Source organism: Trachinotus anak, unplaced genomic scaffold (assembly GCF_046630095.1).
Source record: "Trachinotus anak isolate AG129_WGS33_773 ecotype Australia unplaced genomic scaffold, CSIRO_AGI_Tana_v1 ptg000004l, whole genome shotgun sequence".
Taxonomy (NCBI): Eukaryota; Metazoa; Chordata; class Actinopteri; order Carangiformes; family Carangidae; genus Trachinotus; species Trachinotus anak.
Window position 1 is genome coordinate 12,997,436 of NW_027273855.1, and position 130,065 is coordinate 13,127,500.

The window sequence follows — 130,065 nt, forward strand, 5'->3', positions numbered from 1 at the left end:
CTTCAGTTTTTGTAGGGTAAAAACAAACATGATATAATGTGTTAATCAGTGAGCTTTATACATGCTTTATAGATATAGGTGGATTTTGTTACCTTTGGACAGAGCCCAGTTGTTTCCCCTTCTGCTGAGCTAAACTTTTTTTATAGGTTGTACAGATATGAGGGTGGTATCAATCTTCTCATCGAACTCTTGGCAGGAAAGGTAATAAGTATGTTTCCCAAAATGTTGAACTAGTCCTTTAAATGTCTTAAAGTGAACAGACTATACTGAGAGTGGTTTTTCAATATCTTTTTTGGCTCATAAAATGTTGCCTGCCAGAACTCCAGAGTAATTGGTGCAATTCGCTCCGAGCAGCACTCTTGTGAATGATTTTTGCATATTATACATGTGAAATGTTATATATAAGTAGGGTATAATTCTATGTCATTAGCTGTTGATTTTCTTCCTGGCTGCCAGTCGGAGGTTATTGTTCAGGCAGTAAGTGGGTGGGCAAGGGAGGTGTTGGCTCTGTCTTAGACTGGTAATTTATGGCTCCAGCTGCTGCTCCTCTTCCAAGGTGCATGGACAGCTTGATTCATCAGCAGTGAATCTTATTAGGGGGAGAAAAACAGATTTCTGAGGGGAACACATTCTGTGAGAGGACAGCGCTCATTGTTGATTGGACATCGGTCTCCCTGGGGGAGAGATGTGTAGATGTAAATCAACCATCCTGTTAAAAAAAAGCCTGCAATAAAAATCTCATGACAGCAGCTTTTCTAATGTATGATAGAATAAGATAAAGAAGAGAAAAAAAAAGAGGAAATGCAGTTAAGACAGCTGGGCTTAAAGGGGATCTCCAGTGATTTTACACATCAAAGTCTGTTTACATGTCTTGGGTAACACAGTTGTATATATGGGGAAAGAAGCTGTATTAAGCCTTTAATGGCTCCAGAGGGAGCTGTTTGAGGTCTGCTGAGCGGTTTGGGCTGAAAACCACTAGTTTTAAAATAAAAAATGTCAGGTAGTGTGGTAGTGCCTGCCACTTAGCTCTGCTTGAGGCAAAATCAGCATGCTACTGGCATAACACACCAAAATCTCTAAAAAACCTGCTCAGCTGTCAGGTTGCATTATGGGTAATGTAGCCCTCATTTATTTTTTAACAAGCAGGAAGAATGAAAGGAATTAAAAAACCAAAAAACAAAAAATGTCTGCTTTGGATGCAAATTACTACTATAATTTGAATTATAGTAGCAAATGAATACCAGTCTTATATTTAATCATTACTGAATACTCAGTGTTGAAATGTAAATACCATTGAATTTATTGCACTGAGAAAACTTTGAAAAGCATCTGTCTGAATTCACGTGGTCAGGGGTTCACTTTCCAAAATTCTCAATAGTCGATTTCAAGTTGTGCAATTTCAAAAACTTTGTTTCCAGTACATATTTATTTTAGGGCTTGCAATCAAGACAAATTCATGTGTCAGATATTGCAAAGCTATATTGAAGTTGCTCCATTTCAATAAAAATGAATTCACCATTTTGTGCAGTGCAATAAATTCAGTGGAATTTCAATTCAACAAAGTATTCATTAGTGACTAGATTGTAGTGATGAACCTACAAATAGGAAATATCAGTTCAATCTGCTGCTCCTCATGGCTTTACAGGGCTTTACAACAAGCTTCAGTTCATTGTTAAGCTGCCCAGTCCAAAGCTTTACTGATAGTGTTGCTTTAGGCTGCAGCACCAAGCAGCAGACAGACACAGTTGGCTACTTTTTTACTTCCAGATATTTCCCTCAGGAGTTGCTGGAGGCCAAAAACAGTGCTAAGGAAAGTAAACATTGGACTCATATTCATCAGGTGGCCAGAAACACAACTTTAGGTTGACCAGATATCCACGTTTTTAGGGACAGTCCCTGTTTTTGGTGCCCTGTCTTTGGCTGGAGCTATCCCCGGAAATAACCTTGTTTTTAACTGTTGATTAAAAACAGGCCTGTAATATTTATCTCCCTTACATTTGTACTGAATTGAGACTCAAAAATACAGGACAAATATCATTTCACTACAAAACACATCTTTTCGTTTCCAATTATGAGATGATTCCGTATTTTGGCAGCCCTACCAATTTTATCAATCGGCCTTCATCATAGTTTGTTACAGTACAACAGTTACCATGGTCAAAATACATGAAACTGGGACTTTCCCCCTTTTTTATGTCATAGAAAAATATGTTGACCGAACTGGAAATGTCCCTGGTTTTCATCTCAGAAATCTGGTCACCTTATAAAATTTAAGTAAATAATATGCTGCTCTGTAACTGCTGGGTGTTTGCTAACATGTTCACCATTTGGCCTTAGATTTCAAGTGTCGGGAGTAGATTCTGGGGGAAATTATGCATGCCTCCACTAACGCTGATCTGAACATAACCATACTCCTAACCCTAACCAGTTAACTCTGCCTACTCCTGAGCGTTGGAATAAAATGGTTTTACTGGATTTAAATGGAAATTATTCTTCCATCTTACTTGCTTTGTCTCACTGTGATCAAACAAATAAACCATCTTGCATTTTGCTAAAGTTGTCAGTATTTTATTAATCTTCAGTTAAGGCAATCCATTACAAAGCATTTCACAAACCACAGTATAACGACAATATCATGTCCAACACCTGGTTTGGAAATTATTCAGCATGCAAGTCAGAGACCAAGAGAGGTATGTAAACAACCTGGGATAAAACAGGAGTAGTGGCAACAAGAACCCATACAGTATGTGTCTCATAGGAACAGACTGGAAAGAACCCAGAGATACAACATGCTAGAAGTGGCTGTTATTTCTAAATAACATCTGAAGTAACAAATGAAGCACATGGCAGATGCACTAATCAGGTGAAATGGATGCAGACTACCAAAACTTCCTGCCATTTTGGCACAAACATGCACATTGTCTAGAGGCCAAGTTCATCTGAACACATTTTGGCACTGAATAGTCTTCATACGGGGCTTATGTACATAATTAGAGTTCAGCCTCAAAGAAAATTCAAAATGAAGGGACAATCAAAGCCATTTCCACCAGGATAAAATAAATAATTGTATTGTTGGAAAGACATCTTTTAGACTGAAAAATATATTTCGTAATAATTAATAATGTTTCACAATTGCATAAGTGTCATAACTGTGCTCATTTCATATTTATTGATTATTTGTTTACTACTAAGGGTAGCAGTTCTCTGAAGGTAATTTTTTTTTTTTTTTTTTTTTTTTTTTTGGAACAGGCCTCAGGGGCAACAAAAATGAGTGCAGCTTGCTGTAATCTTAGAACAGCCAAAAAGCCATTTAATTGTACCTTAACTGATGTATGATTACCATTAATTACATAAAATATGTTTGAAATGTGCACACAACATACACCCCCACCCCCACTTCACATTTTCATTTCCTCTTTTCTCACAGACAGTTGCAGTCACACTCAGTATATGAGCTGCATGGTGACTCGCTGACAGATACCGTACCTGCCAAAAGACAAACATTCCCAGGTTCATTTTCTGAGAAATGAGTACTTTGTAATTGTGTTGAAATGAAACTTGTTAAAAAATACAAATCAATTCAGATTTTTTTTTTTTTTTTTTAATTTAAAGAGATTACTTGCAAAATAAATATAGTGTATATTTATAATTGAATGATATTTAAGTTAGTAATTCATAATACTTATTTAAACATATTTAATAACAAATGTATTCAGTGTTTATTTCTTTTTGGCTTGAATGGCTTTCTGTAGAGGTATACTGGTATTTATGAGTGTTATGTCACTAAAAACTTTGTGGCCTCATTTCACTTCTGAAGAACAAGAGAATTTGACAGCAGATTGAACACTGCTTTGTCTTCTGAGGGAGAAATGTCATCACTGATGAAAAATTAAAACAGAAAGAAAAAAAAAGAAACATGGAGCTGGGCCTGTGACAGAAGGAGTTCACTGCCTCTGGACTGAGTGTTTGCTACATCATTAAACTATCTTCTCTCTGAGAGCACTAAAGCAGTGGGAGTCAAAGAACACTGAACGGCATACAAAGATCATGAAGCAACATGAACCATGTAAACACAATAGAAAGTATAACAACAGTGAGTAATAAGAGCTTCACATTCTCAAAGAACACAACAAATTTTTGTAAACGTTAGTTCTCCAGCGTCATTCAAGGAAACTCTGTTTCAGTACAAAGTAAGACTGAATAACACAGCAGATCAAAAATAAACTCACTTCCTAATGAAACCCATGAATGTTTACTGTTTCCTTGAGGCAATGTAAATAGCCACAGTTGAATTGTAAACAAGTCTTGACTTTGAATATTGTACAAGGCTCAGCAACACTGTTAACGTTCATTACCTCAAAGATCATTAGTGAAGAGCTGTAAGTATAAAAAGTACACAACACTGGTAGAGAGAGTGTGTATCAGTCACTGAGGCTGTGATAGTCCTAATCTTTCAACAGTTTTATTATCACCATCAACGTTTTCTGTGTGTACATCTTAAACATGAGACCTGCTGCTGCGGGCAGAATAACACCTGGGTAACTGAATTTGGATATGTTTCCATATAATAGGCACATTTGGATCGAGATATTGAGTGACTGAGAGATACTAATGAAAATAATGGCCATTATACAGTAAATAGATAACAAGGAGGCTCATAACTGGGCCACGATGGCTGTAACTGTCTTGAAAAACCATATATACAGTCACTAAAAAGAAATGCAGTGAACAAATGTGATTAAATAGACTTCAATTCATTTCTAAAATAAAATTGTGAAATTGTGTCTTAGGTATTCAAATGGTATTCCAATGTTTTGTTATAGAATGGGCTGATGTGCATTAGTGTTAAACAATGTTATCTGGAAACACTCAACGTCAAAATTAAAAGTAAAACACAGTAGACAAAATGCACCCGTAACACACTGACTAAATCAGAAAAGATGGACTCGTAACTGTTCTTGTTTGTATAGTAACTTGTCTTGAGATCACCCTAAAAATATTCACATATCTTGTGATTGTTCAGTTTTCATACTGGAAAAACAAATAAATTTAAAGAGAAAAAAAAAGTGGGTAATAGTTGACATCAGTCTTTCAAAAGTTTATTTGTAGGGTCCTTTAAAAGTACTGAGCAAAATCCCAGACAATAAACTGTAACCACAACAAATATAATGGAAAGAAACACAAACAGAAAGATAAGAGTTTAGATTTGGCAGCAGTATAAGCAGTGTAATTTACCTGTCTGTGTACTAACAGGGAACGCAAGTATGTGCTTTAAATAATTATAATCTACTTTCCTGTGAACATATTGTTTTTTCATTATACATTTTCATTTTATTACATCAGTATAATAGTTTTCTTATAAACATACTTCTTATTGTCATCCTGTTCATAATGATGGTGGAAGACAATGCAAAAACCATGTTGAAAACATAATGTGGGGTCCTTTCCATTATTTTCATTGTGGTGCCTGTTGGTTCTTTCAAAATAGTGGTTTTTCAGCTTATTAACATTATAATCTTTGTGCTTTTTATTTGGACAGCAATTAGTGCATTCTGTTACTATAAATATTAGAAATACGTATAAGACATGGTGCTGGAAAATTAGTATGGCAGCAGCTCACAGCAGGTCCTCTACATTACAGCTTGCAATCAAAAATTATCCATCAGTGAAAATGATTCTGAATAGGTTTTATCACATGCTTTTATATTACAGTCCTTATCAAAGTAGAAATGGGGACTTTTTTATTACACTGGTCACAAAATATAAGATGGAAAACTACTGGGGAAATATGACTTTAATCCCCAACCTTTAAAACCCCCTCAAAGTTATTTCTGCAATAAATAAATAAATAAATTAGTATACACATAATCTCCTAGTTTAACACACATTAACTCCAAAAGGTATCACAAACATGATACACACTGGCACATTCTAATATATTTACGCCTTCAAACAGGCCCTCTCTACGGGGTTTACTTGCTATCCATTACATCACCACTTTGACAGGTTTGACAGCGAACAACTAAAACCTCCTTCTAACAGCAGGCTCCTCTCTGCACTCTCATCCTCAAGTGCTCATGACAAAAAAACTCCCTGATCATCAGCAGGTTTCCCCCAAACAGTCTTAATGCTCCAAACCACAATGGAGTCTCATCATCTTTTTGTTTAGTCGGATTAATATTTATGAAGGAGCCTCGAATGCGTTTCCTCTCTCCCCTCAAAGAACGGTTGGTGGAGGTGGGTTCCAATCAATCCTGCCCCTGCCCCACCCCAAGGCAGAGCTGTGTGGTGGGACAGTTCAGACGGGGTTGGTCTGGGGGTGGTCGCCGGGCGAGTAAGCTGGTGGGACAGGGTTGGGTTTAATGCCTCTGCTCTTCATATAGGAGATCAACTGGTCAGGGATCTCAGCCAGTACATCTTTAGCCAGCCTCGCCATGCTCAGCACATGGTTACCTGTGCGGTCCATGTAGTCTCTGAACGGGACAAACTGGTGTGACATGGGAAAGAAAGGTACGACTTTACGAAGGGAATGTATCATGTATGCAATCATGTATTGGGATTATTTCTTCTAGTTCTTCTAGTATGTTCTAGTATTGCACCCAAAACGTTTACAGATAATTTGACATTTGAGACGTCAGTTTTTACCCCCTGATGGCACACCTGTTATGCTAGATGTGGGCACAGTATCATACATAAGAACTTCCATGTGATCTTTTCTCATTACTCAATAGGAGGCAACTACTGTGCAGTTACCCTGTGTATGTTCTTTCTTTCGCTGTGATGGAGAGCAGGGATTGCAGTGAATACAGTGTTTGCAGTATACATGGCTTAGCCAGATTTGTGTGATTTTGTCATCCCCACTCTCATCCAAAACTCAGAGGAGGAAATACAAGCAGCCCAAGGTGACAAATCAGAAGTTGGTCTGTAGCTGCCAACATGTAGTTACATTTTCATCTTTCATTAATGCTTTGTAGTTTCGCCACAACCCCATAACACACAACTGTAAATCAAGCTTGAGATTTTTACCATTAGTGGGACTACAGATGTAAATAAATGTGAACTTATTTTTTCTTTACACTGGCAGCAGAGGAGAGGTGAGGAAGAGTTTACCCTCTTTTGAGCATTGAGAAGATTTTGCTTGCATTTGCTGGTTTGATGTTAGAAAGGGTTTTAACTTCAGTGAGAGAAAGGGAAGAGAAAAAAGCAATAGCAAAAGTACAAAGGGAGAGGGGGTGTTTACCCAGTTTCTGATATCTTGTGTACAAAGTTGACATTGTGGGCCCAGTGTGGGCTGTGGAGAAGAAAACTCGTAGAGTTTCCAATATAGAGAGTTAATTCTCCTGGGAGAATGAATATGGTTTTCTCACATCCTTGATTTTCCGTGTCATATTTCAGGATAATATATATCGCTGTGGAATAACAAATAACATGAGCATCTACGGACATGTCCACTAATGAAGCAAAAATGATACTTTTCTATCACTGTGCCTTTGGGAAATGAGCTGTTTCCTTCCTATGATGAGCAGAGAGTCTGACCAAACATTAGAAACCTCTCACCTGTACAATGTCTCTCTCCGCCAGCTTCCCCCGTGAAGAGATCCTGATGTCATCACCGTCCAACTCAACCATAGCTACAAAGAAAAGATGTGTTATCAAAAATTATCTGTAGTATGCCTTTGTATCCAAATGGCACACATGTTCATTTCTAGTTGCTCAAGAAACTTGTCAGGGCAAAAAAATATTTTCATCCTGTGAATTGAATAGCTGTTACACCTGTGTGGCAAGGCCAAGGTTGTTTGAATAAAACAAACCTCCACTGATGCAAAAACACAACAAACTGGTTTCCATTGTCTTGTTTTTTTTTTTGCATATTTTTCCCCAAAGAACTTTAGTTACTGTTCTCACCATCAAACTCAGCTTGACCAACTCCAACAATGATGATAGACATGGGGAGTTTAGCTGCCTGTCATGAACAAGAAAAGCAAACAGTCAGTTGTCATTCAGATACCTGGAAGAGCAAAAACTCTATTTGCTGAAACTGAGGGGTTACATTTCCAATATTCTTGTTTGCTCCCAATTCTATCAGTATTAATCTGAAAGCACGGTTCCCCAGAGACAGAAACAATAATGAACAAGATCAAATAAGATAAACATAAACGATACATAGCATCATAACAGTTTTCTTGACTGTGTTTCACATCACATTATCCTGCATAGCTTGGGTTTCCTAGGGACTGAGAGAAAATACAAAATATATTATTCAACCCAGGGGCCCTAAGGTTGTTACAACAGCAAGCATATAACAGAATATTTTAGCTAACTACTATATACTGCACGCAATTTAAAGGCTGCTTTTGGTGGAATACAAAATGAGTTAAAGTACATAAGGTTACACAATGTTCTTGTGCTTTATCCTATAAATAAAAGCAGTGGAAGAAGAACAGTTAAGAAACATGTGCAAACATGAATACTTCATCCTACACACTAGCATTGCAGAGCCTAACATTATTTATTCATCATGTTTGTATATAGAAATGTTTCAAATTCAGTCACAACAGGAAAGCCGCATGTCTAATCTTTTTATTTCCAATTTAAACAAAACCCAAACCTACATAATAAAGGTTTAATAAAGGTTCATCCTCCACACAGCTTGTGGTGAGGAGGTTACTCTACTGCATGAATTTAAACCACAGTCCTGATGTGGAGAATGTGAAAGCTCTGGCATGAATGAATGATACATGCTTGTGGTAGAAATGCATTTGCAGGGGTAAAAAGTAGGTCAGCTTTCCTGGAAAAACCTCCCAAGGGGAGAAGCCTGTCATAGATAGGACTAACCAGACTGAGGAGGACCATCCTCTCCATGTTCTTTATCATTATTCTCCCTCCACCAGACTCATTCCTCATGACCTCCTGCTCTCTACACAAAAATACATACATTCTGTTTGCCCCTTTCAAGCAGCAGAGGACCCCAAAGGCAGATACTTATAAATGCCAGATCAGATTCTGTATCCAGAGCTGAATTATTCAGTCTACACCATTTGTTACTTTGGCTGTACTGTAAAGTCACTCAAGGGATCTCACTCCATCAATCAGTTTGAACTCATCCTGACAGAACCACAATAAACATATAGAGGCTGAAAGCAGATTGCTGTTCTCATAATAAGATTTTGTTGAACATTTAAGGACTATACCAACTTTTTTAGGGGAAGGATTAGCACTAAAATGACATGCTAACACACGTCTGCATCCAGATGTTCAGTACATGTATTAAATCTTTTCAAATCCTGTTATCAAATATCAAAGGATAGAGTTGGCGTTGGTATTTACCCCACAGGCTGGACATATTAGTCAGTGAAGGTTTGGGGAACAAGGAATTCAGAATAAACATTACGGTGCAGTTTGGCCAGCAGCAGTACTTCTAACATTACTGCTGCTATGTGCAACGTGCTACCTGCAATCTTTAAAAACACCTCTAAAAATACATCACAGCATCAGAGAGCACAAACAAGAAAGCAACAGTGCAGAGATGAGCGTCACATGTAATTCTTTCGTGATGATTCATCTCTGCAGGGCAAAGGCTAAATGCCAAGTGAAGCAGGTCATTTGGTCCTTTGCTCTGTGAAAAGAGTAGCCAGGTCCAAACTGAGAGGTGAGAGGTGGCAGCAGGACACAGCAGGTTCGGCCCAAGCAGCGCAGAGCAGCAGACAAGATCTTAAAAGGAAGGTGTGGCTGTTCGAATGGTTTGATTAACAGTCGCAAATTCCCTTTAAACCCAGTCTGCTGGGGGTCAGAGCACCGTGTACCTGGTTGACGATGACTCACAGAATGCCAGCCTTACCACCGTAGACTACAAATCTTTTCATAAGACACAAAAAATAGGCAGAATGCAACACAAGCAAGACAAACAATTCTTAAACATTTTACCAAACAGGTGCCTCACATAGTGCACAGGACAAAGCCCCTGCTTTTGATAAAGTGAACCTGTTGACCTAAAACTGAATTTCAGCTGAGACCCTCAACCCCCTGAGGGTCTTAATAAGAAGAAAAAATATTAGACAGAGCGCCCAAGCACAGGGGGTGAGGCCAGTGTAGCAGAAAACATCCCATAAATCCTCAAATCTAGTGCTACTGGCTTATAAAGCCCTCAAAGTAACAGAAAGCCTGAGAGCAGTGCCACAGTGAGCTAAAAGCACCTGTGATGCCAATGCCCTTGCAGAGGCGAAGGAGAAGAGAACGAGAGAGAGGTGAACATCCACCGGCTAGAGTTAGAGATGCACTTACATTCACTATGGCCTCCTTGGTCTGAGCCATGTCTGATATGACGCCATCAGTGATGATGAGCAGGACAAAGTACTGAGATCCATCCTGAACCGCTGCTGCATACCTGAAACAGAGGAATCATCAGCACACAGTGGTTTAAGACAGAACCACACTGACAATGTTAAAGCAAAGCAAAGTTGAAAACAGATGCACACTACATGTTCATGGATTTACATGCAACTCTGAGATTGGTTTGAACATTTGTCTAAACGCAGCAACCACTGTGTCAGAGATTTAGGAGAAAAAAAAACAAAAAACATAAAAAAAAACATGTTCTTCAGAAACAAACTCCCCCCTCCACCCAGCGTGTGACACAAAAGCTTAATATAGACATGTAAAGAAGTAAAATATGTTGTACAGCTCTTCGCGTCTCAGAGGTCTATCCAGACACTATTACGAAACCCATCAGAGACACCACAGTGAGTGTGGCCTAGTTCTATCTCCCATCGCTGGCTGCTCTATGAATAATTTATTAAACTGTTTATGCAAAGTGCTGCAGTCTTATTCTTTAAGAACATTATTGATTCCCCAGCACTCAATTGACCAGACTTGATGAGCTAGAAGGGGAAAAACATGTCAGATCATCGTGAGAGCCAAGGACAGGTCGGAGGTGAGCCCTTACTCTTGCTTTGAGATTGGTAAATTTGACTGTGAAGCACTGACATTTTAATCAAAGAGCATGCCCAGTCAGTGACAACGGCAAGAGTGATGACTAGTGATTAGGAGATTAAAGAGACGTTTGTCTTCCTCATCTGCCGTACAACAATGTGGGCCACACTCTCAAGACTGGAGACATTTGACCACGTTACCAGAGTACAAATTGCAGCACAAGACACATTACTGCATTGCAGATAAGCTACATTACTGGCTGGACAGCAACAGTGGGACCAGCCCTATTATCGCAAATGCCCATGACTGACTGACTGACTGACTGATCATAATTGAATGATAATATTTCCACCATTGGTCAGCCGAATGCCATGTGACTGAGTTGGAGTTTCCCCATTTGCCATTGTTCTTTATGGGTACCAAATGGTGGCAAATGGCGCCAACCATGGGTTGAGGGCGACACCTCCTGTTACGTCCCATAAACTATTTTCATTACATGTATCAACATTACTCAGGGTGGCAGAGGAATATAAGACATACTGAGCATGATAGAGCAGGAGAGAGGGAAGGAGAACGAGAAACCATTGGTAAGTGCTAAGCTTAAGAAACTAGCAGATCTGAACAACATGTAAACAACAGAAACACCAGTAACTGGAAATGAGAAACTTACTGTAGCATGTCAGCACAGCAATGAAAGGCCTGTTAAAGGTTCCTGTCCACTGAAACGCTAGCGGACTTTTAATTTGAAACGGTTGCAAGAAATGTTGTTTGTATTAAGTCACGATGCAGTAACTTTTACACGGCAAATAAGAGCAAATACAACTACTAAAATATGAGCAATACATATCAAACAGAGGGAGAGGGAGTTAAAAATAAAGACCTGCCTACCTTTAGATTTGCATTGATAAAACCTATTTCATTAGCATTAGAATTGCATTAGAAGTGTTAGCGCATGTGGTAATTGTTAACAAACCAGAAATGAAAGTAGTTTATTTGCTGCTTAAAACCTAAACTAAATTTCAAGTTCAGGTCCACAGTGCACAAACCTGTGACCAAGTGTGAGACATAAATAACCAAGTCCAAGCAAAGTCATAAGTAAATTAATTTGATCACTGAGACTTCAATCCTAGCTTGAGTCTGGGAGTCCAGTATCAACACACAAGTTTGAGGGTAAAAAATTGTACACTTGTGCCTTTTTGTTATCATTTCACTACTGCTTCAACCTTGAGGAAACAATTTTAAACCACTCACATTTGCTGTGTTTTTAATGCGGTACAGCCCCATTTGGAACAAATCCTATGAATTCAGTTTATTCCATTTACAATGACAGGATGTTTCAATTAAAGCATATGATTCTCCATTCACAGTAATGCTTATTTATTGAATAAAGTGACTCATCAACACATCTGAAAGGCTACATGACATGAAGCCGTTTACAAGTCCCGTGCCCTCTCCTGCCTCCTACTATCTTACCTTACCACTTTTGCTAGACGTCTAAAAAGCAAGGTAGCACCTGCACTTTACAATGGCTGGTGCAACATATGCCTTATTACCATTTCTATTCATCTCAGCCTGACAGATGATTGTTTATTTTCCCTTCATTAGTTCCGTCCAATTCAATGAGGAACCATCGCTCAGCGTCTTATTATCTCTGATGGCTTGTCTGCCTGCTGAAGATTATTTACAGACTGACTTTGAAAGAAAAGACAACTGTGGTCTGATACGTTCATTGGGACAAATATTTGTGTTTGTACCTTGCCACATGATTAACAACAGGGGCGAAGTTGGTGGGTCCATACAGCTGAACCGTCTTAAGGCTTTGATGGTAAGCTTCGAGAATCCCCTCCATGCCGTTACAGTACGGGTTTTCAGTGTTGCCGTTCTGAGAAAAACAAAACATGAATGGTACAAAAACTACAAAAAGGGCAGTCAGAGCTTATTACAATGGGGGTACACAAAACAATTGATATGAACAGCATTTCAGTTGTGCCACACAGTGTTTAGGACTTTAACCTGTGATAATCCTGAGAGTGGAAACAAGTAGTGAACACAACATTGACATATCATCATCTTTTAAGTTGATATGGTGAACTTGTTTGCACACAAACAGCAGTTATTGAGCAGCACTGACAATGTTAAGTCCAATATTTACTCTCTTTTAGCTCTGCTTTAGGTCTCCACCAACTCCTTAGGAAAATATTTTTTAGTTGAAATATGCTGCAAAACACATCTTAATGTGGAGAGCTGCTACCAGATGCTTGTTACCCAGACTCACGGAACAGTCTGAGAGCTGTGCAGAGATATTCCCTTCTAAAGATTTTGAGAAAGTCTGCACCTTCTAACCAATCAAAGGCCAAAATTATGGTGTCAATCAATAAGTGAATGTGCCTCTGGTCTACCACTCCTCTCATGATGTTGTTATGGCCAATTCACAGGCTAGCAAGTTCCCAATTTCTGCATTAGCTAAGACAGTGTTATACTGCAAGGATATAGGTGAGGGGCTGGGTGGAGATGAGTGGGAGGAATGGAGTGGTTGGCTGAAGTGCAGTGTTTCACTGCCCTCTCTGGTTGACAGTGTCAAGTCTGTTGCATCTCCAAACACAGTGGTGATGGGTTTGTTTATGCATGGCTGTGTTACTGTATATTTCCTAGTGTGTAGTGAATGAGTGAAAATAACAGCCAAGAAACCATCACCTACGTTGTATTTACACAAGTAACTTTTGTCCTAGTAGGTCAAATATTTGTCAGCTCAGTTTTGTTAAGTTACAGAGGTGTGCCAAGCTACTTCATGCTGAGGGCAGGACTTTTGCCAACATTAATAGCACCAAGCTGATCACCTAGTTATTAAAAAAAAACATACAGTAGAAAGCTAACACAATGTCTCTTTTTTGTAATTGTATACAATTATATAATTACATATTATGTATTATAATTATATAATTCTATATACAAATGTATAGTATAAAGCACAAAATATGTAAATAAAAGTTAGTTTCATTGTTGGCTTTTAACAAAATGTAGCTTTCAATCAAAGCTAAGCTAATCTGAACATACTGCTGGTGACTAGATACTCTTCCCACACTCAGTGCAGCAGTGATGTCACAGTTGGACGAGCCCTCAAGTACCACAGACACTTCTCCACCAAAAAAACAAATCTAGTATGAACTTATCTTTAGGGGCAGAATGACATTTCTGAAAATATTCTTTTCTCCCAGAAATGTGTTTGTCAAACTTTGCTTCAAAGGTTAACTTCCTTAGCTACAAGGAAAATTTCTAACCAAACACATATATAACAAATATTTCACCCAGGACTGTAACTTTTCTTTTAAACCCACTTACAAGACTAGAGCATGAAAGAATGAGGCTTCAATTATATGGTGAGATGAATCTTAATTTGCAAATTCTAATGGAAATATGGAGTGATGCAGACGTTACCCTGTAGACAGACTCCTCATTAGGCTGTACTATGCAGCAGCCAAAGCACATTAGCTGGCTGAGAGAAGCCAAATTGATTTAAGAATTCTTCAGCCTTACAGAACCTAATTTGCACTATAAAAGGTAAATGGAATTCACTCTGAATTATGCATGTAAGAGGTGTAGCAGCATTTTATCTCAAAATGCACACATCCATATTGCACATGAAAACATGCTTACCCATATATGCTGGAGAGAGCATGTGCTCACACTCAAAGGCTCCACTGGGAGGGCCAAAATCATTTTCACATAGAGTCAGATCAAAAATTCTGATGCTGAATTACTACCAGAGTATCTTAAAGAACCTCATAATTTACTCACCAGAGGGAACTCATGAGAGACCCTCCCATCAGGGGGCAGTTTAGCACCGAATCCCAGGGCAGGGAACATCTTATCACTGTCATAGTCCTGGATGATCTCTCCCACAGCCTTCAGGGCCATGGCATAGGCATTCATCTGGTATGGGTTCATGTAGTGCAGTGAAGTGGACTGGGACGGATTTCCTTTCAAGACAAGAGCAGTCAGAGTCAGTGATGCAAACCAGCAGAGTGAGGCCGAACTGACGGCTGCAGTGAGAGAAACATGAGTGAACCAAGACTAAGTTGGATGTTCTGAATCAGCGGTGGGGCTCAATGTGACTGTGGCTCATTAGCGATACTGGAATTGAGCAATGTCATGATGGTCACTGAATGTTAAAAAAAAAAACATTATATTTTCCTGTATACGATTTTGAAGTTTCAGTGAGATTTTGAACTCTCAAATTTGATGTGTATGTCTCATGGATATTGATTTCCATCATTCCCCTTTACACAAAGACAATTCAGTAAAGTCCATATATTATATTCAACAAATATGTTGAATTCAGTGGAAGCACAGAGTAAGATACCTTCAGACTTATCAGACTGAAATGTTTAAATGGATGCAGCAGCCACTGACTGACTATTTAGATAATTGCCATGTGAGAGTGTATTACAGTGTTCATTGACGATATATGATTATATCCACAAAATTTTGTTTGAATTAGACTGAACGTGGCACTTTAGCTGACATGAGGTGTCTCCATGTTTATTTGGTTTTCTGACATGTCCGTACTATGAAGCACCAAGATGGATATGTCTGAGCTGTCAGACTTTCCCAGTTGTGTTGATATAAACAGTCTCTACAAATCAGAAACTCATAACTACAATAAGTCTGACATCACATGAATGTAGCATTAGGGATGGATGTTCCCTGTTTAGGTTTAGAGTTAGGGCAAGTCCTTAAGTGGCGTATTAGAGAGGACTTTCTTCCCATTTATTTTGTGCATTCCTACATTCGTACATCTGTGTGTTGATATACCACACCCTCTTATTTAACTATGAATGATTGGTGGCGTGCCTTAAAGTACACATCTTATTTTTGCTTGGTGTTTTTCAGCAGATACAGCATTGTGTTTACCTTTTCTAAATTCTGTTTATAATCACTTTTGATATGTCCCCTCTCGCTATTGTCCCATCTTGACATTGTTTACTGTTTGAAAACTTCAATAAAAATAGTTTTAGAAGAAAAATGATCAAATATTACAAGCAAGGAGAAAAATCCAGCCCCCTCTTTAATACATTGACAATGCCATAGTCATACAAAAGATGACAGATGGAAGCAGAGCAGGGTGGTGGTAGTCACATCAAACACTCACCGTTTGATGCAGTGAAATCAATGGCCACTGTGAAGTGAATCTGAGTCCTGCAACAAATAAATAGTGGAAAGGAAGCTGTTAAACAAAAAAAGAGGCAGGAAAACTCATGGCTGCAGTTTAATGAGCCCTGGGCTCTCCCTTGTTTCACTGTGTCCTCTGCTCCACCTCCCAATCTACCTGAGATGAGGTGTAACAATACAAAATCGAAAATAGCGTCAATAATAGACCTACTGTCCATCTTTATAATGGTGTTTTTGCTGCATCTAATCAGATTTTTATTATTCAATTCACAAGAAAGAGAGAGCATAAATTTACTTATGGTCAAACAGCACCTGAACCAGTATTTTGATCTTTAAATAACACATTGTTTTAAAGATTTAACAGCTCAGTGGCTCAAGTTAAAACCACAGACACATCCCAAAAACCTACTGTCACTGATAAAGGCAGAGTTGTTTCCCAAATGCTTTCCACAAACACATAATGAGTTGCTGCAGCTGGCATCAGAGCTGCAAAATAAAGATAATCCCGATTCCTCACTAGTTATCCAATACATCTACCATCATAATCTTCATCATCATTGTAATCAACATTATTGTCTTTGTTGCACTTTGTTGCTATAGTACAATCAGTGGGAAATTTCAGGTATTGAATTCAATTGTGACTGGATATTTTTTATTCATGAGCTCATAATGATAGCCAAAACCCTGAAAAGAGACTAAACATGGCCTAACAAGTCTCCGCTGCATTTGCCAGTTTCCCTGGAGAGACAAAGGCAGAGCGAAGGGAAGGTGGGCTTAGATCAAAGTGTGTGCTCTTTCATCGGGATTAACACTGATTGCCTTTTCTGACTTCACCTCCATTATGATATACCCACAAGCACAGTATCCGAGATAATGGCGGCCTCCTCCAGGGGAGAGACTGACCCCAGCTCATTAATCAGCATTGAGCTGGACTGCTCACCTGACAAAGGGGAACTGTAACAATGGCGTGCTGTCTCAGCTTGAAAGACTCTGGTGATTTCTGTGGTTAGTTTTGAATGTTTGGCCAGAAAAGCACCGTGGTGAGTTAGAGTTAAGGTCCAGTGCAGGACAGTAGAAATGGCAACACAGGAACTGTCAGTCAAACTGCCAATTAGGTCATCAGAGCATTACCTCGAGGTTCATCCTTAGACAGTAGCTGCTAAACTGCAGTCAGCTGAGCTACGCACGATATGATGCATTACTTTTTTTATCAGACTTTGTATAGTGCACAGCATCGACCAGTTTTATATTTTTACCATTAATAGCATAATGCTGTGTACAAGTCTCAATCCTTTAATAGAGATAAAAACATTGTAACAAGAAAATACATACACAACTAGACAGAACAAACAATAATATTACAATGTACATAATATAAGTACCTAAAAATAGTAACAATGGAATGATCAGTCAGTTAATCAATATCATAATCAATTAATCACCTAAGACATTTATCAAGCAAAACTGCTGCAGCTTTTCAAAAGTAATGATTTGATTTAACATTATTCTAAGTTTAATATTTGTTTTAGACTTTAAAAACAGAAACCCTGACAGGTTTCACCAGGTCACTGAGCACTTTAGGTGCCCTGTAGACATTTCTAATATTTTTATATTTGACGTTATGGCAACTGATTTTCTGGTGACATTATTGAATTTATGTCATTTTCAGCCCTGAATTCTAGGAATTATGTTTGTGCTGGATTACACACCTCATGTTTAACACCCAATGGTTCAAGTTCAAAAGTGGGGGTGTGGAAGTCATGGTGGGGGGCAGCATGTCTGACATGAATGTAGTAATTAAACAAAATTGAGATTTTGTAGAATCATCTAATAGCAATATACTTCTCTGGTGACAGGTTTGTTAATGTGTCAGTGGTGAGGTCTCTATTAGAAATTGTGTATTTTCTGATTATATACGATTATCTGACCAGTGTTTTCTAGTAAAAAATACCAAACCACACAGCTGCACTGTACCCAAGGTGGATATGCCTTGTTTCTCCGGGGACTAATGCTTGGGTTGTGGTTATAATTAGGGTTGTTTTCTTCACATTGCCATCCCTTTGTTCCACTCTGTGCAGTAGTTTTCCACGAGGACTCACTGGGTGAAAAGGCTCAGAATTCAGGGCTTTCTCAGTGATGCCACTATCTATTAGAGAAAAGTACTGTGAAACAAACAGGCCAACAGAGCCTGGACACATTCGGTCCTTCGGGGATCAGTGTTTGCTGCTGTCTGACTGAGGCTTGCAGGAAGAATTACATCTCTCAGCTAACATACACTATGTCTGTGTTCAGTTGTCTTTTTTTTTTTTTTTTTTTTTACTTGTGAAGCGCAGTGGGGATTTGTCTAAGAGCTGAGCAAACAAATTATTTTGCGACTAAGAAATCAATATGGATTGATGTCAACTGATGCCGCTGTTTTGTAGGTATTCTTACAAGGACCCAACAGCTGATGGCTGGTCTGGAGATACTATTTTATCCTTGCCATCCTCCAATCTATAGTCCTTGAAAGCAGGTAATTTTTCAGTCATCTTTCATTTCTTAGACTCTTCCTTGAGCAATATATTGTTTCTTTGGACAAATTAATGCAACATCATCATTTCCTACATTTGATCAGGACTTCATAAATCTGAAACCAGCTTTCAAATGGCCTCTTACACCCTATTTCAGTACAAATCCTTCAGAACAGGCAGTCCAGTAATTCCCTGTGGGCTTCAGCTTTCCCCTTCATATCACCACTAACTTGCTCAGTGTCTCATCTTCTCTCAGTTTTGGTCCCAGATAAAATGACAGCTCTTCACCCAGTCAGTGTGTCACCTTGAATCACTGCAATAGTTTAAAATAGGTACAAATGTATCCGTATCATTTCAACTTTCCCCTTCCAGTTAGACAAACACCATATGGCAGGAGTCTTTGTAATGTGAAATCCCTGCAGTCTTGGCAATCTGGGTTGGGTGGGATATTGTATGTAATGTAAAACGTGACAAAGTATGCAGCTACAGTAAACACCTACAATTGTATCAAATGTGCTGGAAACCAGCCAACACAGACTACAGCAATGTGCAGATTGGCGAAGTGTTTTTCTTGTTTAATGAGATTCAGGCAGATATACGCAGGAGTGTATGTTTGGTTTCAGGGGTGGGAAGGGCTGGTGGTGGGGCATACATACCATATGTGTACTGTGATTTTCTTTATTCTATAGTTATATGAAAGAATATTTTTATTCAAGGGTCATACAGGTCCCCAGCCCACATGGACTTACAAGACACTTACACTACCTTTAGAAGCAAGAAAAAAACAAAAAAAGAGGAAGCCAATACTTGCTGCAGCAAACATACACATACACATCAGATATAAACTGAATCTAAACTTCTCTCATACCTGGCCTTAAACAAAAACTGGGCAATGTCAGGTGTCTTATATGTAAACATGTGATTAACAATTACTTGGCAGTTTTATGAGGGACACCGAGCTAAAACTAATACAGTCTCATACAACAGTGCTGCAATAAACAGGTGTTTCTAATATTTTGTCCACTCCATTAATATCAACGACAATAAAACAGAAAGAGAAACACCTTTTTGTATAATGCAATACAGTTCAACAACACTACAGTCTCCAAAATAATCATACAGTTGAATCAAAAACCTCTCTGGACTTGTTTCAGTAAAACTGAACATTAAAATCTTTATGAAGGAGGATTTATTGCAGGACCGTTGCATTAGACTGCATTAGTTTCAGCTGGGTGTATCTGCCAACTGAGTGTATGGAAACGGGTAATGTGCACAGTCATCTGTCATATCAAGCAGCCTGTGTGATGCATTTCATTCTCACCTTCATCCAACTCACAAAGGAGACACTTTCTGTCCTCCTCCGGGACTGAATGGAAGTGTCCAGTTTCCACAACAGCAGGCAGGATGTCAGATCTTAACTGAGCACAGACAGACTTCAAAGCTCTGCTCACGTTATGGGTGAGTTGTTGCTCGGGATGGTAACTGTGCTTAATAACGCAGTATGTTCTCAGTTTTGGTCTGCTTAATATTTCTTATGTCCATTTTCTTGATCATTTTTAAGTAAAGACTTAAAGTAACTAACGCTACAAGGTGACTTATTTCTAAATATATACTGTAAACCAAACTAAGAGAATAATATGGATGACTATTTAAGCATTTCCAATAAAAAAAATAAAATAAAATAAAAAGGTTAATACATCTATTGCACTGATTAACCTAATCCACAATTACATCATGTGACCCTTTAGCCTAACTTCACCTGGCTCCCATCCCATATCACAATATCATACTGACAGTTTTGGGGCCATTTTAAGCACATCCAAGAAGCAACACAAAGCACTGTTTTGCACTTTATGACTTTTTGTTTGTTTACAAAAACCGCCGATCCCTGCAGCACAATCCAAAACTGACACAGCCACAAAACTGACACAGTTGTTTGTATGTATTGTAACCAAGATCTTTATAAAACCTAACCTTTTTAGAACAGCCCCCAGAGCTGCATCGGAGTCTGACAGGATACTTATTCCTATTTCAAAAGTAAAATGATCATCTAAGGTAAAACCCAAATGTTTATAACTCTACAAATATGACGAAAGAACTGAACCAATATAAAACACAAACTTACTTTTGTGTATCCCCTTTTTTCTAAAATGCATAATCTGGGTTTTATCTTTAATTCCCATTTACTCAACCATGTACAATATCTTTTAACATAAGATCCTGTTCAGTGTCTGCCAGACCTCCATCATCTGCATGAATAAAGGTACCAGGTGTTAAGATCACAAAGCTTGACCCCTATTGCTGCTTGCTTGACTTCAACTATTAAATCATTCAAATAGAGTGCGAACCATGTAGGAGAGAGCACATCCTCTTGTTTCACTCCAAAAGCAGTTGGAAACTAACTGGGCTTGATAAAGAGCTTTCACAGCTTTGTTAAATTTCCCATCACTACTGAATTTAAAAAATTTAAGGCTAATAAGGTTGCGATTTATGCTATCAAAAGTCTTCTGGAAATCTATAAAGCAACAAACAGTCCACCACCCCTCTCGCATTCTCACACAGATGATGCCAGACAGGAGAATATATATAGAGTGTGTGTGATCAATACAAGCTCTAATCCCATCGAACCCATTTTGTTTGTCTGCCAGTGGCCCAATGACTCTAAATAATGTTTGAGTCTTTCATTAAGAAAAAACTAACTACAGAAATCTTTCATTAAAGTGTCTAAACACAACTAACACTTCTCCCTCTATAATTCATGGGAACTCTTGGATCATTATAATTAATTTAAATCAAACTGTGGGAATCCATCTTTTTTACATGACAAACTGGTCCTTTCTCTATCTAACAAAAACAAAGGGGATGATACAGAACAGAAAACAGACACGGCAACTTCAGAAATTCATTAGATAGGTTAGCAATATCTTTTTTTTGCCACCAATTGCATTCTTCTACGTCTGTGTTAAATACTTATTACAAATATACATATGCCTCCTGTTGCATATTATCCTGCATGGTGTTGTTAATATTGACTATCCTAGCAAGAAAAACATAATCACAATCACATGTGCACTTATTTGCAGACAATCAAGAAGCAAAATCAGCTTTTCATTTTTTCACAACACAATTAATAAAAAATTCCGAGGATTCATTTTCCAGTAACAGTTTCATGGGAAATGGCTTAACTATTTTCAGGCCTAATCTATTTATCATTCTCTGGAATAACTGATTTTGTTTGCGACTCACTATTCCTTCTTTTCTCAGCCTTCCTCATCTCCACCTACATTGCTTTTATGGCCCAATGTCAAAATGAGACAATGAAGCAGCACAAAAACCTGCAGTCCAGCACACAATATCTGATCAATCATTTAATATCAATACCATCTTGATGTATTTTTGCAAAGGTGAAACACATGTAGAAAAATCTAACATTTTAGAAGAATGACTGTCACATCAGAGAAATGTCTGCTATTTTCAAGAAGCAGTGAACATTGAAAAAGAAAGAAAAGAAAATGGTATACTCCTATAAAAACATCATTCTTCTGTCTGACCAGAAAACCTATATGGGGAAAAAAAATAAAATCACTTTCTCCCATTTCAGGACGACACAACATTTTGGGATGAAACTATTAAACCTTAATAAGATCTCCACACAATAGAGGATCCATATAAGCCATCACACGGCCAATCTCACTGCAGATTTAAATTAAAAAGAAACATTTCAATATGTGATCAAAGGAATATAAATATTTCATCAGCCTCTCAGAGTCAGAGCAGTATATGGCGTTTGGACTTTAATTACCTCTATTTGATTATATCTCTGCCCCAATTGAACGTTAATGAAAATTAATGAAAAATCAATTCACTGTGAAACCAGTCAGGATGTGACAGTGTATCTGGAAAAGAAATTGCTCTTTTTACCCTCTGCTTCAGAAATAGTCTAAAATGCATCTAGTCATCACCTTTTAGAAGGGGAACCATAAAGCAAACACACCTGAAAGGAGAGGAATCATTAGCAGAAATCTAAAATACCAAATTTGGGTCACAGATCAGATTTATACAGTTTGCTGTTCAGGCTCTTGCTCATATTTCTCATCATCTCTCTGAATGGCAGTGTTGGCAGGCATTCAGGCTCAGCTTCTTCTTTTTTTCCAGTTGGGTTTTATTCATTTGCATGAGTTGAAGAAAAGTCAACTCCTTCACTCAGCTTGTACAGATGCCAAATCAAAACTATGTGACCCATGGGATTGACTGTGACTCTGCGCCAGAACCCATAAATTGCCAAGTGTGGATGTGAATGCATAAAATTTAAATAGAAGTAGAATTCAGTCTTGATCTGATTCAAACATATTTTACAACTTTCATCGCAATTTCTGATTTCTAACCTTTTTCATAGATATCATTATAAAATTAAGACATAGCAAATAAAGGATTTATTATAATAGAATAAAAAAAATTAAAAACTGTTGCATTTGCAATGTTTGTGAATGTTTGCTCAGATAGCTAATGTCTTATTTTCCTATCTTGGCAATAATATCAGCTACTTGTTAAAACAGCATGCATCTTATAATTAGAGGACACATACATTTAATCTTTCCTGGCTCACTCTCAGCACCCACTGCATGTTTGACCGTCCCAATGGGGCAAATCTCTTTATTTCTAATTAGGTTTTGTGAGTTTTTCTCATCCTTTGTTTCAGGGTTACGGATGTAGGGCTGTGGTTTATTTTCAAAATGTGGGCGATGTGAAGTCCTTTGAGACAATAACAGTTATTAAAGGTTATACAAGTAACCCTGATCTAACTGGGTGAATGTTCAGTGGAGAATAGGTTCCATCTATACAGACTGATAAGACTTTAAAGTTGCCTAAAGGTTTTCCAGTTTAATTGACAAAACTTCTCCTGGGCTCTCTACACTCACTGAGTCTGGTCTTTCATTTTCCATGGATACAGTTAATCTTTCCCATTGCAGACCGGCAGTGCGCTCATTGTTTCATCCCTCCACTGTAATCTTGTTTATTTTTCTCATCAGTCTGTCATGCAATCTGCTCCAAGCTGAGATTCTGTTAAAAGCAATATCTTTTATTTTCCTTCTCTTACTTGATAAATTAAGTTATATATGATTGGGGATCTCACAAAGTGAAATTATATCTTTGCAGCAGTGCCACAAATCACTTAGCTACCACAGCTTGCGCCGACATTGAGATCTGTTGGATAACAGCAGTGCATAAATAATATGAAATTAAATTCTAGGCTTGTATATCTAAAATATGCAGATAATGGTCCCAAGTCCTACAAGGAACTGAAGGAAAATGAAAATCTATTCTAGTGATGTTGAGACAGGTAGAGATCACAGAGGAAGAGGAAGCCAGACACCAGCCTAAACCTGATTAAATATTTACATTTTTAATTATATGAATCAACAATTCAGCTCATATAGGTTGTCTTTAGGAAAAAAGCTTGAACTCATCTTAATGAAATATCTATGCATAGTTTTTAGTGCACAGGACAACCAACAACCAACTTAACTCAGACGTGTGCATACTTTCGTGGGCTCATTGTAAATATGAGCATCCATGTGTTTTTCTGCTTTGTAATTTTTATTTTTTTTATTTTTTATTTATTTATTTATTTTTTTTATTTTTTTGAATTTGTGAACATTACAATATTAAACAGTTCCCTGTGGAGTTTTTAACCTTTAGTAGCACTAAAGACCATTTTAATGTGTTTTGTTTGTCTCATGCTCGCACTTGTGGATGTACATTCACGTGGGCAACACGATACACAGCCCTGCCAGTGGTTTCACACTAATCCGCTGATGTGCAGGTGACGGTAACACACCAGGATAAGCAGCAATGCAGAAGAGGACTGCTAGCGACTAAAGAGGAATGTAAACAATGCAGGATGTAAAATACTTTTTTTTTTTTTTTTTTTTTTAAATCACTTTTGCAAATGTTTTTAAGGAACATATTTCCTAGAGATCAAGGACACACACCATTTGCTTGAGTAACACTGAATATACATTTTTTTGTTTTTTTGCAAGAAAACTCACTCTTAATCTTTTAGGTATTCCCTAGCTATGGACTTCATTTCTATGAAAAGGTCAACTGATATAACTAAAACTAGGACACACAGTATGATAGAAACAAAGGACACTGCACACTTGTGAAGTAATGCAGAGTGCAAACGTTTTAGTATGCCGTCAGTCACAACATAGTGGATCAGGCTGTCTGTGAGAAAGTGAATGAAAGTAAAAATCAGTGCATGAAAAATAAATTAATGCCTCACTGAAATTATTAATTAATCATAATAAAGTTTATTTCCAGATCCATGAGGACCTTCACATTTAAGAAGCAGGAGTGCTGCGGTTGTTGGTCGATTCATTAACATAATGAGTAAAATGTTGCTTTAACTTTTCTACATGTAGAATATTTACATCAGTGTATCATTCTCTGATTAATTTTGACAGCACTAATGGCTGCATGAATGCATGTAAGTTGGTTTATGTTCAGCTCTTTGCCTCCAGAGACATAAAAACCACAGTGACAACCTGAAGAAAAAGATGGAGCCTCAATCAAAAGAGAAAGAGAAAGGTAGAGCTAGAGATAGCCTTGACTTACAGTACATAGAGATAGGACCACTTTGTCATGTTTTTGATGGTATCTTCCAGACTTTTCTTATCTCTGTGGCTGCTTATATGGATTTTAATACAAAAACACTTCCATTAGTGACAGCATTTTCTCATGGAAAACATCAGGGAGACAGTGACAACAGGAGGCACAGATGCTACAGCAAGTCTTTCATGATGATTTAAAAGATCTCAAGAGAAAATGCCACAACTTCTGATGCTGGAGCGATTTTCTTTCAGAGATTTCACGTTTCCAAAAAAACTGCCCTGATCCCAGAGTGTTTTTTTAAAGTAATAGTCTTTGTCATCATCCCCTCTCCCGGGCACGGCACCGACAGAAGTGATGAGCTTTTAACATCTCTAAATGTCTGTAACAAAAATATGAATTACCATTCTACATAATGCTTCACTCCCCATGCCGCGTCACAATAATTAATGGGGTAATCTCTCTCTCATTTCAGTCCGAAACAGTTTCATGTGAAGATTTCCACTTCTCATTTAACACAATGGATAAAAAGCAGTGTCAACCTTCAAACTGATTCATTAAGAGTTCAATTCCAATCTGAGGTGAAATAACAAAGGATTGTTCTTTAACAACAGATTTAGGTGTGTGCGGCCTTTGACAGTAGCTGCATTTAACTTTATTCCAACAATAATCGCAATTTAAGGACAATCAGATTAATGTTAATGCCTCGATCAGAATAAAGTCTCTCTTTCAGAAAGACATTTAATATGTTCATGTACAGTACTTGTCCTGCACATGTTCACCCACTTGGGTTAAGTCCAAGATGTCCTCTGGGAAAAGTCTTTCTCAGGGGACCCACCTATGAATAAAATTTACTAGTTTACGACCAAACACACACATACACACATACCAAAACCACAAAAAAGACTAAATAAATAGAGTAATTAAAGTGTGTTCTGTTGGATTTGCCGTATCATTGCACGTATTATAGTAAAGCTATTTTTTCCTCACCATTTTGTCAGCAATGTGTAAAATCTTCTGCCAGAAAATTGCGCAGGAGTTTTGACAGTGACATAATTGATCAACAAGTTAGTGATGGTATCCTTCACCTCAGAATTAAGCCTTTTTATCACCATTTGTTTTTATCTCGTGGTAGTTGCACTCGTCTTTATGTTGTAGTATTTCTACATGAAATCAAAGCAAAATATCTCACAAACAATAAAATGGGATGATTTAGTGTTGTAGTCTTGAAACTTTTGCAGGGCTGTTTTATCTAATTTTAAGGTCTGCTTTGACACAGACATATTCAAGATGTTTAATATTCCACACAACTGTGGGTATGTTATCTCTAACTTCTGGCTGTAAGTTACTTTTCCTTCTACACATCATGCAGAAATTTAAAGTAAGAACAGTAGTGAGGATGCTATCAGCACATGCCCCAGTATCAGCAAATCACAGTGCTCAGAACTTTTTTTTTTTGGTTTGCTTATCGTTTTTGTGAATATGACACGATAAAAACAAAACTATAATTACCAACTTGTGCTCCTTTCTAATCAGTTTATGTTTGACTCTAAGTGAACATTTCTGCCAAAATTAAAGCCATTGCATAAAGGTATTCTTGAGATATTGCATTCAAAATATTGGAGAGGATGGACGTTAGATAGATGGACAACCCAAAAAATAAAGCCTTCAGCCACAGCTGTCAACAGCACGAAGGTATAAAAACCCAATATCTGAAATATGTTTGCAATGCTGTACATTTTGATTTGAACCTACAGTGTATTTACTACTTACTGTTTACCAATTTTCCTTCTTCCTCCATTTTCCTTTAGTGTTAAATTAGATCTGAAGTGAACAAGTAGTAACATAAGGATAAAAACACTGTTACTTTGAGTGTGTTTGTGTATGTGCGGTTACAGTATGTGTGTCCAACTGTGTGAGCTGGGGAGAGACCAGCGGGACAGATCTGGGACACTCAGCCATCAGTAGCAAAGCAGCAGGAAACTAAAACCAGGGCACTGATCCACTAAGAAACAGGTTGTCCGGCTTTAATTAAGCTCTCAGATCTTCTCCATATTTCATCATAGTCATCCATATTCATTCACACTATAGTTGTGGCTGTGGACAAGATCGTCTCCTTTGAGACCATACTCAAAACACACGTGGAAAATTCCAGGCCACTCAGTAACTGTTGTCAATAACACTGAGGAAAATGGGACAGGTGCTTGCACTGCAATGTGCAGCAGGAGAGATGGGAAAGAGGATGAGTCACAGGAGCTGAAGTAATGCATTTAAATCTACTATATTAAATCTCACATCAGTGATTTCCTACCTTATTTCCGTGTATTAGTCACAGCAGCGTCATGTCTACAGTGTCTACAGGGCTCACTAATGTTCTCTGTGCTGCTGCGGCAAGTTTCAGAAAAATGGTTAACTCCCACTATCGATTGATATTCTAATACTACATCTGTGAACAGGGAGACTACAGACAGAGGTCAGTAGTGTGACCCCAAGATATGCAAATAATTTGCTGCTAGAAAAAAACTTTAGGTCAACCAAACAAAAAAATAAAAAAATAAATATAACTTTGTTCTCTTTGTTTTTCCTTTATTTTATAGTAAACAGTTGAGAGATATACTGTGGATGACAAAGGTCTTCAGCCAGATTTCATTGCAAAATTAGACAACCAGGCCACTGTGATGCCCAACATGCCATCATGAACCAAAAACACAGCCACACTGTCTTTGACAATAAGCACTAGCAGTGAGGAACTATATTATATGTGGCTATAATTAATTTTACAGGACTGTTTTTGTTGAATTCTGTTGCAGATGTGTGAGAAAACACGGGGCTTGAAACCTCATTCAACATCAATGGCCACAGCCAACAGGAACAAGAGGGCTGCTGGTTACTATAGATGCTAACAGGTGGCAAACAGAATTCACATGCTAAATTTTTTATCTGCCCCTCGTCAACAAAAGTGGCCATGTTTCTTTGTTGTAACGGTATATGCCAGTCACTGCTGTGTTTATCAGACAAGCAGAAATGTTACTTTAGCTTTTAGGAGGCAGTTGCTATGGATGGGTTTATTTCTAACAGTGAGATAAAAACACCCGTTTTCATTTATAATATTGTGAAACTAATGTAAACAACATAGACGACAAGAGAGACATAAAACAAGCAACTAAACAACACAGCAACTAAATTTACCCCTTACAGTAAGACAGAGATAGTGCAGGAATTCCTGTTCTCTAATGTGACTGTCACAGTGTTTCTGCCAGACTGTCTTTTTTATGGAAAATTGGCTTTCACACAATTCACACAGAATAGCATAGGTTTGTGTTTATACAGGGACACATTTAAGCTAAATAAGACAAAATTGATAAACGGCCCTGTCCATGTTTTAGGTGATAAGATCTGTTTGATAAGTCTGTTTGGAATAAACATTTATGTCCAATATGTTTCCTAAAAACAGTAAATAATCAAGTGGAAAATTCTTAATATTAAATCTATTCAAATCATGTTCATTTCAAAAGTTTTTGCAACGTCACAAAATCAGCTCTTCCATACTCTTCCGTGATCAACGCAGATTTAAGGTGAGCACAGAGAAAGCTTCCCCCTACAATAGTTGAAAATGAAAACAGCTCTTCTGATGTCAACCTCTGCTCAGTGGAGTTCAAACATTAAAGTTAAGTGGCAATAAGTAAAACAAATTTTTGAATGGAGGAGGACTTTAAGAAAACAACGTAACTGCTGTAAGACCTCCTGAGTTATTGCTGTAAGGAACCTGCCACAAAGGTAGTACATTAATATACCATGTGCTCATTTAAACAGTGACAATATAACCCGGGACTCACCCTCCTTTGATGTAATCCAGGAAGGTGTGCTCTGACTCCACAGTGAATGACAACAGGGACACCTGAGACAAAAAGGTCCAAATTGATTATGTCATGCTTGGTAAAAAGGAAAGCAGAATCTGCACATTAACACTGACCGCTGAGCTAACAGCCCACAAAATGACTTATCCACACAGAATGATTTTGACATCTGGGCAGCATATTAGTATAACAATTTGCTCAGAACATTAATGTGGCTGACAAGAGCCCCTTTATTCATTCCTATGGACTTTCACCCCATTTCAGGTCAAGAGAATGTTTGCACATCTACTTAAAATTCACTGTCTGGATCAAATGCCCTGAGACCAGGAACGGAACAAAAACATTTAACAGAGCTGAACTGCCTCATGCAATCCACTTAGAGGAAACTTCCTGATGAATACAAAAGAAAAGGAGGGCAGGGGGTGTGAGTGCACCAGGAGGTTTCCTCTTATCTTAGAAGTGAGTCTCACCGTCCCAGAGTTGATGTATCTCTTCTTCTTTATTTTCTTCTTGGCATTCACCACCTGGTATGAGGGCAGCATAAAAAAAAGAAGGATAATGATCATGTAAACTTACAGCACAATTCTTTTTATCCCCCCTCGGGCAAGTAATAAAAACATCTTTGTCCTCCTACTCCATGTCTGTAAGGCTAATGGAGCATAGGGACTGAATCCAATAACTGCAGTGGGTGAGAATGAGATAGCATTGATCATGCCTTGCAGCACAGATTATTCAGGGGGATTTTTATAAGCACCTATAGTGTGCTGTACATTTTATACGCATATTACCAAGCTTGGGCATGTGGAACACATGTCCTATATCTCTCCACAGACCATTTATTTGTATAAACAAAATGGTAACTATATACAACTGAATCACATGCTGTGCAATTTCACAGGTGAGCAGGTACATACACAAAAATACACAAGCATAGTGGTGATAAGGAGAGCTGATTAGGAGCGATTATAGCACTTGCTGCTTTAACTTAATTTTACATTTAGAGATTGCAGCCAAAAACATGTATGTGACAGCAAGCTATCAAGGTCAAACATATCTACTGTTCATCCTAGGGGTCTAAAAACAAACATGAAACACACGCCTGGAGGAAAGTAAGCTTTATAATAAAGGAAAAGGTATCCCACGCTCCTCTACTCCTCCGCTCTGCCTCTGTCGTTACTCTTGTCGTCAACTCCTCCAACACAGATGATGCCTCACAGCGCCGCGGCCATCACTCAGTCACAACCAGGTTTGCATTACGTCACACAGACATCACCTTCAATTATACCAGCCTCCGTTAGCATTATCCTGCTGTCATCTCAGCTCACGGAGCTAATGTTTGCAGGCCCCATGCATGTCAGGCTGAGTACACAGGAATCTGCACAGAGTCAAACTCTGCCATCTGTGACCTATTCAAATTCTTTATTTGTCAGCTGTGAAAAGGTGGCTTTGTGTAGTTTTTGGCCACATCCTGAACCCGTTTCAAGGCTACTGACCTGGCAAAGAGGGCATGAAGAAACTGCTGTGTTTCATTTTCTAATTGAAATACAGAAAGGTTTGGTGAAGGGTAATGGATGCACCTTCTTCTGCCGTGTCAGCAGGGCAGCTTTTCATGCCACTCACTCGAGCTGTCTTCCTGTCTTTCGCTCTCTCTGTCCTTACCTATCCCCCTGTACCCACCATCTTTTCCACTTCTCACTCTCTTCATTGGCCCTGTTCTTTCCTTAATCCACCACCATGACTAATTCAGAGGCTAATGTAACATGGCAAGTGTTTTAATGAGCAGGGACTGATAGGAGCCTCACAGCACCTAACAGTAATACCCCATCTGACCCTCAAAGGACCATAAAAAAAAGTCCAATCAGCAGTTCACAGTTCTGTTGCATTCCCATTTGTATTCTCAACACAGAAGCACCTTTCTCATCTGGTCTGCTGCACCACTTAACCTTACTGATGCTTAATGCCGAGTAGGGCGAGGAGAGGCAGAGGAGGTTTGCTGTTAATCTCAAATAGCCACAACGCGGCTCAAACAACGAGGGCATGGAGAGCTTCCTGTCATTAAACTTTGGACAACAAGACCTTGCAAAGACAAAGGGCACACTGATTGCTCTTAAATCGAAATTGTTTTCTCACACTAGCACCCAGAAATTGAGCATAGGTTTGTTTTTGTGCCCTTGCAGGATAACTTTTGTTCCAAAGGTGCATCCACAGTTCATTCATTAATAGTTTGCGCACAGACCTGTCTGGGTACAGTGTGGTTGGTGTGCTTCACTTCACTTGAAACACATTAAATGATAAGTCTGGGCGCACAAACTTATATTGAACAAATAGATGTATCACACCTTCAGAGTTGGATATAAAGGAGGTCAAGTTTTGCATTGTGATCTGAATTAAAGAGATCTAAGAGGAACAGCAGGAAAAAATAAAATACAAGCATCAAAATGGAATGTGAAACCCCAGCCGCTGTTTTACATGAGGATCCTCGGCTCTGAGGGAACACTGAGAGGGTGATAACAGTATCAGCTATCTTTATCTCCACTCACCTCATAGACGTTTAACTGGCTCTGACCCCGACACAGCTCTTTATAGCTGGTTGTGAATTCGCCGATGAAGTCATGGCTGGAAGAAAAAGAGAAAAACCGCATCACACACTGTTTAGAAGGTACAACACTGAGAGACGAAAGATAAAAGTAGCTGGAGGAATTAAACCCCATCCACTGATGCACATGTGTATGTACTATAATAATCAATTTTTAATGCAAGATTAATAGCAGTTAAGTGAGAAAGATTGTAAATGTGCTAGCAGGGTTTCTGTTGAGTGTTTCTGGAGAAAGACAATGTAATCCACAGAGGACCTTAGGGTGAAACTCCGACATGAAAAAAATTAATAAATGACATAAATTAGGCCTACTTTTTTAATCAATTCATGATTATGAATATCCCGTGTGTGTGTGTGTGTGTGTGTGTGTGTGTGTGTGTGTGTGTGTTCACTACCTCCCGTCTCTGTCCCAGTCATATACTTCAACTTTGATCGTCCTGTGAGACACATCGAAAGAGAGAGAAAAAGTTTAAGTAATTCATGCGCCACTACCTAAATGTCCTTGAGGGAAATTTCACAGAGAACATTTCTGATATGACGCAGCACAAAACAAGCTATTAAAGCTCGTTAATTGTTAGTGAAGGTTGAATTAATCAATCCAAGAGAGCCTGCTGTGCTTTGCATGCAAAAGATGCAAACATCTTTCTGGAGATCTCGTAAGGGTGAGAGTTTGTCACATCTTTGAAGCTAGACTGTGTTGCACACTGAGAATGGTCAGTTTTGAAAATATATGCGCTAATGACAAATCTTTAAAGAACCATTTAACTGAGCCTGAGACCGACGCAAATTTATGAAGCCTATCTGGTTTCTATCAGTCTTGCATCCAAAAAAGCAAGGGGAGTGTAACTTTTCAGAGTGGATTGGTAAACTGGCATTAAGGATTTTAATGACTTGTTAACCAGTGAGATTATGTCTCTCACAGTGGGGAGAGCAGGTTGATAGAGTTGCCAAAAGTCTGGGGAAAGCATTTTCTGTGCACATGCCAAAGATAGAAAACTAACCTCTCGGGAGGGAGCATATTTTTGCAAGTTCCTGAAATATGCTGGAAGGCAAGAAAGCAAATAAGTAAGCCTGAGAGAATTCACTGAGAATGAGGAAAGTGCTTCCCCTCATCTACACGATGTGATGGAAAGATCAGTGGCTTGCCTCCCCCACCCCCTCCCTTCCCCCAACATCAGCTGCTGTCAATCCAGGAGGATGCGGGGCGATGGAGGGCCGCTCTGTTATCCTGACCTGAACTCATTCTGTCTGCACTTAACGTATTTCCCCACCTAACAAACATGTGCGATCCATGTAGAGCAGAGAGAGAGATGTGATAAGAATTATAGTGTGCTAAAAGCAGCTGGTTTTTTTCCCCTCTAAATACTGAGACAACATATAAACCAGCCAGAGATTCAGGTTTCAGAGTCAGAGTGAGTAAACGATCAAATCCTCCTTCTTCTCTTGACTGTCAGACAAAAAATAACTGATGTGTTTTGACACTTTGGGCCAGCATGGCAGATGATTCCCAAGTGATGTGTCAGTCACCATCAATTCTCTCCAATGTCATTTTCTTCCAACTAATGATCAGGGTCATACACAGGAGCACGACAGAGAATTAATCCCTGGATCAATTTCATGTCTGTTCATGCACAGTGGGTGCATGTTTGAGTGGAAATTGCAGAGATTTTGCTCTCTGAAGATGATTACAAGTTACAAGAGATTTGACTGATTCACACGAGGTCGAGAGATGTGACTGAGGAGAGGGGGGGTGAACACGAGTATCAGTGCCTTAGGTTTTACGCATGAAGTTAATGTAAAGAGTAAAAACCATGAGGCTTCTATGTACTGGAACAATGGCGGTCGCCGGACCTCTGCTCTTCTTTGTTTATTCAGCTCCTGTCAGACGTCGCAGATCTGGGTCTTCATCCCCAAGGAGATTCAGCCTCACCTCTTTTCTCTTCTGTCTCCGTGTGAATGATGTCCTTGACGTCTTTGCATATTCTTCATATTTGTTAGCACAAAAAATTTTTGTCAGCACAAAATTGTAATCCAAATCGAGGGGCTGAGAATAGAGGGCCATTGTATGGTGTACAGACTGTATAGCTCTTTGAGGCTTTTTTTTGATTTTGACTTCATTTGAAAACGTTTGAAAGAGCAGAAGTAAAATGCACGGGAGCTCAATCAGAGACATCTGCATTGTCTGTAAAGTAGAAAGGGCTCTACCTTTGACCAAATGACTGAATCAAAAACCCTTCAAAGTGTCACTGTATTTGGAAAACAATTTTTGATTTTGTGGTGCACTTAAACTTGATTCACTGAATAGCGAATCAAAAGAATCCAAACTGCAGCGACTCTGCTCGGTAGATCTTGGAAATAAAGCATGTCAAAGAACGGCAATCAGCAAACTGTAGAAATTTTATATGAAAAGTCTCAGTGGCCCTAAATAGCTGTAGATTTCTCTTGCCATCAAAATCCTCAAAGGGGATCAAATGTCTTTTATGCTCTGGCTCCATCTGTCTGACCCAATTAGCTTTCTGGGCAGGTGAGCAGAGTCAGGATCGAAGTGAAGAACCTCCGTTGACACCCAGCGTGGTGAAGAGGGCAAGGTTTGACATGTTCTTTGATGACTTCTACAGACTCTTATAGCTGTCTGCATCAACACACTTTTATGCTTAAATACACACAAACCACACACACACACACACACACACACACACACACAGAGTATGTTGTTCCAGCCACCTGTCAACATCTACTGAACGACAGCTACAGCCACTCTTCCTCTGCTTCTCATTTTTCTTTCTCTTGACTGTGATTTTTTATTTTCCAGCCAAAACTCTTCCTCTTCCTCTTCCTCGGGGGTCCCACGAGGCCCTCTGAGATTCAGATAAGATCAGAAATGTCACTGGTGCAGCCAATCAGAAATTTGAAATTCTCTGAAAGCCTCTCACCAGTTGTGGGTAAAGCACTGAAGTGAAGGCAAGGCAGCATGTAGTCAGAGACAGACCCCTAATAATTCTTTATTTCAGCAGCAGATAAAATGACGGCAGAAAATCAATGGCATCTAAATTTGACGCATCCAGCCCATTTTGAAATATGTATGCTGCATACTGAAACTCTGCCTGGTTTTGATTTCCACTGGAAAATCACACTCCATCTGAGTGTGTGTGCAATGAGTGTGTATGTGTGTGTGTGTGTGTGTGTGTGTGTGTGTGTGTGTGTGTGTGTGTGTGTGTGTGTGTGTGTGTGTAGAAGACTTTATTGCACATCATCACTCATCCTACCTGTCATAGTCTCCATTGCAGAGCGCTCTGACGGGGATGGAGAAAGGCTGCCACACTGGGTTTAGTGTGTTCTTCACCACCTCTGTCTTATGGCAAATGGTGAACCTGGAGATGCAGGTCATCAGGGTTTAATAATCCAAAAACACACTTCTCTAAAAAACAACGGAGTGATAAAATCTTCCCATTATAGTTTGCTTTGGGACCACGTCTGCATAAAGGTATCTGTATGCAGCTGAGTTCAAAGGATCTCAATCTAATTCTCTCGACCTTGGTTCCCATCTTCTTTCATCTCCACGCCCTCCTACCTGACTTTGATAAGCCAAAATCAAAAACCCCCTGGGAAGCCGAAGCAAGAGGGAAACTCACGTGCCGTCCTCGTTGCTTCTGTAGAAGACCATGAAGGGGTCTGATTTTCCAAAGAAGTCCTTTTTATCCAGTTTGTTGGCACAGAATTGCATGGTGGCGTAATCCTACGGACAGAGGGGGATAAAAGAAAGTCACAGAAATAAAAAGACAAAAAAGCAAATGACATTGTAAATCTGTGCTCCTGCCTCTGTTTGTCTCCTGATGTTTGTTTATACATTCTGTGTGCCAAGATATAAAATCACTGAAGCACCAAATAAAAGCAAAGTGCTGATTGAATCCTAATAAGAGCACAGCGAAACCAACCAGTGGCCTCTAGTTTCCAAAACCTGCAAATGCATTCATTACCATTTCTTTATTATGCAACTCCTGTATAACAACAGTGGATGGGATAAGGGATATCAAATAGAAAATACCTTGTTGTGATGAATATAATCATAGTAATAGTATGAGAGACCATGCAGAGGCATAGAAATGGGTTCTAAAACCATGCACATGGATGAGGGGGGCTGTGTACAAAAAGGATGTAGAGGGTGTGAGTGCAGCTAATGCTACATTAGAAAGCCTGGTATTACCATAATTACACTCATTTAGGCAGCATTTCAGTGTGTGCTGCCATTACAAGGACAATGAACATGCCCCGTAATGCCCTTGGTTCCAGATAGTCTCCCTGTGGTCAAGGTATTAGTCTGCGTTGTATATAATAATGATGTTGTATACTGAGCGCAGACTCAACAGGTAAGCAACCACATCAGAAGAATCACTGCAAAGTGTTCTCCATCACGGACAGCCTTTACCTCAATGTCTTTTTAAAAACTCTTCAGCCCTGAAACACACTGCATAAGCAAGTGTCTAATCATCTTATCTGAAAGTGTGAGATCAGAAGACAATCAGAGCCTTGAACTAGCAAAACGAAGAGCTGTATTTACCCAGCTGGTCTCTCAAGCTTTTAGGTTTTCAAGTGCAGCTATTAAATCTGAATCAGCGTGCTGCTGGGCACTGCCTTTATCGATTGTTTTGACCCACATCAGTGTGGTTCGCTCTGCCTCTGACCTGCCTCTCACTAACCCCCATCACTTCACTTTGTGCCTTGGACACAGACACAACACAGACCAACCTCTTTTTCTGAAGCAACTGCTGAGAGAAAGATGAATGCCACTAAAACAATACATCGTAAAATAATTCATATTCTCCTGAAAATTGAGCTAATTTGAGCTAATTTCACTATCGCTGTTGTTTCCAACTGTGGTTTACATTCTGGAAATGTTGAAACAGAAGCAAAGGGCTGATTAAAACAGTCAGTGGGTTCTAAATGGGTTGTTGCATATTGTGTTTCATTTCCTTCTGTCACTCTTTTGTCATTTTTTTACTGTCATTATTATCTATGTTTCTGCATAATATGGGTAGACAGCATGTTAATGGATGATCATCTTTTTCCAATTAGTGTAGATTGATATGGATCAGCCAGGTTATAGAGCAATCCACTGTGCAGTTTGTACATGAAATGTGTTGAGCTCTCTCTCGATGGCTTTTCACAAGAACATTTAATTTGCTAACTTCCCACTGTGGCTCATTTTGTGGATTTAGAAACAAGACTGAGTCAAAACCAAGTAAATGGCTGGACCAGGTGTGGTCAATATGAGAAATTCAGGTTGTTGGTGAAACAGCTGGAAAGTAGCTAAAGCCTGCTGGAAAATTTACTAAATGTCACTAGATTACGTAATGTGCTAATTAGACACCATCACTTTATGTTTGCAGTCCACCAAGTGACAGCCAGTTTCTCTGTGCTCACATATACAGTAGTTTTATACAGCCAAAATCCCAATAAAACTGTTTTCATTTACATGTTTTTCTGTTTCTGTTGTCAGACAACAGAACAAGTATGAAATAGTGACTGAAAGGAGTTAAGACTACATGTTAACCAGCAGTTACTTCCAAGCCATTTCCAAATGGCTGCTCTGCACTGCTAAAATCCTGATTTTATAACCACAACGTCGTCTGACAAAATCACCCAACACATAAGTTAAAGACAACGACTGTGCTGTGATTTCATCTATATGTACTTATAAAATGATCACTCAAAGAGAAAGTTAGAAGTGACAAAATATCTTTCTCATGTTGTCTCTCACACAGCACACAGCCTCCGTCTGGGTAAACAAACTGCTGCTCCGCCTCTCTGCCACTCACTGAACAGAGCAGATGCAGAGAGAGAGAGGTGTGCCTCTCACTCGCAAGGCAGTGCTGGTGTCTCTCCTTTATGGAAAGTAGATAAGAGTTGTCCAAAACATTGCTAGATTTGTAACAAGGTGCTTTTTTGAAAAAAAATCACCTTAGGGATCTGCCAGTGAAAACTGTTGTGAATATGCTCTAAACGCCTGATGACTTAACAGAAAATGTTTGCATCACATCATTTTGAAAGCACAACTAGGAGAAGTGGGAGAAGTCCAACTAACTCACTCACTCACTCACCGTGGCCAAAAAAAAAACACACCATTTAAGAGGAGTTTGCTTAGGTCAGTTATTAAAGCCCTTAAAAATGGAACCATCTTATAACCATCCCGCCACAGTGCCTTAAGCCTTCATTAGGCACAGATAACACATACCCACTTTGGTGCCTAGCAGTGTTCTCTCATTAAGTGGGGAAAAAAGGCAGAACATTCATTTCAGCCACTGAGGTTTAGGAGCAGCAGGGGAATACTGAGCACAGTCTGCATCCTTCTTCCCATTTCTCTGCTCCACCAAGATATCGCTGCATGGGGTGAGTGGCAGAGCAATGCACACTGTCACTTTCACAAAGTGGGCCTGGTCTTTCAAAGGAATAGGAGGCAATGCAGACAATAGTTGTATTCACGTTAAAGAAGCTTTTGGCTTCCTCAGGATCGCATACTGTAGTGAATCACCAACTGAATCATGAGCCAAAGGATTAAACGAATCAGAAATTAACACAATTGACTTGTATGCTTCAGGCATCACTCCATTCTTTCGATTGTCTATTATGACTGTAAGCCTCAGGTGAAGGATTTTTGTGAATGAGAGGAACAGTTTTATAGACGCAAAAAAGAAAATGGAATGAAAAGAAAGAAAAACGGTAACATTAAGAGTGAGAGTAAGAGGCTCAATTCCATTTTACAACCACACTGATAAAGCGAAGAATACTTGTTTGAGGGAAATACATCATACAATCCAAAACGTCAATGGTAACTGGGCTTAGTGTAGTAAGATGGCGTGTGTATGCTGTACACACACTCTAGAGGCACCTAACCAAGGGTTTAAGGACAGAGGGTGTCAAACTGATGGATTTTAAAGCCCAGTTAGAAGCAAATCTGTGATTTGTGATTTTATAAAAATAACACGGACTTGACTTGAGCATATATATGTTCATATTCACTGAACCACACATATGCTCTGCCTAACACATGTACAGGAAAAGACCATCCTGCAATGGGATCACACCAGCCGCAACGCCCATCAACATGTTGACGTTCTGACCCACGATTACTGACTAGTTATTACTACATTGTCACCTGAGTACTCAGGACTGGGTCAAACCACACCTATCCTCAAACACAGCCTACATTTTGATCTCAACTACACACCTGAAAAGTTTTGTAACTGTAACTTGCACAGCTGTGATGCTATCAAAAATCTGCCCACAGACAGACAGAAAGACAGACAGACATAAACACCTGTCATTGTACTTGTTCCCGAAACATTAGGTCTCTCCAGGACCACATTTTGCTGGTACATACACACACATACACACACAGTCTCACAAGGTGAAAACAATCCCAGCCTCACTGTCGCAGCTGGTAATAAACCTCAGTGTGGTTTGCTGCTGTCATATGTAAAGTGTTGTGTAGTTTCCTTAGATTTAAATCAGCCAGAGCTGCTGCTGGACTGTGAGGAGGATCTGGAATGGACCCAGCCGCTGCTCAGCATGTCTTATGTGCCAGAGATAATGACAGCCAAGAGGAAGCCTTTGATCCATGCAGAGGCTGCTGCTCTGTGTAATGACACCTGGCTTGCCTCTCGGTTAACAGTCCGTGCAGAACTTCCCCAGTCGATTCCCATTCTGCTGGTTTCAGTTTCCCACAACGAGTTGCAGTGTTTACCTCTGGTGAAGCAGCAACTCTGCTGCCTCCATTTATTGGTCACAGGTGGATTATAGAATAAACACCATCCAGATGGATGGCACCATTTCCAAACTGGTATAATTCACAGGTGTGGGAATTGTACTGACAGCGGCATTTTAAACTAAACTCTGCCATTTCTCTCACTTCATCGTTCTGTTCTTTACTGAAACCAGAGGCATTTCCATTCAGGGTTAAATTCTGTGTAAACAGGGCAGGTGTGGAGTGACATGTCAAGTCTGGGTCTCTCTAATTGAGTCTGGGAGAAAGGAAATGGTCATTTGTACCGGTAATGATCATTTGCATTTATATTACAATGTCGCTTCTTGAAGTGGTGCTTTGCAGTGATGATGCTAACTCCTATCATCACAGATCCAGTGTACCTGATGACTCACAGCAGCCCCTCAATGACCGTGAGCACTGACACTTCAATCCAGCAGGAATCAGTGATGGTTATCGTGGCAGTTATACCATCAGCATACTGCATATCTGTCTAAGTGTAACGGGAGAGTGTTTTTTTGTCAGGAAACAGATGATACTGTTGGCAAAATCCTCAAAGTCAGGTACAACTACTGTTTAACTAGGCGTTCCACTCAACATGTATGGCAGGAAGTTGCAAAGCTTTAGGACATTAGATGCTTCTATGTATTAGGACATCATAAAACATTTATACAGCAGTTGCAGCTCAATGGCTTTATAGCCTCTGAGGGAGGCCAGTTGTTCTGGCCAATAAGTCTTGCTACTCTCTCATGCTCCACTGGCAGCAGTATAATGTGATTATTTACTATCTTCATTTAGCAGTGTAGAGAGAAAGCCAATGGGCATTAGTGGACACAGGTTATTAGAGCAGACTCTTGGATTAACACACAACACATAGCAGGAGATGCCTGTTCTAGTGATTGGAATGAATGCAGGCTCATTAAATAGCCATTCGAAAGTCATATCATATTCACTATGTACACAAATTCCAAATGACAAACACAACTGCACAGAGACAAGGCATATCCTGCTGGTTTAATGGGGACAGTTATGAGACAACAGACCTTACTGAAGTCAAGGCTATTAAATAATCCACTTCACTTCAGCAGGCTTGCGAACATTGCTAAGCGTGCACTGTGCACCTCACACAACATGCGCCGTTCCCTTAGAGTGTCACACACAATTTCACAGTGACACGCCATAATCAGCTGCTATAAATCTGTTCAATTAAACTGTAATGTACCATTGTTAAAGGGTCCATTTCAAATTAGATCAGTGAACATTGCAAAACATTTATTATGAAGTCATCATAGTAAGATGATTAAAATTATACTGGTCAACACTTTTTGGACTCACTCTGCAGTTTCCCAGCTCCTCGGCAGACAGGATAATGGTTCCACATTTCTTCCCAGGTATGCCACTGTGAAAACAGAACAGATATAATTCACACGTTCAACAAATAAAATGTTCACTGCACAAGCTTGAAGATCCACATGATAATTTTGAAAGTGTGTGGCCTAAAGGGCAATGAGAGGCACTGTGCTGCATTTTGCAATGCTGCTGGCCGCTTCAGGTGAGTTATTTTAGCAGCTTTGGTTGGTGTGTTCAGTTATCTTTTGAGGGCTAAAGCACAGCTGAGGAGCAGGCTTTCACTTTTACACCACAGTTTTGACTCGTCACGTCCTGTATGCCAACCCAGAGAGCAAACCAGACATACAAATAGTAATAATTAGAAAGATTGACAGTCTGACTTTTTCTGCAGCCAGGCTTTTCATTTCTGACCAATCCAATGATGCAATACAAAATGTAAAGGTGACAGTGATAGGTCTAATGAGCACATTATTTTGTAATTGTTATAAATATTGGCTCGAGTGTTTTAGTACAATGTGGAATGAAACTGCTGAGACACACAACTCCTTTGATCCCTGTTTGCCACCACCACCATGAGACTTTAAAGCTCCGCAGGTCTGCTGTTGTTTACCACTGATTCCTGCTCTAGCAGAAGATCAAGGCATATTGCATCACAGGAGAGCTTCGCTGCATCTCTGTGTTTCTGTACATCACCTCCTCAGTAGTTTGCCAATCCAATGGCACTGACAAAAATAGAGACAACGGTTCTCCAGAGTTTGTCCTAAATGTTGTTTTGCTGTATTTTTTGAAGAGAATCTTTTTGATATTCAATCTCGCCAACTTTCTGCATCCACTGAAGCTGTGAGAGGCCCATTCCTCCCAGTACAGAGACAACATATCTCCTTTTCAATCATACAGTCACCCTCCAGCTGCTCACACTCCTGTCATCTTTCTGGATCAAGACAGAAATTACACGGGAGTCATGCTGTGGTCTTAGCTGGAGACTATTCATTAGAAGGTCAGGCTTGCTGTTGATCCTCATCAAGTTGATTTGACTCGCAGCAATACTGGATTTGATGCTGCTAAATGGGAGGCAGTCTTTTGTTACAACCGGCAGAAGCTTGCATTATTTACAAAGATCATTTAAAGTATAACCCTGTAGTGGCTGAAGATACAGCACTGGATATGCCAGGGGACCTATTAAGAGATAGAGTGTGGTTTCTTTTTTCTTATCAGCTTGTGCAGGAAGTGTTGGGGGTGGGGTGTTTCCATTAACCTTTACCGACCTCTCTTAGGTTTTCCAGGCCCTAAACACATACAGTGTAATGCTCCATAAAAGCAACTGCAGCCCCTGATCAATCAACTTTGATCAATACCTTAATAAAAATCCCCCAACCAAACCATCCAAGCTCAGCTGATGCATACCCACCAGTATGTTCAAGAGAACTATCACAGCCTCAGACTTCAATGAACCAAAAAGTAAAACAAGGCCATCACACACAGCATCAGGCTCTATCTTCAAGCTCCAGGGAGACCAATCTCAAGATGAATTAACTGTCCTTGAATTATTGATGTTTCACTCAGAGTCACCACCATGCGGTTTGATGACACCTCAAAAAGCCAGTAAACCCAGACCAATGAGGCCAGTAAACTCTGCACAGTACACAGGCAAAGTTATCTCACCCAGGTGATGATAATGGCCAATACGCCTTTCAAACTGGGGAATGAGATCCAGTGATTGGTAAATCATCAACTCCAGATGCATTAAGATGCACCACCCTGCTCTGATCTGCTGCTGAGATGACAGCAGGTTCCAAAAGGGCAATGGTCTTTTAAATTAAGCATGCATTACTGAGTGCGGCATTTTCTCTGACAGTGACTAGTTAACTTGAAGAGCAAGCAAACACTGAATGGATAAACACAGTTCCCATCATTTATCTGTGGCAAACGAGTTCCTTTTTATTGCCCAGACTGAGCATTTCTCTGCTGGCTCTAACAGCTTCTGCACTGACACGTGACTGCTGGGGATATGAAGTGTCCTGCATCAAGAGGCCTCATTCGCTCAGCTCTCATTCATTGATGCTTCCTCAGTGGGACAACACTTTGATGATGAAATTATGTGAAATGTGCTGCTGTGGTCCTCCTTCCTGTACTATCTGCAATGAACACGGCCTACAGTCTGACTGCCGCAAGAAACTGGCAGGCTTTAATCAGTCGGTCATGTAAATGTGTGTCATACTGTCTCCACTGATTCTTCTGCAGTTCAAATATTTGAATATTCAAATTACCACAGTCAAACAACATCAGGGTATTTTGTGAAGTTTACCAGTCAGGCAATCCCCAGCTAAGCAACTCATGTCAACACAAAGATGAGTACAGCTTCAGTGTTTCAGGTTGCATATACATATCTTTTCATTTTTTATTTCTTTGTCATGTAGGGATGTGTGTCATGGTGTCTTCTATAATGGAGGTGCTCAATTGTATCATTAGGAGTTTTCATGTATTAACATAAATTGATTATTAAATGCATTATAAATTAGTTAACATTAGGTTCATATTAACAGATGTTTGCTTTTACATAGTTGCTGCAGTTGCTGCATTTAAAAAAAAAACCTAATGAGAATCGGTTAAGATTTATTCTCGAGGGCAACCTCTCTGATGGCATTTTTATGAAATTTTCTGAGGATATTTATATTCAAACGGTGCATCCTCAGGTGCATTTTGATAATGGTTTTCCATGCCCTCCTTCACTTCCCCTCTGCACCATTTAATGAGTAAGGGGGCGAGGTCAGAAGGGAGCAGGTTATTTAAAATGTAGCGCACTCATCTGTAGACTCAACAAATATTGTTCAGTGATGAATTAGCCGTTTGTCTAAGTGTGCATTGCAGTTACTTCATCTTACAAACCAATTAATGTCAATGAGGAGACTGTGTTTACAGCTAATCATTGCCATATTTCAGCATAATTTGAGTTAATTACTGTCGTCAATAATGATAAAAAGAAAAAGTCAGAGTGGTTTAACAAATCAAAAACAATGTGAAATATAGTTCTAGCTGCTTGAATCTTCCATCAATGGTCACTCACTCTCTCGGCTCTCAGAGGGTTGATCTTTTTCACAGTACTGGTTGGAAGTGACCAAGAGCTTGTTAAACCACTACTGAAATGCACTGCTCATGTTTTCAGTGACCTACTGATCTCTTCTCTACTCCTCTACTCTCACTATCAGGCAAAAATGTCCACTTGAACACAAGAAATATATAAAGGCTGTGAGATTTACTCAGCAAATAAATGAGTTCCCACAGAAGCAGACCCTTTTCATTTTAAAAACAATTTGAACCGTCATTATTTGGGTAATAATATCACCATGTAAAATGCAAAAAAAAAGTATTTCATAATCTTATTGGGTAATTTCCACACTTGGCCAAATCACCACAAGCAACAAAGGACTGATAATTGCGTTTTTAAATCAAACATTAGTTTCCTCTGTCCAGCCAATCAATAAAATAACCTAAAATTTCAATTTCAATTTTAAAACATGAACTAAATGTTTGGTTAAAAAGTTCGCAATTCAATATTTTGTAACTTTGTAACAAGCCTGAGTGAAGTAGTTCAGGCTACATGACTGCGTGCAGTCACAACCTTGTATCTGAAGAACAGTCATTTTAGCTTTATGCAATTCAATTACTTTCTATTAGATTAAACCTCTATAGTTGAGAGGAACAATGGTTAAGAGCAGATGATTTTGTAGGAGCAGTAATGACATCTAAATGCACAGTTAAGCTTAGACATTGAATAGAGTTTTGATGAGGTGGTCTTGTTCAGAAAAGACTGATGACTACCTGTTATCGTCCATGGCTTCTGTGCTTGTAGTGAAAAATTAATGTGACATAATAAAGGCATTAAAGTTTCCACCATCTCAGCACTGCAAATGAGTAGTGACTGCACTAACCACTTGCTGAGTAGCTATGATACTTAATATCATTCACAATAAATTCATACAGTCACTTACAGGTTTCCCTCGGCACTCAACAGACCCCGTGCCATATGGTCCTGACCTATCCGATGCCACTCTGTGATGTGTACTAATGTTGCCTGTGAAAACCTCAGCGGGCCTGATATTAACAGTCAGATTATCATCATGTTTGCGTGGAAACCCAGAGGATCACAAACCCAGTGGATCAAACAAAACTTCAGAACAAAAATAAACAAGTACAGACAGGACTGAAACAGCGCCTTGTAGCACTGTGGCTCCCTTTCCGCAGTGGAAGGAGGAAGTGCTGTCATGCTCTTCGCTCACACTGAAACAGAGAGTTAACCACAGCTGTCTTGACGGATCTGCTGTTTGATCAGCTGAATGGAGAGAGATCAAGCAGCATATTTCAGCATCACTACAATTACTTGGCCAAGGTTTCTGATATTCCTGTTCTGCAGAATACCAATGAGAACACTGGGAGAGGGGAGAGCACATTCCAGTCGCTTATTCCTGCACAAAATAAGCATCAAAGATCATTGTGCATGACATATTATATACTGGATATTCAGGCTCAATGTATGGTCTCTATAATTTCTCATCTAGAGACAGTTGCGGTCGTGAAATGGTGATTCACAAGGGCCTGCATTCTCTATTACCTATCAGCGCAGCGGTGGATGGAGGTTGGTGAGAATAACGTCCGAAGAAGGAGAAGGAAGCAATTGTTGATGCCGTTCACATTAGGTCATTAGAATGAGGAATGGTCTTGATATTTAACAACCCTGCATCGTGTCATGCATATGAGAGTGGGGGAGGGTTATCTGCTCGACAATATGAATGAGAGCCCAAGAAGAAGAAAATGATTTTTTCCACACTGCAGCTGTTGCAGGGTGGGTCTACACCCTTCCCTATCAGGCAAAACGACTGCAGTGTTATCAAGAAAACGGTTGTTTTGCAGTTTGTCACCTAAGTGGGAATAAGAAAATTAAAAGGGATTACTTGGGAAGATGGAGCGCAGCACGACATAAGATGTGAAATAGGAACATTTTTACTGCACAAAAAGAATTACTTCTCTGGGATTGTTCAGTTCGGTGAATCCAGTGAATCTTTCCGGTTGACAATATGATGGGCGTAAATGAACAAATCTGACTGGTTTGAGTTGAATCAAAAACCATCAGAGAGAGAGGGTGGAGAGATAATCTGGTTTTGTGCCACAGTAAACATATGGGGCAGTAGGCAGATCATAGTTGACAGAATTGGACAAGGCTGCCAAAACTCTTATGTGGGTTCAAATGGGATTATACCCTTAATCCCCTTGATCTTCATACACCGATAAGCGCCCATAATCCCTCACCTCACTAGGATTAAAAAAGAGCATGAAAAGTGTACCACCTAATTCAAAAGGACACCAGAATACCTCCTGTAGTTCTCAGACAGGAAAAGAGAGCTGCTTCCTACTGGTGCTGCAAGAGCTGGTATCTGTGTTTAAAACCGGTAGCTACAGGCAACCTGTAGTTCTTTGAAGCTTTGTTCACATCAGCACAATGCAAGTAAATAGGTCAAAAAAAAAAGTGGTGCAGAAAAAAGTCAGATGGATAAACAAAACAACCAAATGAAAAGAACGTGTTTGTTTTTCTACCGGTATAAACAAGGTGCAAGTTATGAGACCACATTGTCACCAACATTGTCAGGCTGTTTTTTTCTTTTGTTTGCAGTCATGCTGTGCAACCTACAGTATTGAGTGTTACTCACGAGATACCTCAAGTCTCCCACTAATGCATGACAGCCATTATCACAACCTCAGTGAGTAGAACTACTCCTGTTGTTTATGTGAATTCTGTTTTGCTCTTATGTGCTTCCTAATTATGAACAATAAATATAAAATACAATTAAATTATGAATGTATTCCATTTTACGTGTGTGTAGTGGTGTAATGAGATCTCTGTTGACATGTTGATTACATAAATTATGGCACAGGCTTTAATCACTATAACAGTGTTTGATTTGTTGGAATTCCAAATAAATGAGACATTCATCAACCACCTGCAAGCTCAAACTCGCTTGTTTTGACAGGGAGAGAGACGAGAGGATTAGAAGAACTTGTCATTCAAAAAGAAACTTTCTCTCTCTGTCTAAACACAAAAAATATTCAAAGTCATGACAGTGAGATCCCTTCCTTCCTTGTTTTCTCTCCCGCCAAGAAGAAGAAACCTTTCAATTTCCCCCCTGGCAAGAACAGAACATCCTTCTCTATCCAAGGCTAAAAGAAATGGACAGTTCTCTTTGTTATTACACATATGACATAAGTCGCATTTTATCCCGCCTTCCCACTGGAGGCGCATGACATCAAATCACAGCCAATTCTCCTCTCCTTAAACCTGTTGTGTCAATAGGCCATGGCACCATTATCTCCTCCTGCCGTTGGGGGGAGAATAATGGAGTTCATATCATGTTACAGTGAGTGACCCTGACCTCCTCTGTGGTGGTTACAGCTGACTATAGATTGTAATCTGCGTGCCGACAGATCATTTTCAGCTGGTGAATAGATTAACAACATGGGAGTGTTGCACTGGGGCAGCAGAGCGCTCATTCAGACGCTTTAAGGATGCTTTCACACCTTTCCAGCAGATGACAGCCTGTGGCCATGACAGGAATGAACGCTTTCTGCTCTGAGTGCAAAACAAATCAGCTAAGCTTATCTGCTGTGTAAAAACCTCGCCTGCCCTTGCCTGCTCTTGCACCTGAGGCCTCCATTATTACTGTGAAGACAAAAATCTATTACCTTATCATCTACAGACCTATATCTGTATTAAATGAACTGCTTCTTTTCATTGCAGACAAAAAGGGGAGATTTTTAGATTTTGTGTATCATGAAAGTCCTTGAAGAGTCACAGACAGAAGAGTTAAGATGTGGGAAGTCCAGGTGAAAAACAGCTTGCTACAAGGGTTTTGCTGCCGAAAGGGGAGGCGTTTTGCCTCTTATGCAACCATAATGGTCCCTTATAAAGCCCTGTTTCATTGGACAAAAGGGGATTTTGTGCTATCAGCACTGTTGGGATTTTCCACACCTAAACAGGAATACATATTATTAGAGAGGGACCCTTGTTAGTGCTCAGCCTTGGAGCCCAGATTGGCATTTAGCAAGGCAGCAGAATGCTCTAATTGCGTGTGATGTCCCAAGGCAGAGAATGTTGATTGCTGTACTATACTTCATCTCCCAGTAGTCTCCAAGTAATACAGGCAAACACTGGGCTAAACGGGCAAAGAAACACAGTACATGTACTGTACCAACAAAAAACATGAACTTCTCTCACTCCCACTCATTATTTAAATAAGTGTTTTAACCAACAACCTTAAAAGTACTGACTCTCTGAAGAAGAGATGACACAACCAGTTTTTTCTGAGTAAACTTCTAGTGAGTCACAGCTCTGCTACTTGACACAGCGACTAAAAATATTGTGAGCATTACATTGTAAAGATCTAATTCAGCTTTCTGTTTTGATTGTTGATTTTGATTATTGTGGTGAGGCGGTTTTAAATTAGGTTCATCTTCAGTCTATACATTATCTCATTACTATAAGGCCCTGACTATAAACAGGTGACAAATTAAAGGAAAAAACTGAAAAAAAATGTCAGCCGAGAAACATAACAAACACAGATGCATCCACACGTGCACGACATGGTACAATTCAGCAACTAACATCCAAGCTAGGCAGCTAGCTTATTCCCAATAGTAGTATCTGGGCATTATTTCCAAGGAAACCAGCTATATAGTACAGTACTGTATGTAATACAGTAGTAAGCTGTATTGTAAGCAAGTGCAACCTAAACTTTTAAAATGCAATCTACCCCAACACTAGAAACCGCAGCTCAGATAACCACAGTATTGAATCAGCGCCTCTCATTCTTAACAAATATCAAACATTTAACACAGTTTTTACTGCACTGCTGTTGTTACAGACTGTATTACTTTGTATGGGTGTTGCTGTATTTAATACCTAATCTCAAACTCGATTAGGGAGTAAAAATGATCCGTAGAGAAAAATGAGCACAGATACAATGTTGAAAGGATGTGTATTCCTCAGTGGGATGAGAGCTTGAGGAGTTATAATAAAATCTATACTATAATAACAAAATTGATTTAATTTGATGCAATCTTGTGTTTCAGAGCTGGAAACTGTTGACTTGTTTTGGTAGAGAGTTGAATTAAAGTAAGCTTGATTTGATGAAAGCAGAACCAGACCTCAGTGTAAAAAAAAAAACAACAAAAAAACAGTGTCATTCATCACTCTGTCCGCTGCTTTATCCTTCAACATCGGCACTGATGTGAGTGGTCATCATTTAACGTGTGCACCAGCCAATGTGCCAATCAAAGCATAATGTTAAAAATTCACTCTTCATTGCTCTGACTTTATGTTCCCTGAGGCCCCGTCACACAGCTGAATGTGACAGACCCACTTTGGAGCCATTTGGAGCTCCGGTCCGCATCAACAGTGTGAGGTGGACATTTAGTTTACTTTTTCTCAAGACTTTCTGCTGCTTTATTGATGTTGACCATTTTAACATGAGTCAAGCAGCAGAACAAAAAGAGGTGGGCCCAGCAAATGCATATTCAAGGAAATATAATTATTCAAAGCAGGTGTAATTATTGTCATCATAGAGCTGGTTGGACATGGCCTGTGACACTGATGATGTGATGTGAATGATTTACAGCAAGGCTCTAATTTTAGTTTTAATCAAATCATGCCTTTATCAAAACAAGTGAGAATTCAAGAGTAAATTTATCAGTTTAACTATACTTTTATCTTCTCTGTTTTCATCATTTCATTTTTTAACTCCACCCGTGGGCTCACTTAAATCAAATTTCTGCTTGGCCTTTGACTTTGAAGTTTTGCATTTAAAGTACCACTGTGGTGAAGCCTCTGTAGAGCTGTAAAGACATATTTCAGCAGTTTGTGGTGAAGGCTAAAAGCAAATACAGGAACGTACGCTGCCACACTGATAACAGAACCAAAGACATAAAATCAATATTACATTAAACTGCCATGGCATCTCAATGTCCAAGGTATATTCTAGCAGTGCCTGGATTTAACTTTAACTTCATCTTCATATAAATGGAGAATTGTAGAGGTTTAATGTATAAGACCACAAAAATTACATTTTTGGGCACAGAGACAAGCTGATCTCTCATGTGAGCTAAAAAGTGAATGACACGCGGAGCACACTTGAAGTCGCTCACTGTACTTTGCTATTATATAAACATTTTTATAAACATCCTACTCAGTTACAACTCTTTATGCAGAGTTGCAGACACAAATGAAATACAAGATTTTTCCTTTTGATGATGGTTTGTTTGCCACAGGTGGGACACAAGTTCAGGTGAGCCTTTGATGTGAGCTACGGCTTCAAATTTATTCAGTTGAGTATGAACGTTTTTTATATATTATTTTCTACATTTCTATGAATCTGCTTCCTCCCTTGGCTCCCATGGGTGCAGCCAGCACAATCACAACAGTCATTGTGGTTTTGCTTACAGTTCATTTCCTGCTTCGATCATACAGCGCGAGGGCACAGTCACAGTAGGCTAATGGGTTTAACATGCTAATGTTGTGCTGCATTCATATGCTCTAGTGTGTGGTATAATTCACCATAAAAACAGAAAAGGTTACTGCTATTTTGTATAATGAACTCTATTATCATGTCACCTATAGAGCCATATCATGATTCATTCCCACAGGCTATAAACATAATCACAGCCATGAGAGCTGCATGACAGCGAACATGTTTTTCAGTAAAAGATGATATTCACCCACATCACTCAATCATTTAGCTTTGCATTTCCTCAGCTACCAATTACTTTGATACATGCCTCTCATTAAACCATATTATAAACAGGAAAGGTTTGTGCCGCTGTGTCAGTTCAGTGTTTCATAGCTTATATGCCTTCCACTGGCGTACGTTTCCATCTTAATAAAGTCACATGAGAAAAGCCATACATTTTATCTGACCTGTTATTTTCCCCCAGGAAAATAAGTCTGTGGAAATCTGCTCAGAAGTGATTACAGAAGATTACGTTTGTCCCCATGTGCTCAGTGTATACAAATTCAGAAATGATTGAGGTAAGATGTTGTGCCAAGTATAAGCCACAGGTTATGTTTATGCTTATATGAAAGGAAAAGCTGTGTGTATGGGTAATGTATTCACCACAATGTGTATTCAAGGAATCCCACAGTATGAGGAATATTTGGTGCACATATACAACCTAGTTTCCTGAATCTTCAATTCATATACAGCTAGTTTGCAATTGCGATGGCGTAGTGCAATACTGCTCGGAGTTCATGTTTATTTTATACATTTTTTTATTTTATGATATTTTTTTGATAGGACAATAGAGAGTGATAGAAAAGGGGCAGAGAGAAGGGGGATGGCATGCAGGAAAGACTCAGGCCGGTCAGGAGTCAAATGCTTAGAGTGTTTGCGCTCATGTGGTACACATGCTAAGCACTCAGCTATCGGGTCGCCCAGAGTACATGTTTATTGATCGACAAAAAACTTCCCAATGCAAAAATAACATGATTTCTTTGTTTTCCTGCAATATCAACTCCTGGCATCTACAGCATGATTTATGTGTTAATGGTTATGTTTAGGCAACACAAGCACTTGAATTAGGGTGAGGGAAAGATTGAACTAGAAACAGCACTGGAACATGGTGACTGGTTCATTATCTAAACACGACATGAACTTTCCCCAACCTGAACCAAGTCTCATGGACGACATGAACCTTGGTCTCCAGCGTCTCCCACTGTTCTGAGCAAGTCCAAACTTCTCCCTATGATTTCAGCGCAGTATGAGGACGTCACACTTTACGTAAAACGTCATCTAAATGATGCACACAGCATTACATTCCGTCCAAAATATATTAGGAAAAGCAAATTAGTAGTATCCTGTATGAATGTATTTCATAGGAGATATGTTTACTCTGAGGTGGGAAATTTGTGTTCAAAGTCTGACATGTGGGGATTCATCACCAATATGGGAACAAAAGTTCTCACAAGTATAGTAATAAACATTTGTGTGCGTGTGCTTGATGGGAAAGGGAGCGGAAGGCAGAAGGAGAGCGAGGGAGAGGTTCGGGGAAAACAAAAAGCAAAAGGGGGTCAAGCTAGAAAAAAAAGAGTCTGGTGGTTGGAAGGAGAGATGAAGTGTGAAAAATAGGAAAAGGGGTGCTGATGTGCTTCTTAAGCAGGTCATTGGATGCAGTGTGCCTTGGGAGGGCTTGTTTAAGCATGGCTAACAGATTTCCTCAGTCCCTGTGGAAGCCATTCCTCAAAGCTGCAGTCCAGAGAGGCTCTGTCACATCAGGATGCATGAGAAGGAAATGGAGCACATAGCCATTAAACAACTTCTGAGCTGTCGACTATAGCAGGTGGGGAGGAAAACTCCATGGATACTGTTTAGCTATTCAACTAGAATCACAACCTTGTATGCCTCCACCCAAGGTGCAGTTTACACCCATGTCTGTCCACACTCATATGATATAGGTAGTGAAGACTTATGGTGTTGAATAATGGTCAGAACAGACATTATGCTGTCAGTGAAGCGACAGTGAGGTTGAGCTTTGACCTTTTGGATATAAAATGTCTTCACTTCATAATTTTATCCTATTAGACATTTATGCAGAGTTTTGACATAATTATTAATTCTTGAGTTATGGCCAAAACGTGCCCTTTGACCTTTAACCATCAATTTCTAATCAGTTCATCCCTGAGTCTAAGGGAAAGTCTGAAATTCCCTCGGGCGGCCCGGTAGTCGAGTGGTTAGGGTGCATACCATTTGGGCACAAAGACGCTCTTAGCAGGCGGGCACCGGTTCGACTCCCGATCGGTCCGACTCTTTCCTGCATGTCATTCCCCTCTCTACCCCCTTTCCTGTCAGTCTCCACTGAACTATAATAAAGGCATAAAAGCCCAAAAAATAATAACTTTAAGAAATTCCCTCAAGGCATTCCTGATTTATTGTGTTCACGAGAATGGGATGGACAACCTGAAAACATCATGCTTCTGGCCACAGCTGGTGCCGGCACGGATGCCTAAGAAGGACAGGGCTGAATAAAAGTGTAGCCTCAGGATCAGAAAATCTGAAGCAACCTATATTTTTCCTGTGTTTCTGAATTGCTACTCCCTGACATGAATACTGTTTGCACAGTTAATAGCTGCACAAGTGAGTGTTTCTCATTTCTTCAGTTTGTAAACCGTGGTCCACACCGACAACCATATCATCATCATCATCACCCTCTGTTGCAGCTAAATTTGGTGTTGCATCAGTGCAGAGTTTCAGCAGTGATCAAGGTGCCCTAGTGAAGCTGCAGAATCAATACTTTTGTCCATCATGTCTGTCTAGGGCTCCTCAATCCAGCCTCCGTACTAAATCGCCTCCCTAATGACAGTAATTGCAATGAGGAAGCCCCCGGTCGTGTTCAATAACCCATCACCTTTCCAAGCACACAAGTCCAAATTTGCAGCGTATTGTATGAAACCAATGGCTTTAGAAGGCAGATATATTCATCGTTGCTGCGTCTTTGTTGCAGTGCGTGAAATCCTGCAGGAGAGCCACATCACATTGAATGGGTTGCACATTTGAGAGGTGGCACTGAGTTTTCATTATCTGATAATATCTGAAAAGTCGTGTTTGCAAAGTTGAAAATGTTCTGTCTCATTGAGAAAATAAGTAAAATAAAACCCTCTTTCTAGCTCTGAGTGGCTCTTATTCTTGACATGATTGTGCAAAATCAGAGTGTGATTTACAGAAAAATGAGCTCTTACCCCAAAGGTTTCTCCAGGCGACTGGCAGGTGAGCCCACAATCTCTCCCAGTGTACAGTGGACCTGTCCCAGGAAGTCCTGCCATGTGGGGGAGAATAAAGTGGGATGGAGAGAGAGAGAGAGGCATGTTGGGGCAAAGGATGGGGGCGTTCAGATGGGTCACGGGGGTAAGAAGGAGAGTTGGTGAGGAGTTAAGCATCGTTATAAGTATTGTACGGTTATGAATAAGGACATCTGAGGCAGACACGTACGTTAAAGTCGGTTGGCTTCCGAGGTGGAGAAGGAGGAGGAAAAGAGAGAGACCAGGCAGCCGCAGTGACACAACAGAGCATATCATGGAACAGAAAGCACACGACTCAAATACCAGACTGTCATCAACCAAGTGCAAGAAGGAAGAGCAAAAGTGGATATGTGAAAGTGCAGATAGACAGAAGAGTCACAGCGTCACAGAGTCACAGAGAAAAGGAAAGTGAAGGAACGTGAGAGAAGAAAAAGCAATGAAGGCAGAAAGTTTCACACAAAGGACAGTTTGTGTCCACAGTAAAAGCATCGCAGTGACAGACACATGGTTAATGATGAAAATTTTGGTAGTATGCAAACCAAGTGCTGCAAATATATTCTTTATGTGTCTCTATAGTATGAGGAGTATATTCATCAAAGCTTTTAGCATAAATGGTGACACCAACATACATTCAGCTGTTTAACTGAATATATGTTGTACAATACAGTACTGTCCCTTCCAGACAAAGCTTCCATTTTTAAATAAACGCACATTGTTTTGAATACCTAGCTGCTGCCTTGGAAATGAAAATCTAAATTGCAAACAACACTAAAGAGCACACATGGAAATGTGTTGAAAAGCTTTGATTGCTTCATTTCTCATTTAAAACAAAAATGTAATGAGGATATGCCAGATGCCAATGAAATTTTAATTATTATAGCTCTGGAGGAATGAAGTACTTCATTTTCCAAACTGAAGCAGATGGTCGAAGGTAAAGAAAAATAAACTATTTTTTGGCAGATGAAGCATAATTCACTCATTATTCCAAAATATATTTGAGCGTTTTGAAGCCACAAACTTTGGTTTGCACAGAACCTCAATATTAGAGACATGCACTGATAACAAGTCAAACAAATTTAAGGGCAGTGTATAAAGTTGAGGTCCTGATCCACAGATAAAGAAAAGTTCTTCACTTACATGCTTTGCCAGATCTGGACTTTTTGAGTCAATATCATACCTGAAATCACAGAGACCACACATCACAGAGGCAAAGATGTGGGCAAGACAACAGAAGACCATACACATTACCACTGACTGTAATAAAAAGATACTGGCTGCAGTGCGGACATTTTCTGCCTGTCAATCACACACCTGGGTCATTGGGGAAGCAAAAGGGAGCGGCCGAGGGGGGGGGGAAATGTATGCAATAAATGTGACAGTTAATTTAGGAAGTCATTCCATAGTTTATGAATGTAATTTTGGTTCTACACCTGTGGGATCATATTGAAACAATCTAACGATGCCTAGAAAGTTTTGAGCATCTGCCAGTCAAACTTAATGTAAAAGTAATTAAACCTCAGTATACCCTGGCTCCCACCTCTGCGATAAAAGAGAGATGTAAATGAGTAACACTAATTGTGAGGGGATGCACTCCCTCCTTTCCTGTTCCAGAGTCATATCATGATAGCATGCCTAATGAATTCATTAAGTGACTAAAAATCCTCAGAGATTTGCAGTGCAGTCCTGGATACATCCTGGAAGTCCACCAGGGACTTCATGCTCAAAGAGAGGGGGAAAAAAAAGTACAGATTCTTTGGAGTCATATCTGTTCTACTTGTGGATGGGGGACAGGAGAAAATGATAGTGACTCTGTTCTGGGATATCTCAAAATGAAACCGCACCTTCCTGACCCTCTCACTGGTCTGGCCTTTTCAAGAGGAGAAAGGCAGCTATGTGTGAACGAGGGGAGGACAGGGGTGTCTGTGCAATTTACGGGACTTGGTTTTAGACATTTGCTTTGCTTAGCAGCAGGGAGATTTAGGATAAAACTTTTTATGAAATATTTATCACCCTTATACCAATCTCTTTGACTATTGAGACACTGCACCGATGAATAATTCCTCAGGAGAGAGCCAGGGAAGAGAGAAGAAAAGTGACTCGAAGACAGAAATTTAGAGACCGAAGGGATGAAGAGATAGATGGGGAAAGAGGCAGAATGAATGCGGAAGAAGATATTAAGCCGGTGATGGAAACAAAAGGAGAAACTGGAGGACTGGGTTAGAAGAGGGCGGCACATCTGAAACACACACACCGAGGTGTGTGTGTCCTCAGAGGACCAGATCAAACGAAATAACTCACACGTCAAAGCGCAGGTTCTGCTTCTCCTCAAAGAAGTAGTCCAGGATGTACTTCCTGACAAAGTCTGGATTTAGTGTGTTGTCTATCACTTCTGTTCTGCCAAACTAAATCAGAACCCGGAGAGAAGGGGGGAAGATGAGGAAGATGAGAGAACAGAGCTTAGAGACAACACATCATGCAGTCGCTCAGAAACTACATGTACTGCTCTATTACCTCACCCCACCCCCTCCATCTTCTCCTCACAGCCGTGTGAATTCACTGCATAAGATAAACTCAGATTTGATTAACAGAAGTCAGTGATCACACAGCGCCGGCTCTTCTTCTCCACCTCTTCTCGTTGTGGTGGGGGTGAACAAGCCTGAGGAAGGCACTTTATTGAGACCAATTACACTCATTTAATTAATAGCACATTCACACCACTGTCACTCTCAGAGCCACTTCAAAACAATGGACACAGGATAGGAGAGCCTGGACAAATGCAAAGAAAAACAGTCACTTTCACATTTTGTCTTTACACAGCAGAACTGTCTTAAGTGATGGGAAGACAGCAAACCATCTCCTGCTCCCTGGTTTTCAGAGGAATATGGCAACCTGCCAGTATAGACACCCAAAAAGGATTTGTCAGTGTTACAGAGCAAGACCATCTGATGAGGTGATGTGCTGATAAACAAATCAACAGACACACAGAGTGTTGCAAACCCCTGCACAAGCTCACACACATTAATTGTATCCAAAATGAATAATTCAGTCAAGTCAGGGAGCTGAGGTTGAGCTGCATAAATAAAAGATCCCCCAGTACAACATGTTACCATAAACTGACAGAGTGAGTTAATAATGACAGGATTAGGGCTTAATGAAGAGATGAAACAGCAGCATTACAGACTCACACCTTTGTGATTACATCCAGTCGGGGGAAACTCAAAGTCAGACTTAACGGGGGGGGGGGGGGGGGGGGGGGGGGGGGAGTAAGGTTACACCTGCATAATATGTTTAACGGATGGATGCCTATACAAATGCAAAGACGGTCAAGCTGGATTGTGCATAACATATGACAGTCAGAGAGAGTGGGTTTGCTGAAGTGTAACCTGCCGTCAAAAATAAACCTGTGTCTCAGCCTATAAAAGTTTAACTACTGTGTGGCACAACCTCTTCTCACGCTCTGTTCCAGCAGATGCAAAGGAGGTGAAATCTCCGCTGAGCAAAATTAGAAGAGCTGAATGTGGCAGCAAGAGGCCAATAGCATATTCACTTTGGTCTCAGGCCAAACTTAACAAAGGAAGACAAATCAGCAGCAGAACAAAGAACAGCCACCAGAGGAAATAACAGATCTCCCACTCCACATATTATTCCTACCTTGGCAAGTACACAGTCAGCCTGAAAAGCCAGAGTTGCGAAAGCACTACAATTAACTGTCAACAGAAATAAAAAATGGGGTAAGGGGATATCTGGGCACTGGCAGTGTTCACTTCTTCTCCTCCAATAACCCTAACTAGAATAAATTGTGAGCTGGAATGCCAGAAAATTCATCGGATTGAAAGACTGACATCTAGGAGTTTAACTAGACTTGGAAAGGCCTGGCTTTGCTTGAATTTAGGAAGGTTATATTGTGTCAGCTGCTCAGCTGAGTGAAGTGGTAGACAGAGGGAAACCTGACAGGCAGTAGGAGTAATTATAGACAAGGGAGTCGAAGATTAAGACTTTAAAGCCACATGCTAAGAATTATGGGTTGCAGCTACAGTTTTATATATTCAACCACAGATGGTAATAATAATTAGTCATGGGGGCAGAGGTCTAAAGAGGAGCTGATCATGACATCTTCCTAGAATCAAAACACAATTTAACCATAACATTTGTCTTGATATTATTCTCTTGATGGAGGGATGTGAGCGACTCGCTCACAGTTTGTAACTGGATTAAAGACAGTTGGCGTCACAGTGAAAGGTGCTCTGACCGACCATATCTACTCTGGGAAGAACAAAGACAAATTTTATGACAAGGGAAGGGGGCAAAAGAGGCGCTTAGCTTTATCAATACTGCACAGCTTGACTCTGGTGCTCACAAAGCCAGCTGTCCCCTGCAACAACAACACAGGCCTTTATCTCTTCCAGGGAGACACATTCAGGCTGCGCCCACAGTTTGTAAGCTCGAGGTGGGGCAGTGTAACCAGAGGTGACAGCTGTAGGAGGCTCTTCTCCCATGAACATCGCACTTGATACACATGTACATTTGCATGTTAATCAGCAAAAACTACTCTCCGGCTTTATAAAAGAACATCAGTGTGTTGCAACAGCAAGATTTATTTGTTTTCTCTTGTGAGCCAGGGCCCGCCCTTGAAAGACATGAGAGCAAACATTATCATCAGACAGCTCAAGTGTTATTTGCTAATTCAAGTGGTTAACGCTGTGGAGAGATTTTTTAAGCAATGAAACACTGAGCTTACTCAGTTAATCAGCAGATCAATTAATCAAACATCCAACTGATCTCTCAATCAATCAATCATTCGTCTTAATTGTCCCTGCTGTGAAATTTATTACGCCGTCAGGTTAGAAGAAACAACAATCACAAACACATTACACACAGACAACACAAACAAATAACTACAATACAGACCTACAGAGGTTAAATTAAAGTGAACACATTAAAAAATGCTTCAGTGAACAACAATTCTCAAGATGAATTACAGAGTGTAAAAGTTAGTAGCACTGTCATGACTTTAATTTACACGTGATGCGCCTGTCTCTGTGTGTGCTGCTGCTGTAGCTCTGTCTCTGTGAGGATCACTTGTTTGGCAGCTTGGCACTTCTTCACTTCTTCAAAGATTGTTTGAGGGTGAAAGTGATAGTTTAACATTTTGGGAAATACAGTTTTTCACTCTCTTTTGCCAACAATAAGATGAGAAGAGTGATACCACTCTGGAGGATCTGGACCACATAACCAGCGGAGACTCCTGGAAGATACCTGGCCATCAAATAAGCCACATAAAACCACGACTTAATGTTTTTTCACTTTGGTTTATGTATGGATGAAACAAACAATATATAACGAGTTAATAATCAAGCTTCAGATGTGCTGGTTTTCACATTTTTTTTATCTTTGGACAGAGCCAGGCTATTTGTTTCATGCTTTCAGTCTTCCTGCTAAGGTAAGCTTATGGTCTCCTGGCTGTAGCTTCATATTTACCATACAGACATGAGCGATATCAATCTTATCATCTGCCTCTCCGCAAGAAAGCAAATAAGCCTATTTCTCAAATTGTTGTACTCTAAGTTGAAATCTATGTTATCAACTAAAACCTGCTTTAAATTTTCCTCTATTTTTAAGAGCCAACACCCACCAAAACACAAGATTATCACTGAAATCTTCACTTTGTATGCTGGAAATCTGTTGTGACACTCCGCTGCGCACCAGCGTGACACCAGGCTCTTTGTAGAGTCAATAAACATCAATCACAAAGGATTTGAGTGTGAAAGCAGAAGCAAAATATTCTAAACTTGCAAAGCATTCCTGTTAGGAAGCACGTATATACAGTATTGATTGCATTGTTATTTTGTGTTGTTATTTCTGACTTGGCTGGCTTTCAGCGATTGAAGAGTGTTTCATGCTCATAGCGAATGGTTGGGTTGCCTTAGACCAAAAGAGTGGGGGAAAAAAATCTTAAATTAAGTATTCCCCATTGAGATGTCATTCAAGTTGCCATTTCTGTGTATGTCTATCCTTTGAGATTAGCAGGACAAATAATATTCCCAGAGGGACCCTCTGTGTTGCTGTAATCTCTGCCTTCCTCCACTTTAACAGCCCCTCTGGTCTAATTAAGGCCCAGTGGCCAACAGCCAGAGAGGACTTTGACGCAGAGGCAAATCTTTATCGAGACGTGTAGCTGTCACCTTAATCAGCCATCAGTCATAGCTAACACAGTGCTGACCAGCACTTGGATATTCACAGGGTCAATCAATTGCAAATGATTGGCACTCAAAGCATTTACCTTGAGAGTGAGCAGGAGGAATGTGTGTGTGCGTGTGTGTGTGTGCGTGTGTGTAGGGAGAGAGGTTGTAAACAGAGAGCAGGCTCTCGTGGCGAGGAGACAGGCTGATTGAGTTGTGTTGACAGAGCGACGGCTGTGATCTCTTACCTCTCTCCACTGTTTGGACTCCACGCCCTGGGTGTACAAGACAACCACTGGGAAAAGAGGAGGTGGGGGTGGGGGTAAAAAGAAATAGAAAGGGAGAGCAGAGGAATACATTGTCACTAAACAAGCTCAATCAAGCAGCCCACTTCTTCAAATAGTGTTTGTTTTGTTCCCCCTTTGACAACATTCATCATTAATTATCCTGCCACGCCCTGACAGCATAATCAAGTGCCAAGCTTGATGATGCTGCACTGCATCAAATTCTGGGTGCTGAAGCAAGATTGAAATCTCCTGGAGCACAATTTAAGCCATGCAATCAAAACACAATTTCTTAACGGTGGGATTCTCCTGATTCCAATTTGATTTTGCGACTTCAAATGCAGCAGAGGCGGGCGAACGCTACGTGACCTGTCATATATCCCAAGGTTCATCTTCGGGCGAATACAAAACAGGGCAGGTGTGATATGTTCCCAGTAGCTTATGTGCACAAAGGGCTTCAACCTCCTCCCTATTATGGTAAATGCCCCTTTCATTCTCTATCCTGCAGGGAGTATCAAAGAAAATGCCTTTATGGCACTTCCCTACGTGTCTCACCAATACATACCCATTTGTATTCAAAGGCTGGCGTTTATACCCTGCATGCATTAAGGTACTTTCTGTAGCTCTCGGTGAGGAGAGGTTGTCACATTACTGTGCAAATGATATGCAGTTATTGAAGGAACACTTTGAAACAGCAGAGTAAACCGAATCAAAGTTCAGTTCAGCAAAAGTAAAAAGTAAAGCTTTACAAGAGCAGGGGAGGTGTCAATGAACCATATTCTGAGCAGGGAAAAGCTAAACTGCAATTAGCATCATAAAAAACTTACATGGGTCTGATTTGGTGAAGGTGTCTCGGTCCAAGAGGTTCCTGTGGGAGAGGGAAACAATCACACATCAAAATCATATACAAGCATGTTTAATTTCACTGAATTTCAAGACTGCAGCTTAAAGGGAAGTTCCATCTTATTTTGTACATGTATCTAAATGCTACCTGTCGTATGCATTTTAATTAGAAAATCCCATAAGAAAAGAGCAGAAAGAAGATAAATGCATGGTAATTCACAACCACACTTCACATAAACCATACTGTCCTTGAGTTTTTCCACGTGAGCAGAACAATAAGCACATTAAAGCTCAGTGAGAGGACACAGAGGACACAGAGGCAGAGGTGCCAGTGAAAACATAGGTCCTACTTATGAAAACAATCCACACAATCCCCCACATTTATTCTAAGAAGAGAAAATGTTTTAGCTGTAACAATAAAAAATAAAAAGCACACACAAAAAATCGACAACCATGACAGGCACATGCCAGATTTTTTCATTCAAGTAAATGAGGTTGTTCAGGACAAAACAGCAAAAATGTTCCAACTTGTTCTATTTTAAAATGAGGCATTCTGACTGCAAGACAATACCAGATTGTGCAGTAGTGGTCATTGTCAAAACTGCAGGTCACATGACAGACGTGAGCACAGAAAGACTTTTTACCCAAAAGCAAGAATTACAATAAAAAAGAAACAGTAGATTCACAGTGAAGAAAATAACAGGTTCAATAAAAAATACTATAAGAGGTGAATCATTACATCCTTTCGGTGCCTGTAATCTGTGTTGGGAGTCAACCAGTACCAGAGAGGGGCTTGATTTGCAACAATTCATTGATTAAATGATTTACAAAAAATAATTGGCAATTATTTTAATAATTAATTATCCAGCAAAAATGACGTGAGAAATGTCATCATTTTGTGCTTTTCTTTGTGTTGTGTGACAGTAAACAGATCAGACAAAACAGGCTCTGGGAAATTATGAGGGACTTTTTTCACTATTGTCTACGATTTTACTAACGAAATGATCAATCAAGAAAATAACAGGCAGATTATTCGACAATCAAAATAATCACTGATTGCACCTAATTCTAATGCATATGTGACAGAAAAGTCCGGAAAATCTTTTTGGCGTACCACCACTTGGCGAGCATTTTTTATAGGAATAAATGGGCTACCTTGGACACAATGTCCAACTCTCTTCACACATCCATAACGACACAAAGGAAAGTGTGACATTTAACACGTAATCAGCTCTGTCACAGTTTTGTAAAACTGCAGCGTGAAGGTGAGGAGTCTAGCTGTTTTTGCGTTGGTGACCCTGGCCTCAGGGCAGAAAGCAGCCGGCCACAACGCTCACTACATACTGTATGAGGATTTATTTCACCACTCACAGCAACACGGTACTATCAATACATTGAACGGGTCCATCAGTATGCATCCGTGGGCTAAATTAGATTCAAAGCTCATTTAGCATCCATGGCAGCATCCTAGAGTCGCTGGAGGCCAAAGCATGCTCCATATGTGCCATATCGTTGAGTTTCACTCTGATCCAGTTGTCGTGCAGCAGCATGATTATGTAAGTCACAACTCATTCAGTTCCCATTTAGACTTCCCAAGTCTGAGCCACAATCAAAGAGAAAAGGCTACTAGCATGTCAGGATACCCACAACAGCCTCTAAATCCTCACATAAATGCAACCTCACTCACTGTGGAGGAGCTAACCAGTTCCTTTTCAACACCTTTTCAAGCAGCCAGACACTCACTGATTGACTCCTTCAAGATAAGATCCGCAATCAACATTAATATTATTCATGCTATTTTTATTCTTTGCCTCTGGAGTTTGTGTTTCTTTCTGGGAGATGAAGGGAAATTCTGAGAGCTTCCCTGACAACTGAAGCCATTCCCTTTAGTGTTTCCTTCTTTCACTGTACCAGACCTAATGAAACAGATTACCTTCAAAACAAAGGACAGTACCACCATCAGTTATTTCAGTCAACATCTTATATGAGAGGCATTTTCCAGAGGGTCTCGACAATCTCCTTCAACGATCACATTAGCACATCAGTGTAATGCAAATTCCTATAAATATGTCCTGTTTCTGGTTCTTGATTTCGAGCAGTGTCAATAAATAACAACTTGCATGCAGTTCAGAACAACCCTCATCCCTTTAGGGGACAGCAGGATTTCAATGAATATAGATGAGATTTCATGACTGAATCCAAGCAACAGGACATCATTCATGTACACGTAATTCTGCATTCCTGGACACAAAATCTTCTGTCACAGGGATACGTGGGGGGGATAATAGATGCAGCTTCGTTGGGTATTAGCCTCAGGCTGACCTGACTACAGTTGGAACATTGTCAGTGTAATTATCATTGGAAAAAACTAAGCCATCCATGACTAACTGCCTCTTTGTATCCACCTGTTAGTGTCTGGCATCCATTACCCTCAGACAATTAGCTTGTCCATCACTTTATCCCAGCTCTCAGGAGAGCATGCCACATGGAAAAGGGAAAACACGACATCCCGTTTCACTTTCCTACAATGTTGTTACAAAAAGCAAGGCGTCGTTTGAGTTGCTCAACTTCACTTTATTTTCGCAGAACATGTCTGTTCCAAGAAGAAATGATGAGTATACCGGCTTATACAGCAATACAAATTAATCCACCGTCTTACTGTGCACATGGCCAGAGAACACACAACAGTACCGCAGGATGGGTATTAAGATAATCCATCTGCCTTCAGTGAAGTAACGCACCCTATTTCAAAAGGTAACTCCTTCTTTCTACAAATCTCAGCGGGATAAGAGAAGATCATTATCCCGAAAGCTGATGTAGAGAAAGTTGATGAAGCTGAAGTTCATTGAAAGTAGGACAAAAGTAATTAGATTGAGCTACTTTTCATCCACACATTTCATATATCAACCTTGTTTCAGACCGTAGCACTTTTGTGATCATTAGGACTATCTGAAAATGCCTAACATCACTTTTCTTATTCCTCTTGATCTCCACCTTCATTAAATTTCTGAGTGCAATAATCTCCTCTTGTCACCAAAGCATTTAATATTTTATCACTTGGAGCCCGGAGTGCATTATTACATGCAGAACAAACAAAACTACAAGAAATGAAATTCAATTTCATTTGAGAAAAAAAAAAAAAAATATCAGTTAAATAGCTTTCGTTCTACTCATCCCTAACAATGTATTGTTTGTTTATTAATTATTGCATTAAACTTGTAGTAATTAGTTATGCATAATTTAATTAATACGAGGCAGTACCAGGAAAATTGATAAATGCTGTATTAGCATCACTCAACTGATGTACGTGTCCTGCAATCAAATCTGCAAACTCTTTTCAGTTGTATAAATGTGTTAAAAAAGTGTTATGTTTGGCTGAAATATTGATAAATGTTTCCATTACAGGCCAAGTGTAAAGGCGGTTTGACCTCTAACACATGGCTGGCTGCTGAACTCTAATTTAAAAGAATATATTAGGAGCATGTGCTACCTCTAGATCAGATCCCTGGAGATATTTTAGCAGCTCCTTTGTCCACGTGACTATTAAACTAAGAAATGTGGGAATTAATTCCTGCAACGGCAGCGAAGCACTCCCTTAATTTCCCTCCACTTTCATAGAGTTGTCGAAATCATAATTGGCACCTTGGAGAAACAGCATCTAATTCAGTGGAAAGTGGTTTTAAATAGTCTTGAAGTCGGCTGGCCAATTCTAGCATGAACTGCTGCCTCATTGGTTTTTAAAAGGACATGACAAATGCAAGCTTAAAAGTTAGTCTCTGACTGGGTTAGAGAGAGGAAAGTCTTTATATTACATTAGAAACAATGGGATATGTCTGGGAGCAGAAAGTAAAGGATGGTTTGCATTTTCAAGTCGACTCTCTCTCCTCACTGTCTCTCCTGCCCTATGGTCCTCTCTTCTTTAACTGAGGCAGACATTTTCTTTCCATTCACACAGCACAGGGTGAGTGGGTCAACTTTTTGTTTAATATAACCTTAAGCTACATCTCAGGGGTCAAAAGGTCAGAGAACCAAACAGAGGATATAGTATATGCTGCTGCAGAGGTCAGCCAGCTCTTTAGAGGTGAAAAGAGGTGGAATTCCTTTATTTAGACTGAAATATTCTGTTTTACTTGGGGGCATTTTTGTAACTCATAAAAATTATGTGCATTATATTGTGCAGTAAAGATTATAGGATACAGACTCGTACTGTACAAAACTAGTCAAATTAAAATAAACAAATTAAAAACAACCAATACAAATCTGAAGCACTACTGCATTTCATTAGTGGAAATGATCTCTGTTTGTATTGCATTACTGAATCCCTGGATGGTGACAGATGATGATACAGAGCAGTGTTGCTTTTGTCTGGATCTTGAAACACTCGAACAATCTGCTTCCTTTATTAGTGACAGACCCATCTGCTGACCTTCACTGTGATGCCACCAGGTGTCTTCTTCTCCTCCGTCTGTTTAATTATTCAGTTTCTGTCCAACCTGGGATCTCTCCAGGTCGACAATACCTGCTGCAGAGCACTCCCAGGGTGGCAGTCTCACAGGCAGTGACAGAATCTTAGACATAAAACTGCTCTTCTGATAGTATAATAAATGAGAATGCACATATGCTATGACTCTCTGTTTCAGGCTGGCTTTTGGTGTGTGACTAATGTCCAACCTGGGAATAATATTACTGCTAATTGCACACTGTGGCAGCCCAGAGCCTGGGCTCTGTGCAGAGAAAGGTTTTTTTTTTTTGAGGGAGCTGAGGGAGATGCGCACACTGATACTATATGGCTGTTATAACCCTGGCAGAGCACTTTGTGCTACTCTGAATTCACGCCAATTTCCCTTCATCTCTCTGTTCCATCTGAAAAAAACCAGAGCTACAAATATCTTTGCAGGCACACGCCAACCACATACTTCACAAACCAGCAATGTAAAGCACTTTAAATTGTAGATAAGACCAAAGCAGGAACAGTGAACCATTTATAAGCTTATATATATTTTGGCTTTGAAATGACAGTAACTAATCATTAAATAGAGATAGAGCAAAGAAATTGTGTGTGGAGTCAGTCAAGTGTGGAGTAGAGTGAGCAGGGTCAATTTCAATAGCGGTTATCATGATAAAGCACACAAAGAAGTTCTCTCAGAATATAACACTAACTGATGTTAGTGAGGGATGAGATGGCTATGAGCGTACCATATAGGATGGACACATAAAACACACACAAACTGACCTGAAATGTACCCACTGGGCTGGAAAGAAATGTCGTAGGCAGTTTCTCAGCATGTTAGTAAGGTAATCAGACAGACCTTTATTTGACTTCACGATAAGGAGGCTGTGGTTGCAGTTCCAAAGAGCATGTGATGTGCTTCTTACATTTATTAGAGAAAAGTCTAACAATTTGTAAAGCTAAGTCGATCTCATCCACACTTTTTGCCGTTTTTCTGACTCTATTTTTCATTGGTGTAGATTGGTCGCCAGTTAGCTATGAAGAAAATTGTCATCCCCATTCTTCATCCAGTTCACTAAGCTCTGATTGGTCAATTAATTCTCTAAACCTCAAATTATGCTTTTGTGGAGATACATGTATTTAGAGAGAAGGGTTTTATGGGAGCTGACCAGCACACCTCCCAAATCAACAAAATTCTTCTTTAAGGCACTTCAAGGTAGAGAAAGTAGTCATGGAGAAAACTGTTGATATTTGAACTCAGCAAACAAATAACAGCTGTCCCTTCAACGCTCCTTCAGAAAATCCGCCTCCGAAATTCATGGGCACGCATTGCCAAAGCACCGACACAATGGTGGAATCCAGGGCGTTTTATACGGCGTAGACATGGATACTCTTTCTCATAGCTGAAGCAAAACATACCTAGTATATAATTAATCAAAAATATGACATGCTCACAAACACGGCACAATAAACACAGTGGAGCAAAAACTAGAGTTAGTTGTTGAAATTGTTTTTACAAAACTACATTGACAGACAACTGGACTGTACGGTTGTAGCTAAGCTAAAAAGGAAGGTAACATTACCTGGCATAGCATTTCAAAATGCATCCATTCACTGTGCTAGTAAACTCATGTCTGTTTGTGGCTTTAAAACTTCTTGTATAAATAACATGATACAGAGCGCACAACAAGACAGCAAACTGTGGCTACATTTGCTGCAGCAAAGCTAACATGCAGAGAGGACGAGATGGTTTCCCATTGCTAGCGCACCAGCTGCAGACAGAGTTACTCACATCTCTCCTGCTGCTATTGCTAACATGACACCAACAGCGTATCTTGGCAAACTAGAAAGTAAGCTGAATGTCCATGGCAAGTAATTTAACAATACCAAACACACCAATCTAACACTAGTACCGGGTTGCTAACCAACCAGTTGGGGTTAGCTATCACAGCTAATCAATTGCCGATGAGACAAAACAATACTGATCTATTGGCAAAGCTAATGTTACACACCTGTCAAGCAGAAACAGAGAAAACTCTGTATCCATCTTCATGCCTTTCAACTCTCTAAGGTCTCTCCACTATAGTTGGACTGGCCATTACATCTACCTGGAGAAATCCCAGTTGGAAGCCGCAGCAGTGCCCTGGTATCAAGTGAGCTATAACATCGGTCAGTTGGTGAACCATCAAAACATCCATAAGGTTTTTAAAGTCCTGTCAGTCTCTGTCTCGGCCATCTCTGTGTGCCTGTCATATGGGGTGCAGGCCAGTCACAGTTTAAGTCCAGGTCTTAATTACTTTCCGAGCTCGACTGCAGTCTCCACCACTGAAAAGCCTTACCGGTGTTAACGCGGCTCTTCGCCCCTGTCGTTCTTCTGACCTTCTCATCTTTGCTGGTCTTCAGCCATCTCTCTATCTTGACAATGCAATTATGGTGTGCACTACATTCCACCGTCATCACTAGAATTTTTTTCCATGTGTTCACCCTCTTGTCTTTTCATCCCTCATCAGCGATCTCCCAATCAATCCCATTCAAAACTCTGCACACTCTGGCAGCAACAAAAGGTAGGAACGCTCCTTCTCCTTCACCTGGCAATGCTTAAATTGACACTATCCATTGGCATGACCCAGATTTACCGTCTCTCTCTCCCACTGCCCCCTTTCACCCATCTCCCCTCTCGTCTGTTTCTTTTCCTTGTCCTTTGCATGAGCACTAACGCTCTCTGTTGCTGATTGGCTGGAATGGCTCAGTGCAAGCCCCTTTGTTTATTTCCCATTAACAGAGCCAGGGGTGTATAGGAACACCGGATTTTTTGAAGCACACACAGAACAGATAGCTAGCGGAACATGAGGACATATTAACTGAATTTGATAAAAAAGTGAATTAGTTTACAATCGCTCATTCCACCTTTAATATTTCATTTGCCCATTTTGTCAACATCCCGTCCATGTACGCTTGTGGCATGTGGCAAGTGTACAGGCCCTGAGAACTTAATACGTAAAAGATTTGCATATTTCTTCTTTTGCTCTGTGCTCTTTTTATTAGTTTGAAGTGGGTGGGGCTCAGTTGGGAAAGGGTCATATTTTGTGGCACCAATCAGGATTTAGCAACATTTCAACCAGAATCTGATTACATTTGGTGGGTTGTTACTGTCACTGTCAATTGAACCAAATACGTTTTTGAATATTAAACTCTTTGTGAGTAATACCTAAAGATATTTTTTAATCTTTATTTACTCATGAATATCAATGTTAGGGACTAATATTTGAGATTCAATTCCAAGTTTTACAAGTTTTCAGGAGCTTTAAGACCACACTGTGGTTCAGAACCAATTCTGTTTATTTACATTACTAACTTGGCTAATATTTCTTTCCTCCGATGGTGCCCGCTCATTTAAATGAAAACCGTTCATCTGGCATGAACCAAAAAAATGTTTCTAGCTTCCAAGTTTGTGTCCATGTTGTGCAGCCCACTGCACATGCGCATTAGTGTTTTCCCCCCACTGGCCCCACCCACGTGTTCCCACTCATCTCATAGACTTTATACGATTACATTGTGAAAATAAAACTTACTTTTCAATGTTCTGGGAAACTTTTACAAGTATATAACCTCCATGGATTAAAAATTCAGAGGAGAAAGAGTAATAACCGAACTTGTTTGCAGGTGGAGCTGTCCTGTCAATAGTTTAACAGATGTCTCTTTTATAATGTGTGGTCTATGGGGAAAATGCTTTCCAGGCTGCAGGGTTTTTTTTGTGGCAATACCACAAGCGAAAACTGGGGTAAATTGGCAGCAAAGTTTAACAGTGGTGCCATGCTCAGTTCTCTTAACAGAGGGCCAAAGTGAAACCAGAACCTCTGGGTTGCGTTCCAGGATGGCAGGGTTTTTTTTTTAAACGATCTAATATTGTTGTTTAGTAAATATTTCCGTTTTTAGCAGCCTTAAAAAAAACACCATAAGCCCAAGATATTTGCAGGCTGGACATCACAGCTCAACAGAAGAAGTAAGGCCAGGGACTGCAGCAAGTTCAGACTGCAGATGTTATAACAGCAAGATGACAGAACACTAGAAGAGTTTTTAGACAGCAGAGATTACAGCTGGAAGGCTTAAAGAATGACTAGGAGAGAGTTGGTAAGTTTTATGGATATGATGAAACTACATAATGATTTTTTTTTTTTTTAAATTTGTCTTACAATGTGTAGGGAATTCTTGAGGAAGATGCTTCGTTTTTTTTACGCAGACAAACGCAGAAAAAAAATGCTACATGATAGTTAGTATTAAGTTATGTGATACCATGACTTCACCTCTCTGCACATCAATGGGTCTAGCTAACCCAAGTGGCAACCCACCGTGACTGCCATTTTGAAGCCTCGAGTTTGCAATTTGGCCATTGCCATCTTCATTTCTTGCAACCAGAAGAAACCATATTTGGCCAGGAAAGTGGAGGTTAAGAGAAGTGAGGGGTGGATATGCTCTGTACTTTATCGTGATTGTCAGGCAGGTCGCCATGTGTGGTACAGTCTGTCAATCACAAGGTATCCACGTGCTAATGCACACCCTGCTTTATCATCTCTATTCCTCTCCTCATGTTTTTGTATTTAAGAAGAGTTGAAACTTGGGATGGAGACCATAAAATAACTCGGGAAAGGTTTAAGGCACTTCCACATTAGCTTCACTTTTTAGACCCAGAGTCTACATCCATTTTTATATACAATCTATGAGCTAACCGAGAACTATCAGAGCAGTTAGTGACGTCAGCGTTACCACGAGGTGTGTTAACGCTGACGTCACTGACAGGTGGAATGTTTGTAGCACTCAGGAATAACTGTGTCCCCCTTGTTCGCTGATTCTTTGCTCCTTATATTCTCGACACTCAGTAGTTAACTCTATAGTGAGCAGTAAATTCAAATTTCTGACACCAACTAACCATCATTTAGCGTCATCACTGGATGGTGCAGAGTAGCACAAGAGTCATTTTTCAGTTCTGTAAAATGCAGCATATTGCATGATGAGATTGTTACCACAAAGTAGTGCAAACACCATGGACACTACTTTTTACCTACTCAGAATTCAAATAAAATGGTGGATGGGAAATCTCCTGTGTCATTTCTATAGCTCAGTCTTCCTCTCATCGTTTATGCACACATGTAATGCATTTGTGTTATGCCTTGTGTTACTGAAGTGTTTGTATTTTATATCGTCACTCAGACGCAGAAACGCAGTGGTGTCAGCCATGTATTATATTATATATTAAAGGCTTTTCATCGTGACTCAGAGTCTCTCAGAGTCTCTTTTTTGCGTTGTTATGGTCCTTGACTCCAAAGAGCAGCTTTGTTCAGTGGATGGGAATTTTAAAAATGTGTATTATGTGTATAAATCAAAGATGCTCTCCAGCTTTTTCTTTCGTTTTTAGTCAATGTGGTATTCATGAAAAAAATGGAAATTTTCTTAAAGTTTCATTCACAGTATGTGTGCATGTTAGTGCATGCAAGTCCATTCTTTTAAACCGTTGCCCCTCCCCATTTTCATAATGACACAGGGACCCCCCACCCACAACATGGCACAGTGCAGTATGCAGCATTCATGTGACAGCGACTTTCCAGAATTTCCTCCACTGAAGAAACCACACTTTCATCTAAAAAGGCCTCAGAAAAAGAGAGAGAAGACCAATGCACAGGCAGACTGGTCATGGGGACCACTGGCTCAAATCCCCGTCAGCTGGTGGCCCGTCAAAACATCCATAAAGTTTTTTAAGTTTTTACCAGCCCCCTTAATGTCAATCATGTGACCACGGTCCAAGCAGATTGTCCAAGGTTGAATATCTTTCCAAGTCCAACCATGGAGCCAATACTGGCCTGGCTTTACTGAGATTGAGAGCTCTACGAGTTGCTAAAGGGCTCCAGCATGACTCAGAACTGTTTTTGTAACTTGATGGGTACATATTGTTACATGTCGGTCATCATTAGTGACCGGCCACAGTAGGCATGATAACATTAGCTAACTTGCTGTTCTCAATATCATAAACGTTTTCGGCAAATGTTGCTATCACTAGCTGGCTAACTGTCAGCCTTGCCATGGAGCATATTATGGCAATGCTTGCATGGGCTAACGATAGTGGCTGGATTGGTTGTGGCCAAACAAAGGCCAGAGCTGTGGCTGAAGGAGCATTTGTTTTGGTCTGAGATGCTGTCGGTCTAGTGTGACATCTATTGGCAATGAAAATTGCAGAACCTTTAAACAAACTTGAAATTAGACTAACTCACAGCTTCTACATAAGCCACTAATCATTTCTCAGTTTTGTAGCTTGTGGTTAAGTTTATCTTGTACAATACACATATTTTGACTGATAAGCCATTTCCCCAGAGTGAAGATTAATTGTATTTTACTTATCAAGTGTGATGTTTCAGCTCTATACACTGCTTTGTGGCAAAGGCACATACACATCCTCACCCGCACACGCAAAAATGTGCCTTTTAGCTACAATCTACATGACAATGCTAATGTATCTAACAGAAAAATTCTTAACTCAGATACGTCTACAGAAATGACAATCTGACAATGAGTAGCATGTTGAGCCCTTCAGCTAAGGCTGTCAACAAGTCAGAGACCTTCAGCATATGCAACATAATGTGGTGAAATTTTCACTGAGAACCCTGTCACACTTTGAACAAATCTGCCACCAGCTCTCACATTTCCTAGACAAGCTGTGATCTTCGGGTCAAATATCCCCGACGCAGAAATCCACTAACATACTCTGCTGACCCTTAAGGTTCTTTGAAAATAGTGACAAAAGCAGCTAGATACCTCTGAGCCAAGAGGGACAGCTTTGATTTCTTTTTGCTACACCACACTCTTGACTTTTCCTGTCATTCCAATCAACACTTTTAGATGACACGGGCAACATGCAGAGTGTTATAAACCACTGTCATGGCACCACAACTGTGTTTCCATGGGATCCCCCTCTGCTGTCATACATCCCAAATGAGAATATATTAATAACACTGACACCACCACAAGCCAAGTGTCTGGGATCCAAACTCATTTTCACTGTGTCAGGGGTTCATGCATAATCATCCGCTTCATTGGCTTGTGAGACTCGCCTGCTGCAATGTTAACATCCCCAAAATTGGAAGAAAAAAAAAAATACCGTCGCCCCTTGGCACCCTCATGTCTCTCAGCCTCGATCCCCGACACAGATGCGACGCATCACTCACAGACACTAGTTATCCCACAAGATAAAAGCTGCGAGCTCGCCTCAGGTCAGTCTTAACCCAGAACATGATATGAAAAGAACGGCACAGTAAAAACACTGCAAATTGAAATTTCTCTCCTACTCAGAGAGACTTTTTGTTAATATTTTATGCTCTTGCACAATGCAAAGTAGTTCAATTCAAACTTTGCTGTCTGCCAGAGCAAAACAAAAGGATGTTTCAACCAGAAAAACCAGGTCACAGGGTTTGATTGAATGGGTAACCAAGACTCGATGTGATCAACAGCCACAACAGCTATTAACACAACAACTGCAGTGGAGTTACAGGCCATAACAATGCACTCGAATAAAGAATAAGTTGGGTACACAGCTTGAATCCCAATTGCTCTGTTCAAGCAATTGTTTTTGACAGATCGAGCAGCAATGCCACACATCCTAATCATCCTGATGATGTCATTACACCTCCCCCTCTGCTGCAAGGATTGCCTCAGGAACAGTTCACATCAGGAAACAAGTTTTAAGATTGACCTCAGGGAACAACAATCACTGACCTTGTGCACCAGGGATCCTCTCCTGTGAGCATTTGTCACAGGATGCTGGCAGTCATGTGACCCCTTGTGTGTTTCACCAGGTAATGAATCCCTTGGGAGCAGAGGGGCCTTGCTGGGTTAATCCCCCCCCCCCTCCCGATGGAATGCATTGATTGGATGCAGTGCTACTCTAACCAATATATCACAGCAAATGAATGGTTACAGCAAGCTCTGAAGCAACAGCAGAGACGAGGAGGGGATGGACAAGAGGCACAGGCGTCGTCCTGATGAAATGGGCAATGGGGGCTTATAAAAGTTGTTCAATATTTGATGTTCAAGCTGTCAGGTAGGAGGCTGTGCAAAGGGAAGGGAGGGTGGCTTTGTCTGCTGATTTCACTTTTAACAGCATATGTGTGGTGTGTTTTGACACATTGCAAAGGACCAATACATTCTTTTATATGCCTTCTGTTGATCTGTTGTCAAATGGGAGAAAAATAAAAATTCAAGCTACATCCTTGTGCCAGGGTGGTTTTCTTGGACTAAAATGTATATCATGTACTTACAGTGATACAATGTTCATATCTGAGCTTTTCATCAAATCAAGCTGCTCTTTTCTTTCCCCTCACCCTTCTGTGGATGATACCTATCTAAAATATGAGACGTCAACAAGTAATCTTTCAAGAGCAAGAAATTCTTTTTCCCCTCGCTGTTTTCTGATAAGGGTTGTAAACCTTTGTCAGGGTTGTCAAGCTTAGCGTCACAATTCTCCTCCCTCATTCTGGTCACACAGGCACCTACAGTAAACAGTGCATTTACAAAGCATTACTGACATCCTGCACATGGATCTGTACAGTGATAAACCAAAGACAAGCAGAAAAAAAAAAATCTATTCATTAAATGAAAATCCATGTGTCAAGCTTTTGAGGGCTTTGTGGTTTCTGTGGGCACATTTCTTTTCCAGCATTCATTACTAAGAGTGTGCTTCAAAGTGGAACCACAGAGCTGAAGCTCCAGTGTCCCTCAAGTCATTGTACATGGGAACTCTGAGACGAACTGGTTAGCTGAGATATAGAAAGGGCACATTGTACAATCCACCAGGATTCACATTTACTACTTTGCTCATAATTAAAGCATGATGTACCAAACCGCATAGACAACTAATGAAATATTCATCAGAGCTACTCAAATGTTAACTAATGAACACACTCATTGCTGCCACATAAGAGGTGGATCGCACCTATAAAAGCACCAGGGGGGCCACTGGCCATAACCCACTGAACTGCATTCACTGTCATGCGTTTGGTACAGCAGATATAGGAGCAGAGGCCACTTGAGTTTGAAGAGCTGTCTTATCGCTGAGTGTAGCCTTCGCAGCCAAGAAGCAGATGCTGTGGGCTCGGCTCACTGGGTGACCTGTGAGCAAAACCAATCAGAGCCATAGATGGGGAACAATGTGCTATCACAGCGGTATGCACTTGTTTTGATAAGAGGTTGTCTGCTTCAGTCCCTACAGTTTGTCAGAGGGCTTGCTGCAATATTGGCAGGGGGTTATGAGAATGCCTGTAGGGCTGCACACCGCAATTCAGTTCCATGTGCGCTGCATTCTCCGAGCTTTCAGGCTTACTAAATCAATTACACAGAGTGGTGGAGCCTGTGCCTCTCACCCACATGACACCCATTGTTTCTACTTGCTTCTATTGGACGGAACAAATACACACATGCTGATAAGTGGGAGGAATGGCTGCGCGCATGGCAGTGTTTCTCATAGGTGTTGAACTGTCCAGTGCTTCATCTTTGAAGCAGTCCTCAGAGGTTGAACATGAGCTACCGTAGCAATCTCCACAAGTCAAAGAAGAACAGACGGAACCCGAAGTCATCGAAAACAGGCAATGTTTCAAGCCCAGTGAAAGAAGGGATGAATTTTTATTCTGTATCAAACTGCGTCCTCGAGCAAGTCTTTGTTTGGAGAGACATTAATGACAAACAGGGGAGCTGCAGATCGACAGAGCCTGGGGGCATCAACACAGATCCCAGCTTAAAGTATGAAGGTCTGAGGGGAAAAAAAACACCCTCCTGTTCACCAGGAGGGAAATAACATGAGTCCAGCTGCGACTCACAACCAACACCCCACAATAGAAAAACACACAACCTGGATAGACAAACTTTCCAGACATATCCACACTTACCTCAGTTTTACATAGGATCATACAGTAGGCCAATGTAGAGGTTAACGCTGTTCGCTTTCTTTAAAAAGCCCCCACCCCCCACTGCTGCACCATCCATCTCAACCTGTCCACTCTATAAAGGTTAACAGGCTTGATTCTAAATATGACTAATTAACATCCAGAATGGGCTCTAAGGTCGCCTGCATGGGAACAGCAATACTGGGTTTGTTAAAAAACGTCACAATTTCAAAGTTAATGATGAAGCAGTGTTTTCGACAAGATAAACAATCAACCAGATCCCCCCCCCCCCCCCCCCCCAAATGACTGAGTGAGGTTTCAAGACAATTGCAGATGAGAAAAAAAAAAAAGCAGCAGGGTGTTTGGCTGCTTAATCTCTCGGCCTGTGGCTCTATGTACATTAATTTCTGAAATCAGTTCACATGGGAACATATCATTTACATACATATAACACGGATGTGGCCAGGAGGTACAAGGAGCTAAACACTGTGCATTAGGATAAAATGACACAGAACTGGGGAGGCCATGGAAACCCAAATTAACATCAATTTCCATGTGAAACGGTCATTAAAACTGCACCAGCTGTACTTGTTGGCTGTATGTTGCAGCAGGATACTGTATTCAGTGACTCTACCTGCAACCGGCGCTGCCCCACCCATATCCAGCACTTCCCATCTCCGTGGTATTTGCTGGTTTAGGGGGCAGAGGGATTCAGTGAGACGTCAGTGACGGGGGGGGTTAGAGCTAATTATGGTCCTCACACGTTGCTGCAACGAAACTAGTGTCGGTTCCGGAGCCTGTCAAGCGGTTGCAAAGCTTCACGCATGGCACGTCGCAGGAAAAAAAAAAAAAAGAAAAAAAAAAAACAGCGAAATCCACGACGGTCGATATCTCCCGTGGCACGCGACGTTGCGCGCGCAAAACGCACGAACGAACCCACGGACTCACGAGACTCTGCCGGAGACAATGGTCGGTTTAATGGACGCCACGGCACCAGTCCTCGCCATAGACAGGACACACAGAAACGCGTAAAAGTTTCGGCGTGGTTAGACTTGCAGCGTGTTGACTGGCTGTGGAATTCTGTGCATTGCAGCGACGGTAATTAGTGCTGTGTGAATTTATAATAAAATGATAAAGGTCTCTAAAATTTCAAAACAATACAACGAGGTGCTGTATGTCTGCGCGTCTTTACAGCAAAGACAGGATCTCTGCGAGGATTTTACCTACACAGCGTTGTCATTTAATCTTTCATAAAGTTTTATTTCTGCAAAATAATAGTTTTTTTTCATTAGGAAATGACACATAACAACGCCAGGTTGTTTTTTTTTTTTTTAGAACTAAAATAGTTCATTACCCCCACACGTTTGCCTGCTCATTGCAATGTCCAGTCTTCTCACGGCAAAACGCGCCCAAAGCGCGCCGAGCTGCCCAAACCCCTGACGCAGAAACAGAAACGGCAGCCCCGGGGTGGACTCACCTGCAGGACACGGTGATCTCCACTTTCGTGGCCGGGATGCTCCCACTGATGGGGTCGAAGTCACAGACCGTCGCCGTGGCCTCCACTTTGTCCATAACGTCTCCCTCCATGTGTGCGGCGGGAGACCCAGGCCAACTCCCCGGCCTGCGTGAGTCCCTCTAAACCCGGAGAGCCGACGGTGGAGAGCCGGGGCGCAGCGGACGGACGAGCAGGAGCGGGTAAGGTCCAGGCAAACCTCCTAGGTGCTGTCCATTGGACGGGCCACAGCATGGAAAGTTTAATGGGAGACTGCAGCGGCGAGGAGATTGATTTGACTAAAGTGGGATCACATGCCAGGACGCATCAACGCCAACTGCGCTGTTTGCCAGGCAAAGAAGAATGAGCTCTTCTGGCAGAGGAGCGTTTGAAAAGTAAAAGCTGTGAACTCCACCCCCCTGTCTGCATTCTCCTACATGCTGGGCTGCGACTGACATTCGTTGCAGATTCAAGCTATTGATAAATGGCCGGAGGGATCGTTATTTTGGTCCAAATGGGTTTAAACAGCCTCTAACAAAAAATAAATAAGCACCTAGGGTCGTGAATATGTCCTTAGTTCGTAATTTCCCCCTTCTTTTATTTAGATGACAGATGAACACTGGTGAACTATTTCTGACAGAATTGAACGAGCTATTAAGAGTCCAGTTTTCTTTTCTTGCCGTTTTGGTTTGAGAAACCACCGCCTCAAATTAACGTCAAAATAAAATGTTCAAGCTGAACCTTTAGGTCGCAAGCAACGGATGAATAGTTTATTTTTACCTAGTGTTAAAATTACATCAGTTCTTCCAGAGCCACCAGCTCTTATTACTAATTGAAAGGCTGCTTGATGCTCTTTCAGCATCTGGACAGCTCCTCAAACTCCTACAGCTTCAGTCACAGCCTCCTTCCTCTGTTTTTTTTTTTTTCTGGCCAATAAAAAGTGACGTTTGTTTTTTTTCCCCCCACATCTACTGTATATTCATCACTGGGAGACTGTATGGGAGGCTGTGATCTCCCAGGGGAGCTCCATTTCCCATTTATCATTTTCCTGATTGAGGAACCTGATCAACTGTTGAGGAATTCAACCTGACAAACAAATAATTCAAAGGTACACTGCTGTGGCAATTCTGTGGACAGCCATACATGGGTGTGTGTGTGTGTGTGTGTGTGTGTGTGTGTGTGTGAGAGACAGAGAGAGAGAGAGAGAGAGAGAGAGATTGTAGGGAGTTCCAACCCCATCAGTCAACACAACCAACTACCGGGAAATCTCCAAGGAGAGGATCACTGGGCAGAGTGATTGTTTCTCTCTTGCAAAACGCTCTTTAAGAAAGCATTCTCACTCACTCCACCATGTCCCCTGAAACCATTCACACAGTCATCAGTGGCAAATAGGCAACCTCCTCTCACGTGGAAATGGAAAATAAACTCTATTTCTGCACAAATATACAGAGCTGCTTCAGTTTGTGACATAATATTATGCCACATATGTTACACACAGAGTAAATACTCATGCAGCTATGGAAACTGCAGCTATGTGGTCCATGCTACATGGGATCCATCATTCTCCAAGCATCATTTCTTAGCAGCAAGCACTGTGGGAGGTCTATGCACAGCGGTAACGCACCGCTATAGCTACAATTATACACCTGGGAGTGAGACATGGGCTGATTGGGCTGCACATTTCGGACACAGCACCACCAGAGCGCAGCTTCATCATTAGTCATGTTCACTTGGTAATTAGGCCTCACGGTGGCCCTTGGTTGGGTTGATTTTGAGCTCCCTTCAATGCGCTGTTCCCAACCGCCTGCTGGGAGTACTCCACTGTTCCCACCCGCAGCCGCCCCACTTCCTACAGTTCTGGCAGGAGTGTAATTACGGCTATATGAACCCTCGCTGCAGGGAATGTGCTATGGTACCACCCAGACCTGCTCAGCATCAGCAGCAGACCTCAGTATCAGCAGGGGGAGGAGGCCAGATGACAGGGTATAAGCTCCAACATGGCTGGTGGTCTGTCGTGAAGAATAGCCTGAGCCAAAAAATAACCGAGGCTGAGAGCTAAGTACAATTACTCAAATATTGTATTTAATTATTTGTGCATTTTTTGATTTTTCAATTTTTGTAACTTTGTACCACTCCACAACAATGCAGGGGAAATACTGAACATTTTACTCCACCATATTTATCTGACAGCTGTTACTTTTCAGGCAAAGATTTTTCATTTAACGTTACAGATCCCCTCCAGGCTTGTTTTACGATGTTTGATACTGTTCTGTTTGCAATAGCAATTTGTACCTGATATGGTTTTTCAGCAAAAAAGATCAAACAGCTTTGTAAAATTACATCTACCACATTCTGCCTCACTGAAAAATCCAGAATCTATAAATATGAACACACTTATATTTTCAAAAGTTAACCGTCAAGAGACAAGAGACGCCTCCTACTTCACTGAAAAGTCTGTTGTTGTGTGAATACTGGAGGTTTCAGATTTCCACATCACACTGGGGCAAGTTACATATTGACCCATGCTTGACTTCCAAACTGCTTGTGATGTCACAAGTCCCGCTCGTATGTGTACAGACTGCCTACCATCTTGACCAGCTACAACATTAAAGGAATAGTTTGACATTTTGGGAAGTAAGTTAAGTTAAGTTAAGTGAGAGGATCGATACCACTCTCACGGTCAATCTGAAGCTACTGACAGGAGACGGATAGCGAAGCTTAAATTAGCATAAGGACTTCAAACAGCTTGCCAGGCCCTGTCTAACAGAAACAAAATCTGCCTACCAACAATTCTAAAGCTCACGAATTAATACACTTAACTAGGACTTTTACTCGTAATGGAGTATTTTTCTGTTGTGGTGCCGTTAATTTTCCACACAGATGCGTTACTCAAATTCCAGCCACAAGGCGACAGGAAAACATCGGAACACGCAGCCGCCACCATCATATCCCTCAGCTTAAGGCAAGGTGTGGTCAAAATGAACTACTACAAACAAGATGTCGTCCAACCATGGCTGAAGGCAAAAGTGTTTATAGCAGCTCTCAACAGCCACACTCAAAGCCTGCCATCACAGAGGGGATGAGATGTAATAATCATTAAAGTGGAGATAACAGCATATGTAGCAGGACATACTGTTGCACCCATCTGTACACGTGAAAAGTTACAGAAGTTGCATGAAGAATGAAGCAAAGGGAGCTTGAGAAAGCAGTTAAAAAAAAAAAAAAGAAGTGCAAGTTGTTCCTATTTTCTTACCTCCACACATCTGGCCACCTCTCATTTCAGGCATCAGAAGGGTGTAAGGTGAGGGCATTTACATTTGCTGCCTGACCATCTGACAGGCACCTTGAACGCAGCATATTGACATCATAAGACCATGTTCAGAGCCACATGAAGATGGGGTTGATTCAGGTGCCAAATACTTTCAATAACTGCAAATACAGCAAAATAACAGTTTAGTCTGTTGTCATGTACCTTCCTCACATCATAAATAGCTAGAGGAAATTAAATAGATGGCATAACTAAACATATACACAGAAGAAAATAATATATATGAAACTAACATCCCATTTAATACCAATGTACATTTCCTCAAGTACAATTTACAGTTTCAATGGACTTGTAATTTACTTGAGTTGTTTCATTTTCTGCTACTTTATACTTAATTCAATACTTAACTCAACTACATTTCAAAGGGAAACATTGTGCTTTTGACTCCACTACATTTACATTACAGCTGGAGTAACTTCTTAGATAACAACTTTATATACAAACCTTTTAGAAGAACTCATAAATATGTTGATGACCAGCTACATACATCAGCTAATATGCATCCAACTGGCAGATTACTAGGAACACCCTGCTAAAATAAATCCTCCTTCAGGAAGGTTATAATGTTCTCTCTCTTTTAACCTCTGCTACTGCTGGTAACACTTAATACTTATCTTGCAAACTTTTATCTAAGCAACTTTTTGATTGTGGGAACTTTATCCATAATTATTTTGACTTAAATCTTAATATTTCTTCCACTCCAGTCAATAACAAAATACCTTCTGTATCATCTGCTCTCTATAGCATCTTGGATGTCTGCAAAATAATAATCTTATCTACTACTAAAAGTAATTTAACACTGCATTAAACAACAAAACTAGAGTGGTAGAGTTGCCCAGAAAAAGTATAGCTCTGTTATCTTATTATCTTGATAACGATGATAGATGGAGATATGGCGTCTTTTTACTTTCTCATCTGCAAACACAGAAAACAACAGTTTTAGATGAGCACAGGCCTCATGGCTCTCTGCTACTGAAACTAAATAGAGCTGGTTGCTGTCGTTTTACCTGAGGACAGAGGAGTTTTTAACTACAAAAATGGATGATAATAGAAACCAGGACACTAAGACATGAAACTACTGGACTGTTGTGGTTCATGAGCTCAGCACTTGATACATTACTTCACACATCGTTCCCCACTCGAATCAAAGCTGGGATACTATTTCTTTAAATTTAGAAATCATTTTTTTAATTTACCACTTCGTCTACCATTAAGGTGGTTTCCATCTACGAAAAGTTGGACATTTCAATTCAATTCAATTTTATTTGTATAGCGCCAAATCATAATGTGCATTATCTCAAGGCACTTTACAGGGTAAGGATGAGACCTTACTTTGTTATAGAGAAAAACCCAACAGTTCCCACAAAGAGCAGCGCTTGCCGACAGGGGGGAGGAAAAACTCCCTTTTAAGAGGAAGAAACCTCCAACAGAACCAGGCTCAGGGTGGGCGGCCGTCTGCCTCGACCAGTTGGGTTTAAGAGGAGAAAGAGGGGGTGGGGGGAGGAGAGAGGAGGAGAGAGAGAGAGACCAGGAACAGCTGTATAGGTAATGGTGTTATCAATAATAATGATAGATAACAGTGGTAAACAGTAATGATGAGCAGTGGTACATCTGGATCCTGCTGCTCCAGAAACAGAGATACCTGAATGAGGAGAGACAAAGGGAGAGAGAGGAGAAGCACAAACTATGGGAGAGAAAAAAAAATAGTTAATGACATAAAGTAGTGGAGAGAGAGCCCAATGCATCATGGGAATCCCCAAGCAGTCTAGCTCTATAGTAGCATAACTAAGGGATGGTTCAGGACATACCCGAGCAAACCCTAACTATAAGCTTTATCAAAGAGGCCTGTCTGCCTCCTGAACCCACAGTGGGAGCTGGTTCCACAGGAGAGGAGCCTGATAGCTGCAGGCTCTTCCCCCATTCTGCTCTTAGAAACTCTACAAACCACAAGTAGACCTGCGTTTAGAGAGCAAAGTGTCCTATTGGGAAAATAGGGAGCTATAAGCTCTTTAAGGTACAATGGTGCCTGACCTTTAATGGCTTTGTAGGTAAGGAGGAGGATTTTAAATTCTATTCTGGATTTTACAGGGAGCCAATGTGGAGACTCTAACACAGGAGAGATGTGATCTTGTTTCCTAGTTCCTGTCAGTGCTCGTGCTGCAGTATTTACCACTGAGGTTTTCAAACGGGAGACACATGAGGCAAAGATACAAAGTGAGGTGAGAGGACAGGTGCATGTAGGTAATATAAAATAAGAGGAAGTTATAGTTACTGTAGTTTGACCAGCTCTTCTGCAAGATCAGCAGTTCCAGCTGCAGCAGTGGCAGCGAGGCACGTATAAATGACCATAAACCCGTTAACGCTCCTTAAAGCTGCACGACTTGCCATTACATCCAGTGATACACAGCCAACAGGAAGTGGTAATAGTTACTGCTGAATTTTCCAAATCGTAAACAGATGTAGATGCAACTCACTGAATCCATGACAACATTATACTGATAGTTTATTGTTAATGTCTACATTTGTTCATACACATGAATTGTAAAGAATTTAATGTCATGAATTGATTGTCACGTTCCCGTTCAAGGAATTGGGAAAGTTTTCTCAAACATTTACTTCAGTAATGATCTGAATAATCGTTCTACAACCGAAGTTTGACATACAGAAAAGCATGGGGGGGGGGTCATGGGCATCTGCATGCTGCTGGCATTTCCTGTTTTTATGAAAAAAAAAAAAAAGGAATAAAACAGCACACAATGAACATCTGTGGGGCAACACACTGTAAATGTACCGTGGAAGAAATATTGGAAATGAATTCTCTAGATGACTGTTGCTAAAAGTGGAATTTTGTTTGTTTTAGTTTTGTGTTTTGTTTCAGTTTTCAACGTCTCTGTGGAAAAGCAGGCAAGGACAAGTGTGCCATCTGTGGCAAAGATTTTGTGTTCCAGTGCACAAACTACTGACTAATGAATGAATGAACCTAATTTCAGTATGTCCCCCTGTTCCCACTGAGAATAAATACTGTTACAATGCCCAGACACTGAGTTTAGAGGTTGAAGGCACAAATCTGCAGCTTACTGGCATCAGACAGCAGCAAGATCACAAGGAAGATACTGACAGTGGAACTGTGGATCTGTTTGTATGAGGCTGTTTGTGCTAAAAATGTGTTGATGCATAGGCTACTGCTTTTTTACTTTGACTATGTTTTTATTTTTTGGCTTTATAACATTTTCTAGCAAATCTGAGGTGGCTAGAAGGGCTAATTTAGTGATTCATTTGGTATATGTGATAATTCTATATCTCCATCCATGCATTGTTTCTCCTTTTGTAGTTTACTGTGTTATTTTCTATGTTGATTTTTTTAACTACAACTATAAAAGTTTCAGTGTCAATAAACCAGAAATCCTTCAGAGGTCTAAAAATAAAAAAAAACCCCAGGGGGAGCACTTTCTGATAGTTCACAGAAGAGTTTTCAGTGCTGAAAATTTCTGGTTAGCAACTACAACTTGTGCTCAGCTTCATTCACAAAATGAGCTGAAAAAAAGAAAACGAGATGGTTGAGAAACGTGTGACAAAAGATGATGAAAGTAATATACAAAAAAAAAAAAAAAAAAAAAAAATTAAACATGTTTTCAGCACCAGAAGAACTTCATTGAACACCATGTAATGTTTCTAATGTGATGCTTGATTCCTGAACACTAAAACAGCAGATACACTCTCATTCTCCCATGACAGAGCTTCACTGAACATGCAGGGCGGAAGAGTGAGATTTTTTGCTCATTTATCTCAGTATCAAGTGACAGACGTGAGGTGAGGTTCTACTACACGGGGGCATCACAGGATAGGGCTCCTTTATGTGGCAATGTGTGTATAGGCATGACACGTATGTATGGGAACATGTGTGTAGCACAGACTCATCCATTACATTGATTGAAGCCCAGGAAATGTGGTGTCGGCAGCCGCTCTGCTGCCATCGCTAAAACACTGGAGCGTGGCTGCATTCAGTGGTGGAGATGGGAAAACAGCCGTGTTTTACTGTGGTGGAGCTCTGCCACTTCCCCATCAGGGAGTTCATTATGTTAAGAAAGAGATTCACAGCCCAGTAAAGTGGAGGCATTTCTTGTTATAGAGTGCAGAGAAGCTTCTTCAGACCGTCACTTGTATTGTACGTTGTGGCTGAAACCTGCTTCAGTATTCACACATAAAATCCTTTTGGTGGTGTGAATCTCAGAAATCCTCCTGTGATAATAGGTGGAGAACTACAGTCACAGGTACAGTTGCAGTTATGTAAGTATGCTTTGAAAAGCTCAGGTTCACAGATTCGGCTCTCTGTGGTTTCATTTTGAAATGCTGCGCACGTAACATGGGGTAATTCATTCAAATCACTTTCTCCTGAAAAGAAAAAATAAACCAAAAGAAATCTTTTATTGAGAGCTGTCATGCGTCGCAAAATCATATTACCTTTAATAATTTCAAAGTGTGATTGGTAGGGGGAAAAAAAAATAAAAAAATCTTGCACATTTTAATAAAAGAAAATAATACTGGGGGCATTTTTCATATCCTCTCAAAGATGTGTTAGTGAGGCATCTGTGACAGTGGCGAGGACTCAGTTGCGTGGTGGGCTGGCAGCCAAAGACAGGTCTCTTCTCTTCCACTTCATATCCAAAGCAAACTTTAACTTTGAACACAGCTTGTTGGACCAATCGGATTATTAATGCTGATAATGTAAGCCAAAGGAATTTGTTGGTAGCAGTTCAGTAGTAATGATCCTGGAGAGAGAAATGATTGCAGAATAACTGAAAGCATCATTAGCAATTCCACACTGCACATCCTCTTTGCCTTAGAGGCCACTGAGGGATCTGTGAGATACCTAAGCATGACAGTTGCATTCTTGCCTTTCTATTTCTGACTATTTCTCACTCACTTGCCTTCATTAACTCTAAATGGTTTGCATACAAACCATCTTTACAAAACCATCACATGGGTGAGACCATCTCCAGGCTCCAGCGACATATATCGTCACTTCACCATCTTTGCAGAAATATCTGTTTCATATTCTGTTTGCCAGTGAGTAGAGGGGCAATCAATGCATCCAGTTGCTCTGCTTAAATGCCAAGCTCTAACAGACAGAAATGATCCCCAGAGAAGTCATTTAGGGATTCTCAGCTGGATGAGCCGCCTCCCTCTGAATGCTAAGAGCCCCTAAACTTGTTAGAGACATAATCTGGTAAAGTTAAGGTCCCTCACATCTGCATGAGGGTTTCTGTGAATAGCGTGGTGTTGCCTCTCGTCTCCCTGCTTCACTCCACAGGCAACTCATCATCCACCAGCAGCCTGACCTAGATCCTGCCATCCCTGCGCTCACATCCTATACATATTCATTGGGCTCTCTTAATCATAAGACAGTCCCTTGAGCAAAGGAGAAAACTCTCTAATTAGTTGCTATCACCGATGGCAGCTCGTTGGGCTGCGTTTGTCTTGTCTGCCACATGTTTTTGTCTCAGTGTGCTGCTGCAGTCACTTTAATGCAGGTTCAAGACTGGCTGTCATCTGCCATATCTCTGGTCACTTGTAAAATAAGGGTCGTGATGAGTTCCTGTGACTCTCATTCTGCTATACTGTGTTTGGCAAAGTAAAAATGCGACGTTGTGCTTGAAGCAGCCTGCTCTGAGGGAGTAGCCCTTCAGAGACCACACCGCATAACTGACTGACTGAAGTTTCTTGCTACTTGTTCTCAGAGAAATGAATCTATGAAGTATGCTCGCCCTCTTCAGAGTGTGTTACTGTTCTCTTCTCAGTCTTGACACTAAGACCAAAATACCAAACCTTCTAACAGACACTTTCCCCTTCTACTGCTCAGAAAATGATTGATTGCAGTGTCAGTTGTGATCGTAGGCTGATGAAACTGGCAGCTCATGTTAATACAATGCAGTGGATTGCATGAGATTGCTGGGTGCTTAGAAATTTCAAATCACTGTGTCTGTGTGAATCCATAAAATCTATAATATCAAATATGAATTTGGCTCTGCAATACACAATGTTATTATGGACAAACACATTTCACGGCTCTGCATCTAAATGAAGAGTGTTAGTAGTTTGTTATTTTGTATTCAGTGATGCTCTTTCATAAAGTTGGCAGACTTGCAAGGGACCCTGGGCCCTGCACCTACAATGATGCAATGATGCATCTTCACAGTGTCTTTTCTTTTATTAAACCCTCGCTGACTTTCATGGAGGACCACTGTTTGCGTCCTATCACAGACCTGCAATTAATGCTTGCATCCCCATTAACTACAACCATGATATTTCCCTAACCTTAACAATATTAAGCTGCCATGTGTAGCTACTGTAAGAACTGGGGATTGCAAAAAGGTTGAAATAGGACATAATAAATAAATAATAATTTACTTAGTGTAATCCAGGGTTATGCAGAGCCATCCAATATTGACATTCTTATCTGGCAACAGGGTTGAGCACTCCGTTACTAGTAAATTGACTTTGATATGTAAAATCAGTGGACTGCTCCTATAAATTGCAGGTTATTTTCAGTAATCATGGCAAGGTGAGTCTGTCACCTCTTTAATATGAAATGAATTCACTAATATGAAGTCCATCCCAGTAAGCTTTGGGCAAACACCTGAGGTCAGACTTCATAAGTCATTATGTTTAGGCACCTCAGCAGTTAGACAGCTCTTGAGAGGATGGAGACAGTCCTCAAAACAAGATTATATACAAAACCCTCAGAAACAATCTTTAAACCATGAAAGAGACACACTGTTCTCCCTCCAGTCTAAAGTTTGACAGAAACATACACGTTCGACTTTAATGAAAAAAGTCCTAATATCTTCAAAGGCTGCAAAAAGTGAAAATGTCAGAAAGACAAACAAAAGCAACACAAAGTTGACAGGTTCCTCCTGTTTTTTTCCAGGAAGAATTAAAAAAGAAATTGACTCTTGTTAACACACACAAGCACGCATGCATGCACGCACGCTTTTTTATTTTATCCTTGTGAGAACTCTCATAGAGAGTTCATTAGGTAACTTCCTTCCCCCTAAACTCCTAAACTCTGCAGAGCCTTAGTAAGTTTTTAAGCCTCCTTTTTTCCAGCCTGAAACTTACTTATATACTGTTTTGGTTCACTCTAACTGCTCTCATCAACTCTAAAAGTTAAGCAACTATTTGCTAACAAGTTCACCATATCAACTTAAAATGTAATATTATGTCAGTGTTGCATTTACAGCTTGTTTCCAGCACCCACATTTGCTCAAAAACAAAATCAATTATTTGCATTTTGACTTAAACCTAATTCTAATCTTAATCCTAAAATCAATCTCCAACAGCCTTTTGAAGAGTGAGTGAAGACCTGCCAAAATCTTTCCCTCTGTCAAGGTGCAAAACTCAAATTGGTCTTCACAAAGATAGACATACTGTACTATAGTGTTAAAAATGTTTGTATTACTGCACTTGTGCAAACATCATAAACATCACGTCACATTTTCTCCTATTTGCAAAAATCTCTCTCACACAAATAGAGGTACAAGAAAACACACACTAATTACTATTTGGCAGCTCCCACAGACTTACTGTTTATTTTCAGGAACTGAATTGCCAGAAATTCCTTCATTACAGCTGCTTGCATGCATGAACTGCAAACAGCACGGTGTCCAGTGTCAATCAATAAAAGAAAATGAATTGAATTACCTCAGAGGCAGGGAGCCTGGGAGAAATGTATCATCTGTTCATCCACCAAATCCCAGGCCACAGCATCATCTAAATTTTCCATTTCAGCTTCTTCATGCAACAGCAACACACCCACTAATCATTCTACCTCAGGATGCTAACTGAAGTAATTTAGTTTGTGTTGACTGAAACTCAGCAGCTCCACTACTCATCTTTATGAAAAAAAGAATGATTTAGATGCTTAATAAAAACTGCTTTAAGTGGCAGTGGAATCAAAACTATGGCTGAGACCAGTTTACAACCTTTGGGGAGAAAAGAAGGAGGAATCCCTTTCCAAAACATTTTGACCACATCTATTTGTTCAACAAGCAGTGGGTTTAATCTTTATACTGCATTCCTGTCGCCTCCTGCCCCTGCAAAGCCAGGAGGCATGGAAACGTTTTCCTCCTACTCTTGATCAAAGTTTGCTTTCCATTTTGGGCAGGAGAGACTTTCATCACAGTGTTTTCTCAAAGCTATATCCATGCAAATCATTGCATTTATCCCCTGTGCGCTGTGTGCAGTATGGGAGGAAACAAATACACAGCCAGCGATATGTGAACATTGCCATGGCAAGGCTCACAGCAGGCACAGTGCTCCACCAATGGCTCGCTGAAGAGAAATAGCAGGATTCCTCCCACACAGATCAGATGCAGGTGCAACAGAGCACCGCTGAGCTGGAGCTACAAGGGGAGGACTACCATTACAGCACGCATCGCTAAATATTATCAAGTGATCTGCTCGCAAAGTAGAAAAATATAGACAGCCACATTCTTGTGGTATGTGCCACAACACCACTGTTGTTGAGTGAGTGGGGACAATAGTTGTTATCATCAGAGCATCAGCATGAGATGACATGAACGCCTGTCTCTGGAGTGGACCTGTACATGTGTGGCAGCATGATTAATGTGGCTCCACACCCTCCGCATTATTCGACCCTTGTGGCGCTCACATACAGATAATGAGGAAAGCCTGCTCGCCAGCTGAAGCACCCCCTGCTCTCAGTGCACATGCCTTCCAGTGCAGCCATCACAGCCAGAGCATGCTCCGAGCAGGATTTGCCATTATGGTTTTCCTCATTACAGGAGCAGCGTGATTTTAGGAGTTTATGGGCATCCACAAGCTCACAGGGGCCCAGGGAAGTCAATGCTGTCTGGGAAAGAAGAAAAAAAAAAAACTCATCAGTGGCGAGTGCTGGTAGCAGTACAGGCCTGCTGTGGTGTCGTTAACGCCAGCAGTTTTTAACCCCTTTAGCTATTCCTTACCACCCCACCAGCAGCAGCTGCCACATGACTTTCCATAGAAATGACAGCTCATTTCCCTCCAATATACAAGCCAGTCGACAGGGGATGAAGTGAAAGGGACTCATTACGTTTCTGCAGTCACTCAATGTTTACAGCTTGTCCGCTACACTTTTGTGACAAGTGATTGTCGCCTTTACAAATAGAGTTTATACAGGCAACACCTTTACATTTCCTTCATGTATACTCTCTGTGATAGACATATAGAGTGTACTCAGTATGCATTTCTATGAGCAACCTGCAGGCCAGATGACAAAAGGACAGACAATCTGAAATCTTTTATAAACTGTGTTACACAAATGTAGATATCTAAAGACTATCTATTAGAAGACAGAAGCAGACCAGGTTTGTTCTGGCAGCCATCCTCATTCATGCTGTCCAGTATTTAGCCATAGCCACTGCTTTAAGTGATAAAGCAGCTCTCCTTTCTTTTGTGCATAAAAGGGAAGCATTTAATAGCACCCAGCAACGCGAGGTGGTTTTTCTTTGCCCTTTTCTGCCTGCACCACCATTACTGTGACAAATCAACTCACAAGGCTAATACAAACTGTAAAGCTACAGAAAGGAAATCTCCAGTAGGCAAAATACCCAAACAAGAAGAGATAGCTGTACCAAATGTAGAGATACCCAGCGACCACCTTGAAGCTCGATCCAGTCACTCTCAGGCCGGTTTACAGTCAGTTTACATGAACTGGCATCATCACCAGTCACTGTTTCATCAGTGTTTGATGCAAATAGTGTTTGTTTGATTGCCATTCTTCTGAACAGCCGTCTTGAAAAAGTCAGTGAATGTGTGAAGAGAGAGCAAAGCACAGAAGCTGTGCCCCAGTTTCATACTGCACATTAATGCTAACAGGGTTTTCAGTAAGAGTGCATTCACACTTTTAAAGTGACAACACTAAGTCTACTCAAAGATATCAGTAAGCTCTCTACATTCACTTCATTCTTGAGTGTGCTGTTGATGGGTGCTACTGTCCCACAATGCAATGCACTAAGGACATGGAGCAAATCACAGCTGCAAAACATTAAAACACATTTCAGATGGTGCTGAGACAGCTCCAATAAGAACACAAAACAGCAGCAGCAACAAATAAATAAATCTAAGGAAAACTTTTTATTATTCTTTTTAAAGACTGGTACGGCATCTTGGGAAACACACATTCACTCTCTTGCTCAGAGTTAGAGAAGATTAATATCACCCTCATGGCTGTTTGGTAAATATGAAAGTGGGGCCAGCATTTGGTTAGCTTAGCTTAGCATACAGACTGGAAACAGGAAGCAGAGTTTCCAGATATGGCACCAAGTAGTCCAGTAAAAGCCCCCAAGCACCTCCCTTGTCAGAGCATTCCTGTAATGTTCTGCTGCTGAAAGTTATATTTATTTTTATGTTATTTGAACTATTGAACTACTGTTGAGTCCAGTGTTGTTTCAATCTCACTCACACTAATTGGAGGAAAGAAAAGGCCACTTTATTGGAATATGATCTAAATGTTTGGGAACTGTTAAAATGAAACAAACAAAGCACCACAAATTATCACCAGCCACCCAGAACCGTTTTTACTCACCCAGTCTGTCAGGACCGTTGAACAGCAGCACAGAAAAGGTGGACGCCAATGTAGACACTCAGGCAAGCCGAAGCAGTGTAGTTTATTTTAAAAAAGAAAATCTGGCTTACTGAAAGACAATGCAGGAGGACAAACAACCAGGAAACGACAACAGCACATAAAAACAGACAAACTGGAGAAGACAGAGAGGAACACAGAAAGAAAATACTCTGGTGAGGGGGAGACAATTAGACACAGGTGAAACAGGTGGGACAGACAATCAAAAAGGTGGAGACACACACAAGGACAGCTGGCTGATCAACCGTGAACCCAACAGGTAAGAGATTTCAAAATAAAATAGGAACCATTACAAAAACGCCAAGAAAGACAGACCATGACAGAATCAGTGGAATCAGTCTCACGACGCTGACAGGTGGACACAGCTAGCCTGGCCGAAATAATCTTTTTTTTTTTTTTTTTTTTACAAATTAAATAAATATGATATTATGTGTTAATTAGTGAGCTTTTTCTTTTTACTTTGGACAGAGCCAAATGCTTACCTAAGATTATCATCTGCAAGGTCTTGCTTCTTGTAGAGTGGCATCAATCTTCTCATCTACCTCTAAACCAGATAGAGAATAAGTGTATTTCCCAAAATGTCCAATTATTCCTTTAGATCTCTGTAGCTTTCCAAATTGGCAGTTTGTTTGCTGTCTGTCAGTGCATGTCTTGCATCATTTACAGTTCATAGCTTGAAACAGGGTCTTGTATAGGAACAGCAGAATCCGTGCAGTATGAATATTTAATGGTACACAGTGAATGCAGTTGTTTTATGGAATGGGGACATAGAGACAGAGAGACAGAGAGACAGAGAGATGGAGGACATGTTGTAAACTAATACCCTTTTACGATCCATGGTGTGAACTTTCAGAGGAACAACAGTGACATGGAGAGTGGGCTGAATCTGCAGTAAAAATCCTTCACAGTCCAATTAACAGCAAAAATTTCCCCGCAGCTCAGGCAGCACCGCCTCGCCAAATTTTACTGTCATAGGGGGAAAAAAATCTTCCTTCCTATCACTTCTGCTACAAGGTTATATAACTGCTTGGAACATCATTTACGCATACAGTGCCTGAAAACAGACACTTTCACAGACACAAGCAGTGACAATCTAAAAGTGAACTAATTTGCTCTGCCGAGGAAATCATATGTAAAAACTAAATGAGCACTTCAAGGACAGAGAGAGAGAGCATACATTAGTGTGTGGCGGCTGCTCTTGCCTCTGTTCAGAGCACTTGACAGACGTATTGATGGTGACATTTCAAAAGGGCACTGAACATCATGATTGAAATTATAGGTGTGTTTTTTTAATCAATGGAGGGCCTCTGGTATTACACAACTGAGAGTATACAAATGCAATCAAAGTTCAGAGCCTCAGGTCTTTGCACACCAAGGGAGGTTAGAAGGGAAAGAATAACAATGAGATTCACCCCTGAGATAAATATGCCTCCTTGTCATACGTGCACTGGCATAACTGCCCCCCTGCCTGATATCTCACCCAGCGTGTGTGAGTCCGGAGATGAAGCTGGTATCGTCGCACCAGTAGCAGCTGTGTATGGGGAGAGGTGGTGTTTGCACAGGGATTCAGTCTGTCAGGAGGACTGAATGATGACCCCCATTTAATACTTGATATCATGTTCTCACACACACCCACACCCACACACACACACACACACACACACACATACACAATGGGCTTCTGTCCCAGAAACAAAAAGGTGCATCTAAAAACCCTGGGAATAAAGACGTTATTCACAGATCAAAATGAGGAAGAAAGACACAAAGAGAGGCAGTGAGAAAGTGACTCCTAAAGTAGATGTTTGAATATGAAAATGAATGTGATTGAAGATTTTGTGTATTAATACAAACACTCTGGAGGATTCAGAAGCTTCTTCAAAGAGTATCATACCACAAAGGATTTATGTAAAATACACCCAGGGTGCTTTCAAACATCAAAAGATAACACACTCTGCAAGAAAGGAAAAAAAAAAAACAAAATGCATGTCCAATATTGATTTTCTATTGGTTTTCTATGTCTATTGCAAGTGAGTCTGTGTAAACACTGTATGTAAATACACATGTGTAAACACTAACATGTGTAAACAGTAAGGACAGGGACAATCTGTTCCTTGTCTGGCAGCAGTGGAAGTATGGGAGGAGTACACTCCTTATCTAGCCACTGTGCATACACTATAATAACTCAATACACTCAATACACTTAATGGCATACTGCCCCCTCTTGGACAATCTTGGCTAAAAAGATTTTTTTCATCAAGGCAATGAGAGCTCACCAACAGAGGAAAACCACTTTGAGATATTTTCTGTTTTTTCTTTTATTCTTTTTTTTTTCCTCCCACAAAGTCTTAATGTCTGTAGTGTGGGAAAAAAAATCTCATTAGTGTGACAACAAACACACATTCCAAGAGCTGTAACAATAGCGGATGCCTCAGTTATCCTAAATACAGTGTTGCTGGGTTGCTGAGGGTGTGAAAGTCCATTGTGCATCTTTTCTCCGTCTGAAATAACAAGATCCACCTGGCTGAGGTCCGGCTCACCTCCCGCCTTCTGCTGCCAAACCAAGCTGATTCTAGCAGAGATGGGATGAAAGAAATTTGGCCACACAGCCGACTGGACAAGCATCTATGACGCTGTGCTGCCATAACGAAAGGGAGACAACATTAGTGCAGACATCAGGTCAGACATCAGGGAAGGGAGGATAAGGTTTGTGCCGTTTGGTGAGCACCAGCTGTTGCTTGGAGAGGTGCACAAAAATGTGACTGCTCATCTCTTGTCCTGGGCAGGGCTGCTGCAACCATTACCACACCTGCACAAAAGTCACAGAGCTCATTATCTTCAAACATTGTTTCTGCAGGGAAACAAAGCCACAATACAGCTGAGGGTCAGGGTTATTGATGCAACACAAGGAGGTGTCTAGAGGGATATTACAATATGCACAGCCCCAGTGAGATTAAAACTACAAAAATGAAGGGGTACTAGAAATGCTCTCAGAGACAATTTGACCCCTGTAACAACCTTTCTGCATACTGATAGGAGTGGTTTTTTAAACTGAATGCTAAGTAGAGAAGACTATCTAAATCTTAGTATTCTCCTCAAACCAGCATGACATGGGCAGCACCCTCCTCTGAGCCATTCATAAAAGAAATTAGTGTCTGACTTTAAAACGCTGTTAGCATTCAGAAGAAAAGCCTCTTAATCTCTCACTGGTATTTGCACTGAAATCTATTCAAGTATTGTGAGTCTTGTTGATCTTAAATCCAAAGCCTGAAAACAGCATCTTTTACAAAGGCAGACAGACAGACACTTTAGTGGGCAGCAAGATGAGTCACGCAACATTAAACAACAATACAACACAAAGAACATATGAAGATGATTGAATATTTGTCAAATTTCTGGAAAACATTATGATGTACTCTGCTTTCTGTCTCACTGGCAAACCTTAATCACATCAAGGAATAAGCATGTCGCTCATCTGATGAAAGCTGGTCATAAATGTAATAAAGCTGCCAAGGTTATTAGAACTGCCACAGGCCATTTTACTCACACACCTCGTATTGGATTATGGAGAGAAATATGATGAAACAAGGAAGTAGAACTTGCCCATTTACAAAGGACCAGGGGAGGTTTAATGGCTTGTGAATGAATCCATTCATACACATTAATTCTTATAGCAATGACAACCTTCAGTGGTTTATCACAGCTCTGTGAAAACTTGCAGACATTCTTGTAAGGAGTGTAACATTCCACATCCAGCACATACCATCCACAGAATAACCTCTCTAGCTTTTTTTTGTCATTTGTTATTAGAGTTGATCAGCCTCTGGAATTTGCAAATAACAACATCTAAAAGTGTTTATCTAACTCAGACTGGGATGGATTTATATTGCCTCATAATCAAATTAAACTGAGAACTAATTGTCTGATTGAACCTATGTTGACCCTTTATAAATGGACAAGTTCTTCGGTCAATTGTTCTATTTAATGTTTGGTATATTTTATGTATGGTTTTGATAGGTGCAATGATAATATTTTACTGTATTTTCATGAGATATCAGTTTATCAAAAACCAGGTGTAAACACAAGACAGACATATCCCATCATGTTGAAATTTGAAATGGTAAACTTGTTGGCAATTAGTAGCTTATTTAGCATTCAGCATTTAGCAAACACAGACCAACATTAGCATTTGTTGGGAGCTGTGTTTCTGGCGCTCAAGTGATGCTCAAGTCGAACAATGACTCCTTTTAGGTCTGGTTTTGGTCTCCACCACCTCCACCCACAAGCTAAACAATGAACAGGAAGATGCTTCATAGAGGTGATGATCATCCAACTAGTCATGTTGTCCACTGTTAATATCAATTTAGTGATAACAGTTGTTTCAAACAACAATAAAAAAAAATAAACTGTTGTTGCCATTATTAGCCTGTATGAAGACACACTGTGCGGAGAAAAATAACCAATGTACAGTAACTAAATGGTTCACATGATGTATTGAAACATGTATGTAATGAATGTTGTTCCCTTTTAAAAAGATAAATTACAGTCACATTGTATATAGGTCGAGACAACATGTGAGAATATAGTGTGTTTATCTATCCCCCTATTTGTGTTATGCAATCTGTGGCTTGCAGAGAGTCGGGTTAAAGGTGTTTACTTGTACCTCTTCACTTTTCTCTCGCCTGCCTCTGTAGCTTGTGAATTTTCTGCAGAGGAAACCAAACTGGCAGATCATCTTAACAGCCTCTCTGAACTGCCGTGAGGCACAGGAATTATTGAACAAATGGATAAACAAACCTAACTCCCTGAGGTATGAGAGTGACAAGGCAGAAGAGCCCAGCCATCAGGTTTGCTTAAGGACTCACTCATCTGAAGTAAAGATCCCAAATGCATGCCCAACCCTCTTAAGTCCTTTAAGTGTAAAGAGGCCTATGGCTCTCGTATGTCGGTGCTAGATCTTGAGGTTGTCCATCATGCAGTAATTAAAGATATCTCATTCTCACTTGAATTAATTATTTTCCCCTCCACTTTTAAGTCATTAGGATTCAGGTAATTACCAGAAAACAAATAGGATATTGGGGCATCCAAGTGCCTCAGGGGTCTAAACCTTGTCCATGCCTGAGTCCAACTTAGATGCATGTCACCCTACAGCCTCATAAAGCTGCTAGCATTGGCTAGATGCTTCTTGTTCTTAGTTTGTGCCCTGTGTGCAGTTTATTCAACTATTTTTCAATTTCAAAGAGGAAAATTCAAACAACATCAAATCTGATAGATGGATTTCAAAGTAAAACATTTCAATGCTATAAATTCAATGGCATTTAATTTCAACATTACATATACGGTAGTGGTTAAATTTCACTGTTAAGAATTCAGTTGCATATAAGAAATCTTGATATCCTTCTCCTTGAGGAAGACTGTGCATTTCCAGCCTTTTTACGAGGAGCGTTGTCATCCTAAGTTTTGCCAGAAAGAAGAACAAATTCTCTTAAATAAAACAAAGAGAAGGTTCTCTTTTGTTCAAGATGGTGGAATGACTGAAGAAGCCAGTGCAAACAAGGTTTCATTCTCCTCAGTAAACAGAGAGAGACCTGCAGCTTTAATTTATGTTCAGGAGACTGTGGCTCCTCCAGAGTCAAAGCTGCGAGTGCTCTTCAGTTTGTAACAAAGGTGAGAAAATGAGAGGACAATGAAACACCTTTATTCTTCTGCTAATGTCAGATCTTGTCTGAAATGGAAAACGAGACTGTAGAATCAACAGGGGTGTAGAAAGGCTTTATTACCCACCATCTGTTAACATCTGTGATAGATCCAAGGCATTCATCCTTAAGATAGACATCATGTTTCATCTTTATTTAGAGACTATAACACAGCTCTGGGTCAACAGCAGATGGTCAAGGATTAACTTTTTAATTCATATGAAACGGAGGTGAATTTCATAATTTAACTCTGTTTCATAAATTTCCCAAATTCCCTCATATCACTACAGGCTGTCATTATTTTTGACTTTAAAATAAGCTTGGAACAAGGTTTTTTGCCAGAAAACAAATAAAGAGATTAATTTTCCTGTAAGGTATATCTATGTTTGTGTTTTCCATTTACACTTCTCCTCCTCAAGGCATCACTGAAGAAACCGCGAGTTTTATGAAATCCTGACGAGACAGTCAGACTCTTCAGAAACTGTCACATATCAGGGATTATGCCTCATTAAAGCAGCACTCCCCGCATTTTTCCTGCACGTGCTGGTTTTGATTAGTCTTTTTATCTAAATTGTGACACCTCCTCTCCATCCCATCCTTCTCTTTGTGTCTTTCAGGCAGAGCTGGTGGTGTTTCCCTGTCTGCTTCGCCCACCACTGGCAGCTGATTGTCCCTCCTGAGCTGCAGGGAGCCATCAGGGATCCCCTGGGGACCGCTCATCCCTGAATACTGTCTCTCCACAGCATGGCATAATGTCATGTAGAAGGCCCTCATGCCCCTTGTTACCAACTGTGACTGGAGGGCAATGGGCACAGATGGTGGCATACTCTGTTCAGCTGCCCATGTCAGCCACAGTTTTCATCCCAAACAAAACAAAAAAACAATGAGTGCAAGGAGCAAAACCATATGTGCTGTTGTGATTTAAAGGTTACTGTTAGTGTTATCAGAAATGTTAACATAAAAACACACCAGTAATTACCAATAAATGAGAAAGTTGGGCTTCAGCAAATGGAATTCTTTTTTCCCCAAAACGTACTTCTGGTGCTGAATACAGTAACTTATCAGCCCACAGGGGAGAAATTAATATGGTAACGAAGCAGTCTCCTGAACAGCAGTTAGTGAGAGGGAGAGAGAGAGAGAGAGAGAGAGAGAGAGAGAGAGAGCAGAAAAAGCTGGACTCACCAGCATTAGAGAGATCTCTGTTTTGGTATCAAGCATCACAGACCAGCTGGTTTTGGCAAACACAAGTGCACTGTGTGATTTGAAGCTTCCCACGTGTGTGTAGTGTTAGGTTCTTCACATATGTGCCATCTCTGAGCTAAAACAGACATTTCACTGTGATGCAGCTGAACTCCCCAATATCCTCAGCAACAACAACAACAGCCATGATCTATCCATGTGAGATCTCCCTTTTTTTTTAACCCATCAAAATAAAATCCTTATTGTCTTCCTGTCACTGACAGTAAGTTTTCAGATAGCACAGCGTTCCAATATGAAGACTCAGCTGGAACAATATTGAATTTAATATCAGCAAAGCTTTATTTTAAGCTTCCTGTGCACCAGCTATAAAACTCAGCAAACTGTCAGAGTCCATATCCATGGGTTTGTGGCACTCACTAAATATCATAGAATGAGATTTTAAAAGCATTGGGACAAATGGAGCTTGTGACAAATTACAACAACAGTAAAACAGCAGTGTGATTATAAAATAACCCAAAATCCTCAAGTTTCTATGTTTCTGAGAAATGGATATCACTTTCCAATAAGGCATGATAAAGGTTTTATAAGTTGTAATTAATGATTAATGAATCGCTTACTAATGCTTTGTGGATCGGTTATAAGCCATTTATAAGAATAACTTTTGGATTATGAGGTCATGGAAAAACACTTTCATCTTTTTCAGCTATTTAATTCCCAAAAAGGGCTGAACGGCATTCGGACCAAAATAAACAGCTTATTAATGTTCATGGCTTATTTTAAAACCATTTATGAAGGGTTTTATCAATATTTATAGGTGACTGACTACTCTTTGTTGATGGCTTATTACAAACTAAGTCTTGCTTTTTGAGCAGATACAATCTTTTGCATACTCTCTGGGAGGAATTTAATTCCAAAATGCACAAAAAGGTACTGGGTTGTTGCTGTAAACACATTGTTGGGTTGATTATGCTGCTTCATAATTCTGTGTTGTTTTGTGTTCAGGGTACACACTGTGGGACTGCTCATGCTGGGTTTTAAAGGGTTCAGCTGGTTGGTTGCTTTGACCCAGCTGCCAGTTCATTCATTTTCCTGCTCGGCCAGTGATGACCTGTCTGGATCCATTAAGTTATGCATAGAATTTATTATATTGATATTTCAATTATAATCGTCCTTTAAAATAGGCAGGCACTGTCCTGCACCTGTCCACGTCTGACGTCAGAGCCACGTCATTAATTAGAGAGGCGCTGTCCAGGGTGCTGAATCCTGAGCCAGCTCTTTTAGTGCAAAGCAGCCACAGCCGCAACAGGCGTGTACGTGTGTCAGTGTGTGTGTGTGTGTGTGTTAAGACTCAGGACGTATGTATTTAGTACAATATCAAAACTTTTCACAGGTTTAGTAAAGACCGAGGATTTTTCAGAAAAGCTGTAAAATCACAAACACAAACTTTTTTTTTTTTTCCCCCGGTGCTCGCTATGGATCTGCTTCCAGCCCAGGAGGCCGCCAAAATCTACCACACCAACTATGTGAGAAACTCCCGCGCCATCGGCGTCATGTGGGGCGTGTTCACCATCTGCTTCGCCATCATCACCGTGGTGGTCTTCATCCAGCCCTTCTGGATCGGGGACAGCGTCAACACCCCGCAGGCCGGGTACTTCGGCCTCTTCCACTACTGCATCGGCAACGCGCTGACCTCGGAGCTCACCTGTAAGGGCAGCGTGCTGGACTTCAGCTCCATCCCATCTCCGGCCTTCAGGACTGCCATGTTCTTCGTCGGGACCTCCATGCTGCTGATTGTTGGCACCATGGTCTGTTTCAGCTTGTTCTTCTTCTGCAATGCCGGGAACGTCTATAAGATCTGTGCATGGATGCAGCTGGCCTCAGGTGAGGGAGAGAGCGGCACTCAGTACAGTTACTATAGCCTACTATAGGCTAGGCTACTATAAATGCACTTCCATTTTAAGTTACTTTACAACTCTACTCCATCGCATTTCAGAGGATCATATTGCACTTTTTACGGACTATATTAATTTGACGTTTAAAGTGACTAGTTAGTTGTTTGCATAAAAGTTTATGATCGATGCTTAAAACCAGATGCATATGTTAATGCTCCACCAAATACATCATTTTGTATTGTTTTATTCTTTCAAGTCACATTTTATTTGAGAAAAAAAAAGCTTACAACCCAGTGAAGCTGGGTGACACATCAACATGATGCTGCTTTACTATGAAGCTGGATATCAACTGGGATTTTGATTTTCCTAATCCTGTGATGGCATCATTCTTTGTGTCTTAAAAAAGCCTAAAGGCAGCATTAAGTGAGAAAAATCTGAACTCAGCTAAATGAAATCAACTGCAAATTCATTTACCTTCTTGATCTTCATTTTTAATCAATTTCTCAAAAAAAAAAAAAAAAAAGCATGCTAAAACTTCTAAGAGGAACTAAATGATCATTATACTATTAATATTCAGGCATTCTCTTCATTTTCTTAATTAAGTTGATTCTTTCAGCGTCATCCAGACATACTGTACATTGACAACAGAAGACACAGTCAAAAGTTTGAATTAGGAATTTGAAAGGGGGTCTGTTGACATGAGTTAGGGTTAAAATCTTATATTTTGTTTTCGCATTAGTATGTAATTATCCAGATTACATGTCTGAACATTCTTCAGCTTCTTCACAGTCGGTCATGAAAGTACTGTATCCAGCATCCATCTTTTGAATCTTTACAAAAGTTCTGCAACTTCATGTAAAACAAAAACTCTGAAGGATGAGAGAGACCTGTGCTTCTCTTAGAAATTGTTCTCCATGTTAAGTGTGAGGTGATAAACTCATCCTGTCGTGAGGCGCCTTCTCACCTCTCTGGTTTCAAGTGTGTGTTTGTTCTTAATGTGCTGTCCTTCACACTGGAAGCCAATAAGGGATCCAGTTTCCAGACCCTGACACCTCTGATGGTGGATCGGTTACATGTAACAAGAGCAGGTGTTGCTGTGTTAACGTACGGGGCCATATATAGTTGTATATAACAAAGGCTCATATAACCAGTGGTAGGAGCCCTCGGATCCCTTACCTAAGTAAAAGTTTTAATACGACAATTTCAAAATATTCCATTACACGTTAAAATCCTATATTCAAAATGCTACTTAAATAAAAGTGCATAAGTATTAGCAGCCAGATGTAGCCTACCTATTTACAGTAAAAGTACTCATCCTGAGGTAAAATTGTCCAGTGTGACTGACAGTTCTTTATGTATGAAATAAGATTGTTAATACTGATGCAACAATGTGTTGGCGGCATTTACTTTAGATGAGTCAGGTAGTTTAGTCCAGTAGTTCCCAACCTAAGGATCAACCCCTTCCAAAGGGTCACAAGATAAATCTACAGGGGTCATGAGATTATTAACAACGTAGGAACAAAGAAAAAACAAGGTTCTGTGAAACATATTTGTTTTTATCTTTGTATTTTTGTTAAGTTTTGAACAATATGACCTCCCCAGAGGTTTAGAGAAGAAAGGTCACTTTGTCTGAACTGCTGGCAAACCATAGAAACGTTTTGACAAGGAGCAGGAACTGGTCACAGTTTTTTGTGAGGGGTCTCAAGCCAATGTGTCGGAAACCACTAGTTTAATCTTAATGTGTTCTATTTTCTAAGCTTTTTTTTAATGTAAAATGTTGATTTTAATGTAAAGTAGCCAGTTACTATATCTTTCAAGTACATGTAGTGGTGTATAAGTAACATACAATGGAAATACTTAAATGAAGTGAAAGTACCACAAAGTTTTAGTTCTTGAGTAAATTTACTTTCTAGTTACTTCCCACCACTATATGTAACTTGATCTTGATGCACATGGCTGCAAAGTTCAGATTTTAATGTAGGTTTTTATGTCAACTTTGGCAAAAAAAAAAAAAAAACCTAGAGGAAACTTTACCAGATGAAAAGCATTTAACATTTAAGAACTTTCATAACAGTACATCATACAAACAGCACCACTGAGCATCCTCTGCTCTGCTGCATCACAAATAAATAAAACCTTTGGCACTTAATGGGGGTACACCTTGCTAGGGGCTAGAAAAAACCTCCCTCATAATTAATTATCAAAGCTGTGGCACAGAAGGGGTAATTGTTGCAGGGCTCTGCCATTTCTGTGTCCTCCTTCCAAAACAGCCGCATTGATGGTGATGGGCTGCATGATCTACCCGGATGGTTGGGACGCTCCTGAGGTGAAGAGGATGTGTGGCCAGAGGACGGATAAGTACAGCCTGGGGAACTGCACAGTGCGCTGGGCCTACATTCTGGCAATTATCAGCATCCTGGACGCCCTCCTCCTGGCACTTCTGTCCTTCACTCTCGGCAACCGGCAGGACAAACTGCTGCCGGATGATTTTGAGGTGGAGGGAGCAGGTGAGTGTCAATGCAAAACGGGTGAAGTTTGAGGGCGTGGAACAGAGCAAGCGTCCCTGCTCTTGAGTTGGTGCAGAGAGTCTGAACGCTGGCTGTAGGACTTTTTGATGCAGACTTCGACCATATTGTCACAGGATGGAAAAGCAGAGGTGTGGCAAAGTAAGACAGTCAAAGCATGAACATCACCAGGATCGTGAAACTGAAGCAGCTAAACAGCATTGAGCTTTTATTAATTGTATTATTTACACCTGTGATTTTCCTGTGACATGTCAAAAAGCCTATTACAAATCATATCAGAGCTTTGAGGATTTAAAAAAAAAATCTTTTAAGCTTCGAACTTCATTCTTGATTTTGGGATCAACAGTTGACAAAACAATACCACCTCAAGGTCCATTAACTGGCTATTTTAGAGCATTTGATCAAATCATATGATCCTCAGCAGATGGGATTTGTGCAGTTGTCATAAAAACTGTAGATGTTCACAATTCTAACTAACTGCTCACTGATTTTTTGTTTTGCATTCATTTAGTGTATACTCTCTCTTAGCTCAAGGTGAACATGTTAATACTGACATTAACATTCATCGTACAGCAAGCTACTTTTTAGGAGCGGTGGAAATTTACTATATAACATTTCATATGTGTAGTGATGAACAATTGAATTGGGCCTACTGACTATTTGTTGTTATTAATCTATTGTTTTTATTTAGTCTTATTTATTTAATATTCATGATTTCATACCTTTTGCCCCAGAAGCTAAAAGACAAAACATCAGCTCATGGAATTCAGTCTAAGTCACATGCCCGTCATTATAAAGTGCCTCTGCTTTCTTTGTAAATTACTCAACTAGTCTTCTCCCTTTAGTTTAACTTTGGTTCGGATGACAGTTAGGAGGTAGCAAAGGCCTAGTATCTTAAATCCATAAAACACAAATATCTATAGGCGCATATTTTCCTCTTTTACAGAAAACCCCTGATGGACACAGACCTCCAGGACCAGTGTGACGCAGGTGCACTTTGATGATACTCAAGGTTCAAGTCAAGCATCTTGAAATTCCATGATGCAGTGTAGATCAAACTCTTTATATTTCTTGCCTTTTTGTTTTCTGCTGTGAAATTGTGTAGCTCTTTACTGTTTCATAAACCACAGAATAAGATCCTGTTGCAGTTAGCCTCTGTACATCATGTCAAAAACCTAATAAACTCAGAAAAACAAGCTTGACACATTTTGTATTGTATGAACATCTGTTTTATTGTATGGTGTGTTTATTTTGTGTTTGTTTTACAGTCTTGTAAATTGACAGCTCACACAAAGTCTATGCTCTTGAATCTGATACTGATGTAAATTTAGTTTTTACCTAGGCCTCAACAGATACATAGGTTACTTTGATATGATCGATTTTGAGACACCATTACATAACATCAGATCTCACCATCTCTATGGTAAAAACAGCGACATTATTGAACAGTTGGCCATACATACAACTGAGCTCGAACACATCATCCATACGCTTTTATTAAAACACAGCTACCCAGCTAAATAATTTTAGCTAAGATATAAGATTTGTTAGAAACTGTACATAACTGTAATATACATAAAGGCAAACTCTTTGGTACAGATATATACAGTTTATTTTCACTTCTTCTTTCCTTTAAATTGGGCTCCTTAAAATGTCGTCTCGTTGAAATCTTTAAAACACTATATTCCTCAATTGTAATATGTGTATGAGAATACCAGCCTCCCATGAGAATGAAAGATCTCATTTATTACAATTAACTAGCCACACTACATACCAGGTGATAACAGATTTGTTATGGCTAAACAATATGACCTACTATATCAGACAGTGAATGTCTCAGTAAGAAATTAGAGTCTGTCTGGACAAATGCTGTGAACATTACTGCAGTCAGTGTAAATGTCAGCCCAGTGTGCAACTTCCTAAACCTACTTTACAAATACAAAATGCATACCTTACATGTGTAAAATAAGATAAAGTAATTCATTTAAAAAAAAAAAAAAAAGAACACAGCACTATGAAATGTATGAAGAAAGTGATAGGGAGTCCTTTTTAAGGGGACAAAAATGACCAATAAAGGCTACATATCCTTAGTTTGTTTGGGTTTTAGTGCAGGAGTGTAACAAACAAGGATGAGTCACTAGCAGTACAATAACAGGTTTGCTCGGTTGGATGGGTTAACAGAGCACAGCAGTTGGAGCCAACATAACCACAAAGAAATATAATCCACTGGATTCCTGACGTCATCACACCAAGAGAAGAACCAACAAATACAAAGCAAACAAACACAGAAGCATTAGCTCAATAACAAGAACATAAGAAATCCCAAAAAAAGAGAAAATAAATATTCATCTGATATGCCCAAACTGGAAAGTGATCTGTTGCAGTCTCTGGAGAAAGTGACAGGGAGAGGAGGTGCAATGGCTGGAGGATTCCACTAGAGGGCAAGCCATGGGTGGCGCAAGCACTCTGCTGCTGTGGCTCTCTTCTCAGGGACCAGCTCCAGCATGGGAAGCAGGAAGTCAGTGAAGCACTCGGCTTCTTCACGGGGCCACTCGTACTTGTCGATGAGGACTTCCAGCAGTCCCCACGGCTTCAGCTTTGTGATGTGTTTCAAGTCACCTGCAGACAACCAGACAATGCTGTATCAGAACCATGCAAGAACAGAGCACAATACTTGACAACATGAGAACTCAGTACAACAAGGCAGTTAAGTCTATGAAACATCATGCAGTCTTAATATCTAGATTTTACATACAGGGAGTATTTTATCTTTTTAACTGTAAATGTGTTTTCCAAACAGGAATTTATTTTGTTTGCTTTCAATGTTAAAAGGTTTTTACCAATATAATTTAAAACGACAAATGTTATGACGATTATAAACAACACTTGAGCCTGATCCTAGAGACAAACAGAAAACCCTCACACTAAAAACATCTAACCTTGACACTGACACTTTTTGTTTTACCTTTCTTGGTGAAAAAATCCTTGGAATATTTGCCAGTCATTATGAGTTTGCGTGGGACACTCCCCAGCAGCTCAATGATCAGCGCTATATGGTCTACACGGCAGTAAGAGGAGAAGGAAAGACACACAAGACAAACGACAGAGTCATCAGACAGTGTCCCAGTCACAGGCCCAGCTCTGGGTGTGTGGATGGAGGGCTGAGGAAGAGCAGGGTCAGGCTTATAGCGTAAACATGGGCCAGATTGTTGCTAAGGTTGAGGTGCACAGACCAACAGTTTGAAATTATGATATTTACCATGGCCATCAGAGATTACATGAGGTCTCAAGATCAATATCTGCAGCTTCACCTCTGCAGCCGATCAGACATGGGATGGGACGCATACTATCAATGACAAATATTGGTAGATGTGATCTGTGATCAGCTGACAAATGAGACACCTGTCCATATACTTCAAAGCAAAAAATACAACTTCTCACATCAAGTTAAAATAAGTGTTTTGTGACATAATGATCTTTCTATATCTGTTATTCATATCTGTGGAAGACATTTATATCACAGCTTCATCCTCATTTCTACAGACTCATTAATGCGTGTAAACACAGACGTCACATTTTCATCACCTTTGAAACATTTCACAATTGTAACAAATAAAATCTCAGAACCTGTGCTCTAAAACATTACAAATGTTACAATATCAAGACTGTAGGGCTGCAACTAACCAACAACCGATTTATTTTCTTGATTAATAGATTCTTTTTTGGTCTTTATAATGTCAGGTTATGGCAGGAAATGCCAAGTTTCGAAGAGCCCAAGGTGGCATCTTCAAATGTCTTGTTTTGACCAACCAAAAGTCCAAAATCAAAACATGTTCAGTTCACAATGATATAAAATAGTGAAAAAACTGAACATTCTCACACTGGAGGAGCAGTTTTTACTTGGATCCAGGTTTAAGTCCCCCAGCAGGCTGACATCTAAATGTATTCGATAAAAATCCGTTTATCAGACCACTCCTGTGGCTCTTACACTCTGACTCCCCTGTGGAGGAAGAAAAGTCAAGAGACACCCCCCCCACAGGGATCAATAGTGTCAAGTATCCAGCCAAGAACTCTGGCTACAACTGAGGAGATACTGAATATACCTCTGCCAGGCAATCTTTGGCAGAACTACTGACACTCAAATCAATGTCTGATGGCACCGTTCAAAGTAACAGACATTTATTGGTCTGCACTGACTATTTTTCCTGCTGGCCAGCGCGCACCAACAGCTTTGGGAGATCTGAATGTGCTCATGGAAACCTTTACCCTTCTTCCTGCCGTCCTCCACTGTTCCCACAGCGGGCCACAGACAGAGGGGTGGCATACCTCTCTTGGTGAAGTATTCCTGTGAGTATTTCCCACTCAGAGCAAAGTGACGAGGGATTTTACCAAGCAACTCAATCATGAGAGCAAGATGGTCTGGAAATGAGGCACATCAGAGGAGGAGAGGGAAGATAGGAATTCACGGAGAAACCGTTTTGGAGATAGGAGAGAGGTGGCAAAAATCATGTGGAACAATGTATTAGGAACAATGGATGATGACAATGATGACAGCCTAGTATGACAAGAAGCACAGGTATGAGAAGCCTGTATTATTTTTACACATTTAAAAACATTTGAACACATGTAGGCCATTCACTTTCACTAATGAAAATAAACCATGAAGACTGAATCAGAATGAAAAAGCGCAACCGAGAAACATCCAATCGCACTTAAGTTTGTACTGCAGATTCCAATACAGGATGAGTGATTAGTAGAAAATCCAACCAAGGACAGCCACACAACAGAGACGGCAGTAGTAGAACAGTAAGCCACAGACTCATGAATATATGTGCTGTATGTGGAAAACTCAATTCACAGCTGCAGGACATGAGCCAATGAACTAAAGGTTGAATCTCAGCACATACCTGACATGTCAGTACAGACACCTCAAGCTATGACGCAAGGCAACATTAACATAAAGAAGGCATAAAGGAGGAGAACAAGGAAGCGTGGAGAGTGAGTGATGAGGAGATGAGGAAAGGTGAGAGAGGAAATGAAGTGATGGCCCCATCTCCAGTGCGCCAGAAAATGTGGTTTGAGGTGTTAGACAAAGGAATGTTGGTACTCATCATCACATGATTCACGTCTACATTCCTTCTAAATTTGAGACCATTTGAAAATCACTGTAATGGAGTACCCACTTTAAGTATTAACACTGTGAAAAATTAAGCAAAGTGGACTGCAACTTATTGTACAAACTGCACATTAGTTTGCAGTGAAGGTCAGAACTTGCCATGCTCACTGTGAAACTCTTATCACATGTATTTAATAATTCAAGTAATTCATGATGACAATAAAGCTCTCATGAGCGCAGATTTAACAAGACAAACATCATGAAGCATTTCAGTAGCAATAACTGCTAAAACCCTCTTACCAGTGACGCATATATTTGAAAAATTCTACTAAATATAGCACTTAGGATTAATGCTGTGCAATTATAACTGGACAAAACAGAAAATGGTCAGGATGAAGAAATCCCAGCAATACCTTCATCCCTGGAATAATCTTCCCCAGAATGTGGTTCAAACAAATAGTCCCCTGTGGCAAGCTCAAAGGCCTGAGGAGACAACACAAACACAGGAAAAGACACTTGTAATGCTCATGAGGTCTTTAAAGTACATTGGACAATTATTTTTTCTTAGGTTTTGATACAATGCAAGTTGACTGTAACCGCAATCTCTCACCATGCAGGCTGTGCTCCATATATCAGCCGGTGTGCTGTATCCAGCACCAATGAGCACCTCTAAGGATCGGTACTGCCGTGTCTGTATGTCTTCTGTAAAGTGCTTGTGCTGAAAGAGGGAAACAAAGGAGAAGAAACAAATCCTGAAAAATAAGATTCTATAACATGTAACAGAGCTAAGAGACTGCATCCTATTATATTGGGAGACATATAGTATACACAAGAGTTGTAAATGCATGGAGAATCTAGACAACTCTGCCAAACTGCATCTGCCATTTCACATCATAATTTAAATAACATACCATATAAAAACAAAGAGAGAGGAGATTGAAGTATTTCTATTTTGGTAGCAAGATGTCACTGGATGTGTCCCTTGCAGCAAGGCTTCATCCCTAATCAGGAAATCCCTCAGGTCATTAGCAGACTACTCACCACCCAGCAGGCATTTCCCAAGTCTGCAATCTTGACCTTGATCTTGTCTGCATTGAGTGGCTCAAGGGGGTTAACTAGCAGGGATCCTGCTGTTAGCTTTCCTACATTGTAGCAGAGACACAGACAGACAGACACAAGAATGGGCTCAAAATCTCATAAACAAAGAGTTTGACAATCAATATTTTAAAGTTCATATGGCTGAGCCTTTATTAAACGTTCAAAGCAGCCCAGCCAGCTACCACAAAACCTCTTTGGAGTTCTCAGATGTACTGATTTTGACTGACTGACCGTTTCGCAGGATTCCATATTGACAGTCAGGCTCATCCTCTCCCTCCTCCAGCAAAATGCTTTGCTCCAGCTCTCCCTCCTCCAGCCCAACAGGAAGGTGTCTTCCACTGCTACGAGCACCTCTGCCTTCAGTCTCAGTGTCCAGCTCATTGAGATCGGCAGAGTCCACGCCATTGGAGATGGACTGGACAGGAGACTCCTTGTGTCGTTCCTCCTGACTGGCACATTTCTCCGAGGGCTCTGCATTGCCATTGTGTTGGTCTTCGTCCCTCCACTGGGACTGTCTCTGCTCCTCCTCTACATGGCCATTACAGTTCACTTCTGACAGCCCTTCTGGTCCCACCCTCATGAGATCTGCATGCATAATGCTCTCTGACAGCGTAAGGACAGGACAGGTGACAATTCTTTTTTTGAACTGACTCATACCAGGAATTTTACTACTGCATTACAACCACATCAGAACTTTAACCAACAGCAATAAAAGTTAAGCACGCATCGCTTCTGTTATCTTACCCCCTGTTTCCTCATTTCCTAGCTCCTGAAGAGACACCTGTCTGAGAGGAGCACACACCCGTCCCTTTGGAGACTGTGGATCCTCATCCTCTTCATCTTCCTCCTCTCGTGTCTCTGTGGTCTTTTCCATTTCGGCGAGGTCCATGATGCACTTCTCCAACAGCTCCGCCTGACGCTTCTGCTTCTTTTTTAATTTCTTCTTCTTGTTCTTGGACATTTTTACTGTCTGTCAGAGATGAACACAGGAAATAAGAGGAGACTCTCACTGATAGCTGCATATTGTTATGACTGCTTTATAAGTATGTTACACTGAAAAGGGTTGTACCTGTTTTGGAGCAGGTGCTGTGCTTACTGAAAAGAGAATATAAGATGAGTGAAAACTATTATCAAACTCAATGAACATTTGCACATGTGTGCGTGCGTGTATTGAGCATGCATGCGTGTCTCATACTTGCTGAACCAGAGGGAGGAGGTGCACCAGCCCTCTGCCACTCTGTGGCCTCTGCTGCAAGCTTTCGGACATAAGGCTCATCAACACTCATCAGGATATTCTCTGGCTTGATATCTGTGTGGATGATCTCACACTTTGTGTGCAGGTAGTCCAGGCCTTGGAGTACCTAGAAAATTAATGCATGGAAAATTATTCACTGACTGGAAAAGTTTAACTAAACATTTGAGCTGAACTGAAATACACACAAGTCCTTTTCTCTTTGTCTTTTTTCCCCTCACACTTAAAATATATGGAAATTATTGATGCACATGTACATCATTGGGACACAAATGCAGTCAATCTGAGCAAACTAAAAATAATATACATTATTTACAATATACATTGGTGGCAATGTATATCCCCACAAAGCTCCTTGGCTCAAAAAACACTTCACAATTTTTCTCACTCTGTCATGTTAAGAGGCAGGTTTGACTTGCTCACTGTTTGTATTTTCAGTTATCACAACATGTTCTACCCTGACTGGTTTCCACCCATCACACAGCCTGCAGGCTACATGGAAGCTATGACTATGACTTCATTACAAATCATCTGTAAAAAGTGTGACACTTTCAGTCCCATGTTACCTGTCTTATGATGCTCTTCACACACGGCAGGGGCAACCCTTGGTAATTGGACTTTATTATCCACTTTAATAAGTGATGCCCCAACACCTCAAACACCATGCAGACGTCTGGAGATCACAGTAGTCAAGATAGTAACAATAAAATACAAGTGTAGACAAACTGAAAACTCCTAAGAAGAGAATACAAAACATGTCAAGGACTTGTGGTCATTCACTTACATGAGGAGTAGCATTATTTATACTGAAAAGAGGGCAGGTCATGAGTGTGCAAACACTACAGTGTTGTTGGGGAGTCTCATATTACAGCTATAGCTATCCCTGTGGCATTCATGGGATCTTACACGGCCGAAGTGTTGTGATAGGTTGAGGTCTGTTTGGGACACACAAAAGGTTCAATTTAATCCAGCTGACACCTGCTGTTTACTTTGTTATTTGTACACTGCTTTCCAGCTAAATTTGACACCAAGAGAAAGAATCATTCTTTCCCTCAAAAAGTACTTTTCTAAGAATTAATAAGCTTTAATCTCCCCAGTAAGAAGCAATTAAACTTATCTAATGTGAGTCATGAAAGACCAGGAAGGCTGTAAAGGATACGAGTTCCATTGACACCAGAGATCTTGAAGTCGTCTAGCAGCTGGACCACCATCTCCCGCTTGGGGTCATTGGGGTCTGAGTTTCTTACCTGAGGACAAGGAAAGGGGACAATGCAATCTAAACAGCCAGGATTTACACTTACTAGTATTTGACTAAACCAACAGAGGACTGGCATGTCTCTTTATCTGCAACCATGCAACACTGCTTGAACACACATGCCTAACATGGTGAAAGTTGTTACATTGTACTGTACATTTAGTCACACATTGAGTACACTCTGTTATGGCTTTCACTGTAAACAAGTGACAACCATAGCTCAGCAACTTACAGATCTGAGGAGTTTGATCTCATCCACTGCTGTCTCCGTGTAGTGCTCTGCACTCTTCACCACCTTCATTGCAACAAACCTCTTCAACCTGCAACCACAGAGCAAGTGATGTTCGCTAACAGGAAGCACCGTAAAAGGTCCTACTACAACAGTCTCCAGTCAGCTGCTATTGTGTCTGTTATCCAGCTTCAGGTCTCAAAAACAAAACAGTGCAGTAAGAATATGCAGCAAAGCGTTTCTCATACTGGATATCCCAAGCGAGCCACACGGTGGAGAAGTGTCCCCAGCCCAGTTTCCGGATAACATGGTATTTTCCGTTGTAAAGGTCTCCTACTTTCACATGGTGGTAGCCACCTAGAAGAGAAGAAAATGCGCATTAACTAAATGGACATTTTAATCAAATGTTTCAGTCTGGTTAGCCACAATAATTGGATTATAATGTGCATCTAAACATACAGAGTAAGACCAGACTCACCTTTGCAGTAGTCATTAGGATCCTCCTGCTCCTCATCATCAGAGCCGAGAATCTCCTCAGGTTCCTCGGGCTCCTGAGGTGAGGCTTCTAGCTGGGGCTGCTGTCGAGATCTGGGATTGGCTGGCTGCCTGATGGACAAACACACCAACCACTATAGACTTCATTAGGAACACAGTCCCTGACATATTCTTTCTTGAGATCATAAGTCCTTTGAGCATTAACCTTTGCAGCACCTTTAATTATAGAAATGCATTCCTATTTAACAAATGTTTCACAAGGGTAAGACAAGGTTCTACATCTTTTCAGGAGTTTGTTAACAGTTAACCTTCACCAGCCTCCACCCCATCAATTTAATAACACTCCAATTTTGCCTTTAAACCTGTGAGTGGTTGTTCATTTGAATCATCAGTTGGAAATTAAGTTGTAGCTGTGGTGTAACTGCTGCACTTGATTTGCCCTGGATGTCGAGAAAAAGTAGTGTAGTCCACATGACTGGTTGACAGATTTTTATTGATATGTATCTTTTTTGAAACAAATACACAAACAACCCGCAGCTTGACAGAGGCTTTAAGTGAGTAATGTAAGCAAATAGGGTTCCAGTTGCCATGGCACCGAGGATGGCTGCCTCGGTGTGTTGGTGCGTACTTTTTTAATTGCACCAATCACCAAAACAAATTCCTTGTATGTGGAAACATACTTGGCAATAAAACTGATTCTGATTCTGATTCTGATTCTGATACACCTTCAGTTATAAAAACAGTTTCAGGTGCGCAACATCTTGTTATTGCTGCTGATGGTTGAAAAAAGCAACTAGATTTCTACATCTTGCTCTTGCTGGCCATGAAAAGAGCCTGTTAAAATCCTGCCAAAACCTCCCTGCCATAACAGATCCACACTGACCATTGTTCTTCCACAGGTATCACACTTGAGGACACTATACAAAGTATAGGAAACATTTAAGGAAGTCTTTGCCGCAGGGCACATTTCTTAATGCCAGTTATTCAGCTGTCCACACATGTCTGAATAAGAACAGCTTTACTAATTTTACTGCAGATCCATTTTAGGCTAAGTGTCTGCTGTGTATCTGTATCATGTATGAAAATATAAACACTGCTGAATCAGGACTGCAGTACTTGGTCAATAATAAATCACTAGGGTCAAGGGCAAGAAAACTAAACTGCAGATGAATTAAAAGGAGAAAAAAATATATGCATCATCATTAAGAAAAAGATCTGGGTAGAAGCCTGTGTACCACTGGTGACTCACGATTACAGAGCCCAATTATTTTGTCATTATGTATGGTTGCCAGATGGAAGAGACAGAGTCCAACTAGACTAGGAGTATGGCCCCAAGTGTTGTAGACCACTTCAGTCGAATGCTGCACCCACATATCATTTTTTATTGCACAAAAAGTGTTGACCCCACCCCCCCGCCCCAATGTAAGTGTCATTGCACAATTAATGTTTGGAATGTAGCTCATGGAGAAAGGACTCAGCCTAAATCTGTATTTACTGGTATTTTGACCATAACTGCAGCTAAAAATGTATCAAAGCAGGTGTCACTGTACAACAGGATACCCCAGGGTAATATATAGGGAGAAAGTACTGCAGATTTTTAATAAGATTTATCTTTCATTTGAGGTTTAATGAATTTAGTCATAGAAATCTTTAAACGTGAAATATGAATACAGTGGTTGTGGCATTTCAACCAAGCACAATTAATTTTGACAGCCAATGAATAAGATCATAACTGTACTGGTCTCAGAACAAAAGCACAGAACATCCTCAATGACAGAGCAACAAATACAGTCATTTTATGTAGTAATAAAAATTGTATTGGTATGCCAGCATTTTGTCTGTGTGTATATATGTGACAACCTATAATCTGTGTTTGCCAACAGTTCAGTTACTAATATTAACTTGAAAGCCAAACAGCCTGATGTTACTTCCTCCACAGAGGAGATTAAGGCTGCTCATCTTTATGGGAGCCAAGAGTACTGAGATCACATTCAAATAAATTCCAAAACTGGTCTGTAGTGTCTCACAATTGGGCTGTTGGTTTCCACACAATCTGCAAATTCATGCCTGACACAGCAAAGCAAAGAGCTTTTAAGCATGTTTGTGCACCAATAACAGAACAAGCAGCTGCAATTAATAACTTAATTATTTTAACTGAATTTAGACTTTCTAATGATGGTGTTTCCATTTGAAATGCAATTGCTATTCATGAATTACTGCAATTCTTGTAATAATAACACATTTGGGGAAAGCAATGAGAATTGGCACTAATAATTTCTCTATGCAGTTCTCATACTCAGTAACAGCTTTACATTCCCCACTGAAGAATGAAGACAGGGATGAACCAAGGGAATATCATGACTTAAATGTGGAGCCAGACACAACCTCAATTAGTCATCTTTTCAAGAAAAAAAAAAAACATGGTTGCACTTTTGAGTGGGTGCTCTATTTTTTGCCAGTGCTCATTACTTTCAGTGTGAGGGCAACTGTGTGGTCTAATATTTAAGTAATTCTTATAGAAGTTCTCTCAGAGAATCTTAGGTTAAATTTATATTTATCTGGACAACTGATTCAAAGCTATAGCCGGTTCACCCCGCTATGTCCTCAAGAGGACTGAGAGTGTTAACTGCTCTTCTTTATATAAATATAATGATGATAGTGGTATATTATAGTACTGTTTTCAGTTATATCTTGTTTCTTATTATCATATGATTCTTATGCCTGATGGACATGCAAGTTTCAGCCATGAAGATAACACTATCAGGAGAAGAGTATCTGCAATAGTGCTGTTTTCAGTGAAACACCATGCTTCGGTGGGCTGATGTGGGCTTCTTCATTCTCTCATTTTAAATATAGCACAGGCTGTTATGTAACACTCCAGAGGATGCCACTGATGGCATGATTAGTAGATTGTTAGGTACACCAAAAACAATCAGTATAGGAGATCAACACTTGACCGGTCCATTTTTGTCACTATTTCATGCATTAGCTTAATGCAATCATCCATAACTATTTTGAATTACAGCTTGCATCAAAATGACTTTCTGAAGCTTTATACATAAGGCTACTGCTCTTACTTGAGCCCCATGCAAAAACGGAAAGCTATAGAAACCAACCCTGTGTGCTCAATCTCATGATCCTTTTGAGATTATGTTAATAAGTCCTTCACTTCTTTATCTTTGGATCATGCACAGACCAAAATAAAGTATGAGTGCAAACATGCAGCCAAGGACCTTTTGTCAGTTTCACATCTTAACGTTTGGACCATGTAGTGACCACACATGTGTCAAGACTCACTTTTTGCTGGTCTTCTTTCCTTTTGCCCTCTTCTTCCTCGCCTGGAGTGCCAAAACTGTCAGAAGAAACCAGTGACAAATTATTTTTGCCTTTGTCTATGGCTGCCGTTTGATCTCCAGCTCACACTCAAAACAAAAAAAAACAAAAAACGATGACACTGTCTGATGTAAAAGATACAACTGCCTGGTCTTACAGCTCATGAACTCGGGAGATTATGCGTTGTGTTGTATCATGTTTGCAAATACCAGTGTCTAAATCCCAACTGCGGTGCATCTGTCACCCAGTTTGATACTGGAAACCATTTAACGTTAAGTTACATCAATAAGCTACCCACATAGGTAACCGTTCATCTCAAGGCTGCAACGTTTGTGTGGCATGAAGTCATTTTACACACTCTGGTGGCTAGCTGGTCGATTAATACAGAACAAGCTGGTGAGTGTCGTCTGTGTTTTAGCCTGTGTATAAAATAAAAAGGGCTAGAAGGCTGAACGCAGCCCGCTAATCCTGACATGTCCCATTGAAGCTAAAGCTAACGTCTGGAGAGCTAACGCAGCTCGCCCCAGCTCAACAGTGCGTGACAGACGCGTTCAATTAAACCTCCATCTGAATAGATGCAGCTCGGCTAAACTTTACATTTGTGACATCCACTGCAGTGAAGACACACACAAACTCACAAACACACGGGCTAACATTGCTCACACAGTGTCCTGAGTGTCGGTGTAAAGATTTACCTTTCCTCTCCATGTTGGCTGGACCCGTAGCTTAGCCGTTAGCTACACCACCAGTGATCGAATGTTCCACGCATGCGCACTGGTTCGTTTTGCTCAGGGTCCCCACCTGATAATCAAAACATCTCCATGGACTTTACTGCACTGAAGCTGCGGGTAACAGACTGCATGGCCCGTTAGGCGGCCCCTGTGTGCAAATGTTTGTTGTTGGGCCCTTGGTATGCCCATTTGGTAAAACACCACTTCATTTAGAAAGATTTACCATGTAAACACACAGCCTCTCTGCAAGGCAGAGCCATGAATTAGATCAAAACAACTGCAGGGCCTGCTTTGATATTGGACTTAGGTGGTTCAAACTCTTAAGAAATGTGCAGTTAATTAAATTACCAAAAACTAAACCAACATGGAGTGCATCCGGAAGCTTTGGGGCCCCTAAGCAGTGGCCTGCTTTGCTCCTTTGGTGAATACTTTCAGGTGCCCAGCCCACATGGGCTTACAATACACTACTTACATTACCTTCAACAGAGGCAAGTGTAACCGAAAAGAAGGTAAGCAAATAAATGGTAACTCATACATGTGCACTATATCCTACATAAACTGAATAAAACAAACATACAACTCTCATGCGCTGAATGTAGGCATTTAACAAAAACTGAGCTATGTCTAATACAATAAGTTGTCAAGTTTATTAGATGCACCTAGCTAAAAACGAACACAGTCTAATACAACATCCTTGAAATGAATCCTCCTTCGCGCAGGTTTTAATGTTCAGTTTTTATTGAAACTGTGACAGGGAGGTGTTTGACCCCTAGCATGCTTGTATGTTCTGCAGCTGTAGATGTATGATCCTTTTGGAGGATGTAGTGTGTGGTGCTGTTGAACTGTTTTGCATTACACAGAGAGGTGTTTGTTATTTAATCTACCCTCACTGATATAAATGTCAGTATACTGCAAAACAACTGTACTGTACGTAAACAGGTACTGTACTCTACATTCATCTGTCATATCAAGCAGACTGTGACACCCAGCAGACATTTTTGGGAAAAGTTGAACCCAAAGATGACGATAGAATGAACAGTGGAATATAAAATGCATTTCATTCTCGCCCTCATCCAACTCACAAAGGAGGCACTTTCTGTCCTCCTTCGGGACTGAATGGAAGTGTCCAGTTTCCGCAGCAAAAGGCAGAATGTCAGATCTTACCTGAGCACAGACAGACTTCTCAGGTCTGCACAGGTTAAGGGGAACACATTTCTCGGTGTGGTAGCTGTGCTTAATAACAAAGTATGTTCTCAGCTTTGGTCTGCTTAATATGTCTTTCTTCATTCATTTTCAAATAACTTCAAGTAGACTAACACACACTAGACTTTAACTTATTAACGGTACAAAGCAACTTCCTCTATTTTTAAATATATAGTATAGATCAAATTCAGAAAATAATTCTATACTTACAGTCATTCCTCAGTGTGAATTGGCATATTTTTTTAATTCATTTTGTTAAATAAGTGGATTTTTTGTTGTTTTTGTATAGGTGAGGCAATTACATCACCTTTATCTGTAAATATAATTTGAGAGAAGATCTAATGTTGATATTTCTTAATAAATAACTCAATATATAATAGGGTGTCCTAACTTGCTCACATGACTGTAATAATTAGTTTAATCTAGCCTTAGCAACATAGACAGTGAACGGCCTGCTATATGTAAAAATGTTATGTCATATAATTTTTAACCTGTAGGCTACAGTATGTTGACTTGCACTGTAGCAGAGAAGTAAAACTGGCAGGTGGCTGTAAAGTGTGAAACGATCTGCCAGACAGAAGTTTAGGTGATTAAATGCTTTGTGCTCATATAACACAACTGAATATAAGATAGTAATGGTTGAACAAAAAAAAAACCAAAAAAAAAAACCCTGTGAAGCCAAATTAAATCGTTTTGAAGATTTATATACCCTGAAGCATCTGTGCCCTGGGGTAAATTTTAATACTTACAAAGACAATAAATGAAATCACAAACAAGCTATCAGAATCAAAATCTAGAGACTGACATTAGCAGTGGTGTGCACAGAACTGCCCCCCACCCCACACTTCATGACCAAACCACCTGATCCCTCCACTGTTGGGGTTTAGCACTTAGGTCTGCCTCTTGGTGTACATCACACATGTACTTTCCCACTTGTGGTGAATATGGTGAATGATGACTCATCTGACTATATCACTTTTTCTCCACATCTCCGTGGAGCAGTATCTATTGCAGTTTTTGCACGACTGAACTCTCAAATTTGTATTCATGTTTGTGATGAGGGGTTTATGCACTCCAGCCCTACTGTAACATCCCTCTCTATATTAACTGTTGACAGACTGTTCTTGCTGACAGTCTGATCACATCCTCCATTGACATTCTCATGTCAACTGAGCAAGAATTGCTTATGTTTTGTCACATATCGCACTGTTGCACAAGCATCACAGTCATCAAATGTGCACTGTCGAGCACAATTTCTAACCAAATTTACTCATGTCACTTCACAGCCAGTTGAGCAGTCTGTGACTGAAGCTCCTGCCATCCATGCCCCAACAATGAACCCTCATTCAAAGTCACTTAGATCTTACATCACTTACCTCTTGCCATCTTGATACAAAATCAGAGTCAGAGCTGGGCCTCCTCAGCAATTTTACACATGCCACAGAGCATGATAGGATGTTAGCTGCTTACTGTACCATGCAGTGCACGTGTGGAAACATCTGCATTGTTCAGTCATTTATTCAGGTTTGTCTCATAATTTGTCTGCATGTCAAAAAACAATACACCTGTGATAAATTAATATCACTATTGGAGCTCCAGTCCACAAACGAGGGCAACACTTGCCATAATCATGAGTGGTTGAGAAAAAAGTCAAAAAATATAAAATGTGAAAGTAATTGTCCTCTTAGCAAAATCATCCACATGAATTCATTTATACTCAAGTGAAACCACTGAGTGTAGGCCCTGTTGATAAAATACGTTTTAAAATAAGCATATAAAACATGCTGTACAGACAATTAACAAAACGTGTGTCTCTTAAAAATAAGTCTTTATTTTGTTAAACAAAGGACTAAAGATAGTAGTTACTCTGCTGGACTGAAAATAGTTTACGGGATCTTTTAATTGCTGTTTATAAATACCACCTCCACAAAGTATAAATACATCTATAATCCCTCTTTTACACATTTAAGCAGTATTTCTATTTAAGGTTTCAGCATGACACTTAAAATTCCTGTAAACCAACAACACACTCTCGCAGACGCACACAAAATCTTTAACTGATGTACATGCTAAAAGTGATTGCTTCACAACATAACCACAATAAGATTTAAAAAATATGGCACAGATATTTACATATTTTTGAGCAGAGCATGTACCCATGATTATTTTTTTATATTTCGGTTTCTTGTTGAAAAGCACTGTCCTTAAACAGTAGAGGCTCAGATTTTTCTGTGTAGCCAAAATATGTGTAAGAGTCTCACAGGGCATCTAAACTACCTAAATAAACATAAAACATGTGAAATTTGGTTGATGGACACTAAAGATCAGTGACTACACAGAGCAGGCACATTCTTAATTTGTCACATATCTAAAAGCTTCTGTAAAATCTACTTCTGTCACAAATAGGAAACCCTTCAAAGCCATCTCTTTAAATACAGGGACAATCATGGTGATAAATGAATCAAAAATCATGTTTAGATACATGGGACCCAGTGCTATATGTGACAGCGTGGCAGGGTGAGTGGTAGACTAGCGTATTCCTTTTTTTTTTTTGACTGATAGATACAAAAGCTTATTCATAAGTTAGTCAATAGAAAATTTAGAACACAAAATAGCACAGCTATAGGTCCAGGTGTTTCAGCATCTCAGAGTCACAGTGATGAGTCATCACAGTCTGAATTTAAAAAATATCTGAAGAATATAAAATTATTTCAGCTATTGGCAAGAGGTGACATTTCCCAGCATCGGACCATCAACATTAGTGGTTCATAAATGAAAGTAATGGTAACTGGTCGAGCTTCCTCCCTTCCCTGCGCTGGTAATGATCTCCTTCCAAAGGCTAGTCATTGAGAATGTTTTCTCAATTAATAAAGACTTACAAAGGTTGGTAGGCACTCTGATACAAGAGTCTGAAAGTTTAACACTAATGCGCATGTATGAAGTTGTTACAAATTTGTCGGACGCTGGGGTTGATGTGGGTCGCACGTCTCACTACTCCATTTCATCCTCATCGAAGATAGGCGGCTCAAAACTACACACCTCCTCGTAGGTTAATCCTGCAAGAAATGACAAAATGCACCTATCAGGGTTCCTCCACTGTTGACTGTACATTATTTCCCCTTCCATGTTTTACAGATTTCATGAGTGGTCACGGTCAAAATTTATTTTTATTTTTTTAAAAGGACGTACGTTTCCATTCTTCAAGCTCCAGCTCACGGCTCTCAAAGCTCTGGTCGTACGGGTCGGCCTCGGGTTCATCGTCTGGGTCGTGGTACTGAGCAAAGTAGGGGTGGGCAAGAGCCTCGGCTGCTGTTATCCGCTTGTCTGTGTCCAGAACCAGCATTTTCTCCAAAAGGTCCACAGCTTAAAAACATGTCAACAGAACTGAATCTCAAACGGAGTATATGATTCATTAAAAATCCGAATGTGCTGTCATGCAGAGTTGTTTTCATTTTAAGCCAATATTCCTCACAAAGATTACGGGGAATTTCAAAATAAATAACTGATTGCAGTTAGCCAGGATTGCATCATAACAGCACAGCTGATGTTTAGCAAAGCCTGTTTTTTCTGGTATTACCTTGTGGGTTTGCACCAATGAACACATCAGCAAAGTTCCTCTTGGGCATGTGTGGCAAGGAGCTGATGTAGTTCCTGGCCTGGAAAAATAGATACAGTAAATCAAATGTCAGCTCCCACCAGCAGCAACATGTCGGCCACATTCAGTATTCACAATGCTCACATTCTTTCATGCTACTGACACTATTCAAAGTAGCCAACTGCATCAAATCATTACAGCTCAGTTACGACATTTCTATCTACAATTGTGACTGTACTGTATCCCATAACCCTGAATGTACTATTAATACTACACAGAGAAGATATGTTGGTCTTAAAGCTGAAGCCCTTTGCAGTATACTTATACTCATTGGTTTAGTGTCTTCCTTTTCTTTTTGTGTAAAAAAAAAAGAAAAAAAAAAAAAAAGAAAAAAAGAATTTCACTTGTATTCTTGTGTCCCTATGTGTGTATACTTTATGCTGTTGAGGCAGATCAAGTTTCAGGTAAGTTTTTCTTTGGGGGTTTCTGACAGCCTGAAGTGATACACAACCAGTCAAAAACTCATGCACAGCTGCTGTTGATAGCTGCGTGTAGCTTGCGGCAAAAAGGGATTGACAGCCCTGATATGTTGCCTAGCAACAGTAAGACGTCTTAGTGTGATATAGGAAATAGGAGCTGCAGGAGTGAAAACATTGTAGTGTAGTGTTCTTTTTAACATGTTTGATTTACACAGTTTAACAATAAAATGTTTACGCTGTAATTGTTAATTTTAATATCCAATTTACATAATGATTTTTCTTGGAGAATAAAAGAGCACCAAGTACCCTGTAAATAGAAAAACTGCTTGTGTGGTGTGTGAGTGAGGGCTCAACACTGACAAAAAAAAAAAGGAAGACATTTTACCATTCATAACTGTCCTGATACGTACCCTCTCAGTGTAAAAGAAAGGTTTAGTTAGCAGACTGACAATTACTCTGTCATATGGAACTATGTTGAAAGTTTCAAGAATTGTGCAACAGAGACAGAGAAAAAACTACAGAAGGAAGAATCTTTAACTCAGAAAATGCTGTTAGTAGCTACTGTATCACCAACAGTAAGCCTAGCTATTGCACAGTGTGCATGTTTAACTCTAAAAAGATATTTTCACACAGAAATGTGTTTACCACACAAGTTTGGGGCTACTTGTGGCAATCAGTACAGTCACATGCAACAAGCGTGCCAGATACCACACAAATACTGTGATTAAACTGGAAAACCAAGACCTTTAACCCCTAAGACTAGCCCATAGTGGCCGTTCAGCTCCTTACACCCCACTTGACCTAAGTAGTGGTCCTTTCAGTCCTATGCTGTTAGCAGTGTGGCCAGTAAAACATGGTTTGCTTTATTTCTTACAGATAAGCTATAATACAATGTTATAGTGTATATATGGATACATCTGTAACATTATCATAGTATCTTTTGATAACACAACATAAATACAAGATACTGAGCCAAGAGCTGTGTAGCTTTAAAAAACAAAAAAGGGAAAGTGCGTTGCAGCAGGTCCGACTGTCCTCCCACCCCCGTCTGCTGTCTGGTCTAAAGAGAGCAACTGTGGATCCTGCTCACCTCATGGCTGGGCATCCTGCTTATTAGAGATGCTGGGGGCGTTCCTGTCAAACGCATTATCTGCTGAAGCTGGTTTATATCTATGAAGCTTGTGTCAAGGGGAGTATAGCGAAAGAGCAGAGCTGGTTAAGAAGCTGCTTCTCAACCTAACACTGTCAGGCTAAACTCTAGATGCACTACAATGTTATGCTGAAAAGCAAACTTCAAAGCTTTGAAGCACAATGTATCACAAAAGTTAAGAGGAGGGACTGTCAGATTGAAAGGAAAGAAACAACACAGTACTTTGCATTGCAGTCAGTCAGTGAAAGCCAGCAACCAATCGCCTGTGCCACAATAAACTCACAGCAAACACCATTTTATTCACTCAGTTAGAAGAGGCAAAAAGCAAGTCTCAAACCCATGAAGCTCAAGGATGGAAAACATGCTGTCATTTAGAAAGCAGCTGTATCAAATTGCTGTACAGCAGAGTGGCAGGTTTAGAGCAGAAAACCAGTTAGAGAAAAACCTTGCATAATTTTGTGAACTCACAGACTCTGAAGATATTTTCATCAAGAGCTCGGGCCCTGGTGTTCCGACGAGCAGCATGATTAGCTTCAACTGATCAATGTCTACAAGCACACGGTAAAGGAAGACCAGATGCTGGACGGGGGAAAACTTCTAATCTGACCTCCTTGTGAAGTTTGTATCACTTCAAAACCATGTTTTACTATATTTACTTTGTTTCACACAGAGAAGAGCAGAGAGAGGGAGTATTTGAACCTGTGGAAAAAGAACAAATTTCATAATGACAGCTTACAATAGGAAAAGAGTGAAGGCAGTGGACAGCCCAGTTGTACACCTACTTACACAGCCGTTAGTCTGAAAAGACGGGCAGGGGGAGAGAAAGATAAACAATTTTAAGCACAGACTGCAGATTGATAGGACCATACAAACAATGGAAGTGGTGCAGGCAGAACGTGGACCTGAGCCAACCATGCATACTGACAGTGTAGGAAGAGTTGAAGCACGCCCGTAGAAACATTACAGCAGAGAGTATGTGTCCAGCCAGAGGGAAGTGTGGAAACAGGTACTGTGTGTGTTACATGTTTAATACAAAGGTGACTCAAGCAGCGTCATGTTGGAAAAGAAAAGCAGAAAAGCAGGTTTTAATAAGTGGACACAACACATCAACTTCTGCTACTGTGCCTGCAAAAAAACATCATAAATCAGTACTTCCACAACAAAGTCGGTGTGCATTAAGCCTGTTTGATTTGTTATGCAAATGCTATGTCAGAGTCTCCCCCGCCTATGTGAGCTCTGTACATACTGTACTCTCAAATGAAAAGGATACGGTCAGTACCAGGAAACAGAGTTCTTCCAGTGAGGAGTTCTGCCATTATACATCCCACTGACCAAATATCCACTGAAACACAGAAAAGAAGAACACAAACATAAAGATTTGCTTGATGAAAAACTCTTCTATCATGATGTATACATAAAGATGGTCACAATTTCAAATGAGCTTTTTCAAAAAATAAATCAGCTGATATTAGTTCAGTGCAGACATATCAGTATCAAAATATATGTCCGCCGATAAATAAGACGAAACTGAGACACAGAAATGCTGAAGACATGATCTGAAACTGTATCACAGTTCTGTAGTTTGTCCACCAGAGGATAGTGACATTTATTTTCGCAATTGTAAAATTTCCTTCCCACCACATTTCTTAGTTGCAATTGTTAAAAAAGAATTCTCAAAAATCTTGTATCAGACTGGCTATACCTGTCATGTTGTAATGCATCCAGTTCAGCATGATCTCTGGGGCTCGATACCAGCGGGTGGCCACATAACCGGTCATCTCATCATCAGTGTGCCGCGCCAAACCAAAGTCCAAAATCTGAGAGCAGTTTAAGTGCAACAAAGCAGAGTTGTTTGCAAAATATTCACATTTGTGGGAAGATTCAGGATAAACTGGTGTTTTAAATGAGAACATCAGTTCACTGACCTTCAGCTCACAGTCTTCATTCACCGCCAGGTTACTAGGTTTCAAATCCTGAAGGGGGGAAAGCCATAAATGTGAATTTGTGTAATCTAGATTTAGGTGATAACCATAATTATGGATACACAGTACATCTGTAATCTTGCTCGGGATAAATATTAATGCATTTCATGAATAAAAACAAATCTGTTCCTTTCTTGTTAACATTAAAATTGTACAGTGTACATCATTAACACCATGAAGTCAAAGGTCCTCTTTACGACTTCCCTTCAGTGTTTGCACAAGCCCGACTCAACCCTCTCACCCCCACCCCATCGGGGTAAAAGACAAAGTGACATTTGTCAGGCACTTACTCTATGAATGATGTCTGCTGAGTGGATATACTGGAGAGAGATTGTGGAGAACATGTGCATTAAATGACAGCATCAGCTTAAGTAGTGATTAACCACTGCAAAAATGTCAGCGGCACTGCAGTACGATGTAAAAATCACTCAGACGTCCAATGATCATTCATAGGACAGCTTAGATGAACAGATCTACCTTTTGTGGAATAGTTAGATGAGAGGACTGATACCACTTTCATGTCTGTCTGTGTGGAGCTACAGGCAGAAGATGTTAGCTTAGCATGAAGACTGGAAACAAGGGGAAACAGAAGCAGCTCACAAATTAATCTTGTTTGTTTAGTATGTACAAAAAAAAAACAAAAAAAAAAAACAGTGAGTATTAAAACTTCAAGTTGTAATTTTAAAAAGGTGGTTATTTGCTGAACAGTTTCTTGGCCAGGCACATTGACTTTCTGTGTTCTTGCTGTCACTGTGAGGTTGCCAGACAACCAGCACAGACAGGGCACTGGGCTAAGACCTGGGCTTTATTCTCAACCAGCTAATTTGGTTCAGTAGTTTGAGCCTTGATTTTTTGATCCTGAATGAGGCTATCTTAACAAACAGTGCGCTCTTATTTTGAATTAAAGGTGAAAAGAGCTGCTTTCGTATGACTGGTTGAGTGCTGATCATGTGATTGCAAGTACATGAGGTAGGTGTGTAGAGAATCCTCCCAGCATGCACTGGGGCTATAGCTCCATGGACATATGGCATTACTGATATATCACAGTCATGAGACTGGGACAGACAGACAGACAACCTGAAAACATAATGCCTCTGGCCACAGCTATCACTGACTTGGTCACATAATCATCATTATAACCTGGAAAAGGCAGTTGACCACATACAAAGAACAGGGACCAGGACACTAGTCTTTCTGATAAGATAAGCAGATATGAGAGTGGTATCAATCTTATATTCTATTCCAGCTACCAGCAAGAATACAAATATGCATATTTTCCAAAATGTCAAACTATTCCTTAATAACCTCACCTTTAACCCTCGGAGGATCTGGTATATGAGAAACTGCACATGGTCATCTGTGAGCTTCTGACATTTCACTATGTTGTTGAGATCTGCCCCCATTAGGTGAGTCACGAGATACCTACCAATCAGAAAAGATGGCAGTCAGACACAAATATCAGAGGGTGTATCAATGTTTTTCTCCACCTCATAAAAAGCCATGTGTACATAAATGAATACATTTACACTTCAAACCATTTTTCCAGAGTTGTTTGCATGCTGAAACTAATTTCCCATATGGCTTTGTGAGCTTAAACCGGTTTAGCTGCTACTTCTTTTCACTCTTAATTCTCTCCAGAGGCACTGAAAGGCCGAGCCCTTTACAAATGGAACGTCATTTAACAGCACACCCAGATAAATGGGCTTAATGGGACCACATCAGTGCATAATTCAAATCTAATCCCAGAGCTGTTTAAAATGCCCAAATAGCACTTATGGAGCAAGGCAAGAGCAGGATGCTACAGTGGCACTTTTGCAGCCAAAACACAGAGCCATTTGCTGCTTCATCAGTCTGCTGCTCAACAAATACCAATTTTATGAATACTTTTACATAGCATCTGGGGCTGTATTACAGAAACTTCCCATCTTAAATCATAAATTAAGACAGGAAGAGTATAAAGATAGAATTTTTCCTAACTGACTTTAGGAATCCTATCTTATTTTTACGTCATCCTATCTTATCTCGGGTAAGGAAATCCTAAATCCTCAGTCCAATATCAGTTACGAACTGTCTGTCTGTATGTCTGTTACCTAGCAACTGATGCGACTTTTCTCATCTCATCTTGCTGAAGTATTTTTATAACACATTACATTTATCATTGAAATGTACAAAGAAATGGAACAAAAAAGAACAAGGGGCACTTAACTTCAAGACAGAGACATGAGTTAAAACTGTTGGTAATGTCTGTAGAAAAATCCAAGATGTTCTTTTAGGAAAACAATGCTAATTTGGGAGATAAGAGAGAATGGGCTAAGATAGTGGACAGACTCTGCTGTATCTGGCATCAAACGTTTGTGTAAAAGAAATAAAGAGCAGCCATATGGATTTAACAAGTTAGCCAAGTGGTGGAAAAGTGAAAGTTAGGACAAGTTAATGGTTATCCATACATATATTAAGTTAGGAGAGTTTATTTAGGATTTGGGGAAGATAGGAAGCTTGTGCAATATACGTATCTTAACTATCTCAAGTTAGGATAGGAGCATTGACTTTAAGCACTATTCATCTGAAATTGCTTTTTTAACTCCATTTACCATGATTACCAAACGTACAAGATAGGATCTGCAAGTTAAGAGGTTTCTGTAATATGGCCCCTGGTTATGCTTGAACTTGTTGTCAGCAGCACACACAGGGACACAGACACTCTATAAAGTTCACCCGCCTTGGAAAATAGGGGATATAAATAGTCACCTCTGTTTTCCGCTCTCCTATAGGAACAGGAGCACGGCTGGAGCTGTGAGGAACCTTACTGCAACGTTGTGACTCCTCTCTATTTTTAGAGCTGAGGGGGAACCACACTTACAGCACCTGCATAGCTGAGATTTTTCCTGGATATCACACTGCATGCAGAACATTTCTAATCTTCCAGCAGATGTGCACATAAAGAGAGTCATATTTCCCTCTGACAACATATGACTCAAGATTTATTCTTCTATGTAGTGCAAGACAAGTTTCTGCCTCCACACGTCAGGACTCCAGTCAACACACAGTCTACATGTGTGACCTTGTATTGCCTTTAGTCCACCATGACATTAGACTAATGGGGGAGGAGGGTGGGGCATCTTGACAGAACAACTTTCCATTTCAACTGCAGACAGTCACTGTTACAAAAAGTGTGAGGGAAGAGTTCCAGTATATTTCTCTGTTCCACTAGGGATACATTACCATTCTGCAAAACTGCTGCATATTCAAAGTGCACTGTACAAGTAATGCATTTCTGTCACACTGTCTTATTTTAAAAAAGGATCAAAATAAATAGAGCAGAAACACAGTTATCATCTTTCTTATTCCACATAGTCTTCTTCCTTATGAAAACCTGGCTCCTACATTACCCATAATGTAGCTCAACCACTGACAGTCAGAGATTCGGGCGTGTTACACTAGTAGAGTTTATGTAGCCTGGAGCCTCTACCCTCAAGCATAGATTAGGAAATTTATCTGACTTCACACAGCTCCTTTGGAGCCACAGACAGCTTTACACAACTTGTTTTTTTTAAACATATGCAGTGGTACTCTGACAAGGGCTGGAAACAGAGTTTGACCTGCCTACTAATTCACAAAGATATCAATTCTTACTGCAGTTCAATTTTCATGTCAGATATGAAAAGGCCACGTAGACACACAACATAAGAGAGAAACTGCTAAAGGAGATGACTGAGGGAAAGAGGAAAACTTCACCACACTAAATTTTTGTTTTTTACATAAATACATATACTATTATGAAATCAAATTCTGGATGACCACCAGAGACTGTGAGTAATAGTTTGATTTCCATTACACATATGCACATAAAATATTTACCTTAACAGAAATGCCATATATTCACGACTGGCTGTCATCTTCAAACTAAAATCATGAGTCAAGGATCTAAGACACTCAACACCTCAGCGAAGCACTTATCTGAGGGGAACCCTGGATTTCTGAACACACTCACAGACATCCTCATAAACTTTGTAGTATTTATGTGGCATAAATGACTTCCTAGCACAATTGAATATAACTGATCCACATATACCGAACTACTTGCAAAGGTTCTGAAATCCTTATTTAAGGTCCTTAAATAAACACCTATTGTATATCCTCCTCTGTAGAAGGTCAAATGTGCATTATTTTCAGTATAGCAGTCCTTGCAATTTTCCCCAGTTAAAAATTAGGGGACGTTGTCATCTAGCCTCAGAACTAGTAGTCCCTTGTTTCTGGTCTTGGGAGTCTACATATTCTCCCAGTATTTATGTGGGTTTCCACACAAACTAAATGACATGCACATTAGGTATTAGACATAATGTGGCTAATGTTGTTAGGCATGGCTTTAGATATGAAATGGGTCACTGACTGCAGCACTGTCCACCGCTCCAAAATAGTTAGGATGAGTCAAACGTGCAGGAATAATTTTCCATGTGGGAAAAACTTCTCCAAGTTCTCAGCTGAGGTATATTCTTATGTCGGGTGTTGACTGAAAACTGTCACAATTTGATTTTGAGACAACTTTGTCAGTGTGCAGGGAAGAGGAAAGATCTGAGATTCCAAACACGACGGGGGAGGCAGCACACACATTTGAGGAATGAGTCACTGTCTAGTTGTCCACTTCCCATTTCTAACAACTTTCAACATCAACAAATAATACACTACCTGTTTGCCAGCAGCAAATCAGTTGCAATGCGTGTGACAAAGCCAGAAACCAGGAAACATAGGGGAGGAAGCTGGTGGCGAAATGACTCTTGTCGCAGCCTGACAGAGAATAACTAACAGAGTAGACAGTCTCTGAAGTATTCCACTGTGTTTGGCCTGCTGGCCTGCCTCCAGGTGTTTCCCAGACAAAACTAGGATTGTCTGCTGCTGAGAAACTTGCTGCAGTTTGTTGAACACTGTTGTTAAATTATGCACAAGTGTTGTTGAGGTGACACCCTGACCCCAAGACAAAGTGCACAGAGAGGGAAACTTGGGGTTAAGGTAGCTTTTTTAAACAAACAAGGTCAACTTACACATCAGTGAATTCCTTCAGAGATGTAGCCGGGGTAAAGACATCTAGGAGGCCAATCACCTGCAAAAATATGGAAACCATTGTCAAGTTAACGTCAACAACAGGCAGCTAAAATCTTAAATTAAGCTGCAGATTTTCTTTTGCCCCAACACATTGTGAGGCATTGCACAACCAAACGCAAGCAGTTTTTTTTAAGCCTGTTCAACATCAGAGAAAACAAAAGGAAGAGAGACAACTCACGTTTTCATGTTTCATGTGCTTAAGCAACCGCAACTCTCTGTATGTTCTCTTGGCATGAATGATGGACTGAAACGGCCGAGAGAGCTTCTTCACAGCGACCTTCAAACCACTCTTCATATCATATGCAGAACTGTTAAAAAAGTGGGCAAACATGTCAGCTTAAAACTCATCAGTGATAAACAAATTACTTATAATCATTCTCAATACTCACACACAATTGAAAGAACCAACCCTGACAAACATGTACTCAATATTTTCGACTAGAAATGAACTTCAGAAAAGCAAGATGGTCATTTTTAGGAAGATGAGAAAAAATGTTTCATATGGCCCAGAATGGGCTGAGTTTGCGCTCAACACCAAATTAAGTGCAGTGAGAGCTGCTGAAGGCTGAGGAAAAAGGGCGACATCAGCAGAAAATGTCATCTCTCAGCAGACTGGGAGCAGCTCTGTCTGCAATCTGTCCTGCACTCTGAAGGCTGACTGTCTCTTACCCAAACCCAACACTCCCCCCTGCTCAGCTCAGCCAACTACAGTCATTACCAGTGGACAGCCACCTGTGACTGCTGCTGGGACCAAGACATTTTCCATCCATATTAGCCTTTTTTGTCTTTTACAAATGTGAGTGCACAATGTTAAGCTATTAATACATTCAGAAATCAGATCTGTAGGAATGACAATTCCACAACAACCAAATAATAAAAAAGAATTATCAAAAAAAAAAGACAAAAGATGTATAACTGGGTGCTCAACCTCAAAAATATTTTTTTTATCAAATTAGAAAATGAGTCTTTCTAAGGCCTCAGA

The 130,065-nt window shown here is 40.3% G+C and overlaps 4 protein-coding genes across 9 annotated transcripts in view; 1 reads left to right on the forward strand and 3 right to left on the reverse strand.

Annotated features, from left to right (window-relative positions):
• Nucleotides 1–3,428: 3,428 nt before the first annotated feature.
• Nucleotides 3,429–77,217, reverse strand: cpne5a (copine Va). Of its 3 annotated transcripts, none has more exons than XM_071476055.1 (21): nucleotides 76,771–77,217; nucleotides 60,905–60,945; nucleotides 60,042–60,088; nucleotides 55,913–56,016; nucleotides 54,752–54,791; nucleotides 53,805–53,819; nucleotides 53,555–53,631; nucleotides 40,768–40,831; nucleotides 35,306–35,409; nucleotides 34,940–35,044; nucleotides 32,069–32,110; nucleotides 31,618–31,693; nucleotides 29,548–29,601; nucleotides 29,057–29,118; nucleotides 16,079–16,125; nucleotides 14,725–14,906; nucleotides 12,684–12,811; nucleotides 10,282–10,384; nucleotides 7,906–7,963; nucleotides 7,558–7,631; nucleotides 3,429–6,487 (listed from the first exon to the last, which is right to left on the reverse strand). In XM_071476055.1, the coding sequence occupies exons 1-21, from the start codon at nucleotides 76,878–76,880 to the stop codon at nucleotides 6,299–6,301; spliced, it is 1,722 nt and encodes a 573-aa protein (XP_071332156.1). In that variant the 5' UTR covers nucleotides 76,881–77,217; the 3' UTR covers nucleotides 3,429–6,298. The 3 variants fall into 3 exon arrangements, with proteins under 3 accessions (XP_071332156.1, XP_071332158.1, XP_071332157.1); XM_071476057.1 differs by lacking the exon at nucleotides 76,771–77,217 and adding an exon at nucleotides 67,383–67,701; XM_071476056.1 differs by lacking the exon at nucleotides 53,805–53,819.
• Nucleotides 77,218–98,902: 21,685 nt separating this feature from the next.
• Nucleotides 98,903–103,267, forward strand: lhfpl5b (LHFPL tetraspan subfamily member 5b). The gene is made up of 3 exons (XM_071476061.1): nucleotides 98,903–99,529; nucleotides 101,811–102,047; nucleotides 103,012–103,267. Exons 1-3 carry the CDS (start codon nucleotides 99,121–99,123, stop codon nucleotides 103,020–103,022), a joined length of 657 nt encoding a protein of 218 aa, XP_071332162.1. The 5' UTR covers nucleotides 98,903–99,120; the 3' UTR covers nucleotides 103,023–103,267.
• A 4-nt stretch (nucleotides 103,268–103,271) lies between these two features.
• srpk1a (SRSF protein kinase 1a) lies at nucleotides 103,272–115,636 on the reverse strand. 2 transcript variants are annotated; one of them, XM_071476060.1, is made up of 16 exons: nucleotides 115,539–115,636; nucleotides 114,808–114,862; nucleotides 111,494–111,621; nucleotides 111,264–111,372; nucleotides 111,019–111,106; nucleotides 110,691–110,778; nucleotides 110,098–110,204; nucleotides 109,475–109,640; nucleotides 109,349–109,374; nucleotides 109,024–109,249; nucleotides 108,511–108,882; nucleotides 108,223–108,323; nucleotides 107,792–107,899; nucleotides 107,595–107,664; nucleotides 105,031–105,123; nucleotides 103,272–104,684 (listed from the first exon to the last, which is right to left on the reverse strand). In XM_071476060.1, the coding sequence occupies exons 1-16, from the start codon at nucleotides 115,549–115,551 to the stop codon at nucleotides 104,500–104,502; spliced, it is 1,935 nt and encodes a 644-aa protein (XP_071332161.1). In that variant the 5' UTR covers nucleotides 115,552–115,636; the 3' UTR covers nucleotides 103,272–104,499. The 2 variants fall into 2 exon arrangements, with proteins under 2 accessions (XP_071332161.1, XP_071332160.1); XM_071476059.1 differs by lacking the exon at nucleotides 105,031–105,123 and adding an exon at nucleotides 106,392–106,484.
• Nucleotides 115,637–118,588: 2,952 nt separating this feature from the next.
• Nucleotides 118,589–130,065, reverse strand: part of mapk14a (mitogen-activated protein kinase 14a) — a 14,176-nt gene continuing 2,699 nt past the window's right edge. Inside the window, exons 2-12 of one of the 3 annotated variants that reach the window (XM_071476063.1) lie at nucleotides 129,262–129,391; nucleotides 129,023–129,081; nucleotides 125,294–125,405; nucleotides 124,274–124,303; nucleotides 123,927–123,974; nucleotides 123,704–123,818; nucleotides 123,272–123,343; nucleotides 121,942–122,021; nucleotides 120,355–120,433; nucleotides 119,967–120,140; nucleotides 118,589–119,833 (exon numbers count right to left, since the gene is read on the reverse strand). In XM_071476063.1, coding sequence (XP_071332164.1) covers nucleotides 119,769–119,833; nucleotides 119,967–120,140; nucleotides 120,355–120,433; nucleotides 121,942–122,021; nucleotides 123,272–123,343; nucleotides 123,704–123,818; nucleotides 123,927–123,974; nucleotides 124,274–124,303; nucleotides 125,294–125,405; nucleotides 129,023–129,081; nucleotides 129,262–129,391 — 964 coding nt within the window. In that variant the 3' untranslated portion in view covers nucleotides 118,589–119,768. Of the gene's footprint in view, nucleotides 119,834–119,966; nucleotides 120,141–120,354; nucleotides 120,434–121,941; nucleotides 122,022–122,469; nucleotides 122,550–123,271; nucleotides 123,344–123,703; nucleotides 123,975–124,273; nucleotides 124,304–125,293; nucleotides 125,406–129,022; nucleotides 129,082–129,261; nucleotides 129,392–130,065 lie in introns of all 3 variants that reach the window. The other 2 variants (XM_071476064.1, XM_071476062.1) reach the window with 2 other exon arrangements.

Excerpts from the sequence above, each read along its gene's own strand:
- cpne5a (XM_071476055.1), bottom strand. The coding sequence starts at position 76,880 with ATGGAGGGAGACGTTATGGACAAAGTGGAGGCCACGGCGACGGTCTGT. Across the intron at positions 12,812-14,724 it reads TCTCTCATGAGTTCCCTCTG|AACGGCAACACTGAAAACCC; the intron begins GTGAGTAAATTA and ends TGTTTTTCTCAG. Across the intron at positions 6,488-7,557 it reads CGGAGAGAGACATTGTACAG|TTTGTCCCGTTCAGAGACTA; the intron begins GTGAGAGGTTTC and ends ATGTCACACCAG.
- lhfpl5b (XM_071476061.1), top strand. The coding sequence starts at position 99,121 with ATGGATCTGCTTCCAGCCCAGGAGGCCGCCAAAATCTACCACACCAAC. Across the intron at positions 99,530-101,810 it reads ATGGATGCAGCTGGCCTCAG|CCGCATTGATGGTGATGGGC; the intron begins GTGAGGGAGAGA and ends CTTCCAAAACAG.
- srpk1a (XM_071476060.1), bottom strand. Across the intron at positions 108,324-108,510 it reads ATATGGAATCCTGCGAAACG|GAAAGCTAACAGCAGGATCC; the intron begins GTCAGTCAGTCA and ends GCTACAATGTAG. Across the intron at positions 104,685-105,030 it reads GGATTTTTTCACCAAGAAAG|GTGACTTGAAACACATCACA; the intron begins GTAAAACAAAAA and ends GGTTGTCTGCAG.